Source organism: Rhopilema esculentum, chromosome 7, assembly GCF_057945365.1.
Source record: "Rhopilema esculentum isolate cy_ngs chromosome 7, ASM5794536v1, whole genome shotgun sequence".
NCBI classification, from domain to species: Eukaryota; Metazoa; Cnidaria; class Scyphozoa; order Rhizostomeae; family Rhizostomatidae; genus Rhopilema; species Rhopilema esculentum.
This window is the reverse complement of record NC_142821.1, coordinates 1-143,798: the sequence shown is the minus strand read 5'-3', so window position 1 is coordinate 143,798 and position 143,798 is coordinate 1. Positions and strand designations below refer to the sequence as shown.

Below are 143,798 nucleotides of genomic sequence, written 5' to 3'. Positions count from 1 at the left end.
TTCTCTCTGCCGGTTCCAAATATGAAAATATTTTCAAAAGAATGTCATCATTTAACTGGTTTATGCAATCCTTTTCGAGCCTAAAATGAAAAAGAGATCAACTTAGAGAATTTCTGTAAATAATTGAATATGAGAAAAATAATTGAAATTTAGTTGAGCCGAGACTATATGTTATGTTATTCTTCAGACCTCAAAAACATTACATAATTTAATTCACAATAAAGATCAACGTACATCTCTAATGCCAGGCATATGAGGATTTACAAAGCGAAAACAGTTTGAAGATCTGTAAGTCAACGAACAAACTGAAAGCTTTAACAGAGGCTCTTCAAAGTTTGTCATAAGGGCTCTCGCCTCAAAGCCCCGCCTCCAACATTTTGGCGTGTTGTAATGCGTGTTATAAAGTTATGAATAAGGCATGTTTTGAGGGGCACAAAAAATGATGAATTTGCTATGGGTCTGAACAAATCAAAGGCCCCAAATGTTCTCATTCTGTCACATTAACACACATTTACTGGCAGAAGATTTAAATAAATGCGTAAAAATCCGTCCGTGAAATGTAAGGTACTGACGAATAAGTTTCTGGGTACTGAGATGACATTCTCAATTTTAGAGTAATTTAGTTCCTTGATTTGATGCAAAGACAACGTACATTGAATGATGGATTTAACAGTCAAGCCTGAATGACAATTTTGGGTTTTAAATGCTTTGTAATGCCCAAATGAAATACATAGTGGCACTCTTTCTTAAAAATATCGGCAATAAGAGTAAAAATGAAAACTTCACCAATACAATGTCAAAATATTCCGTCCAATTTGAAATATTGAAGAGGCGGTAAAAGCTTTGAAGCGGTAAAAGATGAGAAGCTCTATGATGTTTACAACACGAAGCAACTTTTTGTTATTCAGAAATTAATAACAATACAATTATACCTTGACTATACTACCCTAATTACTTAACTACACTACGGGGATGATGCCACGAGGAGCAAAAGCAATGGCTACCCCATGACCGATACATAAAAACGCACAACATTAAACAAAGATAGAAATAAATATAACTAAAACTAGGTAAACTAATTACGAATACAGAGTAAACAGACAAAAAGTAGATGCTAATGTATAGGAGTGTGCAGCAATGGAATATTTAAAAGCGTTCTGAAGCATGAATGAATTTGAGCGTTGCCTGAAGTAGCTTCTTATTTGAGTCAATGGTTAGTCGCTCGTCACCATACAAAAAGAAATTGAGTAAAACTTCATTTGAAAGAAACAAAAAACCACGAGGGAGCAATATTGCATTCACACTACTAAGAGGATCAGATCTAAGCTGGTTATACGAATGACAGAGCAGCAGAAAATGTTCCGTGTCCTCTACCCCATCATTTGCGGGACACAAAGGGTTGAATGCATCTCTAATCTTATGCCTAAATTTATGATAATTGAGTTTGCTCAGTCCTACCCGTTACTGAGTAAGAATAGCTAAACCTTTTGAATCATAAATACCGTATACTAGTTTAGGAGTGGGTCGGATAAGTTTCGATAATTTTGTTCTAAAAATATTTAGTGAGGGTGATAACTTAATCTCTGGGTCAAGTGTGTTCCATTCAGAGAGACAGTCGGGATAAAAACTCTCTTGTATCTTGTCGTTCTTGCCCTTATCTGCCCAACTACATCTGCATTACGAAAAGAATACACAACTTGTGGTAATTGTGGAATAGGGTATCTTGTGTAGTCAGGGGTAATATCGTTGATAATCTTGTAAAAAAGAACGAAGCAACTTTCCGAATCCACAACGCTCTATCAGCCCATACTTCTATTCAAAAGATTTTAACAAAATGTTGCTTTAAGCTGAAAATTTGTTATCCATGAAATTATCCATGAGATTTTATGGTAATATGATTTGCTTTAAAGCATTTTTTATGAGGAGATATTCAAAACATTACAAAATATCAAATCATTTCTTACCTATCATCCGTCTGCACATTTGTTTCTTCGGTAACATTTTGAAAAGTCTCTGTTCCAAGGAGATATCTTGCGAGTTCCTTGTTTTGGAAACATAGCAAATTTACCAAGATTTTATTTTTCCAAAAAAGTCAATGAAAGGCTATAATTCATTCAAAATGGAAATAAATAACAATTTTGTATCTAAGCTTTCCATTTCCATATTTGGTTGCAAAGAGTCGTAGCTCGTACAAATAGGGACAATAATTTATGCATGAAATCGTAAACTATTCTTCGTTCTACAAAATTTGACTTACTCATCCAATCCTAAACAAAACAGGGACAGATAATAAAAAAAGCAGCATAAAAACCCAATTAAATTGCCTTGGCAACGGCATATTGTGGATCACATAATGACATACCTCTATGGACAATCCTGGCGATGCACTAACATTTGCCGATCTACCTACAAATATAATATAAAACCTAGTCTTGCAATTTATAAAAAAGAAGAAAGGTATAAGCCAGTCTTTGAGTCGAAAATAGCAGTCTCACTTCTCCCTCCTGTGTGTGGTTAGACCCGATGTTGTTATAACAGTAATATATACAGTACATGCAACAACGGGAATATATCAAAGAAGCGGGGAAATCTGTCTTGATTGGAAAACAGAGTTAAAGATAAAAGTTAGTAAACAAGATCTGAAACTACTGTAGTCGAGTCAGTGGAAAAATTGAAATAGTCAAGTTCCACGAATATGATCAATTTTGTAGCTGAATGAAGTAGAAAAGGCATGTCTCTTAATTTTGCAAATGATGTTTACAATTAACTGTACCGAACTTTGAGACAACTAGAACTTACAATTAACTGAAAACCTAGTAGAATGACGATCTTGCTTACCTAATATACGTTCTGACACAAACTGGTTTCTTTGGCAAAATACTTCAAATCAAATTCTATTTGGAAATTCAAATTTTTGCAAACACGCCTCCTCTTTTTTCAGAACCTTATTCACCTTTTCTTTTCAAGTTATTCTTTGTAAGGGATTGTTTATTGTAAGTGTCGCTCGTAGTGGGAACACGATGACATTGGGTCTTTTCCCGCTATGAGGGGCACAGTTAAATGTAAATATTAGAGTTGTAGTTGTTTTAAGTTGATAAAAAAAAAAAAAAAAAACCTTTTCTTCGCAGGAGCATGTTGTTTAATTCTTTCTTATCATCGTTGTTGCATGCAAGTTCATAAACCATTGAGGGTTTTAAAGGTGGGAGAGCAACCTTTTTTGAATTGAAGGGTTCATGACCTTGGCAGAATACATGACGTTAGGTTTACCAATTTATTAATGCCTTTCTAATACACTAGCAAACCTACAAAACGTGAACAAACATTGCCAATCCAAGATATTTTAATAATATATGGGACACTTTTCATTACCAAAGGTTTTATCAACCAAAAACTAAGCAATTTTCTTCAAAACGGTCAGGGAAGATCTCTGGCTATCTATTATCCAGATGCACGTCTTTAATTTGGCGAAACATAGAAACAAGTCAGACTTAGAACAAACTATTGGAGCCTGATACGAGGAAAATCTTTCTTTGTTTCTTAATGCCCTTTTGAAAGTTGTCCACCTTAACACTTTTGGCGAGCTAAACAGGATCAAAACCCATTTAAAAATAGGTGCTTTCTAGTCCTTAGCTCCAGCAGTCTATCCACTTTGCAGCCAAGCAAACATTTTGCTGCCAGAAGATCTTTTTTCTTTGTACTTTTCTTCCACCATTCTGCCAAGATTCTAAACCAACATTGAAAAATAGGATATCTTTACAAGACTGCCATTTCGCATATTCTTTTTGACTTCCTGCAAACATTTTTTGCCTGGTACCCTTAATGCAAAATTGCTTCTTTAAGATGAAATTTAAGATGATTACCTTTTGTTTTCCTCTCTGGCCAAGAAACTTTAAGCAACCTATGGGAAACATTTCAAGGCTATAGCAATAACAAATAACATATAATCAATTCACAACATAGAAATTCAGCTATGCCATTGATGCCAATGATAGGCAAAGATTGAAACTGACAATATAAACTTCAGGGGAATTACCTTATAGTCTATCAATAATAATAAAAACCAATGCAAAATAAACCAAACCTTCCATCACAATGTAGCTGATATTCTGGTGCACGAATGGCTCTTTCTGCTTCTTCATGATTGGAAAAAACAACAAAGCCAAATCTAAAACAGGCAAATAAAATAAAAACAAAGTAAACTCATATAAACCAAAGTATTGTTGTTTGGTTCATGAAAAAATTGCATTTGCTTTCTATCAACTACAAATGGTAGTGATCTTAGGCACAGCTGAAGTATTCCAGAAGGAATCCAAGAATTTATATGAAAGTCTACTACTTTTCAATACCATGCAGCTGTAGAGACACAAATTAAAGACTTTCTGGAAAAAATTCCCTGTTTTGCTAAGAACTAGAAAAAGTTGGTAAATTATATAATATCAATCAAAATTGTTTTTTTTGACAACAAAATATGAATGTTTGAAAATTTGCTGACAATTTGAAAATCTGCCAAACCTACATCACATTTGTGTTATTTCCTACAATTGATCTGATTAGTTTTGCCAGCTTACTCTTACAATACAAAACTTTTAAGCTTTGGGTCACATTGCTGCAGGCATCTGGTACAGTTTGGGGACAAAACTCAAACTGGATCGAATTGAGTTTGGAGACAATATGTTGATTGTTTGATTTCTACAATTGTTGACAATAAGGAGCATCTTTCTTTCTTCTATTTTGGAGCCAACAACATAGCAACAGAAAACCCACCGCCTAAGTTTTGCAGCTAACTCAATTGCTTTCTGTTTAAAAAGAGCCAATCAATCTGAGTCCAGTATGTTCAAGCATGTATAAGCCAAAAGAGTAGAACATCATCCACTACATTGAATGACTCTCGGAATTCTCTTGATTCCATTGCATTTTGGTGTCATGGCAAAAGGAATGGTTTTTTGGAAAGCATTTCTCTCTCTTTTCCTTTCTTATGTTTAATCATATCATTGTGAATCAGTTTAAATAGAAGTTTTCAGAGACTGAAAATAGTTTTTGAACCTATCAAGGGCAGTGGCGTAGCTTAGCAAAGGGTTTAGTTGGTGCCAAAATCCTTTGTTTGTCAGTAAAATCCTCTATTGTTAGGTGAAACAGTACCTAAATTTCTCTTAATCTATGTTTTCATTGGTTAATTTTACTACTCATGAACCTCCACCCTCCCCCCTTAGTCTGGAAGGTCAAGCTACAACACTGATCAGGGCATCAATAAAACAGTATCAAACAATCATACGGGTAGTCAACATGTCACTTGTGCCACAATTACTGACACAAAACTTAGCAAACAACATTGCTTTACAAGAAGACTAAAAGTGTATTGCATCTGAGAGATCAAAAAACAGGTATGCCTTAAAGGCAGTATGTCCCCTATTGTGCTCAACTTTATTTTAACCAGAGTGAATTTCATGCAATGTTGAGCTTGATCAATAATTAAATGAATTAAACCAATCAGAAACAACTTTGATTCCAGAGCTTTTGAATCAAATTTTTGTGTTGTAGTGAAGCTGTGACTATAAAAATATGGTTCCTTGTTTGGTTTCTGTGACGAATATGTTTGGTTTCATCATTCAATTCCAGTAATTTAAATCTTCTTGCCATTCCAGATAGCTTTTTGCTTGCAGTTTCAAATGTCGTCCACTACCGCAGCTAGGCCAGCCAAAGCAAGTATGGTAATCCGTTATCTTTAAGGTGGGAAGACCTATTGTTAATATTAGCCAATCATTGAGGGGAAAGACTGCCTTTAAATCAAGTATGTATGTTTTAAACAAGTGTTGTTTAGGATAAAAATAGAAAATCCACAGCGGGTTTCAAAACAATAGCTGTTTTCCTTTCCAATTGTCTGATTGTTCCTTCTTTAATCCATTTTCAATTGTATTCTAGACAAACCCTTTATGAAAAATCAATATTCTTAAGAGACTTTCCAGATGATAACTTGGTTATCAGAAACACATACTTTAGAGTTTGTTAGAATAGTTGATGTTGAACTTGTAAAAAATGATGGGCTTTTAATGATTTAAAGGAAATTTTTTCTACTTGAAGAAAGGTCACAAAAATCTGGACAAACCACAAAATCTGTAAAGAAATCATATATATATAAATATAGAAAAATCTTCTAACATAGAAAGTCAGTCCAAAAATCTCTTCAGCCTAAAGTTGGTTAGCCACTTTGGACCACTTCACTAAATCCCCATTTGAATGTGTGTCCCTTGGTGTTTTTGGAATGTAGTTTGAAGTTTGGTATGTTTGCTGTCGGACATATGAAAAGAACTCACAAGGAGCTATCTAGGTCATATGCCCGATTGGACATGTATAGGTGTAGGTGATCGATTTCAAAAGAAGAATGTGAATGAAAAACAAAAAGGAGGAATATCAAGATAATATAGGGTTAGTATAATAAGATATGTTAATTGGTTATACTAAAAACCCAATAGTGAGATGCATGGTGGCAATATATGTTTAATGATAATGTTCATAATTGGGTTCAAATAAGTATATCAATTTGACTTTAAAAAATAACTTTTCAGGTTTTTCATGAAAGATGACTTACTTTAAGATTTTAATTTGCAATGGCAGGGAATTCCAAATTTTGACTCCTTCATATACAATTGACTTTTGTTTGTAATTTGTCAAAGGGAAAGAGAAGACTTGTAGTTGAAAATTTTTCAAAAGAAGACCACAAGTCTATAAAAACTTGCCTAGTTATTATTTGACTTCAAATACATTTCTAAATGGCATAAATCTTTTGCTACAGGGTCTCTGTCTCTTGAAATACACACGTGAGTTCCAAACAGTTAAAATAATGTTCTAAAAAAGCATACATACCCCCTAGACCTTCTGCTCCTCTTATCTTTACAAATACTTGCCCGAAGAACTTTTCCAAACAATTCAAAGTATTCTCTAAGCTCTCTATCCTTCATTCGATAACTGATATTTCCAACAAAAACCTTTGAGTGATTTCTATCGGCTGAACTTGGTTTGCAGAACTGTTCAACCGAGCCCAGTAGAGAAGTGTTTGAAAATGCTGCATCAGACTTTCGAGAGGACTTAGCCAAGTTATTTCTTTCCGGACAAGGACTTCTGTAGTAATACTTCTCATTTTCGGCAACTTTAGCTTTCTCCTTCTTTAATGTAGCTGAATCAGCAAAGTCAATGTTGTGAATAGGAGACGATTTCTCCAGCAATTGCTTGGTTTTGAATTGGGTTGAATCACGAGTCGGTCCATCTTGGCATGGGCCTAAACTTACTAAATCCTCGAGGCCACACGAACGCTCTGCTAAATGCAAATTTTGAAGCTTCTTCACTGTTGATGAAGACATTTGGAACTTTAGCTACATTTTGGAAATCGTTTGTTTTTAGATTTGAACTTCGCAGTACACCAATTTAAACACGCAGGTGGTGTTTGCAATTTGGGCTCCAAAACAAATTCAGTCCTTCGTGCATGAGGGTGATGAGAACGAGGCTCCGAAAGGGTAACACTCCTACTACAACTCTACAACAGATCACGGTAGAAAAGTTTTAGAGAGGATAATTTGCTAATCCTGTGACTTCTTGCTGCTTGCATGCAACCATGAATTTTTTTATTGTCGCTAGAAATGTGATGAATTATTCTGACATCATTCTGACAAAATGCCCCAAAGCCTCGAGGTATAGGGGTCCTCAAAAACTAACTATATTCCATTTAAAGAATCCCTTAAAACAGTAAACAGTTTTAGATTATTGCAAGAAAATGGCTGTAAGAAATATTCTGAATTGTACCTTAAACTAATCTAAAGGGCATGGTCGCCAAAAATTTTATGCTTGCTTCCTTCACAGGGGGCATCTACTTCCAGCTTTGCCCTGGGGCTTTCAAAGCCTCTCAGTGGCCCTGCCAATGTCTCACTAGTAAAAACGGGTGCCGATAAAATCATCGGCATTGTGAAACATTTAAGTGCATTTTTCAAAAGTTTGGTTCTAGGCACCGTGGTTGCAGCCGATAAGGAAACATTTTGATAGTTTTAATGCTTCAAGTTCGTCGAAAATTGTATTCTTTGGAGCAAATTTTGGCAGTAAAAATCTTTTAATTAAAAAAATATTCACTAGCGGATAGCTACTTGATGGTATTGATCGATTTCCTAATTCGATTACCTAAGTTTTAATATTGTATAAAAGAAAGTCTTAGCTTTGGATGGAACAAAAAGAATAGATTTGGTATGTCCAAACGTGTCATTTATTCGCTCGGTTTCAAACAACAAATGGTGTCCGGAATTTTATAATGTGTCAGCAAATTTTACACTTGTTAGTTCTTTGTTCGATTTGTTAAAAAAATTATGTCGTTTTTATGTCAATTTATGACGAAAATACTAAACTTTGAAATAACCCCCCCCCCCTCGAATAAGCCCCCACCCAAAAATTCATTGCTGCAAATAAGCCCCCGGGGGCTTATTTGAAGATTTACGGTATTGCTATTACCTTGTATCATCCAGTTGTGGAATTTCAGGCTTTTATAGGGGGGGGGGGGACAGGCCTACAATTTTCCGACAAGATAACATCTTGGTTCACGTCCAATTTTAAATAGCTGCACATTTTGATAAAAACAGATAATTTTTTGACGGGATCCTTTAGAAATCTTTGCTGACCACGCCATAATTATATAGCAAGAAGAACAACCATTTATGATTTTGATATCAAGATCGATCTAAGACAATTGATGATACAAGAGGTCGACCGATTACAAGTCGTACGTTCATTTTTTGCATTTTATCTTGTTTTCGTCAGATGGAAATACGTTTGAAAATAACGTTTATTCGGAAGAATGCGATGGAAATTTCGGCTAATCTTTACGGAATTGAAATTAAATACACAATTCACAAGCAGTTTTGGTTTTGGTCAGATATTGTTTGATTGATTATTTAGTACTGGCTAATATTTTATCAGCTATGCTATGTTCAAATTTGGCAAAAAAGGGCACAGGTTATCGTAAGACTTGTGTACGCTAGTACCACCCCTTTCGCGCTGTCAAAATTTCAACTATTTTTGCCCTGTGATGGTAGATGGATAGTTACCCAGGCTAGAGTTACGTATCACATCCAGAGCGGAGTGAGTCACATAGGCATCTGGGGCCCTAAGGGAAAACTGAGATGGGGCCCCTATTAACAGACTCCAAGAAAGTCCCATCCAACGCTGTAGTAGAGCATGTCAAACATTAATGCAATGCCATACTTTAAACTGATAATTTTCCAAGATAACTAGAAAATGCTTCAATTGAAGAAAAATAAAAGCTTAAAAAATCAGGAGAACTTTATCACAAAGTCATCAAAAATTATAATAAAGAAGTTGCCATACCAATAAAGAAGGTAACAAAGGTTAAAATTGTTCAATCATGTTCAATAGTGTCTGCCAGAGCTACTCAAGTTATCGCAGTTGTACAATTCATTTGCACTTTCATCTGCAACTGAAGAACGTACCTTTAGCACAATGCAGCGTGTTAAGTCTTGGCTGAGGTCGAGCATGACAGCCAACAGATCTCGGAGGGGGCGGGGGGTAACTAAGCCATTCTGGTTGAAAAAATTTGGTTCCATTATTCTGCAAAGCTATACCAATGATTCCGCAAAGCAAATAACATTCTTAGCACAACAAAATCATCAAAAACATTGTGCATGTTCTTTGCCAAAAAATACATATTATTTAAGTATATTACACATATTTTATACTTCCATTTCTTACTGGACATTCATTTTATTAATGCTAAATTTGCGCAACATATGAAGAGAAAATCTGCCGCTTAAGATCTTTCTTATGATCTTCATCTAAGCTTTTCCAGGATTTCCATGGGTCGAATAACAGAGCCATAGCCTTGAAACTGAAATGTTTTTAATTTCTTTACTATAATACTTAGCACAATTGTGTTGAGACAGATCCATCCTCCTTTATGCACTCGAATGTACCACCAGGTCGACATGGCCCATGCTGCAAAATCAATCTCTTAAGATCAGCATCAAGCACATCTTCACAAAGATGACAATGATCAGTTTGGTAAGACTTTGAAAGATTGAACTTGCACGATTTTATTCGAGTTATAGCATGACTCGCACTTTCGTCGTTCTTTTCAGAAGTTTCAGAAGATTCATCAAAGACGAGGCTGGTGATTTTGTCTTCGGTCTTTCTCCCTGCGGAAGGAGACTTTTCTCCCTGCTCTTTGCTTTTTCAAAAAATTGCTTTGTGTTTGATGTAGCAGCTTCGACTTTCGTTTCATTTCGGCCCTTTTACTCACACTAGATTCATAAACACGCTTGGGGTTGGAAGACATTGTGAAATGAAAGCAAGAACACTGATCGATGCATTTGCTCACAAAGCTTCGACTTTCGTTTCATTTCGGCCCTTTTACTCACACTAGATTCATAAACACGCTTGGGGTTGGAAGACATTGTGAAATGAAAGCAAGAACACTGATCGATGCATTTGCTCACAAACCATGTCCAGTCTTAAATTTTAATGCTGCTGTGAATGCTACTAAGAAACATATGCTTCCATCCAAGAACCCTTTGACGAGAAACTTCTTGGAGGCCCTTAGTTTTGTGCTTTAGGGTGCACACCGTGCGTAACGCCATTGTATGTTATAGCATTTTTCTCTTATATTTCTAACATTTGTCATTGAAAATGTGCCCTTTTTGAGTAGCTGCCCCCACATTCCAGGATTTTGCACAATTATATGAAGAATCATTTGATAAACTTTTTAAAGCATTGTTTCCATGGTTTCAAGTAAGCATTGTCCTCATGGTAAATGTTTAAGACTTCATTGTTCTACTTCTCGAAAGACTTTTGCGCTAATTTTAAACCCCACACTTTAGACTGCGGCGAGACGCCATAGTTGCGTTACCCTTGGTACCAGAGCCATAAAAAGTTCGAGCGAGGAAATAGAAGATAGGAGTGGAGAAGCAGAGGAGCTCAAGACATCCACAGCTTTTAAAAGCAGGGAACTTGGAGTATATAAAAAGGTTGACACAACAAACTGTATTCAAATAGAAACTCCAGATACATTTAGCCACAAGAGCAACAAATACATATTTTAGATTATGAAAGTCTTAATTCCTTCCTGGTGTCGTCTTAACAACGCTGATGATTATTTTTCAACTCAGCCTTCCTTGTAGCCGGTCCCTCTTTGTATAAAAAAGAATGTACAATTCGTTTTATATCTTAAAACCACGATGTATTGAAACAACTCCAAAAAGCAGGTTTTCGTATGTTACACTTGAAAATCCTGCATCCTCGACCATCGATGAAAAGGTGTCCTAAAAGTTAAAGAAGATATGTTGATATTAAAATATCGAATAAAGCATTAAAATAAACAAACAAAGCTCGGGTTGAAATTGAAAAAGAAAGCAAGAAAGCACTCTGGCACAGTCATAACCGTTTTGTGGAGCTGAAGCAAATTCAAAATAGAATTGATTTCATTAAAAAGGAAGGGTACATAAATATACGGTACGTTGTGAAAGATTACCTGATCAGGAAACTGTCTTATGCTCTCTACGAGATATTTGTACGAATTCCAATCTTGGGCTATCACTTGACCCATAACAGGGATGATTTGGAATGAGTAGCCATCGTAAATGCTAAAGACGGAAAAAGACCTTGTTATAAGGGAATGGTGGTTTGAAATGCAGGTAGAAGCGAGGTAATCTTTTTAAAGAAGAGCATGCAATAATTGGGACGTTCGTTGGACTCCAGGAATATTGTAATGAAGTATGCATACAAAAACGATTCAAAGCGAAATTGAATAATCCAATATCTATGAACAATTATCGAACGGAAAACAATTTTTTGATACCTTAATTTTGCTTAGTATGAACCTCTCTCTAGGATAGTGACTGTTCTTCGAACTCGTTTACAAAAATCTTTTAGTATCAAATACGTTTCAAAGATACGATGACTTTTTATCTAATCACCAGAAATATGACCGAGTAAAAAGACGACGGCAAGACTCGCACGCGAAACTAATGTGATTGTTCAAATCAATGCTCAAAGCCCTCCCCTCTGCACTTTTAATTAATCTAACTTTATTTAGCCTTAATTTTACAGGAACCTAAGTGATAGCAGTAGCATTTTTATTGAAAATGACCTCCTGTCTAAATATGGTATATTATTACATCATGATCACATTCTTTTATAGATGTCTAATATTTTTCATTTACTTACGATAGAAAACTTCACTGAAGCCAGTATAAAGAAGGAACAAGAAAGATTAAGAGCCTTTAACAAATGGGAAAAAAAGTTTCCTGAGCCTCTGACTAGACAAAGCGATGGCGCCAATAAAGATTCATCAGTTTTTATGTTTCAAGAGGTCTTTTTATTTCCAAGAGCGTAGTCAAGTGTTCAAAGAGCGTGGCGCTAAAAGTTAATAGGGGAACGTCCAGGGGTCTCCATCTCTTGAACTCCAATCATCTCGATCTCCATATTTTGTGGCAACATTTCCAACTGAAATTCTTTACAGCAACTCTTTTTCCCCAACTTTCAAATAAACGCTACATCGCAGAAAAATATTACTTTCATTAAACCGAAAAACTATTTCCAAAACTGAAAATCTAAAGATTTCAAAAACTTTTGGAGGGGTGTGTAATGGCTGGCAATATACAGCAACGTTGTAAAATAATGGTAAAAATTATGAAGTATGTTACCTTTTGATAAACGGATTTGATACATCTGAAAATTCTAAACACATGAAGCTACCACCAGGACGCAAAACACGATGAGCTTCTTCAAGAACCTAAAACATGAAAAATGAGTGTTAAATTCTACAAAAGAAAACACGAAGATATTACATATTAAGGATTATGGACAAAAAATAAATAAAAAGAAAAATTTGTCTTTACTTACTTTGTCTATATGGGTAACATTCCTTATGCCAAAAGCAATCGTATATAGATCAAATGCGTCATCTTCAAATGGCAGTTTTTCTGCGTCAGCAACAGCAAAACTGAGAGCTAAAAGCAAGATACGCACTCAATAAGAGAGAAAATTGCATAATTAAAGGCATTATATTTTCATATTTTGATCACAAGTAGACTCGTGTTAAATAAAGGCTACGCACGATTTCATCTGCTCATTTGGAAAGTGTTCTTTCTACAACCGTAAATCATAGAAAATAAGCCGTATCTACTTCAGGTTTCTTTGAGTGGTAGAACGAGCGAACGGCGATTGGGTATCTTTCTAAAGATTTGGTCATCCTTCTAAGCATAATAACTAATCATACAACCTAACCGTATATACTACATGTAGATCCAAATTCAACCATGTACGCAAGAGGCCTAATCTCATTTATCTTAGTATAGTCCCAAATGGAACCATGTAAATGATATGCCTAATCTGCTGTTTTTGAGAAACTTCTAAATCTTTTTATTTTTATTTCTGAGCGTATCATTTTTAACTCCGAATTCCAAAATTTGGGAGAAAGAATTACAACATAGAACTAGTGACATTCAAACAGAAATGCCTTCTTTAAAAACAATTCAATTAAATGTAAAGTGTATCGTCGAAAATTTATGGGGTGACAAAATTTCAAGACGGGACAGAATCTTATGAAGACTATAAAATATCATCAAGAGATGGATATATCATCAAGATTAGGATACATCTCTCTTTACAACAAAAATTCTTCACAAGATAGCATATATTCATGTCTTCCCTAAAATAAAAAAGACATATTAAGAAAGTTCTTTGTAGATCTTTTCCCGTGCTTTTTCAATATTATCAACGCTCTAAAGGTTTCTGGGTAAGAAAAAGGACGTCATTTATTCATTAAACACAATAGGGACCAATCTTACTTAGGTAGGTTAAGTCTTTGCTAGCTTGCAGATGCTCGTGTCCCAAAAAACAAGTACACGATTACACGTAAATTTTCGAATTCTGACGATTCCAGTTCGCTGGAAAATGTCTTGGAGCAATTTTTTCTATCTTTACTAGAATTAATATCCACAGGCGGAACGCTAATCTCATCATTCGCGCATCCAACCCTGAAACACTGTAATGTGGAGTTTGATTCTCATTGGCTTCGGTTTGCCATTTAACAGTTAAAACATTAACGTGCTAAAGTGTGAAGAGGATCAAATCGAAATGAAAATAAAAACCATCAAATATACAATCGACTATTATTGATTCTTTAATTAATGCTACTGCCAAGTTTGCCAGTAGCATTAAATAAGCAATAAATAATTGCTAATAGCCCCCCTGCTCCTGTAGCCCCATGCCCCCTCTAGCGCCACCACTGCCGCAACATGCAAACGAGGTTTACACAAAGAAAACCCGAAGATGGCATTGGTGTTGCCAGAGGGCGTGGATGCAATGCAAAAACCGAAGAGTTTATAAATTTGCGTGGAGAAGGGAGCTGTCTTTAAGCATTGATATTCGTAACCTTCTTCTAGACGAAATTCTTGCAAAAGCATAATATCAACTCCCAGCTCATTTCTTCAGGTAAACCAGGGCTTCACCCAACGCATGCGTTTTTTTAAACAATTGCAATAATAGCGAAAGCAGCAGCACTTTCCTTATCGGAGTTCATAATGAAATGAGAGAACGCTCTAAAAAGGTAATTGAATTTATTGAATGGGTGTAAACGGAGACATTTTTCTCCTTTAAATTAACCGTTCGATTTATTTAATTCGTTTTTCTACATAATGAAATTCAACTTGGCTTGAAGTGAATTATAAACTAGTCTTAGGCATAAATTAATTACCTTTTTCAATTCCCAGTAGCTGTGCTCTTCGTCTACCAACTTCTAACATTGATTTGTTTATGTCACAAACAACAATGTCTTTTGACAGTGACGTTAAATCTACGTCTTCCTTTTTCAGTCTTGATAAAACACCATCTAGGTAGCGGAATGCAATATCCCCTGTAAAAATGACCGGGGTTGTAGATCATTTTCATAATTTATATGTTAAATGTTCTTCTTATAATCTTCACAATAAAAAATATTGGGGGATATAACAAAACAGCATGTCCCTTCCAGCATTAGAAACAAAACTCATCCCCAAATAGAACAGCCTCCTTGGTCTTGCAGATCACAAACAACAGGGAAAACATGCGATTCCACTATCGGGCAGCATTTACTAGAAAACTTATAGTGGTTACATGTTTCGGATTATTGGTAAAGCCTGTTCGAGTTTTGTACCACCAAAAGACTGTTTGGTTCACAAAGACAGCCTTTTAGAAACTATATCTACGCTCTAATTCCTTTGAAAAACTCAAATGTATAAACATGACCCTATCATGAGAAATCAACTAGATACTGAATACTGTATTATTCAAAGCTGGAGAAGGGAAATTCAAACATCTTAATGACTTTAAAAAGTTGCGTAAAAGTATAGACTTGAAATGTGAATAAAAGGGCTTACCTGTTCCACCTGCAACATCAAGTAGTCGCTTTCCAGGCAGAGGGTTACATTTTCTAACAAAATAATCTTTCCAAAGTCGGTGCAAACCACCACTCATGACGTCATTCATCAGGTCATAAGACTCTGCTACATTTGCAAACACATCATAAACTGTTAAGAAAAAATGTTTATGGCTATCAATCGTGCCTGTGGTAACATGGCGAAGGCCGAGAGCCAAAACTACGGGCTTAGGTTTAGCTCTATTGTACAACTGAGGTGGTGTTTTGGTTTTACGGTTAAGCGGTTTTGCTCGTATTTCAGCTCGGTTTTTTGGTTTCTTCCTTAAAATCTATCGGTTTTGTAGTTTTCAACAATGCCACGGTGAACGGTTTTTAACGTTATGTAGGTCGGTTTTCCGGTTTGTATTGCAAAAATGTGTGATTTTCGAATCGCAGTCTCGATGGATTTGCTTGTGCCTCGCACAAAAACAAAAATGCGACGAGAAGAGAATACTGATGTTGGCGCAGACGAGAAGAGGAGGGTGATAGGGTATAAGAATTTCCACAAGCCAACTACGATCAAATTGGAAAATCAGCAGACTTTCTCTTAGGTGCAAGATTCCGATATGGAAGAAAGGTCAGATTCAACAACAAGTTGCTGTTTTAGGTAACTATAACTCTATTTTGGTTACATTTAACAAAAATTAAATTGAACCAAATAAATTAGTTTGTGAAGGCGCTAGCCATATGTCAGCCCCATTGTTTTCGGTTTGTACTCAATTCCAGTTTATACTCAACACCATAATCTAATCAGAAGCCAAGAAAGTATCACTGCTCTTGATATATCAAGAGCGGTAAGTACACTGTCAAACTTAGAAGCACCTCTTTGAACTGTCAAAGCAAAAACAATGTGTCACATATAACACTATGTAAATAAACCAATGAAGATTCAGATTTTATATTTAAAATTTCTTCTTACTGAACTGTTAATTGTATGGAGCAGTCAAAGAAATGTCCATATGAATGTCTAAAGGACTGCCACACAACAAATAGCAGAGCTGTAGAAGAATCGAACAATTTATGCAGCACTCAAAAAAAGACACAGAAAAGCAGTCAGTCATATCAGATATTTGTGTTGTGCCCAAAGGCTTCAGTGCATGGGTAAAGCAAGGGAACTATGACAGTTCTAAAGAGGGGTAGACATTGCCAAGAAAGGTTCCAGGTGGAAACTGACAAGAACCTCAGCAGGAATTAAAAGAAAAGCCCCGGAAGCTCCAAGGACTTTGAACAGGAGGTGGCTAATGCGTCAAGAGTGCCTTCTTCTTTTGGAAATTAGGTCAAGATCAAAAGGCTTGTGAGTCTGTTAACGTTAAGTGATAGCTTGGTTATGACAAGGACTGGAACCATAGAAATTTGGATTAGCAGCCAGTGGCATTAAAAACAGGGCCTACTTACATTAATGAACTTAGCAATGTAGATGGGGGAGGATTTACCAACAGCATATACATTATACATCTAACAAGCAATTTGTACATGAATCTAGTGTCAAACAAATGGACAGGTGTTGAAAAAGAAGATAATGAATGAAATAATGTTGATGAACATTATACAATACAAATGGAAAAGCAAAAGGAAAAGGCAGCTACAACCAATGTGATATGTGCTGCTTCTGAAATATTTCAAAGTATTCATAAAATTGGGATTGCTAAGTTCAAGGCAGACAGTATCTGCCCTTGAAGGCAATTGACAGATACTATGCTGGCCTTAACTATCTTTAAATGACACATTTATTGACTAGCCAATAGTTGATTGACAGGTGGCTGCAGCAGCTCTAATGCAAACTGCCTTAAGTCTTCTATGGTGCCTCAAGATAAAAAAGGGTAGCAGGTAGGTTTGCAGCTAATAGGAGTCTTTGATCACTTCAGACCTTCATATTTTCAAGGACATCCAAATTCACTACCAGTCTCCAAAACAATTCTAAATTGAAACTTTGTGAAAAGGAATGAGCTGAGCAGGGCAAAGAAAAACACAAATAATAAAACAGTAGCATCAGCTTCTTACAAACTGAAAATTTCTAAAATAAATTGAAGGTATAAATAATATACCTAAGGGGGAACTTTGGTCAAAAAGTCTTTCACACCATAACAAAATAGAATTGCAGTTATGATAAGCACCCCATGGAACTGCCTGTTTGCAATTACTTTTCAACCATCAACATTGCCAATTAACAGGAGATAAGCATCTCTATTGTGAAGACTGTAGCACAAAAAAAGAAGAATCTCCAAGAAGGGAACTTTGTTGATTTAGCAGCAATACAAATTGACACCCTTATCGGCTGTTTGTAATAACTGCTGCCTTATGTTTTATTTCATTTCATTTTTTATTCTTTATTTGCAGTAACACCATCATTCTAAGCAGATTTCTTTTCAAGGGAATATGAAAACGTACAAATCAATAAAATATATACTTACAATTAATACACGCATAAAATTAAGAAGAGAGAAAGAAAGTAAGCAAAAAACTTTTTACAACATCCTTAAGACCTTATTATTTGCTTGAAAGTGAAAAGGGAGGGTGCTTGTTTCAGTGCAGGTTTCAAATGATTCCAGGTGTGTGCACCTGGATCATAAAAACCTATCAACCATTTTTTGTCTCAATAAATGGAATATATAAACCAGTATTTAACTTTCATAAGTTAATAATTTTTCTTGAAGAATTTTTCATTAAAAAATTTGAGACGTAACTAGGTGGGAATTTTTTCATTGCAACTGTTTCTTCATATATAATTTCATTAATCGTTGGCCACTTAACTTACTCAACAGTGTAGAAGCAGATGGATCATAGCTGCTCTTTGTAACTATCGATGTAGCACAAATTTGTAATTTTTAGACTTTTTTACTGGATTCCCTGCAGCTTTTTTCCCTGAAGCCAGCAACAATCCCAGAAATGAGAACTATCCATTGATAGACTTGGCCTAAAGTTTGACCTAAAGCTTGTCTGGAAATTAAAAATACAAACTGAAAATGATCTTGCAGAATTTTATGATTAATAGTTTTGATCATGCACTGTATCATACAACTTTTTGGCATTGGCATTAAGAAGTAGAGCCTTCCAGGCAGCATTATAATTTACTGGCCAATACAGGACCCAAAATGAGGTAAATGAGGTAATTGCTTCACTTGCTTCATATATGTTCACACACCACTTGCTTCTGCTTCAATGCCTGCTTCTGCTTCAGCTCTTGCTTCACACATGAGAACCAGGCTTAAGGGTAATGGTGGGCAAAAACCTGATGCAAATTATTTGCCCACTTTCTTTCAACTTTCGCCAACTTTCAACCACTTGAGAGACATTGTCCCAATCTCAATATCCAATAATGTTGAATAAGCTGAAAAATATATATCAACAATGCCAAGAAACCAGTATGGATTCCATGGCAGCTCCACTCCAAATAAATGTTCATAGAATTACAAGTGCACTCTTGCAGACCCGAATATGGGTGTTGTATTGGCATGGATTTGGGTGTGGCTCTAAATAAAAAGTTTTTTCAAATATGGCAAAATGACTTTAACTCTATATTTGTTTGCAATTTGGATTGGAAAAATTGTTCGATCCTCTTGAGATCAGGGCTGCCAAAAAGATTCAGACCTGTTTTCACTGTTCTCTTTAAAAATGAAAACATGATGGTACAAAAATTTTTGGCTTTCATAACAGGGTCAAAACTGTGCCGAACGACTGAACAAAATCGTCTGGGTTCAACAGTTAAACTTTGAATTTTGCTCGCAAATGCGAATTTTGGCGTGGAAAGCTAGCCATTATTAAATGATCTCGCGTGTGCATTTGCCATACTCTGCAGGGGACTGAAGGGCAATAAAAAATTCAAATCAAAGTAGTTTGATTCTAAAATATCACAAAGACTTGAAACATGTGCTCGGAATTGTTGGAAAACAGACTTGGATACCAACCTTTTTGCTTCTTTTCAGACTCTGTAACGTCTTCAAACCCAAAATGAGTTAAAGTCTCTCTTCTGCTATAAACAACATTCGGGTCACTGCAATTTAGGGACGATAATATGGAAAAACACCTTCTAAGTGCACTCAGTTTAGAATCGTACCTAAATAATTTTTTTCCATAAAAATTTGTATTAAAAGAACACGTGCAAGAATCTATAGATGAGCGAATCCTTGTCGTTTGAAGTAAAACATCTTTAGCAGCTAGTCTCATTCTTATCGCCATTTCGTCAACCTTCACTTCACGAGAATTGTGGCCTCGTTTTCGAAAAATTGTCAATAAACAAATAGCATAGGGGAAAAATGTACTTGCCATGCGCGCGATGAATCACAGGGGTTACAGCAAATGTCAACACTGCTCCCGCAACATTTCAGGACGAATACACCACATTGTTTTGAATGATTAAAGATTCGTCGATAGATCGACATATTCAAAACAAAGGCAGCACAAAAGTTGCACGATTGTTCTAGCAACAAATGTAACTAGTTCTATTGCCATAACATAGATGAAACTTTAAAAAATAGGCATTAAGTATGTCTCGATTAAAATTTCCATTAAAACTGATGCAAATTTCAATCTGGAAATGCATTTGCATACAAGTACATATTTTCACACACCACAAAAGAATAAAATAAAATACATAATTTAGATTCAACAAGCAGAAAAGGGCGAAAAGACACCAACCTTTAGAAAGTTGAGGACATTTTGCAACCAGAGTTTGAAGAATCCAGGAAAATTTACACGTTTTCCCCATGATAGGAAATGATACATCCAAAAGCTGTTTTGTTAGGCAATGAAAATCACTTGAAAATTGTCAAGCACTAGAGTGGTACAATTCTTGAACAAAAATTGTCAGAGAAGAGGTTCCGAAAAAGACATCTCCCTTGACCGAAGATAAATAAAAATGCGACTTGTGCTAAACACGTGCACTACACAACATGTCTTCAGAAACCATTCCAACAACCAAAGTGAAAATTCGCTTTATAGAGGTGTGCAATGTTTTTCGTAGACAATGTGGTGAAAACACGCTGAAATGGCGAAAATGGGCCTAATTCTAGCTGCGAAGCGATTTTGTTGTGAGAATCCTGTGTGCTGATTAGCTTAGAACATGGTAGCGAACAGAGCTCTCGGCCAATCAAAGATTTGACCGCTATGCTTGCTGGGCATTAACGTTAAACATCTAATTTTGGCTTGTCAGGGGGGCAAGCAGCCTCGTTTTCACACTGTAAAATGAAGTTCTAACATAACAAGAAATGACAAACATTTTACAACGTAATTCATCTACATCTACCAATTACTGTCTCTCTGCTATAAAGAAGATTCGGACAGGGTGATAGGCCGGAGTGAGAGGTCATGAATATGTTCACAAAAGAGAGACGATTGAGAACCGAGTGATTGGAACCCTGGCCAAACCGAACCTTTAGTCTCTTCCAGGTTTCTGGGTACATCACTTTCAGAAATAAGTAAAAGTAAACTACCTTTACCAAAGGAAGTTTTATTAGAAGTGTTGTCTATACCTTTTCAAAATATAACAAACACTTCATCACACCACCCACATCGATTGAAAATGACAGAAAAAACTTGTGGGAAGCAATATAACCGATGCTGGCTAGTTCATGAAGCATTTGCAGAAGTACTTGAACGTCTTTTCTTCGATAGATTTTTGCCAGATATGCCAGATTCAATTAAAAAATACTTCAAAGGGCCTCCATAGGTCACAGGTGTTCCGACAGTCATTCACGAAGATGATGTAAAGGAGTATCTTAGCCGATATCAATCTACAAAATGTTGATGTATAAATGGTGATTTCGGGAGAACGCCCCAGTACTTGACCGAATACATGAAGATGGTGAATCGACAGCACATGCTACATTATTCAGTGAATTGCAATGACTACGATCTGAGAATGATAATCTGGAATGCCTCTTTACCACTCTGCTTTGCTACGAATCGTGTGCACTATTCAAGGTACGGTACATACTACCTAGACAGCACGCATCCTGGAGCAAAAGATGAGATCAAGGGTGTTGGCCTATCAATTCGGCGTATTAAGCTTGGAATTGGACAATCAATCGACCTAGCTGGAGAGCAGAGTTACATGCGATCAGCAAAGACAACAGGTACTATTCAATTTCCGAAATGTTCAGTCACATTTGATAGAAATTATTTGTATGATGCTTTGTTGTCAACTTCTAAATGCCCACTAGTTTGCATGATAGAACTGTACCACATGGTAAGGGGTCTTTTGATGCTCATCTATGCACCACTATTGCAGGGAGATCTTTTATTGTAGCTTTCTTCTCATTTGAATTTGCATTTCATATATAGCTTTTTTACTGGTGATGTTACACTGTTTGCAACGAAAGAAAATACTGTTAGAAAGTGGGTAATGTATCGACCATTCCAAGCAAGATTTACTGAATCGTTGATGGAGATAGCAGAAATCGATAGCACCATGTCAAACACACGAAAATGTCTCCGGCAAAGCAAATTCATTAAGTCCAACAAAATGGTTGAGAAAATAAAAGCAACCTTTAAGGATCATTTCATCAATCCGTTTAGCCAAAACCTTGACAAGGACCAGTTGTACAACTTGGTGTCCGGCTATCCTGTAGAAGAAAAAGTCAGCAGTTGCTTGTTGACTATGGAGGCAAGGGGAAGAGATTGAATGAATGAATTTAAAGAAAGGTTAACCAAAAGTCCTGCAGATAAAGAATTTTTTGGTCCCATCAAGAGAGAGCCTCTGACAACCTCCAAGGACTCATCACTTAAGACTAGGCTAAAGATTAAAGGAAAAGAAAAAGAGCTCACATTTCAGAGAGACATTCTTGGCATTCTAGTTGCTTACTCGAACAAGCATGAAGCAGGTGTAGATCTCGAGACCATCCTGTCATTTCCGCTTGCACCAGTATCGATGCCTCTCAGCACAGCAGATGGTGCCATCAGAAAGACCGTTAAGAGCACACTGTATGAAGCTGTAATGAGCGACTTATCCATCGTTAGTCCAGATGAACTACCACTTGCGGAGATATTGAATACGTACTTCTTGGACCTTGCCGCAGCTATTCGAAGTTTTGTTGGCCCTACATCTACTATAAGACAAATGGCGACCAACATACTTGCTTCAATTCCAGCCCGGCACACATAAATTGTTATTGTCTGTGATAAATAGAAGAATCTAAATACTAATTATTTGATTGAAAAAATTATGGAGGAAATGCTTTTGCTGACATCCAGCCTCATACTAATACAAAGTTTTGCCAACTTATCATTTAATGACAATAAGATCTTTGATGACTTCATGCAAAATTTTTGATGACGTTATAAGGAAAAAACTGATGGTGTCAAATCAAGCTTAAATATACATCAGTTGAAAGCTTGCAACGAGACGAGTCAAAATATGTAATTTGCGTCAAAAAATAACAATCCAGTAAAGAGCTAGCGATAACTTTGTCTGATTACAACTTGATTACAACTGATTACAACTTGGTGTCCAAGTTGACCAATACCTCGTGTGGGACGAGCAAATTAAATCTGTTCAAGCCAAAGTCTCCCGCTCGTTAGGTTTGACATATGACAGAAGTGAGACTGCAACAACTGTATATAAATCTGTTAATAGTCTCGCGCCTGATTATCTCTCGCATTTATTTGTTAGAAATTCTGAACGCAATTGTATCAACCTTAGAAATGCCGAAACTGACTTGCTAGTGCCATTCATCGCATTTCGTGGAGCAAAAATCTGGAATGATCTCAGCCGCGAGGCCAAGCAAGCTCCCTCTTTATCTTCTTTTAAGAACAGGATAAAGGGTTTTTTGTAAATTTAATGTAAATAGTTGTAAATAAATTATTTATGATTGTAATTAGTTTCCTTTTTTTGTTATTAATTTTAGTAGATTTTTTAATTTGTAAAGTTTTTGGCACGGCCCCCTGAAAATCAGTCATGACTGACGGGGCTACCGTGCATAAATAATTTTAAAATGAAAAAAAAATGAAAATGATTTTTTAAACTTAAATGACGTCATCAGTCCCGTGGCATCCAGGCATTTTCAAAAGAGTTACCTGGCAGAATATGAAAGCCTGGACTCCCTACTACGAGAATCTGTCGAGAAAGCAAACATTAGCTTCAATGTCAGATTGTCAGGCTATATGTCCTGTCTAAGTTGAGCGATACCCAAAAACATATTTTCAATTTTTCGGATTATTCGCTCTCCGATACTGAAACATTTGTCTCAGGTAGTGTACTTGAATTTTGTATCCCACCCCAAACAATCAACAGAGAGGAACTCTTTGGTTAATTCGAAATTATACACACTCAACTTGCCAAACGTGAGATTTCTAACCCTTTGGAATTTAAGAAATTACGAGCACGACTAAACGATTTGGCATATGCGTATAGCGGCTCTCCCATCGACCACCCTGATTTTCTTTTGCATAGAGAGCATTTCCAACCACTAAAATCTCTACGGGCTAACAATAACATCTTTATTACAAAACCTGATAAAGGGTCTTGAGTGGTAATTTTTATTTTTTAATTTGTTTTTTTCTTTTTGGTATGTTTTAATTTTTTTTACTTTTTGAGTACTTTTTTTCTTTTTTTGAATTTTTTTAATTTTTTTTCCTTTCTTTTTGAATTCTTTTTTATTTTTTTTTATTTTTTTTATATTTTTTTAAGATTTTTATTTTTTTGTGATAAGCTTCAAATACGTTTGTGTAGATATTATTTATTCGCTGAACATGTTTTTGGATATGGGATTTATAGGATTTATAAGTAAATTTCCTGAAAGCGGGAGGTCAAGTTTGAAATGGGAGCTGAACTCTTTAATAAGAAGACCCTTACCTTAAATCAGGAGAGTCGGAACTTTTGCAACAAGATCCACTAGTTCTGGCTTGTCATTATCGGGTCGAGCAACAAAGAACATGAGATGAGTGCATTGCTTAATTAATCCAATATGAATAAATCAAATTACGAAAAGTAGTGCAGCTATTTTTGATTTCAAGCTTCAAGCAAAGTCAAAAACGAGTTTAATAGTCAAATAGCTATCACAGGCAAATATTCTTAAAGGTGCAATTCTAAAAACAGCGGGATATCACCTTTGAGCAGTTAGTCAAGTGTCATTTGAGGTTGATCGACTGAAGTCTTTTGCTTGTACTGTGTTTGTAAAATAATCCACTATTTTAATGAAAGTGATGTAAAATGTTTTCTTAATTGTACTTGATAAAGTTATGTCGTTGATAAATCTAAAACTGAAGCTGATTCATACAGTCAATCATCTCCCGAACAAAATTTTACAAAGGTATAAAGCAAGTCATGGACTCTTGATTGTGACTTCAAGACTTTCAGCATTTATCTAAGTCACAGAGCGCCGAAGGTAACGAATGATCTTCTCCTTTTTCATGCCATGAAACAAGACCATTCATTGTCGGTGCTGTGGAAGAAAAAATTTTGTAATAGATAGAAAACAAGGGTAATAACCGATAGCATTTCACATTCTCAATATTTCACTGACTGTAACTCCGCTGTTCGGCAATGTTAACTGGGTTTAGGGTTGAAATGCCCCCATTATACGCTGAAGTGCACTTTTGCTAGAACATATAATTCTAGATAAATATAATATACATAAAAATAGAATATACAAATAGAATATACACGACAATATTTGGTTTCTTACAATTTTTTTGTAAATAATAGCGAAATCTGCAAAAGAGTTGTATGGCCTAATAGCAACAAACTCACACAACTTTCGCAATTTTTTAGAGATGCCCAAGCGAATTCTATTATTTACATTTACACTTGTATAACAAAAAAATTTATGAAGAAAATTACAAAGTCAAACTATTTCTTACTGTTCTTGTGCGGAAAAACTTTTTACACACCGCAAAGGCAGCAGTTTTACGATAAATAATCGCGTGTTCATCGCAGAAAGCGGTTTGCAGACGCTTCTCGCTATTTAATTCTTGATTTTTAAAAGATATTAAATTTCCGTTCCAAGGCTTAAAAAACTTCTATCATTGATGTTTTTTTAATTTTGGCGTACATAAAAGGCTCGCAACACCCAAAATGTCTTGCGAAAAATTATCTTTAATGAGAATAGCTGTCGTACTTGTTTAATGACAAAAGATTTTTAAAAAAATTCTTTAAAAATTTCGTGTCTAAAATTTTTTCGAAATTTAGAAGTTTTTCCAATACTTTTCGAACGTACGTGTATATCAAATTACTGTATTTTCAATTCTTTAATATTCTGAGGATAGTGTAAACATGTAAATTTGAAACCAATCTAATCAGTATCCAAAACATATAGCACTTAAAAACATCACGATGAAAATAACAACGAAAATAAATAAAAACATAGAGAACAGTCAACTAGGACTTACTTCCATCTATTGATGTTAATGAAATATAATACAGATTCGTAGAACTAACCATTTTTTATCGCTCCGGCAACAAATGCACCAACAGCACCGAGGTAGCCCTCGTGTCTCAGAAATAAAGCTTCCAGTCTGCTGCCCTGTTGAGTACCAATAAGTTATCATATTTTCATATTCAGGGCAAAGATTGTGCTAGGGCCACATGCATGACACATGCGTCATCAGCACAAGGTACAGAATGTGCCGATCACATAGATAACGTTGAACAGAGATAGCTACAAGAAATTGATAATCAATGTAGTTCAGCGTGTTCTACTTTGATGAATAAAGTCCAAATTATGCTTCTTTCAAATGTGCATTGTTGTGTGTAGTTGCGCTGGGGTGCCGCTTATTGACTAACAAAAGAGCTACAAAATCACTAATTGACTAACAAAGTGACTTATCGCCTTTAATTGTGTTCAATAAACAGCTATATACAAAGAAACTTTTATATACTTTTGTTACGTGTTTTTCAGGATTTTAGAACGTTGTTTGTTTGTCTTGATGTTGTTCAGTTTTTATGTTAGATGCTACTATTAAATTGTGTTCACTGCTATTCGCACGGATCACTGGACTATTTATACACTTTCTCAAAGATACAACAGGAGTTAATTGGCGCAGTCAGTAGGATGCTTTCATCATTTTACAAAATCAACAGATGGTATTCCACTTTTTTTATATAGCTTCAATAATCCGGTAAGCACTGCATTAATTTTTATTCACGTTAGATTTTAAGCGAAGCTATTATCATCATGTCGGAAACTGCAAAATTAATCGAATTAATGCAATTGCAAATTGCAAATCAGCAAAAACAAATGGAAGCTCAAGCGGCAGCTTATCAAAAACAAACGAAGGCTCTTCTTCATACAATGTCTTTTTCAGAGTCAGGAACTGCACGTTTTACTTCTACATTAACTTCAGTACCAGATTTCGAACCATTTGATTCTACAAGTGAATTGTGGCCTGACTACTAAGATAGATTTTTGACATTTTTTGATGCACATAATGTCAATGACGATAGAAAGGCTCAAATTTTCCTAACTAATCAATCTCAGGATGTTTACCGGTTACTGGGAAATTTGGTAAAACAGCAGAATCCACCCAAGCAAATTAATGATCTTACCATGGATGGAAGTGTGAATTTCATGATAACGCAATATGACCCCAAACGATTTGTGGTACACGAACACTTTACGTTTTGGAGCTTGCGGCACGTATTCGCCAAGATGCTGCCACCTGTGGTTTTGCATCCATCAAGGACCCTCAGGATGAAGCACTCAGATCTCGTTTTATTTGTTCTGTAAATAATGAGGCAGTGCTTAAAGCCCTCTTTAAGGTCAAGGACGACAAACTGGATTTTGCTAGGGCTATTGAAATTGCCACAGAAACAGAGGATGCAGCTGAAGTGGCTAAAGACACAGTTCATGGGGCTAGGCCAAAATCTGTACACAGGGTCGCTCTACGGCCCCCTAACAAGTTTGCTTGTTACCGCTGTGGTGTTGATACCCACCAAGCACCACAATGCCGTTTCAAGGACTCAGAATGCCACTTCTGCGGAATTAAAGGACACATCTCGAAGGTTTGCAGAAAGAAAAATTCTGCAACTAGTAAAAGCTCAAAGACGCCGGTAAAACTCATCCATGAAATCAAAGCAGTGAATGAAAAATCCTTGCGAAAGCTGGAAGCACCTATCAAGACCCAAGGGCGAACGTGCACAATGGAACTGGATAGTGCAACGAATGGAAATTTCATATCAAAGCAGACATGGAAGGATTTGGGAAGTCCAAAACTTCAGAAGCCTGATTTACACTATGAATCAGCAAGTAAACATGGTTTACCAATCATTGGTACGTTCGTCGCCAAAACGTCAACACAGGAGTCAGAGTAGACACGTGATATCAACTATACAGTGTCAGAAATCCCAGAACTTAACCTATTGGGACGAACTGCTACTAAGGAGCTGGGCATCTCTGTAGACCAAGCACTCAATGATGTCGAATCATGCCATGCAGCCTTTAGCAATCTAAAGGTCGACACCAAACTACAGGAGAAATGCAAGAAATTGTGCAATTAATTTAAAGATTTATGGAAACCGGAAATAGGATGCCTCAAGGACAATGAACTCGAAGTAAAGTTTAAGCCCAATGCCCAACCTATCTTCAGGAAAGCAAGACCGGTTCCATTCGCCATGGAAGCTGATTTGGAAGAAGAATACCAGAAGGGTGAAACAAAACAAGTATGGGAAGCCACACAATTTTGTCAATTTGGGACTCCAGTGGTTCCTATCAAGAAGGCTGTGCTCCCAGGACAAAAGAAACCCAAGATCAGAGTCTGTGGGGATTATTCTTTCACAGTCAACCATCAACTGGAGGATCATCAGCATCCGCTTCCTCTCCCCGAGGATCTTATGAGAAGATTAGGAGAAGGATATGGATTCACCAAAATTGACTTGGCAGATGCATTTAACCAAATCAAGCTTGCGCCGGAAAGTCAACGAAGAATAGCACTTAGCACTCATAAGGGAGTGTTTTTGCAGAAAAGACTACCATTTGGTATCAAATCTGCCCCCAGATACTTTCAACAGATCATGGATAAGCTCACCATTGATCTTCCTGGTGTGGCTACCTATCTGGACGACATCCTTGTAAGCGGGATTGATGCTGAGGACCACCTGAGCAATCTTCAGCGTTTGCTCCAAAGACTGCAAGACAAAGGTCTCAGTTGTGGGCTGGAAAAATGTCACTTTGCCTAGCCATATGTTGAGTATTTGGGACATCTACTGTCACAACAAGGTATCGCAAAGGTCCTAAGATGGATGCTGTTCTTAAAAAGACACCTCCTACAAACGTATCAAGTCTTAAAGCATTCTTAGGATCTCGGTTACCCACACACCTTGGTAACAGCTAACGCTTCTGCATTCATGTCAGTTGAATTCCAGACTTGGTGCAAAGAGCGAGGCATTGTCCATCTCACCGGAGCTCCATACCATCCTGCTGTTGTGTTGTGCCTTTTAGATTAATATCCAATAAGAAGACCAACATTTTGAGCATCATACTCAAAACACAATCACCAATCATCTAACCAAACAATCCTGCCAAACTACAGGGGCTTAGCATATTAGAATAGTCTGGCTATTAGCGTCCATATCTCAACAAAACAATACAGCACCTGCCACTAATGGAGCCGCTGAACGACTTGTGCAAACTTCAAGCAGGCACTCAAGAAGTCAAGTCTTCCTCCCAGAAAAGCCCTGCAAGAATTCCTCATGCAGTTATGCAGAATTCCCAATTCCAGTGGGTATTCTCCGACTGAACTGCTGAATTCACGTCAAATCCGAACCAGGATTGATACTCTAATACCGTCTCCAGAGCATACAGCCCAGGGAAAACAAGCTAGAGAGGCTACCAAATCCCAGCAGAAAGAGATTATCTCTAAAGTAGTAAGATCTTATAAAGTCGGAGATCCTGTCTACGCCCTCTACTTAGGTCCAAGAAGAGACGCAGAAGGTCGTTGGGTACCAGCTATAATCATCAAGCGCAAAGGCTCCCGCTCCTTCAATGTTCACGTGCAGCCAAAAGGTCCTACTTGGAGACGATCCCGGAGTTCCTCCTTCGCCGTCTACAGAGAGAGCAAATTCACCTCTGACTAGCGCTGCTACGTTCGTGGAACTGCCAGGATCTGCCACCGACAGAAGGCCAGCTACACCAGAGTATGGTCCTCACAACCCACGAAAATCATAACGGGCCCCTAAGCTTAAAGGCGGATTTCCACTTTATGCGCTCTGGTCGCGCGACTGAGTGAATGCACATTGGGGCATGCGCAAATTGAACTTCCTCATTCGCTGAATGTTGATTTGATTTCGCCAAGTCGTGCGACCAGAGCGAATCAAGTAGAAACCGGCCTAAAGAAGATGTTCTCGCCTTCGCCTTGAACTTCAAGGCTAGGTGAGAAGGTGTTGTGTGTAGTTGCGCTGGGGTGCCGCTTATTGACTAACAAAAGAGCTGCGATATCATTAATTGACTAACAAAAGGACTTATCGCCTTTGATTATTGCATTGTGTTCAATAAATAGCTAAAAGAAAAGCAACTTTTGTATACTTTTGTTACGTGTTTTTCAGGTGTTTAAATTAGAACGTTGTTTGTTTGTCTTGATGCTGTTCAGTTTTTATGTTGGCTGCTACTATTAAATTGTGTTCACTGCTTTTTACTTTGAACTCGACCTAAACGCAAAAGGGATCACTGGACTATATATACACTTCCTCAAACACTTCCTCAAAGATGCAACAGTTATTAAAATAACAAATGTGCTTTTGGTTTTCACTGTTCTGGATTAAATTTTTCCGCATAAAACTTGTTCGGATTGATTCGCGTTTACATTGTGCTGCACAAATTTTGTCCATTTTGCCCTTCCGTTTACACTGTGCCTCCCAGATAACTGCAGTCACATGTCCTAAATCATGCACAAAACACCCGAAATGAAGTTTTCTCTGGCAACAAAATAATAACAAAATTCCCGCCAAAGATATTGTCAATGCAAACTAGGCCTAGTTTGTTTTAATAGTTTGTTCTTGAAACAAAATGACACTGAACTAGCAACGAAAGTAGGGAAAGCTGACAAAGATGCCAATTTTGCGTAGACTGGAAAGATACTGCACTTTTAACACGAATATTTATCGATAACAAGGCAGCCAAGATGACGAAAGGTCTTGATTGGGAGACAGTGTAAACTAAATTGGATGAAATAGCCAATCGCTTTCGAGCAAGATACGATGTGGATAAAATTTATCCGGATAAAACACTGTACCACATAGCTATCTGAATTAATTTAATCTATTTTCCTAGGTGAACTAATTTTGTTCGGATAGCTGCTCTCAAATTCATGCGGATAGCGTGGGTCTAGTGTAAGCGCAACGCCTATCTGAACTTATTTTGATGCGGATAAAATTCATCCGGCACAGTGTAAACGGGGTCTTAAAGACAAGAAGTCTGAAAAAGCGCTCATGTTTGAAAAAGCGCACACGATCGAATAAATAAATACACACGTTTAAATAAGCACCCATGTTCGAAAAAGCACCTGGGTGGTTAATCAGCTATCTACTGTAAACCAGCTTAGTCTCACAGTACAGAACATAGAAAGATCAGGAGGCCAGCTACCGTTAGAAAAAATGCTATTTTTTAAGAATCTTGAGCATCAGAAAACCTGGTATTAGGTTTGACACATATATATCATTATTATTATTGATAAATTATAATCTTGAAATTAGAGACTTGGAGAATAAAGATGAAAATTTCTCACCCTGGAAAATATTTTGACTGCCAAACTTATAGTGTGCATTGTCAGTGGATGACCTCTGATGAAGTTCCCGCCAAAGAAAATTCTTTCAAGCCCATAAATCTGAGCAAATAAGGTTGATATCTGAAAGAGATATTGATTGATCAGTTTAGTTCTGGTCTACTTCTAACTATACCAAAGGCGTAGCTTAAAAATTAACTAATTAAGTTTTTAATATGAGAAAGATTTTGCCTTCTCGTTGGCGCATGATGCCTGATTGGCGCATTAAGCCAAACTTGTGCCAAGTTTGCAAAAAGGTAGTATTATCTTTTGTTCCCTAAACACAGTAGAACTTTGCTATTAACAATTCTGCACGGGCCAAGAAAACAGTACGTAATAGCGGTAGTTTGTTCTACGGAGATTTCATTACCAGTCCGGTCCCTGGTGTCCAAGATTCAACAGTCGGAGGCCAAAAGGTCTGAATGGTAATTTTGATAAACTCCAACCTGCTAACAACAAAAACCAAAGTCTTAACGGTTGGAAGTGGTACACAAAGCCAGGGCGTGGCCCTAAAGTTTCTCATGTTGTTGAACGTTTTAACAAGGTTTGATTTTAGGTAGGTGCCACCTGGAAGCGAAGAAATTGTTGTGGTTATTTTCAAGTACCCACATATGCAGGGGTTCAGAATAGTTATGTTGAACGGTGACCTGGTGGGACCTAAGGGATGAAAACGGGAGTGAAACAGTTAGAACTGCCTCTGTGCAGGAGAAAATGGAATGTTTCACATTACATTATTTGCTTCACAACAGTCATCATCATATTATCCCATCAAGTCGACGCCGATCTGCAGGTTTGATGATCATGATCTTCATCCTCCACTTTTCGCGGTCCCTGGTGGCCTCCCGCAGATCTTTCAACGAGAGTTTCGTCACCGTCTTGATGTCATCCATCCAACGTGCAGCTGGTCCGCCTCTCCTCCGTTTCCCTTTGCGCATTCCGAGCAATGATGGCTTTTCTAGACTGTTGTCCAAAGTAAGAGAGTTTTTGTTTTATAATTCTGGCTTCTAATGGACATCTCGGCTGCATCCCCTCAAGAACTGATGTATTTTTTCGCCTCGCAGTCCAGGGTATTCTCAGCATCCGTCTCCAGCAGCACCAAATTTCGAAATTATCCAGCTTTTTCCTGTCTGTTTTCCTCATAGTCCACGACTCGCATCCTCACATGACAACAGGAAAGACCAACGCATTCACATCCCTAATATTGGTATTGGTGGTTTTGTTATTGTACTTCCAAATATTTGTAAGGCACGGCATTGCTGCCCTACCTAGACTCAATCGTCTTGTAATTTCCTTACTACACGTTCCATTATCCACGATTTTTGATCCCAAAATAATAAAATTTCCGTCTTTTTCAAGTTCAGATAAAACCCCGCCTCTGCACTACTCTACTTCACTTGTGTGAGCAAGTTTACCAGTTGGTGGGTGGTGTCATCTGCATATCTAAAATTGTTAATCTTTCTTCCTCCGATTCTGATACCATCTTCTATTCGTTTTGATTCGCTTTCCTCATGATGAATTCACTGTACATGTTGAATAGATAGGGCGAAAGGATGCAGCCTTGCCTCACTCCTTTTTCAATTCCAGAGGTTTATATGTCACCATGCTCCGTTCTTACTTATGTCTCCTTGTTTTCATACAGGTTTCTAATGAGTTGAACTATGTACTCTTGCATTCCCATCTTGCGCATTACGTTCCACATGATACTGTGATCGAATGGCTTACAGTAATCAATGAAGCACATGTACACTCGTTGCTGGTATTCCTTCACAATCTCCATTCCCAACCTCAAGTTTGCTATTTGGTCCCTTGCCCTTCGTCCTTTCCTGAATCCAGCTTGTTCTACAGGCATTTCTCTCTCCATAGGTATTTGCATTCAGTGTTGTATGATCTTAAGCAACACTTTGCTGGCATGAGATATGAGTGTGATTGTTCTGTTGTTTGAGCATATCCTGTTGTTTCCACTCTTTGGTATCAATAGATCTATCGATCGTTTCCATTGTTGTTTTCCGGTTTTCCTTATTAGTTGATATATTATGATTTATACAAATATTCCTTCTTCATCTAGGTTTTTAATGAGTTCGATTGGTGTTAGGGCCCAGACCCTAGTTAATATCTTCTAAAGACCCCACACAGTAACTATTAAAATCGGTAGTGTAATACGTGGCACGGCAGCACGTAGAATGATAACTGAAATGTTGAGTTAATATTTGATTTAGAACAGTACGAAATTACATGTTGTGATTCTCTATACCAAATAAGGACATACACATGGTAAATGTCAATCGACAAGTCACAGTGAATATGATTATGTATGTTGGAAAACGAAATTAGTCAGTGAGTTGGTTAGAGTTGGAGTTGAAAGTAAGTAATGTGATCGGCGGATATGTAAATTGAAATGGTTGTGGATTAAATACTAAACGGTTTACACAAAATGGTGATTTTTCTTTGATTCTGCATCTTATACTTCATCCATCATTAAAGGAGAACTGACACGCTAAAAACAATTGGCTAAAACGGTAGTTTGTGACAAGCAAATTCCGGGATCGAAAAGATTTTTTAAATCACAGTTACCGTTTTCGAAATACAGGAGTTTTAAGTTGAGAAACGACAGTTGTTCCGACAACTTGAGACTCGAGGCGAAAATTGTCACGAGTGGGCGATCATCTCTGACGTCACAAGTGACATGTTCTCAGCACGTTTTGTGTTTCTCTATAGAAACCTTTAAGAAAATGCTGCGGACAAATGTTTATTTTGTGCATCTGAAAGGAGCTAACTTTGCATTTTTGACACATAATTTACTTTTTCAATGGTTCGAGACTCTGAATCGGGGTTTTATTACGCTGATTTCGAAATAAATGGAAAATTTCAGCCGTCTGAGTTTTTGCCACCAACCAGCGCTGCCGCTTGGGCAGACAGTCGTCCCATGGCTCAACAGTGAAAATATTATGAACAAAGAACAGACTGGAAGTACCTACAAACTGATATGGAATTTTTATTAAAAACATTGCTATTGCTACAATCTAAATGGGATCAGGTATCGTAAAATTAGAATTTCATTTCAGATTCAGGCGTCTTTGTCCAGACTGGTTTGCCCTAAACGGAATTGCAAGTTATTCATTATCAATGTAGCATTCTATGATTGTTTTTCCATGTTTCAAACGCGTTAACTGTATCATGATATTAAATAGTAAAGGCGGGTTGAAAGTCGCACTTGTGTGGATTATATGCCATTTTCACCGGGTGTGAAGGGTTTCGGGAATTACCTTTAAGGCTGTTGAAAAATCTGGATTTACGAAATAGTCTCTTAGCTCTTAGTCACAGAACTCGATTTCATAGTCGAAGAAAATGCTGTTTGGCTGTCATGGGGATAGCAACTGGCGCATTATCTTCTTTTGCAAGCAATTTTGACTTGGGTGGGGGATGGTCTTTTTCAAGACTAGATTATTCCCTAGTATCTCAACCTCTGTTAAAATACAATAATCAAGATAAATTAAGAATTTGAATTTGAATTTGAAGAGAATTACAAAAGAATTTGAAGATTTTTTCAAAACGAGGCCTATTGGTAAGTCGTGAGTCGTAAGGGTAAATCGAATTGGTCTATTGGGATAGCCAAATCAAGAACATCCAGACAAAAATTTATGCGCCCAACGATATGTTCCATGTACCACTCACCTGAGCATCTGTTGCTCGGTATGAGGCTCCTGTGGGGCCACTAGGTTGAACAGATTACTAAAATTCCAGAACAGGGCAGCAAGAATAGTAAAAACGGTGTTTTTGATACTTCTACAGCACCTTTGATTCAAGAACTATGATGGTCTGCAATTGGGAATTCACCAAAAAACATTAGCAATGACCTTTAAATTTCTGAACAATGTAGCACCGTAATACCTATGTGGTTGTTTTCCCAATTTGTCAAATTTCCATCTTCGCATTCTACGCAACACTGGGTATGGCTTACAAACACCCCGAATGAGATCATCGATAGGACAAAAATCATTTGCTTAATGAACAGCCAATGTTTGAAATGATTCAGAGAAGAAATTTAATCGAAAGAGTCTGCACGCAGGCTATCTTCAACTGCCCTTTCAAAGCCATCGTCGACTCTTTAGAACGGTACAGAAAACTTCTTTTGGTTATCATGTAAACACACCAAAAACCTATATTCTTTATTTAGCAGTTCCAAATCATTTTATTCCGTTTCATTCGCGGCAAATCTCGGGGGTTATTTTCCCCGCTTGAATCACGCTACACAAAACCGGGTGCTTACATTTAGTGGCTCAGAAATTTCAGAACATAAATTCAATAAAATACCTGGACTATGTCATCGCAAATCATATGGAGGAGGCTCTCCACAAGGTCGGCCTTGTTAAACGCGCTTCCTATAAAACAAGCGCATTTGAAATGAGCAATGAAAAAATCTGGCTGCCCTAGCCATTTCGTTCTCCAAGGGAAACATATAAACATGATGATAGCTGCAAAGCTAGTTGAAGCTATTCATAAGCAAAATATGTCAAAGTATAAATCATGATCAAACTCTATTATTCCTAGAGGGAATGAATTCCATAGTTTCTGTCTGATTGTTTTTACGCATTTGTGCGTGGGATTGGTACAGAAAATTTGTCATTGCATCAAAGTGTATATAAGATTTCGCATCTATAAAGGTATCAGAAATGAAATTGCGGTTCTCAGCACTTTTGAAAGTTAACATGAGAACACAAAGGTTTTTAGACAAATGTAGAAAAGACCATGAACAATCTAGTAATTCAAATTTTGTTATTTTGCTCCTGCTGTAAACGGGTCTGCCCAGGGACGCCTGCACCAGCTTAGGGCAGGAGGGGCAGTGTTGGTGCCGAGGGCAAATCGTGAAATTTTTCTACTAACATAATCGAGTATTCCTAGGTGGGAGGGGGGCAAGGGTGGGGGTAACATAACAAAATATCAACTTGAATATGTGCCACTAATACAGCTGGGGCTCTTACCATCAAAGATTCTAAACATAGAGAAAATGTTGACGAAATTATCCATACATAAAAAAGGGTATTAAATGGCCTTGTCACTATACACAATATTAGGTTTTCTAAAAATCATGGCTGTTATAAATGGGCTGGTTGTAAAATTTTGATTGCCCGCCAAGTTTTTATACCGATTTATCCTCCTTAGGTTTCTGGAGTACTTCTGAGGGAACACGTCTTTTGTTTATCATCTATTATCTTTGTCGCTCTCCCTCTTGTGGCCGACCCTGTCACAGACAAACTATCATTCTCTGCATTTTTGTGCGGGTGTTCCCTCAGACGAGTGTTAACATAACGAGTGTAGTCAAAGTGGTCATCGATTATCGATAAAATTCTATAGTATTTTCTTATGTTTCAGGGAACTTCTTGCCCCCTCTGCCCCTCTTCGAAGAGAACAGGAGGGGCAGCTGCCCCTCCAGCCCCCCTGTGTAGGCGCCCCTGGGTCTGCCGTAGCATGATGCATGGAAACTTGCTCCTTGTTATCAAGAACGTTTTCCTTGTTGCATCATGTAACCAGGGTAATACAGTTATTGAAAATTCAGGAAATTTCGAAAGGTAGTTGTTGTTAGAAAAAGTGGAGGCGAGGTAGGTTTCCAGCCTTAGTAAACAAATTTCGCAGCTGTTTGAAATTTTGATATTCTTTTATTATGAATTATCAGAAGTTATTTAGCGTCACTGGGAATACTTTGCTTTGGGTAATGGGTCAGAATCTAAAACGTGGTCGGAAAATTTCCCATTCCCACACTATGCAGGCTTTAAATTAATATCTTTCCCATGCATTTTCCAATTAGAACTGTTGTTTCTACTCAAAAAGAGCTCTGAGAAAGGAACCAGGTCTTGGTCACATACCTTGTTAGCAGTAAGTTCTGGTATAATGTTCGATGAAAATACAACTATAAATAATTTCGAAATTTTTTTCATGAAGAATCACAAAGAATGTAACGTTCGTGGCAGTTTCAAACTGCGCGGTTGACACATTGCACCTTGTTCAAGAAGTTGGTGGATTGTGAAAAGATATCTTGTAAGAGCAGAATCAATCGAATAAATGAATTCTGAACAGACCTTCTTTGTCCTCGCGAGACATTCTAGCTGCTTTTCCAAAACTGCTAGCAGTAATATGCCCTGGGAGACCAATCATGGAATAATCACCACCATAAATATCTTGGATCTGAAAAAAGACAGTGCGGTAACTGGGAGGAAACTGATTGCTGGGCATTCGGTTTTTGTGTTTGGTAAAACGTGCAACGTTGGTTTTTTCAAGCGTGCATCTATTTTCTATATTAAGACCTCAGGAATGCAAGTGCTATACTTTTCATGCAGTGGTGTCCAGTTTGAAATACAAAAAGGAAAGAATCGAGCCTTAAAATTGAGTCTATTTTTACAAAAGTTCAATAAATGGAAACCAAACAGAATCAGAATCTATAACATAAATTTCAATCTAAATGAAAGCAATTGGCTGGCAATATTTATTTCAACATTTAAAGCGCCCATACTCTTTGACAGCAGCAGTTGTGGTAGAATGCTGGCATCGTGATTGACTTATATTCATATACTTATTTAGATTTGTAAAGGTATTGAAATACTCACCTGCAGATCGACATTATTGTGTTGACCTATCGTCGCAAGGTGCAGCAAGTCATCGAAGCCCTGTAACAATAATCTCTGTGCAATTTTAAACCACATCGAATCCAATTTTACTTCGAAAGTAGATTAATGAAATCTTTCATCAAAACCTCAAGCAGGATACTGTACTTTAGGCGGGAAGCAATTGTTTTAGAATATTTTTATTCATTGGATTTCAAATCCAAGATGGGCCAGAAAAATTTACACCGGAAGTTATATGTTTGATCAACAAAAATTGAAAAAATCTTTAAAAGTCATCCAAGGACTTCAGCTCAACCTTTATTGCATTTTCCCACTTAATTAACTATGCAGATTTCAAATCCAAGATGGAATGAAAAATATTTTGAACAGAAGTCAAAGTTTTTGTTGACGTCATCAACTTAGAGAAAGTTTTTGTTTTCGCGCATGATTTTGTCATCATGCGCGAAATCATCATCAGTATGATTTTGTAACATTTTGCATATAAAGAAACAATCAAGATTTAAACCTAGATTCCTGTACAGAATGTCCTTTATTAGTCAGGTTGATAGCATATGATAATTGTGAGATAAATAATTTGTGCAGTTATGCCAATCAACATTTACACGTTAAGGTGTCGATACCACAGTAATCATTTACCTTTGCGCCAGTCAGAAGGGAACCAAGTCCCAAAAATGTCCCACCACCTGTTCTTGTCCCTCCAAGTGTTTAATATTGGCTTTCACTGTCTACCTTTATACATAGGACAAATAAATGCAATCAATTACTTTTAAATTTTTGAAGAGGGGGGAGAGAAAGGGACGCCAGTGGGTCTGTAGGTACAGAGACATCAATCACCAAAAGTCATGCTACAATTTCTTATTCTTGTCATATTTACAGCGTAAACTACAGAATATGATAATGTTTTGTTTTAGCGGGAAGATAAGATTAAGATATTAATGGAAATGATTGTCAAAAACGTTTCTTGAAAACGGATCCCCTGCTTGTTCCTTGGAACATCTTCATACTCTAATGGTTAGTGATATTTGAATGGTTCCAAAAACAGATGTACCTCTCTTCTGTACATTCAAGAATTGCAAGGTAAGAATTGGCAATAAATTAGAATCTTTACCTTGACAATGCTGACACCGGTTCCAATAGTTACCAATAAATACGGAAATAAGCTGCGGGAGTCGACATTTTGAAAGGTGTATATCGGTTTCTTCAAATCATCGCCTTTTTGAAATGTAAAACACTCGTTTGGAATATTTTTCAACAAAAAGTTGCAACCTCTTATCGAACATGCCATTTCATCTAACTTGTCAACTCTAGAGCAAAGAACAAGGAAATGCAAAAATAAATATTGAACGGTAATCGGTAGATAATGGAAAAAAATTACACGCTTTTTATTTTATACGGGACCTAGCACGAGGCCTTGTTTATAAAATTCCTTATTTTTGGACCTCATTTGGAAATTCAATCAAGAAGAAAATCAGAGTCGTCGTTGCCAATGAATTTTAGGGCCAGAAAGAAAAATTTTGCGGCAAAAATTCTTTGATTTATTTTAATCAAATAGAAGCATTTTATGTAAGTGTAGGGGGAGGGGACAGAAAAACTGGTAACTTTTGTTTTAGCTGGAAAGTTATTATAAATGTTTTTTGTCTTTGTCTCTGTTTCTTGATACCTACTGTGAACGTGCCTGATGCCTCGCAAACCATATAAGGACAAGGGTGCAAAAATTACTACCTGAGAAATTTCTTATTATCTTAATGCTTCAAGTTTGCCGGAAACTGCATTCTTTTGACTAAACTTTATATTAAGATCTTATTCTTAAAATGAATATCCACTGGTGGAAAGCGTTGGAATCGATCGACTTCCTTGTTCTCGTTTTCAAATGTTTTACCTTATGCAACATAACTGCATGAATTTTCAAACCTAGGACAAAATTTTCAAATTTGGTGATAGGCACAAAATTGGCACTGTCCCGGTCTTCAATATCAAATAAGCATATAATTTATGACCAATATTGACCAATCCCTTAACCAAATTTGGCCCTTGAAGATTTGGAGTTTAACTCACAAAATCCGAGCAGCAAGTCACTCTATGGTAGCAATCGGCAAATCCTGAGAAATCATTTTCTTTTTGTGGTAATCTACTACTTCTTTACAAAAGTGAATTGCCCCTTGACGATATGAAAAGAACTTTAGTCAGCGTAATTAATGTTGTTAAAAGGTTCGTTTCACTTCTTCTTTAAACCCACAACTCAAGTTTGAGAATTTCCAACATTACAATAATTTATTCCGAAAATCCGTCTAATTTTGAGAATAGAGGAAATTACACTATGAAACAATCGATACCGTTACCTACGTAATATATATTTTATGCGATTTTCAACACAAAATGAATGAAGTCAGCTTCCTTATTCTTGATTGCTTGCTATTATATCATGAAAATAAATTCAAAATTAAAAGTTCATTAGGGATTTTGTCTTTAGAACTAACGGTTCTTTAATCTTTCTGTCTTCTACATGTATGTCCTTTATAAACTGGTTCTTTACAAAAAAGCATGTATACCATCAACAGAAACAGATATGTACACAGCAAACCAAGTTTTGAACAACAACAATTGCAGTGCCTCTTATATAAAGAAAATAGCTACATGTTTGCATGTATGTATAGATATTGTTGAAGAAGACGTCCAAAACTAGATTCAGAGATAAATGTTCGATGGAGGACTGAGATATAATTAGAATATCCTAAAGCAGCACTTGGGAAGACTATTTTTCTCTGAAATGGTTCCTATCCTCTAATGCAATCTAGAAACAAGAATAACATTTACTTCACTCCAAGCTTTGATGAAAAGAAGTTTGCGTATTTGAAAGCTCCGCCACCTAAGAAAGAAATGCAAATTCAAGAGGAGCAAATAATTTCGTGTGTCGTCGCCATGAGGTCCCAAGGAATTCATTAGCTTGATACAGCAATGGTGAGGTAGCGTTTAAAAGTGATATATAAACTAACCAACAATCACATAACCTTACCTAGACTCCGTTCATATTTCTGCAAAAATTAGATTATAATCAGCTACAATAAATCAGCACTAAACAATGGAAACAAACAGATATAAAATACAAAAACTTAGAAGAGAAAGGAAAGTTTTTCTTTTAACGATTATTTTACCGGTGATTTGCATCGATTCATCTTCAGTTTCACTTCGATGATCAAAAATATTCTCTTGGATAAAATCCACGCAGGTTTCGATTGATTCAAACTTGATAAAGTGCAGCTTTGCGACTTTCTCTTGTTCTTCTTGCGCAGTGGAGACGGGCTAAAAAACGTTGGCATAACAGACACTAATGTTGAGGCAAGATTGGGTATATGCTCTCACATAATAGATTCTATACAATTGAAGACAAAAAGCTTCGTGATTATAAACATGACTTTATGAATGAAATCCTAAAATACAATTATCCTTTACGGATGCTACAGTGGTTGATGAATAAAAGTCATACATAAATGAAGTTGTGATTTTAAGGAAGTCGGGGATAGGCAAACACTTCTCTTCAAACCGATTTTTACTTATGCCTTTTTTTGCTAGTTTTATAGCTTTGGCATGATATCATTTCTAGCAAAGCAAATCCCAGGAATTTGCAAGAAAAATCTGCTAAAAAATAAGCTTTTTTGCTGTAATGGTTTATTCAAAGAAGAAAATAATGAACTCACCAGTTTTCCTACCTCATCTGCAGGACCAATTGATGGCCCACCCCTACAGTAATGCCTTGCACCTATCCTGCTAGCCTCTGATAGATACGCAACTTTTGCTAAGGAACCACCTGTTAAAATTAAATATTCAATTCACAAGCAGTTTTGATTTTTGTCAGATATTTTTTGTTTGATTGTTTAGTATTAACTAATGTTTTATCAGCTATGCTATGTTCAAACTTTGCAAAATGAGCACAGAGAGGTTCTAGAGACCCCTGGGGTAAAAAGAGGATCACCTGCGAGCGAAACGAACAGAAAATTTGGCAATTACGCCCCTTATATCAGCTTAAAATACATAGATTTTAAGAATGAATTCTTGCTAAAGTTTCGATAAGTTAAACGGTTGTCAATTATCCGACGAAAGACCGAATTTTCCGGGCGAGCCCCCATAACTTCCGCCACTGGCGTGTGCGACGTTTTTCGGGGTTAGAGCAACTCCTAAGGGCTCCACGATACAGGTTTGTTCGTATTTCGAAAGACCGATTCAAGTTGCCATGCTACATAAATCTAACCAGATGTTAAGTTTTCAAAACAAGACAGTTATTCAGGTTTACTGTGTAAAGTCTAAAAGTGTAGAACGGCTACTTTAAACTTTACAATCTATTATAGAAAATTTGGATAAGATGTCTTCTAAGAGTTAATTTGATCATTTATTTTACTGGAGCCAATCAGATTATTTTTCTACCGGAACTAGGCCTTTTATGCCTCAATGAGCACATAAATCTATAAAACCCCCCTCAAATAAGCCCCTTCCCTAGAACTACAAATTGTCAATAAGCCCCCCTCAAATAAGCCCCCCTCAAATAAGCCCCCCTCAAATAAGCCCCCCTCAAATAAGCCCCCCCTCAAATAAGCCCTCCCTCGAATAAGCCCTCATCCAAACATTTCAACAATAAATAAGTCCTCAGGGGGCTAATTCGAGGATTAACGGTATACAAGAGGTGAGTGTATTTTCAGCCATTGGCCCGATTCAATTATCACATCAGCACTATATTGATGACCAAGTAAACTATGAAGGCTTCCCAAATAAATACCAGGCTGCATATGTTGAATCAAATTACGGATGTGCCTAAATACATCATGAAAAACATCTAAAAAATCATCAAAAAAATTATCTTAAAACAACATACCAATATCAATGGCAAATTTCTTTGCGTTGTGTAAATTTTCAATTATTTCCGCCGCAGGTAGCTCTATACTTTCGGCATAACAATGGTCTAGGCAGTTTTCCTTGTCGAAGTCAGTTTCGAGTGACTCTTTTCCATTCATTCTGATTATTTGTGGAATCAGACCATTGAAATGGTAGTGCTCTAAATTTTCTGAAAGTAAATGCACAGCTTGCAACTTTTCTGACAAGGGGTTTAAACTAAAATTATGACGTCATTAAGCGCATGCGTAGTTTTTTCCCATTTCAACAAAGATGGCCATACACCAGCCAACATGAAAGTCACTGGACTTTGCTACGCTCCTCATAACAACACTAAACGCAAAACCCTCGAAAAACGTAATATTTCTAAATTTGGTACTCTTATTCCTAATGGTCTTAATAAACAATATTCGTATCTTTCCAAATGCAGCTATTATCATTTTATATCTTATCTCAAATATACGCTATCTACCCCCTCGCATATATCAATCTCGTCTTACGTATTCCTACCACGTTCCATATACACTCCCCTAAAGAAAGTACCCGGACAGTTCGAAGCTCGATTGCGCTTACAGACAAAAACAAATTTAGGCTGGCGATAAAGTCTTTTTAACTTAATGATAATAATTTTTTGAGAAAGCCTTCCAAAATAAACAAAGAAATAAAAATGCTGAGGAATTTCTGCATTTTTTATCCGTTCTCATTTTTTGTTAAAATGCGAAACCTTCACGCTGCAAGCCTTACGCAAATCAACTGATGCCAAATAAGCGCAGAACAGCAAAGTCAGGTGACTTTAATTCAGTTAAAACGGACCAATAAAACATGGTAAATTTTTACAAACTGGTTCTTGAGACACAAATATTTTCGAATAAAGATAAGTACAATGTGTTGGGAAAAATGTTTGCATGGAGAAGCCACCGATCGATTAAAAAACATATAAGACATATGATAACATTTTATGCTTTCTACCCCTCTCCTTTTTCCATCTCGTCTTACGTTCTATGTCGTATTCCTACTACGTTTCATGTAGTTAATATTTCGACTCTACTTACCCTTCTGTTTTCTTTTTAACCATTTTTCCTCCTATTCTTTTACCTGATAAAATGTTTACATTTATGTTTACATAGATAAACATTTATTTAACCTCCCTTGGCCCATTGTTGATCGCAGCCTGTTCTTTACAAACTTGAAATATAAAAAGGTGCACTCAGATTTAGTAATACCAATTGACAAGCTTGCCATTTCCTGTATAAATGTACAGATTTGAGTAGGCAGACTGTAAAATAAATAACCACAAGTTTTACTGTCTTCAGTAAACTTTATCTGCTTATATCTTCCTACATATACTGATAAGTTCATTTGAACTTTCTTGCTTTTCTATGAACTATTTATATTCTTTTGCCGAGCAGATGTAAGATTTTCGATAAGTTGCCGAATGGTCAATGATAGGGGGCATGTGCCCTTCTGCCCTGCCTCCAGCTACGACGCCCCTGATGATTAGCAAAAGACCAATTTAGCGAAAAACTATTCTTAACGAAGTCTCAAGGTAAACTGAGGAAAAAATCAGAGTCATTTATCGTTTGCCCTATTTAATAATACTATATCGATGTTCTGATGAAGGCCTGCAGCACAACAGGTGTGCAAAATATCACAAGCCATGACTTTTTTGCATCACCATCTGCAAAAACCAATACCATTCTGACATAAAAAATAATGGATTGCAGTGACTCTGTGAAATAATGGATCAAGGATGTTCTCTCTTGTTCTGTATGATGCAAGGGGGTAGCCTGTCAAGTTTCTTGAAATTCTTTATACGGAATATACATATCAGCGAATAAGCTTGATTGAATCAACTCCAAGAATCACCTCCAGTTTGTTGTTCCTTAGGTTCTTGCTTTTTGTTTTCTTTGAAGCTTGGTTTCCACTATGAGTTAAAGTGAGATAATTTTGAGTTAAATTGAAAACTAACTCTAATAATAGATATTGTGAAATAGCGTGAGATAACGCGAGCTAACTCAAAATTAACCCCTGTACCGATTCGGTTTCCACTTGAGATAGAATTAAGTATGGAAATACCAGAAATCACATTTATTTGAGTCTCGCAGCTATGACGGGCGTCTTACAGGCGTCTTACAATAACAGCTCGTTTTACTTCTGCCTTTGAGAATATGTAGAAGGAAAAGATTTATTTTGCTAGAAGTGCCGTTCGCGATCTGCAAGGTTTTTGGTACGGAAAATCTACCAAAAAAGATATGCGTTTGGTGTATACAACCACTTTGAATAGGAACTTCGAAATGGGAACATGTTTCTCTTATTTTACGGTTGATTTTTCTTTGAGTAAAGAAAACTGCTTTCAACATCCGAAATGCGTTGCGTAAGAACCTCAGTGCAAATGGTTGCACATTCCCCTCCCACGCATCAGCTTCTTTTGATAAGATGTTGTCTCATGAGCTTGAAATAAAAAATTTTTGTTTCCAAGATAATGTGAGTTAACACGAGTTTATTTTCATGAGATAATTGTTAATGAGCGTTTCCACTATGAGACAATTTTTAAACCATGATAGATAACACAATTATCTCAAATTAACTCACGTTAACTCATAGTGGAAACCAAGCTTAAATCAATTAATGCAAACTTAAAATCTTTGGGGTTGTCTTAACGTATGCATCATTTGTTCAATATTACTTTTTCATGTCATTTACCAAGAACATCGATTTCTTTTTATGAAAATTTCTGTCAATGCTTGGTGTTCATAATTTTGGGTAATTGATATTTAGGTAGAGTGTTCTTAATGCTGTTTTTATTTCGAAGCAAGTGTTTTAGAACTTCTTTTGATAAGCACAAAGTTTTTGATTCTGATTGGAGATATCTTCTTCACGATGATGGAATCCACTTAAATGACAACGGCACAAACGTTTTAGGTAATGATTTAGTGAACTTTATTAATACTATCTGACTGTTCTCTGATCTTCATTTCATTTCATTTCATTCATTATCAATCAATCCCAAATACAATTCATACACAAAACCCTACAACTAAGATACATTACAACACTAAGAACTAAAAACTAACAATTTAAAGAACAAATGAAAAAAAAATTACTTTACATGATTGAATTTAAGATTGACTGATTGAGGAGGAGCTCTCTAAGTAGGTAAACTAATCGAGAGAGAGCCCCCCCCCCCCCATAAAGAAACAAAAAACAAAGAACCAAAAATTATTTTAAAAACAAAGGCAGTACATATTAACCAAGAACCAGATGAACCTCTATGGGATAGATCATATGTGTTTAATTAAAGATTAGTTTTGTGAATATGAATCAAGAAGGTAACTTTTTAATTTTGAGCGAAAAACCACAGTAGAGCTAGCAACACGTATAAATAGTGGAAGAGTGTTCCAAAGTTTTGAACCAAAGTACTGAATTTTTTGAAGACCATACATTTTAGTATTTTTAATAGACTTAAAAAGATCGCCTCTTGTAGCCGGGCGAGTCCCGATTCTATGAACTGATGAATTTGTCTGAAAGTAATCATGAAAGCATGAAGGAGATAGCTTATTAAGAGATTTATAAACAAAGGTTAAGATGTTCAGGTGCAGAATATCCACAATTTTTAAAGTCTCTAGTGACTGAAAAAGTGGCGTGCTAGGAGAAAAAAAGGGCTCAAATTTAATGCTGCGAAGAATTTTTCTTTGAAGTTTAAAGAGTGGGTTAAGGTAGGATTCATAAGTCAATCCCCAGGCTGATATACCATAGTTAAGGAAGGACAAAAAAAGTGAGTTGTAGAGAGAGACAAGAGTAGGCAAGGGGGCATAATGCCGCACTTTGAAGAAAATACCAGCAGTTCTAGAAAGTTTTTTACAAAGCTCAGTTGTGTGGTACTTCCAAGTCAGATGTTCGTCCATGAGAACTCCTAGAAATTTTACATGCTTAGTCCTTTGAAGATACTGTTTACAATTTTGACCTTGGTGAATTCTGACAATTTCTTCCTTGGGAAGTGAAAGAGTACAAAGTTTGTCTTTCCAATGTTTAGTGCAAGCTTATTTGAATCAAGCCAAAGCTTAACTTTCTTTAGTTCTCTGTTGATTTTTTTGGTTAGAAATTGAAGGTTATCAGAGTCACAGTAAATGTTGAAAATAGGACAACATGATGAAAATAGGACATGATGATCTTTTACAACATGATGAAAATAGGACATCAGGTATTAATCCTTCTAAGCAAAAAACGAAAAGTCAACTGACTACACATAAAGATCATATTTCAAATATACCAATAAGGCCTAACACATTAAGATGCTCATCAGATCTAAGTATTACACCTGACTGCTTGGAAAAGTTGCACCATAGAATAAAGTCAAAAACACTTGAGTCCTAGACTTTTGGTGGGGGTTTGATGCAATTTGTTAGGAAAGGGGTCGTTTGCAATAGAGTTCCTGTTTTTGAGAGCCTAACTAACGAGATAATTTGTTCCGATCTGTTGGTTTGCAAAAAGAAGTGGATAATTTTTAGCATTTACCGACCCCCAGAAGCTTCAAACCTGGAACTACTTTTCAGAGAACTGTCTTTTTCATCAAACTCAGCTTTAGACAAATATGCAAAACACCACCGTTTTTTAAACTGGCTTGAGCGATTTTCATTGTCTGTCCTAACTTTAATGAAAACACACATACCACGTCTCAAACCTAAAATCATCAGATACCGATGCTATAACAAATTTGAACCTGAAAAGTTTCTCCAAGATGTAAAGGATACTGACTTTAAAGCCGATTTAAACGATGCTGATTTGGCATACAAGAATCTATCGTCCACCTTTCGAAAAATTGGAGATAAACATGCTCCTTTAAAAACGAAAGTTCTGAGGGAAAATACTGCCCTTTTCATGAATCAGCAATTGCCAAAGGCAATTTATACTAGATCAGGGCTTAAAAAAAGATTTAATAAAAACCCTACCGTAGAAAATAGAATTAATTTCAAGAAGCAAAGAAATAAATGTGTCTCTTTAAGACAAAAGGCGATTAAAAACCATTCTAAGGAAGCAACCAGACATGGAACTATGTCAAATAAAGAATTCTGGGATCTTGTTAAACCCTTTTTATCAAATAAAGGAGGACTTATAAGCAGCGATATTTCTCTTGTGAAAAAAGAAACCGTCATAACAGATGACCAAGAACTGGCAGAAATTTTAAATGATCATTATATAAATATAGTAGAAAATCCAGCGGTAAGAAGCCCATTAGCCTTGCAAAAATACTGGAATTTCTGACGAGCGCCAAATCGTTCGCTTGATTCTTGATAAATATAAAAACCATCCTAGTGTCCTAGCTATTATTCAAAGCCAGGCTACTTTCACTTTTCAAGAGATAGGCAGCCATGAAGTTGCAAAACTATCAAAATGCCTGGATGGCAAGAAATCTCCTGGTGAAGATCAAATTATCCCGAAGCCTGTATCCTTGGCTGCAAATGAACATACAAATACTTTAACTACTTCAATAAACTGTAGCATTCGAAATTTTCGTTTCCCAAACGATGCAAAGAAAGCGGCAGTTTGCCCACTAGATAAAGGGGAATCAAATTGTACATTAGAAAGAAATTTCCGCCCAGTTAGTGTTCTCGATACCTTTTCAAAGATATATGAAAAACTCTTAAAAAATCAATTGGTTAAACATTTAGATTACACGCTTTTAGTCTTCATTGCTGCGTATCGACAAACGTATGCAACCCAACATGTTTTGATACGTTTGATAGAAGACTAGCCTTGACAATGACTATCTTGTTGGTGCAGTCTTAATGGATCTTTCGAAAGCTTTCGTTTGTATCCCACATGATTTGCTTATTGCCAAACTGCATGCGTATGGATTTGATGAAAATGTTCTACTTCTAATTTATTCCTATCTGAAAAGACGAAATCAATGTGTTGGAATAAACAATTCATACAGCTCTTTTCAAGAGGTTATGTCTGGTGTACCCCAGGGCTCTGTGCTAGGACCAGTCCTTCTCAATTTTTACATAAATGACTTATTTCTATTTATAAAACAAGCAACGCTCCATAATTATGCAGACGACAATACACTTTGCTATTTTTCTAGAACATACGCAGGACATGTTTCTAGATCTTGTCAACACCTTGCAAAATGAAATGGGAATCGGCTTATCATGGTTAGCACAAAATGAAATGATTGCAAACCCTGAAAAATTTCATGCTATAATTCTTAGGAAAAACAAGACAAATACTAGTGGAGAACAAATGATCATTAAAGGTAAAAAAATTCAATCTGAGGAGACAGTGGAGCTTTTAGGAGTAACGTTGGATTACAAACTTGATTTCGACTCACATATTTCGAATCTTTGCAAAAAAGCTGCAACACAATTGAATGTTCTTAAAAGATTAAAGACGTTTATTGGTTTCCAGGAGAAAAAGGTTCTTGATCAGAGCTTCGTATATTCCAATTTCAGCTATTGTCCCTTGGTCTGGTATTTTTCATCGTCTAAATCATTACAGAAAATTGAACAGATACAAGAACGTGCCCTAAGATTTCTCTATAATGATATACAAGCTCGTATAACAATCTGCTTGTGAAGGCAGACAAATGCACGATGCTCGTCGCTCGTCAAAGAATTATGTGTATTGAAATGTTCAAAACAATACAAAAGTTGAACCCACCTTTTATGCAGAGTATTTTTAAATTACGTTCGTCAAATTATTCATTAAGAAATCCGAATAACTTAGCCCATGTTAGAGCTAATAAAACAACATTTGGATCCAAAAGTCTTATGTCAATCGGGCCACAGATTTGGAATGGCCTACCCGACGAGTTGAAATCCGTTGAAAATTTGAAGAGTTTTAAGAATCTAATAAAACAATGGGACGGACCGAATTGCAAATGCAGTGCCTGTCAGTTTCTGCCAGAAAATGCAATGGAATCTTTAATTTTGTATCCATAATTCCTTTTTATGTACTAACTGGTAGCTATATTCGGTTGTGATTAGTTAACATTGTATATTTATGTATATATCGTTAGCTATTGTTTCTTATATCGAATTAAAATAAATTTACAACAACAACAACAACAACAACCATAAAACATTACAGTCGCATGATCGAATTTACTCGCCGTTCGAAGATACTTTGAAAACAGGGGAGATTCCTAACAATTGCAGTCATTCAATCATGGCTACAATAGATGAGAAGTTTATTTTTTCTGCTATCGGTGCTATTCGAAAGCAACAACAGAGACCAGACAAGATATCAATAACTGCATACTTAGATCGAAAACACGGCCTAAGCAATTCGGCAGCGACACGCACTATCGATTATATGCTAGATTCGGCTGCAATTTACTGCAAACCGCGTAATGGTAAAGATTCTTACTACATCTTCGACCCAATTAAGGTATGTGATAGTGCTAAAGAGATCACAGACAGTGAAACTGATTTTGCACAGAGCGTTAAGCCAAATGATGCTGATGCTTCGATAAACACTATCCCGTTTTCCTCCCCTGTGATGCAGTCGGTGAAGAAGGACCCTGGTACATCGATTGACAGTGCTTTTGGATTCCTTGACGTCATGGGAAAATTTGCAGATGCATTCAAGGGATTGAATAAGCTACTGTCTAAAGAAAAGGAACGAAGTGAAATCCTCGCAGCAAATTTAAATTCGAAATTAGTGGAAAACTATGATTTAAAACTTAAGATTCAGATTTTAGAGGCCACAGTAAACACCACTCCCGAAAGGAGGGCTACTACTGAGAGGAAAGACAATAGCGAAGAGGCACCTGTACTGGAAGAGCCTAGCTTTCGTCACCAGTGGGAGTCTTACGTGAGTGAAAAAAGTCGGCATTATGAACAATATCTTATCTCAAAGAAATTACTTGAACTAAAGTCAACTAATCCCAAAGGAACATGCAAGAATGCTGGTCGTGTCAATGCAATCGGAAGTGATAAAGACGTGCAAGGATAACTACAATGCTACAGGTACTTCAGATGCCATTGAAACCTTTCCAGGAAATAAAGGAGATCCCAACGGAACGAAAGATTTCAGCAAAAACTGTGAAACCCCCAGTCGTCCTCGAAGATATAAACACATCCTATACACAATCAATAATAGACCAACGAATAAATGCGAACAAAAACCAAAAGAAAAACCGAAATAAGAGCAACAAAAAATTCTTTGGAAATTCCCCTTGTGTCTCGAATGCTCTGGATCCGCCCCTGTGTAAGACACTCGGTTTAACAAAACGCAAAACTTTCGACATCAATTTTCATTCATCTTTTTGGCATAGGCCATCCACTTTTTACACAAACACGCGGTCGCGTGAAAACGAGGCAAATAGATTACGTAATCCCTAAAAGAGTTCCTTATCGGGAGGGGTTTGAAACAACTTAAATTTACCATCTAATAATATAAAATATATCATTGTTCTTACAATCCAACATACACCCCTCCAAGGTAAATGTTGTCCTCAACATTGAATCTGTTTTCTTGAAACTTTGCTTCCGGGTCACTGTTTCTCACTTCAGTTCTTGTAATGGCGCCTTACAACAACTGTCCAATCAACTCTCTTCACTTTTGTATCACTGCAACCCGACAATTTGTCTATTCAATACAATATGTTGTATCAGGTAAACTGCTCGCAGTCAACAATTTTTCTTCTGGTGAGTCACACCTTTTGTTGATGTCGTTTATAACAATTTTATGCAAATTTTAACGATTAAGTGGTCCATTTCCAAACACGATAATGTTTTTTTTGTTATGAATAGCTATTAAAAGTACTTTGTCACAATGTTCCACATGATGTGTCTTTATGTACAATATATCGGTCTAATTGGTAGCATTCTGTGGCCTCCTGGTATGAACATCGGGTGAATGAAGACTGGTGGTGTTACAGGAAACTGTCCTTGGGCGTTTCCGAATGGTTGCTGTGGAAAAACTGAATTAACAAAATAGTTAGCTGAATTTCCTGGGGCTGCGTACATCAACCGAGTTGGAGGTAAGCGGGTTCTTTTGGGTCTTCTGATTTGTTCTGATTCTGGGCTAGCAGGTAGGTACACATCTGCTTCTGGTCTCAGGTTTGTTGCATATTCATTGTCAGCTGGTTCAGGGTTTTGTTCTTGTTCTTGAATTCTTGGTTCTCCCTCTGCAACCTGTGCTTGATTGATAGTATTTTCTGTTCTGGGTGCAGCTGTTTCTTCAATATCATTTGGGTAAAACCCAATTTCTTCTGTATCCTCCTCCTCCCCTTGGAATGATTGGTCTGCTGTTGTGTTATGACTATCTGTTTGTTTATGTTTCCGAGCTGACTTATTTCTTCTTGATGGGATTGGATCATCAGGAGTAAGCACGTCACATGGGAGCAATAGGTTTCTATGAACAGTGCGTTTTCGACCTCCACCCTTTTCTGGTTCTATGGTATAAACCGGGCTTGTTTCATGAAGTCGACTTAAAACTTTATAAACCTTGTCCTCCCAGTAGGAGCGGATCTTGCCAGGTCCACCCTTCTCTGAATTCCGTACAAGTACTCGATCTCCTGGATAGAGAGCAACTCCTCTGGCTTTCTTATCATACTGTTCTTTACTTTGACTTGCACTTTTCGCGGCATGTGTGAAGGCTGTTCTGTACGCCTCTTGCATTGCAGATCTCCATTGTTTGACATAAGATGAATAATCTTTCTGTGAACTATGCCTATTTATGTTGAATGCAAGGTCGATAGGCAAACGTGGTGATCTGCCAAAAAGCAGGAAAAATGGAGAATATCCAGTAGCATCATGTTTACAGCTGTTATATGCATGTACAACTTTCGGGAGATGATCACGCCAATGGGTCTTATATGTTTCTGGTAGTGTTCTTAACATCGATAGCAGTGTCCTATTGAATCGTTCTGCCTTACCGTTTCCTTCTGGGTGATACGGAGTGGTGTGTAAAACAAAAACTGCTTATAATTAACCGCGGGGAAGGAGCGAGCGCGTGGGGGTGAGGAGCTTCAGAGACATGACTTTTACTATTCAAAAAAGCGAGTGTGCGACGAGAGTATATAACCAGTTCGTTATTGTTTTGTTACCTTGAAAGAAATATATAACTTATATTTCGAGTTATTTGTGAGTTTATCGCCTTACAACATTCTAAGTTCGCGATACAGTGGCACCCCAGATGGGAGAAAGTGAGAAGTGAGTGAAATTTCATAATAAGTGAGACTGTGAATTCAAGATGGCCGTCGTGGAAGAGTTTGTCAAGAAAATCGACAAAAAGCTTGGATTTTTATCGTATCTGAACGAAGAAACTGACGAAATTATGCAGAGAAAGGATCAAAAGGAAATCGAGAGACAGTCTAGAGTATACGAAACGAAAGTGGACGAAATTCAGGAGCTGAAAATTCAAATACAAGAATTGAAACTAGAGGAAGGGGAAATCCCCAGTGAAGTAAAGAAATGGAGAATCGGAATCGAGGAAAGACTGAAGGAGTTTCAGCCCATAGCTGCAGGTATGAAAGAAATTATTGAAAGTTTTAAACATGATGCAAAAAAGAAAGAGCAAGAAGTAGATTTAGAGCTAGAAAGACAAAAATTTGAGCAAAGATTACAACTAGAGGCAAAATTAGTTGAATTGAAGGGGAGATCCCTCGTGGGGGAAAAGCCTGTAACCGCAGTGAAGCTTCCAAAGCTAAGTATCACCAAATTTAAAGGAACACATATAGACTGGTTCCGCTTTTGGAATCAGTTCGAGACTGAAGTCGATAAGCAAAACCTAGACCCTGTCACTAAGTTTAATTACTTGAAAGAATTCATAGAGCCAAAAGTACGTATAAACATTGAGAATTTGATCCACAATGGTGAGGGCTACGAGAGGGCTAAACAAATATTGAAGTCTAAATATGGCAGGCCAAGTGAAGTTATAAATGCACATGTACAGTGTATTATTGAGTTACCAGTGATAAGGGGGTCAAACCCACACAAAATCCATGATTTTTTCATCAAGTTGTTGCCAAGTGTACAAGCACTTGAATCATTAGGGAGACTGAAATCAATTTCAGGTTACACAAGGCTCACATTGGATAAGCTAGAAGGGATACGAGCTGACTTGGTGAGATTAGATGACCAGTGGCAAGAATGGGGATTCCCGCAGCTAATTGAAGCCTTGAGTAAATGGACTGAAAGGAACCCCCTTACACAGTCTGAGGGGAGGGACAGAATGTTTACCACAAGGAATTCCAATTATCTACCAAGATCATGTGTATACTGCGAGCATGAAAACCACAAATCTTCAGAGTGCAAAAAGGTTGCAAAAGTGGGCGAGAGAAGAGAAATTTTAAGGCAAAAAAGATTGTGTTTTAATTGTACAGGCAGTGGACACAAAGCATCAGTCTGTACAAGCAAAGGAAGTTGCCGAAATTGTAAGGGAAAGCACCACACTTCAGTTTGCGACAAAGTTGAGAAACAGGGAGATGTTCTTCTGGTTACTGGGGAACAAGGTGTGGTGCACCCAGTTGTTATAGTGAAGGTAGAAGGAGTGCTCTGTCGAGCCCTGTTGGATACAGGGGCTGGCAGCTCTTATGTATCATCACAGTTAATTGAGAAAGTCGCCAAGCAGCCAATCAAGAGAGAACAACGCCAGATAGACATGATGATGTCCACCAAGATAGCAAAGATCGAAATCTATAATCTGAGGGTGGAGAGCAAAGACCAGAGTTTCAGTCTAAACTTAGATGTGAGCAAAGTGAACAGGAAGGAGCTTTTGACAGTGCCTAACCCAAACTATGGAGAAATGACTAAGAAATTTTCACACCTTAAAGGTGTGTATATGGAAGAAAGATCAGACAAAGAAGCGTTACCAATACATCTTATCATAGGAGCTAGTGACTATGCAAAGATAAAAACTCCAACAAAGCCTAGAGTAGGGAAGCCAGGGGAGCCAGTGGCAGAGCTTACAGGGTTCGGATGGACTATAATGTCACCTGGATACGAGATAGAATCAAATAACATGTTTTTCGCAAAGTCAGCACTTGCCGATTTTGATAGATTATGTTCACTAGATGTCCTAGGCATACAGGACAAAGCAGAGAAAGACATAGTTATCCAAGATTTCAAAGATCAGTTGGAAAGGAGCCCAGAAGGTTGGTACAGGACCGGTCTTCTTTGGAAATCAGAGATCCCAGACCTGCCAGACAATGAACAAGGAAGCAAGTCAAGATTGAAAAGGCTCGTGCAAAGGTTAGAAAGACAGCCAGAGCTTTATGATAAGTATGAAGAAATACTACTGCAACAGGAGCAAGAAGGAATTATAGAGAAAGTTACCTGTCAGAGCAAAGAAGGAAGAAAGTTTTATTTGCCACACCGAGCCATAGTAAGAGAGTCAGCAGAGTCGACCAAAGTAAGAATTGTATTCGATGCATCTGCAAGAGCAAACGATCAATCACCATCACTCAACGATTGCCTCGAAACAGGCCCCCCATTGCAAAACCTGATCTGGGACATTTTGGCGCGAAACAGATTGCAACCCATCACACTATGCACAGATATGAAACAAGCTTTCCTACAAATAAGAATTAAAGAGCAGGACAGAGATGTGCTAAGGTTCCATTGGTTGAAAGACAGAGATTTAGAGAAACTTGAAGTCTATCGATTCACTCGAGTAATGTTTGGATGCAGCCAATCGCCATTTTTGCTTTGTGCTACCGTAAAGAAACATCTTGAAGAATGTAGAGCAGAGTTTCCTGAAGAAGTCTCAGAAATTGAAAGAAGCATCTACGTCGATGACCTTCTGCTAGGTGGGTCATCCATCACAGAGGTACAGAAATTGAAAGAGTCAGCCATAGAAATATTCGACAGTGCAAAGTTTACATTGCACAAATTGCACTCAAACAGAAAAGAGTTAGAGACAGATGATGGTGATCAAGAAGAAATAGAAGAGAGTTTTGCCAAACAGCAGCTGGGAACAAAGGCCAAAGAGTCCAAACTATTAGGGCTTACATGGGACAAACAGAAGGATACCATTGCAGTCTCAATAAAGAAAGAGAAAGGAAGAGGATCAACAAAGAGAGAATTATTGCAACATCTGGCTTCAATATATGACCCACTGGGAATTATTTCACCAATTACCCTAGTTGGAAAGATCATTTTCAGAGATGCATGTAAACAAGGTGTCAAATGGGATGAAGGACTACCAAAAGACCTCAATGAAAGATTCGTGCAGTGGAGTAAAAATTTGCCAGAAAGAGTAGCAATACCCAGAAGCATTCCAACGAAAGAGGGGAGAATAACTTCGATTGAGCTACACGTGTTCGGAGATGCGAGTATAGACGGGGTAGCAGCTATAGTTTATGCAGTCATAAGGCAGGAGTCTGAGAAAAGTCAAGGACTTTTGGTAGCAAAGTCTCGCCTTGCAAAGAACAACCTTACAATTCCAAGGCTTGAGTTGGTAGCTGCACACATGGCAGCTAATCTCGTCGACAACGTAGTAAGAGCACTTGAAGGACACCCAATTGAAAATGTCTATGCTTGGCTTGACAGCACTGTTGCCCTTCATTGGGTGAGAGGAGAGAACCGTTATAAACAGTTTGTGAGTAACCGGGTCTCAAAGATTAAGGAGAAAGATTATATAGTTTGGAGACATGTACCATCTGAACTGAACCCAGCTGACATAGCAAGTCGAGGAAGCAATATTAAAAAATTGACAGATGATTGGTTCAGAGGACCAGATTGGATTCAATGTCAAGTAGAGTGGCCAAAAGATATAAAGACAACAGCAGACACTGATACAGAGCTAGAGGCAAAGCTAGTGAAGGAAATACTCAAGGTTGGACGAGAGATAAGAGATGTACTAACTGAAAAGATCCTAGAGAAGTACTCATTTCTTAAAGCAATGAAAGTGACAGCTTGGTTGAAAAGGTTTGCAATTAACTCAAGATTAAAGAAAATAGACAGAAGAGTCGGTCCATTGACAACTGCGGAACTGCAAGATGTAATAGCATTTTGGATTAGAAAAGTTCAAGGAGAGTTTGAAGTAAAGCTAGAGTTCAAAGAAACACAAAATCAACTAGGGTTAGAGAAAGATGAGAGAGAAATCTATGTTTGTAAAGGAAGAATTCAAGGAGAGTACCCAATCTTTCTCCCAACCGATGTTCTATTTAGTGAGAAATTGGTTTCCTATGCGCATTTGAGCACTCATTGTGGAGGGTCAAGTCTTACAATGGCGAAAGTTAGAGAGGACTATTGGATTCCAAGATTGAGAAAGCTAGCAAAAGGAGTCATCAAAAAGTGTAACACCTGCAAAAGATTCAATGCGCGACCAGTTTCCAAGCCAAAACCAGGCTTATTGCCGGAAGACAGAACTGAAGGAACAAGACCTTTTGAAGTAGTCGGTGTTGATTATGCAGGCCCAATTAGTCACAAAACAAGAAAAAGGGGAGAAGGAAAAGCACATATCTTATTGTTTGTTTGCAGTCTAACGAGAGCTGTTTACATGGAAGTTGTTCCTGACACAACAGCAAAGATTTTCCTCCAATGCCTGAAAAGGTTTACAGCAAGACGTGGACGGCCTAAAAAGATTTATTCAGACAACGCTCAGACATTTAAATTTGCAGCAAAGTGGTTAAAACAACTAATGAAAGATGAGGAATTCCATGATTTCTTAAGAGAGCAGTCCATCAAGTGGCAATTCAACTTGAGTAAAGCCCCCTGGTGGGGTGGCCAGTATGAACGAATCATAGGTTTAACCAAGCAAGTAATGTACAGAATTTTAGGAAAAGCAAAGCTGAGTTATGATGAGCTACAAGAAATGATGCTTGATGTTGAGATAACGCTTAACAATCGTCCATTAAGCTATATTGAGGACGATGTGCAAATGCCTCTGTTAACCCCAAACATGATGCTGTTGAGCCATCAGAACGCTCTTCTAGAGTCAGAGGTCTGCAGGGTGCAGGACAGGGATTTGCGCAAGAGAGCAAGATATCTGCAGAAATGTCGCGACAACCTCTGGAAGAGATGGAAGTCAGAATACATGAGATCACTCAGGGAAAGACACAACTTAAAGTGCAAGGACGGAGGAGAAAGTATAAAAGAAGGAAAAGTAGTTTTGATAAAAGGCGACGAACGTAACAGAGGCGAATGGAACATAGGCATTGTTGATAAAGTCATTCAAGGCAAAAATGGAGTTGTTCGAGGCGCAAGGCTAAGAACAGGAAAGACAAAGATAGAACGGGCAGTGCAGTTGTTATATCCTCTAGAGATAGATTGCGATTTACCGGAAAAGGAGACAAAGAAGGCCGAGAATTTGAACCCACAAGCCAAAGAGTTTAGACCACAACGACGAGCTGCACAAATTGCCAAGAGTTCAGTAAAAGAAACATTCGCATATGAAGACAAGGAATTAGAAGATGATTAACATTGACGTTTGGTACCTATTCGGTCCAAACGGGGGGAGTGTGTGTAAAATAAAAACTGCTTATAATTAACCGCGGGGAAGGAGCGAGCGCGTGGGGGTGAGGAGCTTCAGAGACATGACTTTTACTATTCAAAAAAGCGAGTGTGCGACGAGAGTATATAACCAGTTCGTTATTGTTTTGTTACCTTGAAAGAAATATATAACTTATATTTCGAGTTATTTGTGAGTTTATCGCCTTACAACATTCTAAGTTCGCGATAGTGGTTTTTGAATGGGTAATATCAGCTGCTCTTTCTAGGTGGTGGAATAATTCATTTTCAAACTCCCCACCCTGGTCGTGGTGGATTTTTTCTGGGAACCCAAACCGTAAGATGAAGTCATTGTAGAGGTACCGTGCTGCAGTTTTCCCTGACTTGTCCTTTGTAGCATAGGCCTGGGCATATCGGGTGAAATGGTCCACCACTACCAGGATGTATTCATAACCACCACTACTCTTTTCCAAGTGCATGTAATCAACTGAAACAATCTCCAATGGAGCTGATGTGATAATAGGCTGTAGGGGCTCTCTTTGCTTAAACGTTGGTGGTTTTTGCTTCAAACAGCGACAGTTCCTCGTTATGAAATCAGTTATATCACGTTGCATGTGAGGCCAATAGAAGCGTTCTCTAGTCAACTGTACCACCTTTTCGGCACCTATATGCCCCATTTTAACGTGAAGCTCATCATACACTAACGTTCGCAGTGCTCTTGGTAAAACGATCTGTGTGTTCTGTCCTGAAATTCTCGTTAAGATGCCATCGCTATCAAGTTTTAATCTGTTCCATTCATAAGCAAGCAATCTGGTGTTATAGTCAAGCTCCTTCAGTTGACTTGGCGTTGGTCTGTTTCCCGTTTTCATCATGTTTACAATCTTCCGGATACTTGCATCCTTGTCTTGTTCTTTCTGCACACTGACTTTGTCTATCTTCTTTGCAGCGAAACTCTCATCGGGAAGGTGATTATTACTGAAAAGAGCGGCTGATGGATCTGTAAGCACATATACCCAAGCAGTGTCCTCATTAGATCTCTGTTGTACAACATCAATTGTAGCATCGACCATATCAAGTGTACTTTTGTTTGTGCATGTTGACATATACTTCTCCATATCATAGGGAAGTCTAGAGAGAGCGTCAGCATCACCATTGGATTTTCCTGGCCTGTACTGAATTGAGAACTTGAAATCTGCTAATTCTCCAACCCATCTAAGAGCAGTTGCATTCAATTTTGCTGTGGTTAGTACGTATGTGAGTGGGTTGTTATCAGTGAAAACTTGGAATGGTGGAGAATAATACAAGTAGTCCCTAAAATGATCAACAATGGCCCATTTCATGGCGAGAAACTCAAGTTTCCCTGAATGCATGTGGTAATTTTTCTCACTACGAGTTAGAGTCCTGGATCCATATGCAATAACTCTGAGTTTCCCTTCTTGACGTTGATATAGAACGGCCCCAAGTCCTTTCTGACATGCATCAACATGTAAGATATATGGCAAGCTTGGGTCAGGGTAGGCCATAATTGGTGGACTAATCAAGTGTTTGATCAACTCTTGCAGTGCTGTCTGATGTTCTTCTGTCCATTCTACTTTTGATGATGATGACACTTGCCCATTGTGATTCTTTCTGTCTCTTCTCTGATATTGGCTTTTGACTTGGCTTTCATTAGAAGTGAGTAGCTCATATAGTGAACTTGCAATTATTGAGAATCTTGGTATGAAACGACGATAATAGCTAAGCAAACCTAATAGGTGTCTGACTTCACCAACTGTCTTTGGTATTCTATCTTGCAAAGATGTCACTGCTTTGATGTTGTCTGGATCCATTATATAGCCTTTATCGGACACAATGCGCCCCAGAAACTTGACTTGCTTCTTGAAAAATGAACATTTACTTGGTTTCAATTTGATGCCATGTTGATGTAAGCGTTGCAATACTTGGCGGACATGTTCTACGTGTTCCTCAAAAGTTTTGCTATACACAATGATATCATCGAGGTATGGAAGGCAGGTTCTATCTCTTAGATCACTTAAACTTTGTTCCATGAACCTCTGGAAGGCAGCAGGCGCATTAGTAAGTCCGAAGGGAATCCGTTCCCACTCAAAGAGTCCCCACGGTGTCACAAATGCTGTTGCCAGTTGACTTTCTCGTCCAACAAACCCCTGGTGGTAAGCTTTACCTTGATCCAGGGTGCTGAACCAGCGATTTCCACCAAGACTGTCAAGGGCTTCCTGTACTCTCGGCAATGGGTGCATGTCCCTGACAGTTTTCTGGTTCAACGCTCTGTAATCAACGCATAAACGCAGTGTCCCATCTTTCTTGCGAACACAAACACAGGGTGATGAATATGGCGATTTTGATGGCTTGATAAAATTTCTGTTCAGCATGTCTTCAATGTACTGTTTTACTTCTCCATACAGTGGACGTGGTATTGAAGCATAGCTCTTCTGAATCGGCTGTGGGTCTGTCAGTGTGATGTCAAGTTGTAAGCCTGGAGCACATCCAATATCGCTATCACCTGCTGAGAATGATTGAATTTCTTCACGAAGCATTTTCTTTACAATTTCTGTTTCATCATGTGTCAGACCACTAAAGTCAATTTTTGACAAGATACTGTCTGCATCCTCCTGCAGGACTGTCTCCATTACGCAGTTTTTTAATGTTCCTTTGTGCTTGTCCATGGTTTCACTATCAGTTTTAGGACGAATCAATGCAGGCGTAACTGATCTGATCATTTCTAGCTTTCCCATTGGTGTTCTCCCTGGCAGCATAATATCATGATTTGTCTTGTTTACCACTTGCAGCTTCAATATATGTGAAGTTCCTTTCTTCAGTGTCAAAACTGACTCTGTCACACTTAGTCCTGATGGTAACATAGAAGGTAAACTTGGCTCAAAAATCATTGGGGTGTGTCTCTCCAGGTAGCTTGTATTTGCTCTGCAAGAAACATCAATAGTTGTGTTCTTCTGAATAACAAAGTCTTTCTTAGTTGTTTTGACATCACAAACCTCATTTTGAGTTTGAGAGTTATACACTAGGTGAATTAATGCAGATGCTTTGTGGTCCGACATGTTTGTGAAGCTTCTCTGAATACTACTCAAAACTGCCTCCTTTCCAACAGAGTCTTCAATGTTACCACAAATAATCTCCTCGATCACATTATATCCAATAATTGGCCTCTCTATTGTTTCTGCTGTTACAAGAAAAGGTACCTGAATAGCCTGATTTTCCCCCTTGTTGTTAATTAGCTGAAAGCTGAGTTCTGTCCAGCCTTTATATGGAAGAATATCCCCACTTGCTGTTACAAGATTCAAACATGCACCATCTCCTAAAAATTCTGATATGTCCCTGATAGGTCTGTCAGAAAAACAATTGTTAATCAGTTCAGAAGAAATTAATGAAACCTGTGAACCTGTGTCCCAAAGAGCCTCAATTTGAGTCCCGTTTAATGTGCACTGCACATGACACCTGCTACCAACTAACTTTGAAATTCTACCTTGAACCTTTGGAGTAATATGGCAAGGAAAAATATTTGGGTCTTGTCCATCACCAAGCCCCCTATCAGACAATGTTGAGTTCTCAGCCAACTCCTTAATTGCTAGGCACAATATTTTATGTTCATGCCATTGTTTCTTCTGACATTCTACACTACAATATCTAACAGACTGACAGCCACCACACTGTGGAAACTTCTTGTTATTATTTTCTGGAAGACGACAGTTATTACAAAAAAAATGGGGTTCAACTTTCGAGGCTAACGACCACCCCTTCTCGGAAGCCTCCCTCCGTTTCCCGATTTTCTGTTCCTACAGCCACGGAAATAATGGTCAGGGCTACCACAATAACTGCAATGATCACAATCGGTTTTGCCTGTTTTCCTGCAAGATTCACATGTTGGTCTAGACAAGCTGCTTTTTTGTTGTTCTTTTGCATAATTTGTTGTTTTCATTTCTGCAAGTTCAGTTTTTAGAGCTGCCACTTCACACTTGATCTGCTCAACAGCTGCCAAAATTTTGTCATTATTTTCTGAAATTTTGGCTTGTTTCTGGGGATTTTGTTCCACAATTGAAATTTCATTTACTTTGGATGCTTTGTTTTGGAGTCCAAACTTTTTCTTTCTTTCAGACTCAGCCAATACAGCTAATTGCATTTGGTTAATCAGTTCCTCATCATCAACATTTGAATTTTGCAGGTATGGCCTTATGCGCCCACGAATAGCATCACTCAACAGACCTGTCTCTACTGATTGCCGAAAAAGGCCTGTGACCAAAACTGGACTATACTTAAGGTCATTTTCAGACTCTTCCCTGCATGCAAAAATAATTTTCTGCCTGCAGTCCATTGCACGTATCAAAAAGTTAACTGGGTCTTCCTTGGGCTCCTGTGACATTGTAAGCAATTCTTGATATAGATCTGTTGCACTACCCTCTTTATAATGGGATCTCAAAATTTTCCTCAACCTTGCAAGGGATATTTGCCCTGAACCTTCTAAATAGCTTCTTATTCGTAGACCAGGAGAGATAGAATTTATTATTGCATTCACTACTTCCCCCTCAGAATATCCTCTGTCCAACCCAACTTCAACTTGCCTTATTAGGGATACATAAGACAATTTTTCCCTTTGACCCACCTCCCCAATCTGACCTATAATCTTAAATTCCCTTCTAAACATGCTAGTCTGCATGGTCAGATTATCAGGCTGGGTAGTGTGTGTTGTCTTAATTCTTGCGTTATCCCCCTCTGCACCTTCTGCACACCCTGGGACTGTAGATGTTTCTTCTACTTCATCCCCTTCCAAGGGAGGGGGTGACAACTTACCAAATTTCTTTAATTCATTAAGAAGGGCTTCAAATTCTTGTTGGGTTGATTTTTCAAAGTTTTCTTCATAAACTGCAGACAATAATTTAACGAGCTTTAATCGACTCTTACCAACAACATCTTTCTTCGGCACTTTTAATTTGTCTGCAAGTACTTTCAATTTCTCCAATTCCAGCAAATACAATATTCCCTCAGCCTGCAACAATAATTCCTCCATCTCTGCCATCCTTGTACTAAATCTTCCTCACGGGGTGCCAAAATATGTAAGACACTCGGTTTAACAAAACGCAGAACTTTCGACATCAATTTTCATTCATCTTTTTGGCATAGGCCATCCACTTTTTACACAAACACGCGGTCGCGTGAAAACGAGGCAAGTAGATTACGTAATCCCCAAAAGAGTTCCTTATCGGGAGGGGTTTGAAACAACTTAAATTTACCATCTAATAATATAAAATATATCATTGTTCTTACAATCCAACACCTGAACCGTGCCACAGAATAGGAAATAGGCAGAGGGGCAAAGGCGGGTTTCCACTTCGGCGATTCTGGTGGCGCGATTGCGCGACTACTATTCTGGGCATGCGCATTAAACCCAATGACAGTGATTCCCCTTTGCACTGGCGATCGCGCGGACGCTTTTGGGAGTTGAATAGATTTTAACTTTTCTGCGACCAATTAGATGCTTTGTTTTCTTGTCTGGTTTACGTAAAATGCCTCATTCTCCTGTCTTGTTTTCTTTGGCGCTTATCCAAAAAAATCCACGCTCTGCTACGCTGAGAAAAAGACAAATTAACAATTGATCGAGAAGTCATGTCGCTTTTAAACCCATTTCACTAAAGTCAATCTCCTACAGTACAGTCAAATTATCTTGCGTTTGAAAATGTCTAAAAGTTTCATCTCTCTGACAAGCTGATAATAGCTACTCTCCCTTTTCACATCTCTCTGCACATGTTTTCCTTACCCAGAATTTTATGAGTCTGCAGTGCCTTTCTTTTAATCGTCGCCTCATCAAAATGAAAATCAAAAATTATCGTCTTGTAATCGCCATATTATTTACGCGCCTAATTCTTCTGGGGCACTGACAGCGATCGCGCGACCAAATCTCAAGAGCGGAAATCAATCCTGTGATCGCAGTTGAACGATCGCAAGGGCCGCGCGACCTGATTCGCCAAAGTGGAAACCTGCCTTAACTCTCGTCGGTTCCTTTGTTGTTTTTGAAGCCTGAGTCAACAATAGAATTCCTTAATTCCCCTTTAACCTCGACTTCATTAGACGAACTTAGCCATGACAAATTATCATTCATTAATCAGATAAAAACGAATTATGATACATAATTGAATTTGTAGCCTCATGTAAGTTAACGCATGCGCTAGTTTTTTCAGGCTTCACCTGATAGGCAGGAGTTCCTCTTCTTCCTAATTCCTATTCTGTGACCGTGCAGAGCTAAAATAATGCCACTTTTAGCATTTGGATTGTTATCATTTTGCATACGTAGCTATTACGTTTATTGCGTAGATTCTTAGGAAATTCCTCTTGTCTCGAATGCTCTGTCGTCGCAACGCACCACCACACAGCATTACACAGCATTTCATTCTTTTGTTGTGTATTCTTCTGCTTCTAGAATTATCTAGTAGTCTATTCTTAGTAACATTTTCTACTTAGCAATGATTTCTGGTATTCGGAAAGAGATTCAGGCAGCCTTTTCACTAGCCCGGGCTAAAACAAAAACGGGATGAAAGTTATCCGTTTCTGCGTCGCATTCCCACTAACCCACTTGAAAAACGGATACTTTTGAAAACGGGTCTCAGAAAGGGTCAGTTTTAACGCCGAAACCCGGATAACTTCTGACCCACTCGCAACAACAGCAATGTTTAAGAACTGATATGGCGATAAGAATCAAAAAACAAAATCCTCGATGTCGATGTTGCTTCCATTGGCCTACAACGATGGAAATTGAAGGATTATTGATGCAAATACTGATTTCTCTTACAACTTTTCACCCCGAATACATTTTAACCCGGCTTAGTGGGAACGATCAAAATCGGATTAAAAACGGGTCGAAGAAACTTGCCGTTTCCATTAACTCACTTTAAAAACGGATAACTTTGAACCCGGTTTTGTTTTAACCCAGGCTAGTGGAAAGGCTGCCTCAGAGGGTTCAGACATGAAAGGTCGCTAAGTCGCTAACCGTATCGCCCAAAAGACTTGCGAAAGCTCTCGCGGCCAAGTTTGCATTTGCACTCTTCTTTCCCAAGAACAATTTTATAAGAACAATTTTATAAGAACAAGAGCCTCAAAATTGGTCAAAAGTTAAGAACAAATTAAGAACAAACTGAGAATGGGCCACAATCTTCATAGAAAAGCAACTCTCGTCTCATTAAAGGCAGTATGCCCCCAATGTTCTCAGAATTTCTTTTCATTGCCACGATATTCATGCATCTTTGATTCAATGCACATATAAAGAATCAGAATGAAGAACAACAATATAGCGTAGTTTCCCTGAGCATCACGAAGGGGACAGACTGCCTTTGATACTCCAAAACATCCTCTATGCACCTTCTCTACCATTTCATCGACAAGGCACTTCTTCTGCCATAAGAATGAAAGCAACTTTTCCCTTCATGTATCCAGTAATACCAACGAGATTTACTGCGAAACTTAATTGGAGGACGATTCTGTCATTCGCCACCTTATTGGTCAGCAATTGGATTCTGCCAAAATCTCGGCTCGGAGAACATGCCACGATTATCAACAATAATAAGGAGACAAAAAGAATATTCTTCAGATAAAAGGATGTCTTTCATACACAATAGAAGAAAACATCGAATTAGTAGAAATCGTTAGCTGTCTTTTTTAGAAACACGCACAGAAACAGTGGCAAGAAACAGTGCTTTGAAAATCTGAGTGGTGCTTAAGCACCCTTTGCACCCACCCCCTCCCCTCCTGGATCCGCCACAGCGCCGGATTACACATGCAACTTTTCATATGCAGCTTCATGCAACTTGTCGCAAAAAATTTGATAAGACTGAGAAGTTGCACGTGTAAACGGACGTGCGACTTACTGCAACTTTGATTTTGCAACCTACTGCAACTTACTGCAACCTGCGACTATTTAGGATCAGGATCCTATTTTCAGGCGAAGTTGTATTAGATTGCAGCTCACTGGCCAATGAGAATACTACAAAATATCATGTGAATCAAACATCGACTTTGCCATTTTGAAAGTTGCTGCCTTGGAAAGTTGCAGTAAGTTGCACTTGTGAAAACAGGTTCCATGTGTACAGTTTGAAGCATTGATTTATACAGTAAGGTTGACAAAACGAGAAGATATTGAACTATCTCTATTTAAAGAACGTTGCCTTGTAAAAGGTGCGATTTCACAGTTTATTTCATATTTTATATTCAGTTCTCCTAAAAATACAAGTTGTGTCTTGGGTTTTAAAATCTTCCAATCCAGTTTGATCTTATGCATAATCGTTGAAATATTTGGGATCTGAGATTAAGACCAAGTTATCTTCTTGGTCTGCAAATCGAGTAGAAACAATCAAAATTAAAAAGCTCTCTACCTTTAAATTTATTAACACAATAAACAGTTAATACGATACTCAGTTAACAAAATGAACACGATATTATACGAAAATTCTAAATTTATTGCTTCTCAAGAATAATTTCTCATAAAAGTGGTCAGCACGAAATAGAAAATTGTTGATTGGGAGGCTGGCCCAGTTAAGTTACGTCTTTCACAGACGACTGAAATAGAAATTCAATTTCTCACCTCAACCTACAATGCGTGCAGATAGACGAAAGTAAAAGCAACTTGTTTCTCTGTCTTGATGTCTCCTCGTCTTTTATTTCGAATGACTGCTTTAACTATCTACATAACGATTATAAAGTACCTCGAAAGAATGCGATTAACTAAAACAAAGCGAGTAAGTAAGCTGGGTTACAAAGCTAATGTAAATACAATAGAATTATTAGTTGCTGTGTCGTCAATATCTCTGTTTGCAAATATATGGTTAATTAAATGCAAACAAATTGTTGGTTTGAAGTGCACTTTAAGGATAATAAGAAACGTAATTTTAAGATTTCCTCCAAACTCCAAACAATAGTTCTTCCCATCCAATAATTTACCTCTTCGTGGGAACGCGACGCAGAAACGGATAACTTTTAACCCGTTTTTGTTTTAACCCGGGCTAGTGGAAAGCCCAGTACCATTCTCATCGAAACTGAAAGTGTAATTAATGCTAGGCCTTTAACCTACGATGACACAGAAAGGGTGTCATACGCCTTGACACCATCCCATTTAGTTAATGATCGAAACCTTGTACAGGAACCGAATAATAGCTATAGTGAAATCGTTAGTACCTATGTAAGACGATGCGGAGCGAATTCGAGTTTGACTCCCTTTGCGCATTCAAGCAATTTTCCGTTGTTTTGAAAATCTTTCAAAACCAGTGACAATGAATGTTGTTTAGAATCTACAAGGTTCTACAATTTTTTTTTCCAAGGAAGACTTACCTGGTATTTTTCATTAACCATTTTGACGCTGACTCTGTCTGTGGAGTTGATGACTTTGGTGTCGTTACAGGTGGAACGGCCCTAACCAGTTCTCTTCCTGGTTTTTTAACTGGCTTGTCGTAACCTACAATGCCCGCCAAAAGTGTTTGAACAGTCCAATCATCTTTCCTACTAAACGTCTCCCCTCCCCCCATATGTTGGATTGCGACTGGAAAATGACAACAAATGTATGTTGGCGCGCAAATTGTATAACCCATGTTTAGCGACATGTTCATCCTTCTTCACAACATTGTATAAAGGGGGGGGGGGGGAGGGGGTTCCGTCTGCTTGAAAAAAGAAAATGAACTGAAAATATACATTTATTACGAGTACAATCTCGGTGTACTCGTAAGAAATGATATGTTGGCCCGCAACACACTGGGTCCTGCAAGACGGAGGAAGGGCCTCAAACGCGTTGAATAAAACGATATTCTTGCAAATCTTATTATGACAGGTTTGCAAAGGAGTCATAATCAAAAAATATCAGGAAGAATGAAGAAGTTAGGAAAGAGCTGAATTTCGACGAAACATTTTTAGTATTTGATGAGAACATACGTTGATAATCTATCTTATCATCTAGATAGAGCTTTTGTAATTGAATAAATCGACTTTTGTAATTGAATAATTCGACAACTTTTGTAAAATGTAAGCATATGCTTAAGCCAGATTTTTCCATGGTGTAATTTGTCAGCAATCGTCGCAGAACACTGTCTTCAATTATTTGCGAGGTTTGTCATACAATACATACAGTAGGGTTTCCAACAATTTTAAAAATGTTGGTATGGTATTTATAGAGCGGGATGTAATATGACCAATGATGAAAGGTTTTAGATTTACTAATTGATTACGGATATTATGACCTGGTTCAAAAAGGTATGAACCAAGACCAAATTACAGAGGTTTGACGGGGAAAAGCCTGTGCCAAAGTGACCGTATCTCAGCCAATTTTAACAAACTCAACTGGTTCTGCACATTTTGATGTATTGTATAATATTTTTTTGGGTAATATGATAAAACTGAAAAATTCTTAAAATAGATTTTTGACGAAATCACTTCGGTGCCCTGTTGATAGTTTGTGGGTTGATAGTGTCACGAGGGCATCATTAGCTGAAATGATCACAATACCAGCTATGTTTTGATGACATCGAAATTCGCCTTCAAGTCTTCACGTTTGTTGAAAATAAGACTAACTTCCAGGGAAGTCATTCCGCGCAACATTTCTTTGTTTTGCAATAAAAATGACTTGTAGGGCGATTAATAGGAAAGCTGCACGTATTGGTTCTTTGGCAGTTTTTCTTCACTCTTATCAATGCTACCCCTTACTTATAATGCTTTTACCCGGTCTGGGACCGCCTTGTTGGAAATATTAGAAGGGGGGGGGGGTATCACACCCCCACACCGCCACTAACTTGCGCCCCTAACGACTGTACAAAGGCAAGTATAAAGTTGAGCAAAAAGTTCATTAACTACATATAAGGCGAAATGCATACAAAGAGAAATCGAAGGGCCCGATGGGCTTATACATAGAAAAAGTTGGCATATTTTATGGAAAGCAGAAAGCTGCTTAAATAACAAGATTATTCCAAACCAATTCGGTGCTGACCTTTACAATGATGCAAAAAAGAAGAGAGATCCCCCATACTTAATTGTTCTATAAATACTACATTTCGCAGTTCTAATACAACATATACAAGTTTATTTTCAATAAAATATGACTATTTACAGTGTTAAAACGTGCTCTTGTTTAAAGAAGAAACAAATATAGATATACTCAGATATACTCGTGCGATCATGATGGCACGAGCATCGGCCCCTACAAATTTACAGAAATGCGCTTAATCAGCAGTTTATTAAAATAAGTCGATGCTGATAGTAGTTTATTGGTAATCCACTTTACCTTAAAAGTCTGTTTGTGATGTCACAACTTAAAAACTCTTTTAACTGGAGATTCTACCCATGCACCCATGCAAATCTACCCATGCAAATTTGATTATTCTATTTTATTTGTTTTATGCCCTTATGTTTTCTCTGTCATTCTATCCAGTGTTGTAGCTTTTTAGCTTTTCTCAGAAACATGCAAGACGATAGATTCTAGTCATATAGCCGTAGGCAAGGCAACAATACAACTGATATTAAGAATAAAAAGTGCACAAGAGAAAAAAACAGCTAGTGAAGCATATTGTATATTTCCTATATAGTTTCGGACATTGTTGCTTCTGTAGAAGCAAAACCCATTTCTAAGAAAAATTCCCGTTAATTAAGAAAAATTTTGTTGCAATTTCATATCCCGTAAAGAGACAGCTTGTTTTTCCTTATTTCAACAAGAGCGCTATAATTCAATCTGTTTATTCTTTCAAAACTCTTTAAACGTTGCTCTTTGTACATAACTTGAATCGTTGAAATCGTTGGAGTCACTTGAAAAAACCTGTGCATCAACTTACCCTGCCATAAGCTAGAAATTCTTAACTTAAATAGGTAGTTTTGTAATGACTGTTTTCAGCGCAAGGAGATTTTGACGCGATGCTAATACACAAGTTAATAAGAAAACTTTCCACAAAGTCGCTTCATCGACCAACTGGTGGTCTCGGCGGAAAGGAATTACTAGCGAATTGCTTGTTCCGATTTGAAGGGCTTGTTGGTCTTGGAATATGTGAAAGTTTGGCAGTGTCGCGTGAATCGAAGCCTCCTCGTGGTGAAGGCAGCTGGTTACCCTGTAAAGTTGAAGAAACCTTTTATCACTTACGCATCACACGTGATTTATTTCTAGCTATTACTACTGAGCTATATGAATAGACTAAAATGCGAATTTGTTTAGAATGCTCGCTGCAAATGAACATGAACATTTTCCTAGTCTTTACTATCAAAAATCACACTGGGGAGATTCTTTTCCATTTCTTGGCTTTCTCTTCAGTGTCTAGATGAAAACTGAAAATTCATATTTTTATCTTTAATCTACACTCTCAAGAAAATATTTGATGAATTTTCTTTCCAACAATTACTAAATCGCAATTGTGACTTCTAACTGGAAAAGAATTGAAACGCAACAATGAAATTTAACCTAAAATTTGAATAAGCATTAAAAACGTTTATTTCAAATAATAACGGATGAATGAAAAAAACCTTTGATCTGGGGCTTTCAACTGGACTCGACAGCGCATTTGAGCGCTCGACAGGACTTCGTGATGAAACTGGCAGCATTGAATCTAAAATAAGTAAAAATAAATTGAAGAAGCCAGATGATGTTCAGCGTTAGACATTCTTTTTTATACTTCAGATTAACTATTCTCCTGAACAACCAAAAATTATCGGGGTAAAGCCGAAAACCCACTCCGGAAAATGATCCACGGATCGGATCAAATTTTGTGTTGCGCACGCGCTTTCGATGCAAAAATGGTCACATGACTGATCCGCGACGGATCGAAACGGATCGAAATAAAAGTTGAAATCATATCAACTTTTTTGAACCGTTTCGGTACAGTAGTTTTCTTTTGATCAAAATTGAATTATAACTTTTTAAACAACACAGCACTTGCGTCATGGGATTCCAATCTGAACCGATCCGTGGATCGAACGGAACTGATCAAAACAGCACGATCTGATCCGATCCGCGGTTCGTTTTCCAGAGTGAGTTTTCGGCTTAAGACGACTTTTCAAATGTAAATCCGTACAATTGTTCCAAAGAGGCAACCACACAACATTACGACATTCATAACGATGCTCAATGATAGAATAACGGCAAGCAAATTGGCAAGTAAATTGATTTTAAACATGGATGCAACTCTTGCCAAGAAACGGTTTTCAGCTATGAGGGCTTTGAGTTGGGTCTTTTACGTTGTCTTTTCTTTCACTCTAGGCGTGATTTACGTTATTACGCCCGATAGAGCATGTGTTGTTTAAATCCGCAGCCCGATTTGCCAGGCTAGCCCGGCTTGAATCTATTACGGGCAACAAGATTAAATTACAGCCCGATTTGCCAGGCTAGCCCGGTAGGCAGATAACGGGGTCCCGCCTAACCGAACTGGCCCGTTCTCCATGAAATCGAAAGTTTGCTAAACACAAAGCATGCAATTGATACCGGCATCTCACAAAATGTGTTCCTATACGGTAAACCAGGCCAGCCCGCTCCACGTAGCCAGTCCCTCTACACCGTGCAGGGTATCCTCAACAGGGACCTAAATAACCTATTTATGTCCTATTAACTCTTCCCGCACGGAGAATCATCCTTTTTGTCTATCCAAAGAGCTTTAAGTTTGACAAATGTCTGAACAGCTCGAGTGATTTCTTCCATCAAATGAATAATTCTAGCACAAAACCTAAAGAAATATTCAGTCAATTCGTTATTTCGTCTTTCATTTTGGGAACCTGCGTTATTTCGTATTTCAAAATTATAACACCTAAATACTTATATTTTTCTGCCGGAAATCTCGTTTCTTTCATATTTCAAATACCACATATAAGGCCTCAACTGTGCTCAGTGAACCTACTGGACTATATTTCTTCATTTCGCCTGTAAAAGCCGACCTGCTTCTCTATTTTATCTTGACAGCCTATATTTCAACTATTAGTCGACACAAATAGTCAAGTCAAACTAGCAGAAGAGGGAGCAAATGTTGACAAAGCAAGTGGAATTGGCGGGGAAATTTTAGATGATATGACGGGTAAGGAGTCAGAGCAATATGTTTTCAATAAGACAAACCAAGCAACTGTAATTACAACACCTAATGTGGCAAAAATGGCCAATATTGGAATCCAAGTGGATCTCCAACTCCTTTTCCAAAGGTTCATTGCATTTAAGGATTTTGTTGGACAAGATGTACGTTCAATATTTCAATATGAATTATGCTCAGTTCCAGCTTCTTTATTTGAGGCAAGTGGTTTACCAAGGAAAGCTAACAAGCCAGTACTCGCAGAGGCAGTAGCCAAAACTGGCAATTCCAGTGACACGAGCCCAGCGGAACCATTCCAATACGTCCTTGATGGAGGGTCTCTTTTGCAACGTTTTGCATGGAAGCGTGGAGATCGATTCGCTTCGATCTTAGATTCATATCTATGTTACGTCACTAAAAGGTACAGAAAAGCAGTTGTTATCTTCGATGGTTACGAGTCAGGTCCATCTCCGAAAGATACGACACACCGAAGAAGAACAGGGTTATCTGCTGGAGTGAAAGTCATCTTCAAGGAAGATGTGGTCCTTACTATTAAGAAGGAAATGTTTCTAGCTAACAAGGGAAACAAGCAACGTTTTATCTATATATTGGGTAAAAAGTTAGAAATTGAAGGGTGTGAAGTTGTCTACTAAGAGGGTGATGCAGATTTCGCCATTGTAAATAAAGCAATAAGCATTTCAGCAGACATTGAAACTGTTGTTGTAGGTGAAGATACAGACCTGCTCATTCATTTTCTTTATCACGCTAAACAGAATCGAAAACCCATCTATTTTTGTCCACAGCAAAAGAAAAGTGCAAAAAAGTTAGAGTCTTGGATATAAAGTTTTGTCAAAGAGACATGCAAGGTTCGGAGACATGCAAGTTTATTTTATTTCTGCATGCATTTCTGGGGTGTGATACGACATCAAGTTTACAAAGAACACACATTTTCGGGAATGTGCAAATGTTTTCAACGAAGAATCCTTTACCACCAAAATCAGGTTTGTGTCGCAGGAGAAAAAGCATTAGTTGCCATATATAATGGAGAAGAGAATACTTCAATAGATGACCTCCGCTATAATGTTTTTTGCGCAAAGCCTGTTTCTGCAAAATTACAGATCAAACCCGAAGCACCACCACCGAAATCAGCTGCAGCAAAATACCACAGCATGTGAGTATACTGGCAGATGATAAAATGGGAAGGCAATTCAATAGATCCTAACAAATGGGGATGGTAGGTCAAGGATGATGCAATGTTTCCATGTCTCACGGATGTCCCTTGTGGGTCTGAAGAGATGTTGAAGCTGATTTACTGTAAATGTAAGAGAGGGTGTACTAATATGAGATGTTCATGCAAGAAAAATGGTTTAGCCTGCATTACAGCTTGTGGAGAATGCTGCGGAATTAGCTCCGATGCGTTTGGACGATTCACCATCTAGTGATGAGGAATGAATAACCAGATACTTAAAACGCACGTTTGGCAGTAGCAATGTTGATTTTAAGTTAACATTAAAAACTTTTTTAAACTACTTCCTAGTTCTTTGCAAGAAAATAATCATAACGGGAAAATATGAGGTTATGACGTCATATTGACGTAATCAGCAACCATTTTTAATATGATTTTTGAATGGTCAGATTAAGATATAGGCTTTCGACGTGCATATGGCATAATCAAACGAAATTTAATGCTCAAATGCAATCCAAATTCGATATTTATAGCGATTTTATATATGCAATGTGTACCACAAGGGCTCAAAGTATAAGGGAATTCAAAGCAAAAATCATAGGACGATTTTGGGAGGTTCCACAGCTGGGATTTTATGGGACTTTTTTCTTAACAAGGTTTAGCTAATAGACTTTCGATTGCAACTTAAAAAACAGTTTCGATTACAGTTTGACTTGACTAAAAGGTTACAATTATTCCGTAATTGACTGTTGACAATATGATCAAACAGTGGTTTATCCGATTTCTCTATTTGAACTCGGACGAGAAATATTTTACTATTTACGTTCTTCTCTACTCTACTCGGCTCGCGACCAAGATATTTCTTTCAATGGAGAGAGAGAGAAGTGTGCAGTTTGAATGAGCCGAAGGTACTCACCAAAAGCTTCTGGAAACTGTCCTTGACTTCCACCTCTGTTTCCTTGGAACCCTTGTGGTGGAATTATTGGCTGCAGAGGTTTCATTGGCTCCAACGGTCCAAGGTGTATTCTTGAAGGGCCTGGCGATGCAGGATCCTGTTTTCCTTTCGGTGACGATGGCTTGCTTTTTTGGCTCTCTTTTTTATCTTTCCGCTTCGAATGGCTTGTTTTAGCGCGTGTCTCTTCGTTCCTTTTGACACGAGACATTCCCTCTTCAAACGGTGCTGCGGGTTTTACTTTAGAAAAAGGATCTCTGTATTCTAGCTGATTCAGCGGTCTTTCGTCGAATGGTTGCAAGGGAAGCTAGAAATATGATATAGATACAAGGTATAGTATAACAGAAATAGATCGCTAAAAAACAAAAAACGGCTTCTTACTCAAAACCCGGCGAAATATTCATTTACGCAGCGTTTTATTAGCCTATGTGTACTATCTTCCGTTATATTTTCAGGAAATCAGACGAGCACTTGTTGATAAAATATTGTTCTGCTATAAAAAAATTTTTGTGGGATCTTAACGTGGTATTTTCATGGATCAAACAAATTCGTAGGTGGTTGGCAAGAAAAATATGTCTAGGGAAACTGACCTTGCTATCGAGCTTTGAAATTCTTTCTTTTGTGTTTGACTGTGCATCTTCTTCATCACTGTCACTGCGAAGACTGGATACACTCATGTTGACGCTAGCACTGTGGTTAGCAGGCACAGTGTTTGTTTCCATAAGACCAGTCACACTTTCAATTCTTGGACTGAGCCTTGAAGTTTCGAGCAGGTCTTGATCTTGACCATTATCAACTCTAAGAATGTCCACTGTCTCTCCAGCATCGGACACTTGGTTTTCTAAGCCTTGGTCTAGTGAAACATGGTCTTCTGCATCCTCAAATTCCAAATCATTCACTCCGTCAATTTCAAAGCCATTGTCCCCTTCATGAAGACCAACGAGTACAATTTTCTGATCTGCTAACCCTAAACTAACGTCTTCAAATTCATATTCTTCCTCTTCGAAATCATTAAGTTCTGGCATCTCTTCAGGTGATACAACTTCTTTTTTAATTACAGGTACTTCCAGATTCGACCCACCTTTCATTCCTATAATTGATCGCTCAACCTGCTTACCGTCTTTCAAATTTTCTTCATCGGCATTAGCATCTGACATCTTAGTTTCACTTCTACTGTCCAGCGTTGCCCTTTTAGACGGGTCATACGTAAGATTTCTTTTCGCGTCAGCAATGTCCCCTCCAGCCTTGGAATAACTTGTTCCATCGGCATCAAGCACAGCCGAAAGGCTGGTTGGTGAATTGGACCATGATTCGGGCTTCACGGTATATTTTGTGGCATCAGCATTTTCTACCCTCGGTTGATCAGTCGACTCTATTTCTTGCACGCACATTTCGTCGTCTTCTTCAATGTCCCCTTCAACCTCAAATCCCACTATATCTTGACAATCTATTTTCAATGACTTGTTGTCAACCTCAATAGAATTACTGAAAACCAAAAATCATTTCAAATTATTTCTAAAGAAAATCAGTTATTCACGGGTGGTGTGGCAGAATCTAGATAAATCGTTGATTATCTTTCGATAGCTTTACTACAAAATCTTTGTCTGATGGCTAAGATGTTGTTCATACTTGAGTGATATGTGTGTCAATTCTACCTTCGGAAGAAAGAGTTTGCTTTCAGAAGGATATGACAGGACTTCATTCCAGCCACACTCAGAAGCTTTAATTGAATACATCAATTTAATTCAATACAGACAGTCTCCCATTTTTCTATTTATTACGGCGTTTTTTAAATAGTATGAATACATAGCTACAGCATGAAATGTAGAGTGGTCGCGCAAAAACGTTGTTAGTTCAACAAATTTTATCACATGCAACGTTACAAGCAAAATTGAGAAGCAATTCAGTCTTGCAAATAGTATACGAGATTTCCATCTAAATAAAAGGATTCACATGGAATAACAACATCGGAACACCAGCAAACTTTTGTACTTTGTAATCCACATTACCTTCTCTCTCTTAAAACTGCCTCGCTTTCATGGTCTACTACCAGTTCACCTGCTTTTTCAGCCTCGTGCTGAGCCTGCTGGTCATCTATTGCAAATGTTTTCGCCTTCATTTCGTCTCCAATGTCTTGAGATTTATTTTCTTTATGTTGTGGGTCAACTGGTCTTGGCTCAACTAGCTTTGCATGCATATTTGAAAGCTTTTCACGGTACCGCTGATAGGATGTCAAAACCAAGCTACAGTAATTGAGGTTTCTTGAGGTGACAAAGTCAAATGGAGATGCTCCTTGATTATCCTTTCTGTCTGAGACAGCTAAGGTGCAAAAACTCAAACTGAAATTTGACTTAATAACCAGATTGGGAAAACATAATTACCCATTATACCTTATTACAGGAAATTAACGAATCATGAAATTAATGCGTCATGAAATAATACGTCATAATATTAACGCGGTCTGTGAAAAATGTGCATTTTGGAAGCATAAAATTAACGCGGTTTTACAAAAAAATACATTGCGGGTGCATGAAATTAACGCGGATTGGGGAAGTAGCATAAAAAACAACATTTTTTTGAAACTTCCTTTTTTTCGTTATGCGAAAGTGTTAAATTCTGCTACCGCACCACTCCTGGCACCCTCTACGGCTCGAACCACCCCTGCTGACTTCTATCCATTTAAAATTGTCTGACGACCTGCCTGTTTAAAGTGTTGATAAATTTCATTCATTAACTTAGCATGAATAGGCTTCAGGGTTGACAATTTTAGATCGACTTTAATCGTTGTTACATCTTTTTCGGGATCTGATTCAAGCTCCTTCGTTATCGTGTTTGTGAAGTAATCTCTAAAGGAGGCCCTTTCCATTTTCTTACGTAGAAAAGGTTGCTTACCCAGAAGATACAGAACACTGCGACAATTCGTCACAAATTTTGAAGGACTTTCTGGACAATGATCAATCCAGTGAAAGCGAGGAGAGTGAGAGTGATAAAGAAATAGATGGATAAATATATGTTAAATGAAAGAAACCTTTTGTTTTCATCCCTTATTCCACTTGAAAAAAATTGCCTTTTTACAATTTTTGTACAAAATTAAATTAACACTGTCACAAAATTAAATTAACACGTATATGAAATTAACGCGGTTGAGGGGCAAACCGCGTTAATTTCATGATTCGTTAATTTCCTGTAATAAGGTAGTTAAGAATTGAAACCAAGTGGCCTTAAAGAAATCAAGGATTAGCTCAAATTGTCAGAGGCTTACCGTTTTCTCTCATACATATCAAGAAAATCACCTGCTATTCTATAAAAAAATACCACAAACGCTACGTTGAGACGGATCTCAAAATCCTGCTTGAATAGAAAAAAAATGACGATTAACAAAGGGAAGCAAAAACAGGATTATACCCAGTTCACATACCTCCTTTGCTTAAAAGAAAGTCAACTACCTCCCCGTGACCACCCATCGCTGCCAAATGCAACGCTGTTCGACCCCCATCGTCGGTTTCTTCCAAAACATCCTCTGAACATAAATTCAAAATTTCTTCACAGGCAGGCACACACCCTAAAACATTAAATAAATTGTAAATTAATGGGCTGCTTCAATACCGAAGTATCGAAAGTTTTGGTCTTTAAAGAAGAAAAATAGCTGCGCTGCTCTAAACGGGCGTATAGGAGTTGCAGTATCAATTGGATAAGATTCCGTTTTTAAAGGTGTACTGTGATGGTGGGTTTGGTTGCTTTCAGCAAAACCTTATGATTTCAGCAAAGACAAAAATAGGTTCGTAAATAAAAAGTGTTTAATCAAACATAGAAAGTCTGGAAACACAAGGTGGTTAATCAAAAAATTATCGTCTGCAGGGACTTAGAATCCTATGTCCTTTTTTCTGATGATTTACAGTAGGCACTGTGCTGTTTACAGTTTGCGATGAAATACAGAATGCTCCAATGCCAGTTCACTTCAACTAGTTACTTTATATCTTAGAGAAAGTTCCTTCATTCATAAAGGTTTTTTTTATTTCTAATTTCCTTTCCAAACCAACCCACAACTAATAACGTCCGTTTGTTTTCTAGAGCTCAGTTTTCTAGAGCTCATTGATAGAATCTGCCCAAGACGAAAACCATTTGGCCATAGCTTGTTTGGAAATGTAAGCGATGATGAGATTTAGCAGGAGAAATGGAGAAATCTGCTTCCTACCATTCTCAGCTGCATACAGAAATACTGTTTTTCCTTCATCATCGCACAGGTGCGCTGTTTCAGCGTTGAGCAAAACCTAAAAAAGGCACAGCATTTTTACAGCATTATGATTATATGTTCACGATTATTTTTGTCAGTGTTGTGATCCAATCCATGATATAAAAAACTGAATAAACCTCGAAGATAAACATAGAATAACGTTGATCATCTATTTGACCGAATACTAATGGAAGCCCAAGCTCAGGATGCTGTAGCTGTCAACCAACATAACATTATCGAGTTAAAAAGTACTGATTAAAGAAGAAAAACTGCCTTTTAACTACTACTAAAGAGCAGGCCAGTTCGTTCCCACACAGTGCACTTGAAAACATACTAAATGACCAGTGAGACATTCCCAAATAATAAGTGAGTGCAGCCTCAAACAGTTTCATTATCACATAAATAACTCACCTTCATGCAGTTAATGTTAGTGGTTCTGCTAACAGCCCAATGTAAAATTGTCCTTCCAAGGTTATCCACAGACTGAAACCTGGCCTCTGGTGATACATTCGATCTCTCTTGAGCAGCTAATAACAATTGGAGATTCTCAAGCTGATCAAAGTGACACGCCCACATAGCAGCAGTCAGACCTTCGCCATCTTGAACTGATGGATCTGCACCACTTAACACCAGCTTCTAAACACAAAAACCATAAGACAAGTGTTCAATTATTTTAAAGTAAATACAATTTGGGTTATGAGTTGATGCACAAATTCATTGAGATGTTGACATAAATATTTCCTTTTTATCGAAATTGTCTTTTTCATTCAACTTCACATTTTAACAGCATTTCATTTCATTCTTTCATTTCATATATTTAAGCAGGGTAGCCCTTTAGTAAAGCTGATTTTCAAGGGGCCCTCCATTTGAAAACTTACAGGAATAGCTTTTCTATAAAAAATAAATAAACCTAATTACCATTCAATATATATAAATTACAAATTATAATAAAACCCTACTTTAATCTGAATTTAATAATTCAAAATCAGATTAGGTCATCAATGATTTAAGACCAAATGGTTATCACCTAATTACAATTGAGCCAGAAATTTTTGCTCAGGGAAAATGCCTGCTTACACTCAGCTTTGAGGCCATTCCAAGACCTAGCACCTGTAAATGAGAAGCATTTATCTCCATTTTTGGAGTTCTTCTTTGGTAGACTTAGGTCATTTAATGTATTCCTAGGATTTCTAAGACTCCAGTATCAAAAAAATCAATAAGAAAAGGGGTAATAAAGGCCAAATTGTAAGCAAAAGACCTGTAGGTTGTACCAGAGAACTGTAAGAAAAAGGCATGAACATGGCTCAAATGGGAACACAGATCTCAATAAAAATTGAAAATGGTTTGACTGAACAATCTCTTCATTTTTTATGAAAATAGTTTTCCAATTTTATGTGGCAGTTCTCAAATGCAAAATCAGACCCAAGTCTATGAGTCTTCTAGTAAAGAAGAATACCTGTAAGACTAATGGTCAGGTTGGCATGTGCTTACAAAAACACAACATTTGAAGCCATTGGCAGAATACACAATTTAGATTTGTAAATAGTGAATGTATAAAGTTAAATGGCCTACAATATACATAAAATAGGTAACTTTACATCACATGCCTGTAGCATTTCCTGTGAACAGTAGGCTGCTGCAAAATGGAGAGGAGTCCTTCCATCAGCGTCTTGGGTGTCAATATTCACCTAGATTTCAGATAAAAATTCTGAGACACATGGTCCAGGATCATAGACAAGCTGTATATTTAGAACTGGTCAACTTTCCCATGTGCCACATGTGGGGGTGGGTACTTGTAGCCAATAAAATGAGCCAAAATTTGCTAATATCAACAGAATCATTCAACTACAAGCTTCAAAAAGTTAGATTTGGTTTTAAATGCTAGCTTGGGGCTAGCGTACCCAACAAAGTGTGAAACCTTGCCCACAAATAATTATATTTTTAGCTTGTTTGTTTGAAGTATTTATTTAAAATTATGTTAATCTGGCCTTTCATTGCATTTCTAGCCATGGAATATTAAAAAAGGTAGCTGCATAATTTCAATTTTTTCGAAAATGGTTCTAAAGGCCAACAGTATCATCTAAGATTTATAATTTTGCACTGCCACCAGAGTATAGTGTTACAATATGGAGGGGGACATCTGCTACCTCATGGCAACCAAAAGCACAAATCATGACAACCAAAAATGAGTTGACAATAAAATATTCAACAGAGATACTAACATAAAACATAATCATTTCATTAAACGAACATTGTATTTTTGAAGAACTATAGAAGGCTATTCTAAGACCCACCGTAAATTGGAATGCTATAAAACATCATTACCAAACAAATTTCTGGTATTTCTTAATGTTAACAAAGCTAGCATTTACATAGGGGGAGGGAGAAATCTGGCCGAGGGTATTTGTCAAAAAACCAAGTTTCAAATAAAACTTTCAAATAATATTCAAAAATGTGGTAAAAATGTTGAAAATATTTCTGTCTCTAATGATGAAAAACTGCAGTGGCAAGAGAGTTCTTTCAGTGTTTGTAATTATATGCCACCTTTATTTATAATTGCCCTACCCTACATCTAAACTTGTTACTTCAGATTTAAGATATTTTAGGCCCCTTGCCCTAGAATTAGTTAAAAGAACAAAACCCCACTTATCAAAAAACCAATGTAAAAATTCTAATGGCTTCTTGACAATATGTAGTTCCCTTCTTTCCAAATCCTTTCTTCATCTATGGAAATGAGCAATTTATAAAGCCTTTAGAAAAGCAAAAGAATAAATCTGTGCAGGCATAACAACAATGATTCAAAATATTTTTCTACATTATTGATTTGACCAAAAAATAAAAAACAGACATGCGATGCCTAAAAACTTTACCCTGGCTTTCTGTGAGATACATTTAAGAAAATGATGCAAATTAACCCTTACATTGGTCTGTAGCAGTGTGTCTATGAAATCATCATACCCATAATGACATGCGATGTGCAAACATGTAAACCCATCTGTTAAAAAAGGAGTTGAACTTATTGAAAAGCATAACCACTCAACAATCAAAAGTCATTAGGATAAAATGGAAATTATCAATGATGAATCCATTAAGATAGTTAACTAGCTATTAAGGAAGAAAATCAATACCACCAAACCATCAAATAACATCCCAATAATTAAAAAATTCAACAGAAGTACAGGAGTATCAAGGCTATTCTCAACTGACAATTAGTCTGTTTTCTCTACATGTTAGCTAGCTGGTTGGTGGCAATATGCAAGAAAATGGTGCAGTTTATAGCCAATGCTAGATCATTCTATCTACCATTGTTTTTGACACAAAAACTTTTGAACAAACAAACAAAGAAAAAAAGCACTCATAATTCATACCGTTGCTCTGGTGATTTAAGTCAACTCCTCTAGCAATGAGAAATTTCAAGCAGTTTAAATGGTCAGTTGATCCACCATTAGTAGCATACATTGCTGTGGTGCGGCCAATGGCATCTAATTCGTTAGGGCTGTCTTTATCTAAAAACATATTTTGACTCAAATACCAACAACATTTACATTCAACTATAAAGGTGTGTGATGATAAGTTTACAAACAATGAGTTTTTAACAAACTAAAATTATGGTAGTCTATGTTTCACACCCAGCTTGTTTGACTGACAGGAAGTAACACAAAGCTTATCTCTAGTTTTGAAGATTTCCGTTTAATGCCTGTTATAAACTGTTTTTTATATGACATATCAAACTTATTCTTAATTTTTCAGGCATCAAGACAACAAAAGAGACACGGCTATCAAGGGACACAGCAACTAACCTTTCTGAAGAAGTTTTTCCATCTGACCTATGTCACAGTCTTTAATGGCATAAAATATTTCTGGAACAAAATTGGAGTTATCACCATGACCAAAACTTGCAGAAAGTTTTCCAACATCTAGATTAAGCCATCTCCAACTAAACCTGTCAACTGGTGAAATGAAAGGAGACACAGGACTGGTAGTTCCATTGAGTGGTCCACTTAAAGACAAGCTTCCATCCAATGTATATGGTCCATTGAGACACCTTACTCTAACTCTTTTATAAAACTTGTGCATATGTAAAAGGGAAAGGTTCAAAGAATCACGAAGTTCAGCAGCGCTCTCACCACATGGAAGTCTGCTTTGAAATTCTTTGATAAAATTAACAAGCTTCTGGAAGTCTATAAGTAAGGAGACAAAGAGATAGTGCACAGTGATAGGAACCACCTCAAAGTGATCACTATTTTCGTCATAATTCCCATTACATTATTTATGTGATTTAAATCAATTATTTTGTCTCTGTATCTTGATTTAATCAATAGCTAACTGTCAATTCATATTTATGCACCAAGCTCACTTATTCTGAAATTCAATTTTTCAAATTTTTTTGATAATTCAGTTCCTTTGCTATGTTAAAAGACATCATAAAAGTAACAAAGGTATCAACACAAAACATGCATCTTGTAAATTTATTTATGGCAAAGGAACTGAAAATAATCCACAAAAATATCCAGAAAATAGATATCTACTTTTAGCCTTTCATACTTTTGTTTGAAAATGTTGAATAATTCATCTAAAATATATTCATATAATGTATTCATACAATATATTCATAGAAAAAGACAGCTTTAGAATACCTATTGCTATATTATAACACTTGATGACAAGATAAATTAGTGATTGGCTTAGTAAATTTATAAATATTTACCTCTCTTCTTCAAAGCCATTCTTCTTTATACAGGGAGTCATACTATTGTCAAGCAACACCTGAAACTTGTTGTTCTATAACAATAACAATAACCATAATTTGTTTATGATACATTAAAAAGAAATATTAAAAGCCTAAAAAATCTGAATAAATCTAAAGAAATTTAGCTAACTGAGATTATTTTAAGAAATTTAGCTAACTGAGATTATTTTAAGAAATTTAGAATAAAAGCCTAATAAATCTGAAGAAATATAGCTAAAGCAATGTTTTTTTGCTTAAAAAATTTTAATGAAAAAAGTCAAAGTAGAAATTAAGAATGGTAAACATCAAATAACATTAAATAACAACAGATAAATTTGTGACTATGACTTCGTTTTATACTAAAATAATTGTAAAGTACAGACATACATTTCAAATGAACACATAATCAAAAAGTGTTACTAAGTATCATTTTAAAGAATAACAGAGGACAAGGAATGTCATCTGGTCAAGTGAAAAGTTCTAGCTAAGAGTAAATATTGCCATACAAACAAAAACAACAGCTCTCATTGCAATGATGCAGGTCAAAAAGGTTCCAATCGTCCATCAAGACAGGAAAAATTTCAAGAAAGTCCCATCTTCAAGCAAAAAAAGTTTATATAACGGATTCGAATATTATAGCTAAAGTAAAACCATAGATAACGCAACATTATTTGCTAAGCATGTTAGATGAATTTCAACCTTGGGCTGATAAATCTGCAAAGCAAATTTTCAAAACGGCATCTAAGCAACCTATAAAGTTTCTCTGGTTATGTTATCGCAAACAAGATTTATTATTTAGATGGATGGTATTCAGATTGAATAAAAGACAAAAGTAAAATTGAAGACCCAATAATTATGAAAAATCGGAAAGTCTGTCATACGCGGCCAATTAATCGGAGAAATATTAACATACGTTCTTTATTAGAATCCACTAACATACATCTTTACTTTGGCATATCAGAGCCGAGCAAATTAAATTAAAGCTACAAATTGCAAACTTTCAAATCTGGTGCAAAAGATTTGAAGAATTCTTCAAACTTCGGACAACGTGCTTCTATAAATATGAAGAGAGTTCTGAAAATACTGTAGCCTTTCAGAACTTACCGCGAAACTGTTGTCAAAGTAATGCACTCTTGCCACCTAGGTATCAATCAAATTCAATGAGTTGTTTACTTCGCCGTCCTTGGGACGTTCAATTATTAACTAGCCTCGATTCAAAGACGCATATCTCTCACTGATATTCTCGTGCATTGCGGTGTTTCTTTTTGCTACAATTTCAATCAATGATACACTGATATACACTCCCCTCACGAAAGTATCCGGACAGTTCGAAGATCGATTGCGCTTTCAGACAAAAACAAAATTAGGCTGGCGAAAACGACTATTTAACTTAGTGATAATAATTTTTTGAGAAACCCTTACAAAATAAACCAGAACATCAAAATGCTGCAAGACGTCTATCATTTTTTGTTGAAATGAGAAACCTTTGCGCTACAAACCTTATGCATATCAACTGATGTCATAGAAGCGGAGAACAGCAAAGTCAGGTGACTTGGACTTGTTAAGATGGGCCAACTCTTTACAACTGGTTCTCGAGACACAAATACTTTTGAACAAAGAGAATTACAACGTGTTTACTCCCAGTTGGGAAACATTTTTGCATGGAGATGCCACCGATCGATTATAAAACATGGATGGAATTTGGTAACATTTTACCAGATTAAAAACTTTCTTGCAAAGCAGACATTTCATTCAGTGCAGGGCCATAAAACCATATAATTTCTTTACCGCTGCAAGTCTTGCTGAAATCGGTCGGTACGAGGGTACATTTACAATTCTTTATCATTTTCCTTGCAATATTTATCGACAGCTTTTAAAATTTTAATTGTTTATGACCATCTTTTGCAATTTTGTGCAATGATGCAAACCAGTTTTTGATGCATATTTGGTTAAGCCTAGCGCACACTAGCAATTTTTGTCGCCAGCGACGGCGATTTTTGTCGCTGGCGACTAAAATCGCTAGTCTGCGGGGAAAAACATCACAGGATTTTTGTCGCCAGCGACTAAAAACTGAAAATCGCAAGTGTGCGGGGCGCAAAAACAAATTCTAGTTGATCAGCCAATCATAAAGTGTTTTCAAGGAACGTGGAAAGTGTTTTCAAGGCATGTGGAAAGTAGTTGATTTTTGAGAAACGTCCCGTCAGATAAATACCCGTTTTGGTGAGCATCTCCGCAATGTAGAGAAGAAAATACACCTTCAAGAATCAAGAAAAGAGGACCCAGATGCCACAGTCTCAATTCATTTCAACAAAGATGGCCATACACCAGCCAACATGAAAATCACTGGACTTTGCTATGCTCCTCATAACAACACTAAACGCAAAACCCTCGAAAAACGTAATATTTCTAAACTTGGTACTCTTATTCCTAATGGTCTTAATAAACAATATTTGTTTCTTTACTACTCCAGGTATTACCATGGCATCTTTACGAGAACGTTTTTATCAATTTCCTCGAATTTTTTTTTAAGTATTTTTGGCCTTTGGTCTATTTATTCGTCGAAAAAAATAATCTTATCGATATGTAAGCAAATTCTGTGAGGGTTTTTCCTCAAGATGGTAGCGACCGGAACAAAAATATTGACTTCTGAGCAGTGTCTAGAAATAATGTTTTATCACAAAAATAGGAAAAAGCTATCATTAAATTGCTAGTATCATTGGATGCCCAAAGGCTGCCGTTTTCGAGATATGTAAAAAGATTTGAAAAACAAGAAGTCTAAAAAAGTTTTCACGGTGAAGAAGAGCAACAGCTCTCGCGACACCAACGTCTGATCGCTTGTTCAGTTTTTTCTGTTTTCGTAAGATATAAACATTGTAGCAGTACTGCTAACCAACAGCTTAGGACACCCAACTTCATTTTGCTTACTTATCAGAGAAAAAATGACAAATTTTTGACAAGCCTTATTTTTAGCTACAGTAAGTATCAAAATCTATTTCGGTCTGAATATAGACCACGCCATATAGACTTATAACTATTAACTATTTGCTGTAGAGCTCCCAATTGCAGGTGCCCCTAGTTCCTTTTCAGGAGCGTGCAATGAAAAAACATTTCATTCCCAACTCTCATGATCCTCCCTGTCCAATGTTTTTTAAAAAACTAAAGCTCCGATGTTTGTAGACAGTCTTCAGTACTAATTTCTTGCCAATTTCAGACAGTCCAACTAAATGTTGAGACAGCTTTTACTTGCATTCAAACTCCCTTCATTTTTTAACAAATGTTTATTTTTTTTCTTGCAGACTATGTTAAGTATTTAACCCAGATTTTGGTCTACTTTTCTCATTTGCATTTTTCGAAATACATTTTTATATCAATACATATTTAAGGTATAGTATATTTGCTAACATCAAACCACAGAATAGGGCAATTGCAAAAAAATAATTATTTCTTATAACTGCTGTTGTTTCAGAATAAATTTGTGGGAGGAAAATTTTAAAATCAAATAAACTTGAACTTTTCGCGCTTGTTTGTACATTTCTGCGAAGTGACAAAAGGCCCTGTTGGAGCGTATGTACGAATCTTCTTGAGTCTCCCACCTGCGCACAATTCAAGCATTGATGGAACACTTCCTTCATCCCTGAGCATACGCACTGTACTCAAAATACATTCTAGTGCATCTTAAGACGGTCAGTGTCAACCAGAAGGAACATAGAGATACTTCTGCTGAAACTGAATCTACGTCATAAAACCTGTTTGATTATATTTGCTCTGTTACCAGGCAAATTCCTCTCTCTGCAATATTTTATGTCTTCTACATTTGTTATAAGGCGAAGACAAAATGCTAAAGACGAGGTGAAAATCCAAACAGCTGTGTCCACATCAGAGCATTTCATTCCTTACAACATTAATTATTTATCTACTTTGCCTGTTATCACACAAGAAATTTAATACTCGCATATCTATTTACAAAAAATGCAATACACTGTGAAGCTTTGAGTTGGAAGTTTAAAAATACCACTGAAGCCTACGCACTGGCTGATCATACAGATACGCAAAGGCATGAATGATGGTGGTGACAGAAATGAACATAAACACCCTATCCATAAGGATGGGGAGAGGGAGGACGCCTGTCCATGGGGGGAGAGGCACTTTATCTCTGTTATTCCTTATAAAAACATGTTGAAATATCCCAGGCAACGAAAAAAACAAACGCTATATACCAAAGAACATGCAACAGTCAACTAAACATTGGATTAACTAACAAAAGAAACCCACAAACTCTAATTCTATTTAGGCAAACGACAGGTACACAAAGGATTAACCAGGGTTCAATAAAAAAATCTCTGCGATAAACAGGCTTCTAACTAAATGACATAAAAAGCAACAAACGACAAAAATTGGTTATCAAACTTGGTGTAAAAATAAATTTCAAAAGGGATTTGCTTTGAATTGCTAGTTGGATTAGCATACCTAAAGCCAATCTGAATTTTTAGAGCACGAAAATTGCTTTGGGCTAAAAGCTAGTGAATCCCTATCTACTTTTGGTTAGAAACTGGCTTCTCAAGCGACATGTGAACTGGCGTGATTCACTCTGGTCGCAGGACTTTATCAGAAATTCTGTCAGCATTACTTAATGAGATGTTACATTTAGCTGCTAGTTAACAATGATTGGAACTATACAAATTTAATAGATTCGAAATGCAAAAAGGGGTAAAATTATATTAAAAATAAAGGAGGTACTAAAAGGGTGAGAAGGAACGAAGAGAAATTCTATACTGCACTATTTTTCTGCATACTTCAGTGCCAGAAAAAATTATAACAAAACCAGAAATTAGACCCGCTTTACGACCAAATACAGAACCAAACTTGAGCATGTAATAAGAAAAAAGGAAGTGTAAAAGTCACATGGGTATTAGCGAACTCAAGAATTCTCCCCAGTGTTGCCCGAAAAACTAATTAAATTTTGCACAGAAAATTTACGGTTCACTTCTTGTCAAAAATTATTTACAACCAGTGCAACAGTACATCTTTTTAAATATTATAATCTAGTAACATTTCTAAGATTTGCCTTTTCCTTTTCCTTTGCTTCCCTGACTTCGTGGCGGAGTTACAGGGCGTCCAGAGTTAAAGCCGCCATAGGCGAATTTTTTTTTGTCAGCTGGTTTTAAAATCTGAAAGAAAATATTATTCTTTTGGTGAATAAGAAGAATCCTAGGTGCATATCATATTCCCCATTGTATCACAGTAGAAGTTTGTTTGGTCTCAATTGGACTGCTCCCCTTTTACCCAAAAGGCACACTATCAGCCTGCCAATGTGGTACAATTTGCACGATAACAGCTTAGCAGTGCGATCAATAGGATTACTGCATTACAACTGTATCAATGTCTGCCGAATGCCTCTAATTAAATACATCTTTTGAATAAAAAACAGTCTCCCTCTATCATCATTTAGCTTCTTGTGTTAATAATTCATTGACAGTCAAGGGTCCTTGCCAGGTACGATGATATGGGAGAGAGGTATATAATGGTGGAGAATTCTAAAAAGATGGTATAACTATCAATACACTTGGCATTACATTAACGAGCATTTAGATACTACAACGGCAAAGTCTCGTTTCAGTCATAACAGTTGCAAAGTCTTGTTTCAGTTGGTCGGTGAAGTGACGAGTATGAGCCAATACGGCGGCAAAGTCTTGTTTCAGTTGGTCAGTAAAGTGAGAAGTATGAGCCACTACGACGGCAAAGTCTCGTTTCAGTTGGTCAGTAAAGTAAGGAGCATGAGCCACTACGACGGCAACGTCTCGTTTCAGTTGGTCAGTAAAGTGAGGAGTATGAGCCACTACGGATGCAAAGTCTCGTTTCAGTTGGTCAGTAAAGTGAGGAGCATGAGCCACTACGACGGCAAAGTCTCGTTTCAGTTGGTCAGTAAAGTGAGGAGCATGAGGCACTACGACGGCAAAGTCTCGTTTCAGTTGGTCAGTAAAGTGAGGAGTATGAGCCACTACGAAGGCAAAATCTCGTTTCAGTTGGTCAGTAAAGTGAGGAGTATGAGCCACTACGGATGCAAAGTCTCGTTTCAGTTGGTCAGTAAAGTGAGGAGTATGAGCCACTACGGATGCAAAGTCTCGTTTCAGTTGGTCAGTAAAGTGAGGAGTATGAGCCACTACGACCGCAAAGTCTCGTTTCAGTTGGTCAGTGAAGTGAGGAGTATGAGTCACTACGGATGCAAAGTCTCGTTTCAGTTGGTCAGTGAAGTGAGGAGTATGAGCCAATACGGCGGCAAAGTCTTGTTTCAGTTTTTCGGTGAAGTGAAGAGTATGGGCCAATACGGCGGCAAAGCCTTGCTTCAGTTTTTCGGTGAAGTGAAGAGTATGGGCCAATACGGCGGCAAAGCCTTGCTTCAGTTTTTCGGTGAAGTGAAGAGTATGGGCCAATACGGCGGCAAAGCCTTGCTTCAGTTGGTCGGTGATGTGACGAGTATGGGCCACTATGGATGAAAAGTCTTTTTTCATTTGGTTGGTGACAGGAGACCGGAGGAGTATAGACCAAATGGCTTTGTGGCTAATCAACACACGGAATAATATAGAAAAACGCATTTTATACATAAAAGTAGACCAGTTTTGATCATTTTATTACAAACCATCTATACTTGAATACTTCATGTCCTTGGTTTTTGTATGAGTCTTTTGCCGGATTGTCTAGTTCATTCCCCTACAGTCTCAGTGGGATTATAATAAGCATAACAACATTCCCTGCACGATTAAAGTGAAGAGTAATCTTCATAGTAAAAGACTAGGGTCTAGCCAAAGTATGCATATCCTCTTACAAAAAAATGAGACGTCATTGAAGTATATATTTGCATGGCTCTCAGCATTTCAATGAAGGACTTTTTGCTTCCTCTTCAGAACACAAATTAATTTGAATGAAAATACCCCCCCCCCCCCCGGCAAACAGTCAAAGGCAAGAATACCGACCTGGAAAGAGCACATCAGTGTTTCATCTACACTCATCATTGATCCTGCATTGTCAAATTCACCACAGTAGTTTGGAGCGGAGAACAAAGTAACCAACTGACGCTTTGCGAAGAACTCGTAGCCATCTTCGACAACCTTTATCAACCAGAATCAATCAACGAGAATGAGTTAACAAGAATCGAGGAACAAGGATGAATTAACGAGAATGGATCAATGAGAATGAACCAACAAGAATGAATCAACGAGAGTTAATTAACGAGAAGAAATAAACGACCACGAAACGAGGGCCACGTGTTTTATCAGTTAACATTATGCGGGTCATAAATTTATTTATCGAAACGTTAAGAATTGTCTGTTTATTTCTATTCCTTCCCTTTAGTTCAGCATGGATTGCTTTTCAAAAATAGGATGAGGTTATTCAAACTTTTCAGGTTTGGCAAAAAGATTAGAATTGCTGAATATCTGTGCAAAGAAGAAGACAATTTTTCGGGGACTTATACAAATGTGAAACTGGATGGCTTGCCATGGTATTATGACGACAACTGAATATTACCTAAATTCAACTAAAGCTGTAACTTAGTGTTCTTAAAGACCCTGTTTACACGAGACCTGGACCAGATCGGATTTAAAGGTGTCCAGATACTTTTGGATCCGATCCCAGGGATCTGATCCAAAACCATTTGTGTTTAAACGGGATCGGATCCAGATGTGATCTACAGATTAAACGCTTTTGGAAAAGGCATGCGCTTTTTGAAAATGATATACATCAAACGTTTTTCAAACAACTGAGATTAAAACAAGCATGAACTGAATATGGAGGTGGTAGAGCCAGTCATTATTAAACCTGAAAGAGTAATTAAAAAGACAAATTCGTAGTCAAAATAGAAAATAAGAACATTCTTTAAAAAGACAAGATTCACCTAATTGTACTAATTTTCCAACGCAGTAGTAAGTTTCTGACATGTTTCCAATATTCTTGGGTCTTCTGACGGCAAACCCACGGAATAAGTGTCCAAAATACTTTAAATTGCCAATTATTTTGTCTCACTTTAGAATAAAAATGTAGACAGATGCGATCTGGACCAGATCCAACCGTTTCAAAGGTACAGTTATTCGGGATCACCTCTGAAAGCGATCCCAAAAGTGTTCAGATAGCGGACCCAAAAGTATACAAATAGTAAACGCAATGCCTATCCACTCTCGTGTTAACTGGGTCTATATTCGTGTGAAGCTTCTGGTATGTCATTTCAGGCACCTAGTTGTAAAAACTAAACAAAAAAGACTCGATTGTAATATGCCCAGAATTGGGTAGCAGTTGGTTAGATTGTTTAGTATTTTGGTAATCAACTTCCCCTAACATACGGCCAGTATGCATTTTGTATTTTCGCTCGCCACAGATTCTAGTCCAAATTCACTCAGAAAAAAATGGTTCGGCTAGAACTGGCCACAAATTTTCATCTTTTTATAAACACATCAACCTGGTGCAACGGCAGATCAAAATCATCAAATTTAGCCAAAATACAAAGGCTAGTTTTTATAATGGATCGTGCTCGCTGCAGATCTGGCACAAAATGGGTTGTTCATTCTAAGACTGGACGTACGTTGAATCCCTTATCATTGACAAAAGTAGGATTTACATTCAATAGGGCTAACACGAAACACGAAAGAAACTAGAAAGAAAACGGAATACACAATGATATACCTGATGTGCTCGACAAATTAGGTCAAAGTCATGTTTATGTAGAAACTTTGCCACTATGTCCTGACCAAATGTATATGACACACCACGATCATTTTCTCCCCATCCTGTTACTTCCTTGTCAGGATCTGACCACAGCAAGTCACAAAGTAAACCTGTTGAGGAACAGTAGTGGACAAAATAGAAAATGACCTGCTATTAAGAAAGTAGCACGAGGCAGTAAGACCAGGTACCTTCTTGAAGAGGGTGCTAGCATAACCTTTCTAATTGCTAATGTTTAAGTTATTCGCTGAGAAATAAAATGTTGGCTTCTTCGCAAAAATATTTTAAGTAGCTTGAGTTTCTACGTCACTTAACTGTCAACAATAAGGAAAGACAAGTGATGAATTAAGTAAGCTATGAAAAATACCGAGATAACGTAAAGAACTAAGAAATTCCAACTACAAAAAGTCGAAACCAAAAAACCAAGAAAATCTAGCTCCACTTTCGAAGGCTAATTCTAAATGGAGCGAGTTCTGTTGTCTGAAACAAGACTACAGTAGACGCATGTGGTATTGCTAACTGGCTTCACAGCTACAGCCTATGCGCAGCTTTATTCTGTACTCTCCCCAGTCTTTTCTAGCAATATAGCACATGTGATGAGGTGTGGTGTTTGGAGTTGGGTTTTTGAGTCAAGCATTAGTAAGAGCTTAAAATGAAAATGTTCCTGTTTATTACTTGGTAGTTTTTCTTCTGCCTTATACTTCTAAACCCACACGGTTTAAGGTTTTACGCAGAAAAAGAACTTTGACTCTTGTATTTCTATCGTGTTTTGGCATGGTTTTGTACAGCTTCTCCATGCCTTTTACTATCCTATTATCCTGCTTAATGGAAAATTGCACTTTTATCCAAATAATAGTGCTTTTGAGTGGGGTAATGGGGCAAGGGAAGGTGGCAAAATGATTTCTGGGTTTACAACAACAAAGCCTGTTCCACAGAGAAACAGAAAACAAAAGAGGCGATAACACGATGGGTTTAAGAAACTATCTACATTCTAAATTTCATCTTGAATATACCTTGATCTGGAACATCAGTTGGTCTCATTATTCGTCTTATCTGCTCCATTGTCTGAAGATCAGGTGACAATCCTAAAACATGCAAACTTATTTTGAGAAAAAAATTATTTATCGCTTTCGTTGCAAAATTTGACAACAATAAAAAATGAAGCAAACTCTGCCAGAAATGCACAGGGCAACTCAAGCTAGAAAATGAAAAATAGTGAGAATGAGTGGTACCTACAAACTGTATCTACTGAAAGACAAAAGCACTGACGCAGGTACAAAGCCTGAAAAGTGTATGAACAGTGCCTGACAAGAAATGCAGACCCTGTATCCGACAGGAAATGCATACACTGTATTTGACAGGACAAAGTGGAAGACAAAATTGTAGGCAAAAATCCCCATAAGAAAAGCAGATACAGTTAGAGACAAAAACGCAGACAAAGTGCTTTACAAAACATTCTACCGAAAAGGCGCTGATTAAAGATTTCAGGTGTCAATTTAAGATATGATATAAAATGATATCAAACTACATTGAAATACTTCTTAACTGAGATAGAATCATGTTATTTCGAAGTAAAATAAGGGTAAAGAAGTAAAGGCTGCAGTGCACTTGACTCAATCTTCGTGTAACCCTCGGTTTGGGAAAATGCCCATATTTAAGACACGCAGCAGGTATTTGCCCTTTACCAAAAAAACCTCATTACCAGTGGGTAAAGGTAGCTAAATATCATGGTGGCAAAAAGTTCGGAGAGATTTTAACCTTGACGTATTATACGCCTGGTCTAAGATCTTCAAACTAGTTTTGTGGGAACGTTTTGAAATATTGACAAGGAAAATCAATTCATTGGTCTCTCATCTTTCTTATGGTGCACACTTTCAGTCCACAAGTGACCTTCCTGGTTATTCTTATTCTGTGAGAGTATGTTACAAAAACAGACACAAGGCTTGCAATAACGTAGATACAAATGCAAACCCATCGACAGAAAAAAGTAGTCACTGTTCCTCACAGAAAATGCAGACACTAGGACCTGGCAAAACATACAGTTTGCATGACAAAACGTAGACACAAAGCCAGACTAAAAAATACAGACAACCGCTGACAAAAATGCAGATGCAAAGGTTGTAAACAACGCATTGCTTGACAGGATATGCTGACACAGTGACAGGCAAAAGTAGACACTGTGTCTGACAGAAATACATACAAATTGCTAACAAAAAATATACACATGGCCTGACAAAAATGTCCATACTGTCCTGAGAAGCAAAGCAGACACAATGTCTGACATTAAGCCGTTTTCCATAATCCAAAGAATCCAAGAAAAAAACACTGGTGCAATTTGATTTTGAGAAAGCGAAGAACACTTTACTGCTTTCTGGTATAAAGCGAAATCCACTTCGCTGGAAGTTAGTGGCCGATGCTGTTCCTTCGCTGAAGCTGTTTGTTGATCCCAAGGCAACCACTACACGAACGACACGAAAAGCACCCAAGAATCGTACTGCATCTGTTTATTTTCAACCTTCCTCTTCAACTACTTCTGACACCTGTTCCTTTCCTGATTTTAATGAAGAAGAAATTCTGACACCTGTTCCTTCCTGTCTCAAGAACAAATCCGAAATTTAATGCCAGAAGAATTTAAACTGTACCCATCCACACGAATAATCATTGATTGTACTGACATTTTTACAGAAGTCCCTTCATCTATGATAGCTCAGTCACAAACTTGGTCAGAGTATAAGCATCACAACACCTGGAAAGCCCTTGTTGGAATATCTCCTACTGGGGCAATCACATTTGTATCAAAACTGTGGTCAGGCCGTGTATCTGATAAAGAAATTACGATTAAATCTGGTCTCATCTCTCTCCTTGAACCTGGTGACAATGTAATGGCAGATCGCAGTTGATGTCACTCACAACATTCCTCCGTTTAAAAGGAAACTTGCCCAACTAACACCAAAATAAACTGAAGAAACTGCCAACATAGCTGCAGTCCGTATTCATATTGAAAAAGCCATTGGCTGTCCGTATTCATATTGAAAGAGATTGGTTTCCATAAAGCTCTCACGTGTCGACATGGCTCTTAAGTGTGTGCGACGTATCGGCAACACTCATAACCCAGGCCTTCTAAGGAGCCTTTTGACAACAAACCATGCCTAACGAGTGGGCATGGTGATTGATAATGGTTTTCATTGGCTTATGTGGGTCATATGTTCACACGGAGTCGCCGACGTATCAACCTTGTGGGAGTGTTTCCATTAAACTTTCACTCGTGGGTGATGCATCACCGATGTGTCGCCGACGCATAAAAGTTATATGGAAACCAGGCTTAACAAAAAAACCTTGAAAAGGAGAATCCAATGAATCAGCCAATTCTGTGACAATAGAAGAACTGCTTGCTGAAGACTGAAAAGAAAAGAATCAGGAAAAGAATGAAAGGCAAAGAAACAACTGTTTGGTATGGAAGAAGCAATAGAGCTTTTCAACCATTTCTTCATCTGTTCTACGATGTACAATTTTACGAGGATCATGCCAAATATTCTTTACAGCTTTTAACTGAACATCATCTTTGCCAAATCTGATCTTCTTGATAAGAACTTCATCAATAGGTGCAGGAGAAACTGAAGTAAAAGAAGATGGGACATTCCAGGCTGCTAATTTGGAAGTGCAAGAGACAGGTTCAGGACAATTTTTGTAGCCTTTCCTATTGAAATCTTCCAAAGCAAAAAGAACCCCTCCAAAATGATTACAATTGCCAGATACACCAGCATCAGCAGGGCATGTACAGGCAGCACAGGAAACATTGCCAGAATTATCAACAATCACCAGCACTTTGTATAAAGTAGAACTCATTGATGCCTTCATACGCACATCAAAGAAAGTGGAATTTGAATCCTTTGCCTCATCAATTCTCTTAATATGTGGTAAATTTGAGCTTTTTGTACCCCGTACTCTTTAACATTATATGCTTAAATTTTGTGGTGCAAAGGACAAGTTAATCGTACAGCTGAACGAAACTGAACGCTGGAGTACCTCGTAAATCTGAAGTCCAAGGCAAATGGCTGCACTTCAACTTAAAGACATCTTCATGTGTACAGGCTAATTCATCAGTTGTCTGAGGCAGCTGCAGTGAAGAAATTTCAGGCTCAGCTTGCTGTTTCAAGCGAGAGAAAATTGCGTAGGCCCGCATGATAATGTCAGCCTTCGACCCAGACATTCCCTCCTTGCATGCCGCCAAAATCACTTTCAATTCCTTGACAGTGAGATTTCAAAGGTCATCTAGACAATGTACGGCCTTGTCTTCCAGCAACAAATATTTGAACTGATCCATTTCTCAATATATAAAGCAAAGCTACAACAGTACTAAACAACGAGTACGGCTTCTCCACTGTGAGCACAGGCCACAAGAAAATCCTTACAGAGTTAGCTTCGTTTTCGATTTCCTGTCTCGTTTTCAAATATGTTAAATAATGTTAAATAAAAGCAGATGCAGTGCCTAAAAAAGGCACATGATAGCCCAAATTTTGTTTTATGTTAAGAGAAGATAAAAAACAGCCTTCCAGTAAAAATGCATGATTCACCAACTATATAGATTTCAAATATATAAAGTATATATAGTATATTTGTTATCATGCAAGTAATAGAAATTTAGAACTCTATAACAAAGTTCAGATGAACTTACCACCATGGCAACAGAATATCTTCTCATCTAAAATGGCAGCTATTGGTAAACAATTGAAGCAGTCAGTGAATGTTTTCCAGAGCTTTATATTGTATCGTCGTTTACCTGTGTCAGTAAGTAAAAAGATAAAACAAACAACTACAAATTAACAGGAAACTAAAATAAATCAATCATTTTCCTGCATCAGCGAAATTCAGCAATTCATGAATACTTTACAAAAAATAGAGAGGTCTGGAAAATAAAGATAGAGAGGTCTGGGGTTTTTCTACTGTTAAAGGAAATTGGCACGTAATTGCAAACTTTCTGAAATGGTGGAAACGAATATGCTTAATTTGCAAAGATTAAAGGCAATCGACAGCTTTAAAAGTGGCCTAACCCATCTGTCAATCAATATTATTCAACTGTCAAAGATGGCTTGGGGCCCTTTAGAGCTGCCGATTGCATTTTAGCAAACGAATAGCTTTTAAACCCCTATCAACAACAGTCTTGATCCTTTGATGACCTTATGAAAACATGTGAAAAGTGGTAATTAGAACTCAAAGCTGACATTTGGAAACAAGAAGTGGTATCTCCTTGATTCAAAAATGATTAGAAACTTGATCAGAAAAATAGAACTTGATTAGAAAATTTGAAATCATTAAACCTTATAGAGTATCACAGCTCAACAGTGGCAATATCAAACAGTGGCGATTTTTCATAAAATTTCAGGGGGGGGGGGGCATCATTGTGAAATTTGCCGATTATTACATGGCAAATGTTGTGCCTCACCGTAAATGGTGTGACTCAAACTAGTTTTGAACTAGTCCTAAAATGTGATGTGATGACTTTCATGGCCCAGCAGAAACTAAACCTTCTTCTGAATACTCGTCTCCTCAGTTAAACCTTTCTTGAGTTTGATATAAACTTAAAATAATGAGTCAACTAAAAATGAGTTTTCTTTCAAAATTTCGAAGTTGTTCTAATACATGATATTAAATTTTCAATTTTCAAAACTGGTTTGTAACCTGTTTCGAAGCAGTCTTTCTTTGAGAATATCTTTAGTCCACAACTATCAAGTGGGTTACAATACGATATAAATAGCAGAATCAGGAATCAGTATAAGATTCTTAATATCAAAGACAATTCTTAACATCTTCAATTTGCAAATATTTAGACAAATACATGATGAGATATATCTTACTTTAGTCCTCAATTTACAAAAATTTAGACAAGAACATGATGAGATATCCCTTACTTCAGTCCACAATTTGCAAATACTTAGACAAATACATGATGAGACATCTTTACTTCAGTCTTTATTTGAAATATTTCAACCCACTTGTCTGACATTTTTATCAGAGTCAAGTACTTTGTCATAGTTCAATCTCTCAGGGATTATGTTTTCAATTGAAAGAACTCATAGCCCATTGAGTTATTGCTGATCAATCTTGTTTCTTTGATAGTTCTTGTTTGTCTTTAGTCTTGAGAATGACCTCTCAGGACTGGCTGATTTGACAAGTATATTTGATGGGCTCTATACAGATAAGGGAATGCCTTGCACAGTCCAGTTTCATGCATATACTGCAGCACCATCATTGAAGTAGAACATTGCTTCTTGTTGTTTTTGTAAATTTTCTACACAATGCTCTCTAAATGCTAGACAGAGTTAAGGCATCATCTTGTCCCATCAAGTTGACACCGACTTTAGGTGATGGTCAAGATCTCCGTCCTCCACTTGTCCCAGTCTCTGGTATTGGTGGTTATGTTATTGTCCTTCCAAATTTTTGCAAGGCCTGTCATTGCTGCCCTACCTAGACTCAATCGTCTTGTAATTTTCTCATGACACGTTCCATTATCCATGATTTTTTATACTAAAAAAAAGTTGTTGATGATTTCAATGTTTTCATCTCCCAGTTTGAGCTCATCGATCTGTTCTGTTGCCATAACTTTAATCTTTTTCAAGTTCAGATAAAATCCCACCTCTGCACTACTCTTTTTCACTTGTGTGAGCACATTTATCAGTTCTTCTTTTGACTTAGCCATTAAGATTGTGTCACCTGCATATCTAAAATTGTTAATCTTTCTTCCTCCAATTCTGATACCATCTTCATTCGTTTTGATTCGCTTTCCTCATGATGAATTCACTGTATATGTTGAATAGATAGGGCAAAAGGATGCAGCCTTGCCTCACTCCTTTTTCAATTCCAGAGGTTTATATGTCACCATGCTCCGTTCTTACTTATGTCTCCTGGTTTTCATACAGGTTTCTAATGAGTTGAACTATGTACTCTTGCATTCCCATCTTGCGCATTACGTTCCACATGATACTGTGATCGAATGACTTACAGTAATCAATGAAGCACATGTACACTCGTTGCTGGTATTCCTTCACAATCTTCATTCCCAACCTCAAATTTGCTATTTGGTCCCTTGCCCTTCGTCCTTTCCTGAATCCAGCTTGTTCTACAGGCATTTCTCTCTCCATAGGTATTTGCATTCAGTGTTGTATGATCTTAAGCAACACTTTGCTGGCATGAGATATGAGTGTGATTGTTCTGTTGTTTGAGCATATCCTGTTGTTTCCACTCTTTGGTATCAACAGATCTATCAATCGTTTCCATTGTTGTTTTCCGGTTTTCCTTATTAGTTGATATATTATGGTACATACACATATTCCCTCTTCATTTAGGTTTTAAAAGAGTTCCATTGGTATTTCATCATATCCTGGTGGTATTCTGTAGTCCTCCTAATCTCAACAAGGCATCCTGTGTCTAAAATCTGGATTCTTTTCTTGACAAGCTATTTGACCTATCCTCGATATCAACTCTACTCTACTTTCTGTGGAATGGAGTGCTGTTTGAAACTTGGCTTCAAATGATTGAAGTATTTCAGTTAGAATTTATTTAAAAAACCCAAAATGACAGAGTGTCAGATATTGCCGAATGGTAATTTTGCTGACTTTTGGACTCCAGGGGGGGGGGGGGGGGTGCAACTGCCCTTTTTGCCCTCCTCATAACTGCCGTTGGTTTCAAATAAATATGTCACCACATGTATGATACTAATAAAAGGTGTTCGTGTTTTGTTAAAAAGGCCGAAGAAAATTGAAAAAGTTGAACACACCTAGCTGGCATAAGTGAATAGGAAATGGTGACTGATGACCCTTTTTCAATTTACATCAGTTTTACATCCTTTAGTTGAAAACAGATGTTAAAAAGGACCGTATATTTCAGCCCTTATACGCAATAAAAATTGATAGCATTTATACCAAATGAACTGGTACCAAGAATTCTTGTCTGAATTATGAAATATCGGACTGATGTTTGGCAAGGCAAGGTATCGGATTGGCAAGGTATGAACCCTAACCAGGAAAGTGTGAATCAAAAAAATTATTGGGGAGAAAGAGATGAAGTGTTGTCACATATTTGGAGCTAAAATATCTAAAAAAGCAAAAACTTACATTCATCATAAAAGCCATAAATCCTGTTAATACTTGCACATTCATGGTTGCCTCTCAAAAGAAAGAAATTCTCTGGGTATTTGATCTTGTAAGCTAATAACAAACAAATAGTTTCTAGGGACTGTTTTCCTCTGTCAACATAATCTCCAAGGAACAAGTAGTTTGCTTCTGGGGGAAAGCCACCATATTCAAACAACCTTAGCAAATCATAATATTGGCCATGTATATCACCTAAAAAAGAAAGGAACCATTGAAAAATTAGAAAGACTAGATAGAACTGTAATAAAACAAGACTGAACAAATAGAGACAATAAATTTGTCTGTCAACTTTAATTGCTCAGGTCTAACAAGCAGGACTTTTGAAATCCAGGTGGCGGGACTAGGGTAAAACTGGAAAGGAAGATACCAAACACAAATCATCTGTTAAATGCAAGATATTTTCACTGTTCTCTTTTGGGCTAGAGGCCTTGGGTTTAAAGATAATATCTTTTGAGCAAAAGCTACAAAACAATATATTATTTACTATTCACATCTGCATGTACCTTATCCAAGTGAATGTAGTTGAATATATGTTACTGATGAAAACAAGAGTTAAATATTTTTGCCAAAATGGGTTTTCTTAAAAATCTGTATTATTTTCATTACACATAGAGTTGAAGCTAATTGACAGAAGTATTATATAATATTATTTGTCAACAATTCTACCCCTAAAACATATGACAGAAAAAAAACTGTTGATGTAGGCAAGTCAAAATTGTACTGGTTGTCACAATAAATAAAAACTGGAAATGTCAGATATCAGCAATTGCTGTTACACAAATATGTGTTTAGATTGGCATTTTGAGTCTAGAGCAGATGGCAACCTATGGCCGGTCATCAATAATTTACAGGAGAATCTCTTACCAAGCAACAAAGACCTATGGTGACTTAAACTGGGAAGCATGTCCATGATTTGAATCTGTCTTTACTAAATACAGTTATTGGAATTTGAATATTTTGTTGAGCATGTCAAAAAACAGTAAAATATATTTTATAATTCATATTGAAAAGGCAGTTCATTCTTTTGTCTTGAGCAAGCATACCTGCTTACCTTTGAAAATGTGGTTATCCATTCTCAGAAAGTGTTTAATTATTTATCACCAAATAATGACAACCAATGATTTCAATATGACCAAAAAATCAACCAATTCCACCAAAAGGACATTTAAAAGTTAGGATTTTATGTAAAAATGTGCATTTGAATTTAATAGTTTCTAAACATAAACATTCAGTAGTCTTTTAAAAACCTTAAAACTATACACAATCAATGTAAAAGTGAACATTGTAAAACATGTAAACATCAGAAGGGTGGAGAAGAAAACTTGCCCTTAAAGCTTACAAAGTTCAAGAAAACATTTACTCACTATGTTTGAATAGTGATGAAATTGTCATTGTTAGATTATTGGTTTTAGGTGCTACAAGCTGACCAAGGTCAGTAAAAAGCAACCCTGTGGAAACTGCTTTATTTTCAAGTCTTTGCTTTTGCATGATATGTATGTATTTTGTGTTTCCCCTTCATTAGTCAACAGTATTTTCAATTTGGTAAGGCCATATTCCAGAATGCACAGGGCAGCAAACTAAACAAGCAATCTCCTATGAACAAAAATCAGAAAAGAATGGGTTCCTTCTTTGTCTTGGTAATATAAGATTCATAAAGTTGAATCCAAAAAGCTTGTGAAAAACACCACTTGAACGTATTGAACATAATACAGTATTTAAACACTCATTAGCCTTCCACCACAAAGAATGTATCACAATGCATTGAAAAAAAACTAAAACATGAGTTGGGGTACCAGAGACCATGACAGAGCTGCTTTAGCTGCTGCAAGGCCAGTTCTGGATAATATCTACTCTTAGTATAACAAAACTTTGACTGCTCATCATTGCACTACATCCCTTATCCACTTGCAAACTAACAACAGGACAAGTACCACAACATTTCAAAAAGGCTCTAATTTTTTTTATCTAAAAGAAAGGTGGTAGACTTGATAGCGACAATTAATGCCCAACAAGTCTACTAAGCTACATCTGGAAACTATATGTTGGTATCAATGCAAAATGACCCAAAGCATTCACAAATGCTGCTGAAAGAGGACCCAGAAGAGGAACCCACCAGCAAACATTAGCTCTGGAACAAATAATTGAAAAGTCCAAATAATTTAACTTTCTTCTTTGACTTTAAAAAAGTTTTTAACATTGTCAAAAGTGTTTAGTCTATAGAGCCTGCTGGATAAAACCCTACTCAACAAAAACTACATCAAACTAGGGGTTTAAGAGGGTTATGTTCTGTCTGCTTTTCTACTGTGTATCATCATCACAACAATTGTGTTCAAGTTGGCCATAAATGGACATAGGTATCCTTATTGGTCATCACCCTCTTTCCAATCAGAGTTATACAGATATTGCTGTCAACATAACACACCTAACACACTACAAGCATATCTCCTGACTTCATATGCAGCTGAAATTGGCTTAAAAATTAATTTTTTTAAAAAATTAAGTGAATATCAACCGATAAAACAAATATTAATCTTATCAAACAAGTAACTGAATTTATCACCTAAGCCATAAATATCCTCAAAAATGGAAGGACTGATCACCATCCTTTACAAAATTAGTAATAACTTTACAAAATTAGAGGAGCCTTCTTATCAACCTAAATTGCAATAGAATGAAACAAATAAAAGAAACTCAAGGAAAGCCTGCCTATTACAATACATACTGTTAAATGCGTAGAATGCAAATTGTTATGGGGAACTGGGAGAGAAGTGAATAGAAAGGTAGAATGTGATGAAGATGCTGGTGCTGACTGTCTCACAAGAGGTAAGTGATAGCCATAAAATTACAAACACAAAATATGAGAAGATAAGCTTTAAACGAAAGAGCTGACAGTAATAAAAGAAAAGCAAAATAAGAAACAGGAGGAAAAATATACCATATAAGAATATAAAAATGTCCTATGTTTCTACCTGCCTAGTGGTATGACCCATTGGAGAGAAAGTATTCAAGCAACATTGCCAAAAACATTCTCTCCTCCTTTCATTACCTGTTAACCTATCTTCAACCTTAACACTTATTTCATTCAGAAACCCCCATTCAAACCCCTCAAATATTTGTTTATATAAATGTATATGTATGCATACAAATATATGTATGTTGTATATAAATGCACACACATATATATGGCTCTGTTGGTATGGCTTTGTTGATATGGGTCTGACAAAGGCTTGGAAGCCAAAACAGAAGAAACAATTGGTCTGGCTACGGTGACATCTCCAGGGGTGGGGGAAATGATTCACTGGGCTGTTTTCCTTAGTAAAATGTTTGTTGCAGGAAATTGGAGTTTGATTCCAACCAGGTGCAATATTTTTACAATTGGGCAGCACCCTTGTGAAAATAATTTTCTCCTGTCAGCCTGGGCCTACTGAATGAATATAAACACATACATGTATAAAAACATATATGATTATAGATGACAAAAATATGAAATATGTACCTGACACCTACAATAATTTTATAAATGGTTATATGGCTCTGACTAAGGGTTATAAGGTCGAAACTGAAGAAACAACTGCCTTGGTTACAGAGAAATCAAATGTTCCGGTTTGAAAATTGTTCCGTCATTTTATTTGGCTGTTTGGCTCAATGGAATGAGTGTTGGTTTTTGAAGCAACAAACTGGAAGTTGATTCTGTCAAAGAGTGGTTCTATACAATTGGGCAGCACACAAGTGGAAAGAATATACCTCCTGTCACCTTTCGCCTTGTGATTATCATAAATAGTGGCAGACACCTGGGGGGGCTGGTAAGGGGGCAGTAACCCTACCCATGACATCTCTTTATGTCATTCATGGCCTTGGATACCATAGGACATTCCCTCTTCCATTGTTAACAACTTCATTCACCTCAGTCATGCTGACTCAATTGTTTCTTGTTCATTTCAAGCCTTAGATTGCATCATTATTACATTATCATATCACATCCTTACTCAGCAGATTTATTTTGTATGTTAATTTGCATGTAGTTTTAGTTCAGTTCATATCAGAGCTCCACTGTCTACATACTGTCTCTCTCATTGGCTCCGTTTTCTCAAAATGTTAGATGGGACTAATGGGATTGGAAACAACACAGGAGTCGATGGATGGATATAAAAGTGCCTACATTGATTACCATTCCAAACATTTCGCTCAGTGGCATGAGGGTTTGCTTTCAAAGCAGCAAACTGACGTTTAACTTTTCATAATACATAATATATCTACAGTTGAAATGGCTCTGACAAAGGCTTAAAGCTGAAACCAAAGAATCAACTGCCTTAGGAATAAGGAACAAAAGCTTTGGCAACAGTGAAAAATTTTAATATAATAAATATATATATAGAAATCTATTCATTTTCATCTTATTTTAAAACAACTATACATCCAGGGACTTGATAAGAAGCCAGCAACTGGTGACTGCCTGCCACTAACTCACCAAAGCTTCACTGCCTACTTTAACCTTCACTGCCTACTTTCACCATCACTTTAGTAAGACTGCACAAACTTTAGAAAACCTTAATTTCTTAAAAATTTATGCCTCTGGTGTTTAGAACAGGATGGTTTTAAGTTTCTATTCTAAGTTTAACAGATTGTCAGGCAGCTAGCTCTGACTTTACTGCATGTAACACTTTATGACAGGCTTTACAGCTGTAAACAGCAATCTACAATATCTTTAAAATTATATTTACTAGCAGTTTCAATTCGCATTTGCATAAAAAAGAATATATTCAAACCAAAAAAACAGTATGTCTGTGACCTTAATTGTTATGTAGTATTAGACAGAAGAAGGTATTTTAAGCTCATAAAGTTGCAAGAAAATATGGTTGAAATCTCTAAAAACAATAGAGAAACCTCTCATACGAGAGGAGTAAAAAAAATTCCAATTGAAAAAAATTCCACGTTGACCAACAGATGTTACAAATGCTTTGCTGCAAATGCACTAACAATTATTACAGTTTTCTGACATGTCAGACGAAGGTGACGATTCGATGACACTTAGAAAACAAGAACTTCCTTATTCATTAGAAACAATGTAGGAGGGTTAAGCATACTATGTAAATCAATTTCAAGAGCTCTTTTTAAAAGTGAAGCTAAAATAAGTTTTCTCAAAGCAACGCCTGCTAAGTTTGGACAAAAAGTGCAGAAGTGCAAAGACGTAGAGCAACACTCACCACAAATTTTCAGTGGAGCTTCCAATTCCAACAGTATTGGCTGACTGAGAAAAATTTCTCGCGACTTGAGACATAGACCTCTGACTTCAGCCTCTGTTAACTGAACGTTTTTACCAGGTCTTGCGCCACGAACTAAGAAAGGAAAATAACTTTAACTCAAACTCAAGAAAAGTCCGTCTAAACTCAAAACAAGACGTTAGGCCTAGGGAATGACATTACCTTCCAATAGTCTTGAGATGATACTGTCAACGTTTAATTTGTCTGTTTCAGACATTTTATAATGCCCTTGTCACAGGAGACGTACTGTTCAAGATGTAAGCGAATCCTGATTAGAAAGATTCAGAAGGATTCGGCTCACATTCAGCTTCCTCTACCTTTCTCAACTAGGCGCCCTTCCCAATAACTAAAACTCTACAGCCACCGATAAACAAGGCAAGGCACAGGGAGTCGAGGGGCAACCTCAATGTGCTGGCCTGTGTCAAGCAAACTCGAGATCGACAAGTCTCGTGTAAACGCTAGAAATTGATGGGATCGAGCCAATGGCACGGATGGGAAACGAGGCTAATGAATTCTCCAGATTTAGGTGCTTTGGGCACGGTGCTTCGACATTTGGTGACATTTTGTGTGCCCTCTTTCCCTACAAGATGAAAAATACAAAACAGAGCGATCCCAAACTGGATTGGTCCCATTTTCCAAGTGTAAAAGGGTCTTAAAGCGAATGACCATTTGACTAGAGTGTTGATAGCTAACTATACGCTGTGGATGGTGAAATAACAGTCCTTTGCTGTGGATGGTGAAATAGGCATAAAACTTGGTAGAGACACAAAGTTTGATTCGTTAACAAGAATAGGATACAGACCACTTCAAAAAATGCCCCCTAATGCTATTTTTACACTGAGGTACTAGATCCCAAACCTTTTTGATAGTAGGCATGAAACTTATCAGAGATGTACTGTTTGATACATTAAGATAGAAAGAATGCAGACATTTTCGAAAACATCCCCCCTAATGCTATTTTTAGACTGGAATACTTCGTTTCCAGGCTTCTTCAATGGCTACAGGAATAACCTTTCCATAAATTATGATACACAATTCCAATTTCAATAATACGACGCAAAAAATGCACAATTTTATACGCCAAAGCGATAGGTTGCAGAACTCTTCGAAAAAAGCCCAATACTGCTTTTATTAGACTGGGGTACTACCATTGTGACTATATGTCATTGGATTGACAGGCTAAATTGTGATCTTTTTGAAAAAGGTTCCCTCCCACACCCTACATCAGGCGCGGATCCAGCCTGAATTCTGACCTATGCAAAGGTTGTCAGAAAGAGAAGCCACACCATTTTGTGTTGGAAATGCCCAGAATAAAATCAGTATCGCTGATATTGAATAGGGGGTTCTAAAAAGGAATTCTAAGGAAACGGCTCACAAAGAGAAGACTAAATTTACCTGCAATTCGAAGGAAAAAGATTGCGAGTAGCTCTTTCCCGGTTTGATTCGAACCAGGGCCCCCCACATCCCGAAGGCAGTGGTCATACTACTACACTATAGAAAAGACACTGCAAAGTTGACTGACTAAGCTAGAAGTTCCTTAGGAGGGTGAAGCAGTGATTGTCAATTTTCATTTCATTGGTTGCAACAAACAATTGCAGAGGTCCACTGTAAACAATTGCATAGGTCAACTTCTGATTTGTTAAATCAAATCTCACCTATGCTCGCGCCAATGATTACAGAGGTAAAGTAGACTCTGACTTACAGGACGTTTGCATAAGGGGAAACAAGCGGTGATTGGCTCTCGAGGGACAAACAAGTTTCTGGATTCAGAAAATACGGACCAGATAAATGCCTAGAATCGCCTCTCGACTATTCTGTGCACAGGCCAAAAGATAGTCAACAAAATACATGTCCTGTCGTCTGCAGGTTGGTATCAACGGAGGCAGATCTAGGACGGACGTTGCTAACGAATTTGCCAAGGAAACTATTGATGAAACATTTTTTGATAATTTCCATTTTATTTTCTTGTTGTAAAAATCTGACGTATGCACCCTTGATAATCTACATTTAGAGGAGAGAATCGTAACCTCTCCTTACCAAAAACAAACAGATACATGCAACCTCTTACAACTGCGATTCTTTCCATCCATGGAGTTGTAAAACTGTAGTCATGCACATAAAACTTTACGTTATAGAAGAGGTATCTCCGATGACGAAGAGCTATAGTTAAAGTTATAAGAATCATAAAACAACCTTATCATAAAAGTATATAAGATCAACGATATTCCAACTTACGTTGTCTATTCTGACTTGACAATGCTCGATGTGCAAAAGCACAGAGCAATAGATATAATAAAATAGAAGATAGGCTAGAAATGAGACATGGTCGCTGTGAACAACGATATAAAATAGAAGATAGGCTAGAAATGAGACATGTTCGCTGTGAACAATGATATAAAATAGAAGATAGGCTAGAAATGAGACATGTTCGCTGTGAACAATGATATAAAATAGAAGATAGGCTAGAAATGAGACATGTTCGCTGTGAACAATGATAATCTCTGTGAACAAGATCGATGATATAAACAAACAATTCAACAAAGTCATCAGACTGTCGCAGTCATAACTGTTCAAATCTAATAAAACCGAAGGCAGTGATCTGTCCTATTTTACCCTTCATTATAAATATTAACAGTCACACCATCTACATCCGTCAAATTCTTAAAAACGTTGGAATACTTTTTCAAAAGACACCGAATCACAAAACGTATGGTAGCAAAGCCCTACTCTAGCCCTACAAAGGCAAACAAATCTTGGAGAGTGGTTAATTTACTATAAATTTCGAGCATTAAATTGCATTACAAGATATCTCACTGCACCTATTACATCATATCCAACTTACATGTTGTCTTTTCCATGCGCGGCATAACTTTATAAATACATATTACCATAGTTCAAGAATTGTTATGGCTACACTACATCATTAAATCATACAGACAAAAATTTGGAACTCAGTTGTTCTATATACAACGCTACCATACATTGCTACACCTTTGCTATCATCATCCCTGGACGCCGAGGTGAGGGGAAACCCAGATGTAGCGGGCCACACTGATCATAAGCCCTGAAATGCTCCACCTGGAGGATTGGCTGAGGAGCTGGCAAGGACACGAATTTCAAAGCACAACATGCATATTTATTTGTATATATAAATTGAGTTTTATATATAAAAAAGTATAGCATGTCTCGAATGACAGACGCCTCTCTCATTCTGGCAAACTACTCTAGCAACAATTTGGATCCCAGATTTCTACCGGCACAAGTCTTATTGATAATGTCACTGTTAAAAGAAAGGGTTTCTTATCTCAACGTTTCTCATTGTCATTGTTGAACAAGGGTAGTAGGTTGATGAGAAGTTAAAGTATTTTGCTGAAATATGGTAGCTGGCTTCAGGGCATTTCGCTATAAAATAAAATTGTTAAAAAAGTCTGATCCACAAAAACAGACTTACGAAAACCCTACGAAAGTTTCATTTGCCACATTGCAGTACGTGATACATAGCTTGATTTCAGAAGGAACGACGAATGCGTGAAATACTAATAGATGCCAGCATAAATTGAAACAATATTCCTTTCTAAACGAAGAGTATTCTGATGAATTCAAACTTTCTGTTTGCTAATTTGAAAATATATAGAGAAAACGCAGAGCCACATTTTACTGATTCATAACTTCTCTTAGGCAAATAGTGGCATAAGACGCCGCCTTAAGCGAGAACTGAAACTCAACGTTGATTGGATTAAGTCCATGTCCAGCTTGATCTTTAAGATTTGCACCCTCTCTTGGTCTTTCAGTACTACGTTCCATTTTCTGCATATCATCTTTCATACAGCGAAATTTCCATGTCATATTTTCTGGATAAGAGAGCAACTTACGATAAACTCCAGGGACGTTTAACCGCAATTTACGAATTCGAAAGTTGGACCTTGAGAGACCATCTCGCTTTAAAGCATTCTCATATTCAAGAGACAAGTGACTTGGGAAGCCAATCCTAAAACCTGGAAGAGGAAGCACGACTTGTGAAATTTTACATTCATCTGCAGAGTCATTTTTAAAATCTATTATCTTGAAATCTGAGTGGTTGCTTAATTCAACTGAATCTCCATCTACCACATTTAGTCCAAACATCTGTAGTCTCTTTGTTGCCATCCTGTTCCACAACAGACTACAGTAGCTATGCACGTACATGAGCCTTACGTGGTAGGAAAGACTTAGCAATGCCTGTTGGCAGCCTTTGTCTGAAAAACCATGCTGTTTGAGAGCTTTGAGTATAGTTATCTCTCTTGTTCTCCAACTTGGCATTATTTTTAGCGTAGCGATTACATCATTGGTAGCCTGGAAATGCCTTTTAGCCTCGTCAGAATCAGGACATTGGCCAGTCGGACTGAGTATCAAGCTAACTGCTCGAACAAAATCCTGTTTTAACATTGCTAAACCAATAACAGGTGAACTAACAGTACTCTCCTCAAAGCCAAACCGCTGCGTGCCAAAGTAGTTAACAAAGCCATTCATTTTCACATTATTAACAGCTGTATCTATCAAACTTGAGAGGTGCTCTCCTCTTTTAGATGTAATGTTACGAACAATTATCTTGAAAACATTCCCTCGCAGGTCGCCAAGCCGTAGCATTTCTTTGACTCTAACAATATTTGTTACCTCAAGATCTCCTCCCTTTAACTGCCTAGCAATCTTATTTAGATCTGCAAAATCGATATCTCGAACTGTTATGTTCTGGTAAGTTATAGCTTTCTTGTCTTTTGAACCCGCGTAACTAAAGTTAATAGATTTTGTCTTGAAGGCAACAGATAGTCTGGCTAATGCATCAGAAGTTTCGACATTACGTTTACATAAGACGAATCTAAAGACATCTCCTGGAGTATGTGATGGAAAAGAGGTATGTGATGGTCTTTTCTGTCTAAACCTAACATTAATGCTATTATCAGTACCATTATCACCAGAAAATGTTTTTGATTCTAAGAAAGACCCGAAATGAAATCTTATCAAACGATGGATGTTAGTACGCTGGCTTTTGTCGCCATTTATTTGTGCGATGAAGGTGCTTTTGTCTTTCAGAACCATTTGACAATTGACAAATTTGAAAAACCTATCAGCGCATTCTTTACTCATTCCCGCTTCCAAGAACTCTTGGTAAATGAAATCTTTGGAAACAGTGATTACAGTGTCTCCAGTATCATTTTTGATCACCGAGGTTCTCAGGTGTGGAAACAAATATCGTATACATTGGTGCATCTTTGTCCTGTCAATCTTGTCATTTACAACACCAATATTAACAGTCTGTTCCCCTTCATTGTCACTGCTTATGTGGTATAAATGGTCCAAGTCTGATTTGCTGATAAGGCTCTTAACTACCTCCTCAGGGTTTTCATTTATCGTCAACTGAGATTGTTTCAACTCAGATTTAAATTGTTTATGCATTGCCTGTCTTTGCCCAGTGATTTTATGACCACCAATGCACGAATTATCCAGCATACGGTTTATACTCTGGTGAACATTAGGTGTGTCATCAAATTTATATACCTCGGAGGTAACAAATGATTGTTCCATCTGACTCATGCTTCCTATCTTGGAAGAACGTCCTGTGAAAGCCGCATGTTGATCACTGATTGGTGTATCAGCGTAGTCTGAATTTTCAATTTCCCGATTTAAAATTGATTCTTCGCCATCGGCGATGACACCATTCATATCCATTTCTCTTACTTCAAAGTCACTAGAGTGCGTTTTGATGTTTCCAGAGAACGAGTGATGAGTTGAAACGAAACATTCTATTCCATACATCATTGAATCTAGAAAACAAGAAACTTTGTAAGATTGACTGAATTGTCTATTTAAATCTTTATACAGAAATACAGAAATCTTGATTTTGAAATATCTTCGCCTGCTTGCTTTGAAAAAATTACTACTGAGCCCTTTTCTAGCCGTTCTTCTAGCTAAAATATTGAAATTTGATCTACAAATCTTTCAAGTTTTAAAAAACCTTTCTGTCGATGTTGCAGAGATTGAAACATTTAATAAAGGTATTAAGCTGTGGCAATCCAATGGTTATCAAACTGGCAGTGGTGTAGATAGCAAAATTCATAGGAGGGGCAAGGAATTTAAAGTTTCTCAAAAAATATAGCAAGCATGTTTCCTATATTTGAACATAACATAACAACATCAGATCTGAGATAAAACAAGAGATAAGTCTTCATTCATTGAAAGTTAAGTTACATAGCTCCTAAACAATGACATTTTTAAGTATCATACCTTATTGAAACAGATTGTCAATCTGATTCAGATCAACAAAAGAAGTTGTTATATTCAGTTTTAAAATCTTTCCTCTCAAAACTTAATACTTAGATAAAAATAGACAACCTATGTTATTTTTCTGACAATATAGGAAATAGATTTTTGGACAAAATTGCAGTTTAGCTTTACATGGGATTTCTGGCCTCCATCTATCTATGCCACTGCAAACTGGTTAGGTGATTAAATCACAAAGAACTAAAACCAATTGTTGTATTCATTTTGAACGATAATCATTGATGTCACTGCAGTTTGATGACTTTTTATTTTGAAAGCCAACACCCTGAAAACTCTATTTCAAGTAGACTAAATGATAAGGCTCTGTTGCACCTATCATTATGGCTTAGCTCCCTTTTACAGCTAATCTATCTATCTATTCTGTCAAAAGTAACATAAAAAACACTTCTCTTCAGATATTTGCGTTTCTAATCCCCAGTGAAGGAAGATTACAAAAACTCTAGAAAAAGTTCATTAAATTGCAAAATTTCTTTATCCGGGGCAAGATGGTGAATCTGTATCAAACTTTGTATCAATTGCAAGATTTAAAATTTTCAATCAGGCTAAGACAGTTTCAAAGTGTCTAGTACCAGGTTGCCATATAGGTATTTTAAATTTATATCAAATAAAGGGTTACACCGAAGCTGAAAACTGAACAGGTTTAAATGGAAGTTAGGTCGATAAAAAGCTCGTCCTCTTTTTTATACACTGTTTTAAACAATGGTAGAAAAAGCGGTACAAAATTCTTTTCTTGTAAAAGTGGGTGCCCCCTAGCCCCCCAATGGCGCTATGCCTGCATGAAAAATGTACAACTTAAATTGATCTGTGTGGAATCAGGGGCGGAGCTACAAAACAATTTTGGGGGGTACACAGTTGAGATTTGCCGACAATAGGGTGTGGCTTTAGGGCGTAGTTGTGATTAGGGCGTGGCTTAACTCTTAACTTACAGCCCGGCCCCATAATATTGGCAAATCATATAAGACTACACACTTAGAAACAGCAACAAATATAACGCGAAAGACTATACCAAAAGAGCTGCTAACAGTAACGGAAGAACTACACTCTTTGTTATAAGAAAATTTTTTATAAGAACACAAGCCTCGAAATTGATAGGAAATTAAGACGAGGGGCGCATCGAGAGGGGGGTGAAAAGGGGCATAAGGTCCAGGGCGTGTGCTCAAATGGGGCCCGTAATAATGCGAAAAGATCTATTTACAATGCAATAAAAGCTATTTATTATATGTAACCAAGGCTTTTAAGTTTATTGCAGAGAAATGCCCACATGTCCTAGATTCATGTAAACTGTTCTTGAACAATCTTGTAAAAATCCTTAAAAACCTTTACAACCATTGTAACTGAAAAGAGCATTTATCGAATTTTCCAGGAGACTGAAGAGCCCCCACTACCAACTGCCCCTCCTTCATATTGGCATGAAATGCACCCTGTATTTCCTATCATTTGAAATAAAAAGTTTTGAAATCTTTAGAATTGAAGGCTGTTTAAACTAAGTTTTATCACACTTACTTGCCCTTTATCAATTAATTTTGATTTTACCACTGCATACAATTTTTCTTATAACTGTTAATTTCTTACATTAATTGTAATTCTTTATATTTTGAAATTCTCAATAAATTTCATAGAATTCAGGCGCTAATCCAGACCCGTTTGACAGGTTTCAAAAACCGGTCAGATTTCTAGAAATTACAAAGTTTTATGTTTTAGTAAATATCAGTAGTGTAGTGTCAAGGCATGCTAGTAATGCGCCACATGCCCTGTAAAATTTGGTCAAAAATAGTTCAAAATCCATCTTTTTTGAAAAAAACAGCTTCATTTATCATCAATAATAACGCACTTTGTCGCATTCTTGCTCCTGCCATTGGAGTTCATTGTGCCCAACCTAATTTTTACCCAACAGTAATGCTAGTAATCTCTATGAGTACTTCGCATCCCTGTTTCTATAGATCACTTTCTATTGAAATCAGTGGATCCTGGCTAGCAACCTTTGTTTGCAGCGAATCTCATTTCCTGGGAATGTGGAATTCTGACTGCATTCCCTGATTTAAAATAGTTGTTTTTCCCCTTTTTTGATGCAATCTTTTGCTAAAAATAAATTGGATGGTTGTATCAACAAATAATCTATCATGGTGATGGAAGGTTGATGCCATTTTTGGCTGTGAGAGTTGAGGATCGAGCTTTGAAAAGAAAGCAACTGATCTCAGCTTGCTTCAAATGCAGTTGTTCAGTAAAGAAAGTCATGTGGCCAGGTACTGAGAAATAAAGAACCAGATGTATGTTGATGTATCTCAGTGCAATTCATTGAGATTTGGATTAGAACAAGTGCAATGAGTAGACTGTAGAAAAGCAAAATATGAGATTCTTAATGCTATTTTTCATCATTCCTTGGCTGAAGTCATTAAACCAAATGTATATATTTCATCTATTTTATAATATACGCAACAAGATGACTGTGAAAAAATGATCATATTTTCATTAGTATAAACATCATTTAGAATTGTGTTTCAGGTGCTCTTTTTTGAAATGGTAGACATTTTTTGTATAAAAACATGATTTTAACAATCAACTGGCATTAAAACTGCAGCTTTTGGGGTTTACCCCTGGTCTCCAACAGGGGCGTTGCCTGTTGACCACACCCCATACCGCATACCCACTTCAACAGCTCACGCAACGCCACTGATAAATATAAAGAGAAAAATGTTTAAACATCAAAAACATCAAGAAACATCTTGATGCATGAAGCAATCAAGTTATTGTTGGTGCTGTTTGTGTCACAGTGCTCATTTTCAATGTAGTCGATCAGCATCAACAAAGGTATCTTTGAAACTGAAAAGAGTTTTCTAGGTTGTGTAACAGAAGAAAATCTTAACCCAGTCATCCATTTATTTAAAGCTATTTTTAGCTTTCAACCCAGTCAAAAACTGCTCAAGGTTGCAAAATATGAAGCTTCAAGCAGCTTATAAAGGTTCCACTGGATTCTGACTGGGTTGCACTTAGTTGAACTGAAATGTGCAATGGAAACAAATGCACTTTGCATTTAAGTGAAGTTAATAGAGTTCGGTAAAAAGAACGATAAATTTTCAAAAAAATAATAAATAAAGCAACATATACTAAAATCAAAGCAAGGTTGTTGAAAACAAAAAGAAACCTACAAGGGCAAAGAGCCATCCCACCAAATGAACAGAAAACTTATTACAAGGCAACCGATAAACAGACATCTGTAGAATTTTTTTTCTTCTATAACTAAAATTTAAAATTACAATAATTTTACAGGCATATTTGCACAAAGAGAATATAGCATGTTTGGAAAACAATGATCTAGCCAATTCTCAAAAGGGCATGGCTAAAGATCAAAGGGTGGGTTATTATATTTTTGACCATGCTTGTTTACGTGTATGCAATAATCTGATAAAAAAGTTGGTGAAATGAAAAGCTGAATTGAAGAAAGTTGTAAACATTTAAAAATTTGTAAACAGAAAATCCTGAGAGGTAACATGTTAAAAATTTGAAAATCATCTTAAAAAATGCAAATATCTCTGACAGGATAGTGCTAGGCAGCACCTGACCCGCTCTCTCTCCCATTATGCCTCTTAGAGAAGCAATGTAAATTCTAATTCTCAACTACCTCTGTGATATAAATTCTAATACTTTCTATGACCTTTGATGAAAATATCAACAAGCTATGTTCATTTGACCGAATACTTAAGTTTGTCAATAGATATTCCGCATCATTTAGGGAGCTGATAACTTTCGGAAAATTGATTTAATATTTGCTAACAAAATGAGCCCTTGCTAAAACTTAACTGAATTTTAACAATTGGAACTGAGCCCCCAGAGCCCCCTCCGAAGCATCCCTGAAATCACTTTGTTGGCATACAGATTTACCTTCAAAATCTCCTTCCCAAAATCAGCTGATAGATACAAGATGCTCGCAGTGGACATATTTTTATAGCTAAGACAATAGGGTAGGTATTTAGGGAGCAAAGATACCTAGGAATGTAATGGAATTTCCCAGGGGAAAAATGTGAAACCATTCAAATATAATCCGGTCATAATTTTTCTGGATCCGCATCTGAAATTTGATTCCTGGTTTAGCATGATTATATTTTTTTGAGGGGAATGGCTTAGGGTAATTTTGCATGAGCCGTACAATTTGCATGAGGCGTACATCTCCGGCCCACTATGACTGTTTTGATGTGGGCTTTGAAGCATTTTGTTATGGTAGTATTTTGCAAACTTCTAATTCAAAACAATTTAAGATTCGGATTAAAATGGTAAGAATTTTAGTCTATGTAACTTTTCCACTGAAGTGCGAGGAGAAAACATGTGATTTCAATGTTTCTCCATCAGGAACTACTTAAAGTAGAACTTTGACGGTAGAAACCTTCAAAATACAGTGGAGTTTTCAAAACCTTTAATCTTTTAAAAAACATCAACATTAGCAGGTTGAAAACTTGCATCAAGAGTACCTTTGCAACTTGAAAGTATGGTGTCAAACCAAAATCCTTACCTGCATTCTGAGTCTTGCTTGGTTAGTAGATATTATCACAGAATGATCATCTAGAGTAATATCCGAAACGAGACCGTACATCATATGCCTTTGGGAGTCTGGAACTGACTCAGGGCTGCGCGCCAAAACATTTATGTTATACAGTATGATATACTACTGTAGTTGTACAGTTATCAAGTGAAGGCATTGAATAAGTAGTTTTAATTCGATTTTTAAATGGCAGTTGCACAGAAAAAACATTGAAGATTTAAAGGCAAAATGGAGGAAAGAAATATTATAGCGGAGGGCTCAAAAAGGAAAGTCGACAGTGATGACGAACTTTTCAGCTACGGCAATACAGTGGAGTTTTCATTTAAAAAGCAAAAAATGGCACAAGCGACTTGTGGAAATGCAAAGGATTATGCCAGTGATAGTGATTCAAGCGAAGGAAGTTCTTCAGATTGTGACAAAAGTAGTGTTAGCTCTGAAAGTAGCGACGACGACTCAGATCATTGCAGCGAGGCTGAATTAGGCTCATTCGATGTCGATAAAGAGTAAGAGCAAAGTAGATTATTTTGTTTTGAATAATGTAATGATGATGATATAATCTCAGTTTCTTAAGTTTATATTGATTCAAAATAAAGGCAAATATGCGTTCGCATTTACTTTACACTACGCTCAGAGCCTAAGAGTTCAGACAACTTCAATGTCAGCTTGGAGTTCAGCTATTCTCTAGGAGTATGTCAGCTACTCTCTATATATATTTTACTAAAGTCATGTATGTATGTCATGTCATGTATGGCTTGGTTGCTAAGAGCTCAAATGCCTTTCCTCGCAGAGCTGAAAGTGTGCTCAGACTGTAAAATCTGGTGTTTGCAGGGTACAGAATAATGCTTGGTACTTTCTTATCCTAGGCATTAGTAAGAATCTGCCATAAACAACAATGGTTGTTCATCAGGACATATCTCCCACACATTTTCTACCGTGTAATTTGTTGACTTCTGATTACGATAAAAACAACATAATTCGAGATTGCTGTGGAAGCCTTTGTAAATTTTCTGTGAATTTTTGAAATCACTTACTTATACAAGTGACATCATCAGTTTAATCATTACCAGAACAGTCTGCACCAACAAGCGAGCAGTACATCAATATCATCAGATGGATCCATAAATTCCAGCTTCAGATGTCTGAAGTGCCTTAAAAATGAAAAAGAAATTTGTTCTTTTATATAGATAATTCTATGGATGTCAGAGAAATCTGCTGTTATCTTTGTGACCTTTTGAATTCTGTAAATCATTGAGAATGGATGAACCTTAATTGTGCAAACTCAAGTGTCAAAGGACCTTGCACCAATATGGAGCATCACACAAATATATTTGGTTCAAACAACAAAGCTTTAAATTTGCAGTTCAAGGGGTCAAACAATAAACATTTTGTACTTAAATTGAACTAGGGTCACTATGATAAAAATTATGTTGTGAAATTTATTTCTGTAAGCTCAAGGCATAGTTTAAGGGCTTTCATAGAACCGATGTCTTTTTTGATTATCATAGACACAAGAGAGTCATTTCTATAAAAAGGCTTGCACAAAGGGACTCTCTTCACTCAAGATGCTTTTTCACTAAAGCAATTATATTTGGCTTGACAGCAAGGCAGTTTTGTCTTGATGCCATATAAGAAACCATTTTTATTTGCCTCTCTTCTCCTGTTCTCTCCAATATCCCACCTCTCTTATTAATCCTGCCTCTGTGATAATCTGACATCTGGCAATTTTGATGATTTAATCTATAATTGATAATTGAATGTACTTCAAAGGCAATCAACAGATGGCTTAAACCCCTTTAGTATCTGTTGTATGTCTTTAAATATTCTCGAGGTCAAGTATGCTGTTTTACTTCATTCAATTTATATATGCTTTAGTCGTGGCTAACCTTAGCTTAATGGATTTAAAAGAACGGCCTTTTTCAGTTTTGTGTAAAGGTACAGTGTAACATTTGGACAACACAAAAGTAACAATTCTCTTTCCAAACATTATTTTGGTTGTATAGGATTAGAAAAACATTTCTTTTCTGGATACAAGCAAATAAGTGCCATTGCGCAAACTCCACAATCTCCTTTATTTGTTACACAGACACATACTAGGATTGATAGAACAAAGGAGTTCAATTTCTATCTTTGCTTTTGTAAATATTTTAGTAAAGTAGGAAAGTTTTGCCTTTCACTAAATAGTTTGCTTTGCTTTAATGAATTTCAATTATTTTCAAGCACAATAGATCAGCCTCCAAAGTATCCAGCACAATCTCCAACTCCAGTAATTTGTGTTAATAACAAAAGAACAACAAGATCCTTTCAGTAAGTACTTTAGATGGTTGTTATTGACCAATTTATTTTCTTCTCATGATATGAATGATTTTTGAAGAATGCAATAATTCCCCTCTTCTCTACAAACCTACTACATATTTATTCATTTTTAGAAACATTGAATAGTTTCGACAAGTATGTTTACAATATTTGCGCTTGTTTTGAAAGTTTTTAGAAAGCAGAAATTAGAGGAGTCTAGAGCAGGCAAATGCTGCCCTTTAAATAATAGCTATCCATAATAAAAATATAGCAAGTTCTAATGTTAAGTCATGTTTCATGAAAAATCATGAAGATTTGAAGTATTTAAATCTATTGACCTTGACTAATTAAAATCTGTAAGATGCTTAGTTTTTCAAGTAATTAATTCAACTCTGTAAGAAAGACTTGTATTTGAAATTTAGCGCTGAAGAGCCATATTGGATTGGATATGTTTATTTTTGCCAGGTATCAATGATAAAAATGCACAACATTAGGATAATTATCTATAAGCAATCTTTTGTTCTAGGGCATTAACAAATCTTCTTTCACACAATAACAAACCAAATATTGAAACAGCATCACCAACTCTCCCTCTACCAACAAGGAGCAATGAAAAGTTGCCTCAACTAGTTATATTGGATGATAGTCCTGTAAATCGGGAACGGGTGATTAAGGTCAAATGTCATGGAAATGTTAATAAATACAAGATAAGACAGGTATACAGTAGCTTATTGTTAAATATTTTTTAAACAAGTTATACATTGCAATGTTTTTCCAAGATCTGTTTACAATCATTTATAACCAGCGTGAGTCTTAGAATAAATTTCTCCTTTCAAATCTGAATAATATGGGCCTTGAAAAAATTACCTATATTGGTATGTAGAAATTTTTCTATTTAAGCATCTTTCTCATGAAAGAATGGTTAAAATTGGAATCACCTGAAATTGTGATGGGTTTTTTCTACGGAAGCGTCTTTGAAAACGGTTTTTTAGTACAACAGATGTTTTTTATGGCCTTTTCTGGGGTTTCTTGGAAGTGGAAGCCACATCCATGTTTTTAATACCTCTTGATTTTAAAGAATCAGAAAGTTCGGATACTGATAGAAATTTATAAAGAACCAAGAAATCTTAAAATTGTGAATAAAAAAGCACGAGTTTCGTGAAACCCTGAAGCTGGGAAGAGGCTGCTTAATTTAATATGCATGTATTAGTTCATCATAAATCTGTTAAGTTGGGTATAAAATGCTTTGGAAATATTTTGCAACATTTCCCTTTGACTTTCAATTTTGGGTTGTGCATTTGTGTTTTCACTGCCTATATCTTGCAAATGTTATCTTCATCAATAACTTTTTAACAGAACCAAGATTTCAAGTTAATAATCGACATGATCGCAGCAAAAGAAAGGACATCTTCAGAAAAGGTATTACTTTACCTCAAAGAGAGCTTGATTAAAGACGATGACACTCCCAAAAGTATCGAGTACACTGTCGCAGATATAATTGGTAAATGCTTGCAAAAATTTGTATTCTTTGATAAATGCCACATAACTTTTAGAAACATGTTATTGTCGTAGGCAAACTCTACTTCAATTGTATGTAGATCGATTCCTGGTTAAGATAAACTTGGCACTTTTACGGACCAAACTTTTGAACAGCCGAACATCCCGAAATTTCGGACCAAACAATAGCCGAAAGTTTGTGCTGTTCGGCTGTTCAAAAGTTTGGTCCGCAAAAAGTGCCTAATATAAACTACCACACTTTCTTGCTATCAATCCCGGTATTGTTTACAGCACTAAGAGAGCCCTTCCATCCATTCAAAAGGATTGCGTTCCTACCACACAAAAGAGTCCCGTTGTTTATGAATTCACGTGCCAGTGTGATTCTGGCTACGTAGGACACACAGTCCAAAGATTGGGGGATAGGATAAAACAACATGTTCCTTCCAACACAAGAAACAAAACTGCCCTTCAAAGAGAACAGCCTCCTCGATCTTGTAGGTCTAGAGACACCGTTAAAACAATTGATTCTGCCATCGGTCAACATCTTTTAGATAACCGCCCGGTCGCCTTTCCATCTAGCTGTTTTGTACTTCAATTGTTCGAGACAATGCCTTTTTTATCTATTGCATTCATTTTATCCGTTTCGCACTTTACACAAATGTATCGAATTATATCTGTGATGCTCTGAAGAATGAAAAAGTTTGCAGTAAAATGCGGAATTTGTTTTCAATCTAAAAGAAGTACACAGTAAACTCTCCTCTGTTTTGACGACACGTGTCTACAAACACAAAAATGCTCGCAACGAAATAAAGAAGGTTGCCAAAGTTACCAGAGAAACCGGCCTCAAAAGGGCACAAAAACGTCACAAAAAAGAAGGCACCCATTTGTGGAAGCATACAACCCTGCTTTGCCACTTCTGGCGCCTACAAAGTCTAGCAACTAAGCCTTCCCGCAGCCACCTCTACTTAGTTACATTCGACCCAAAAATCGCAGAGACTGTATCACTCCTGAAAAGACTGTATCACCTGCAAGCATATCACCGACTGGGCCACTAAAGGGACGTATACCAATACCAAGGCACATTTTGATATTAGACTACACTGCATCAGCAACGTTTTTAGCTCATACAATGTTGAGCAGAAAGTAGACTTTAACGAATATAGATGTTTCTGCAAACCGGGACACATCATAAACAGATAACTCCTCTACTCCAGCTACGCATTTAACGAGAGAGTGTAACAAGAGCTAAGAAACATTATTTTTTCGCGAATTTGTTGAGTTTGCTAACACTCCATTGACTTTCAGCGTCATTATTAATCACCAATGCCATTCCCATCATTTTTATTATTATCGCTATTTTTTCATTTTCAAAAACATTATGGTTTTCATCGTCATTACTGTAATCATCATCACCATCAATCCCAACACCACAGGCATCATTCTTATAATAACATCATTGCTCTCCAAGCTACACACTACGCTCATTCATATCCCTTTCCCATTGCCCATTACTCCCTCCAGTCATCACTCTCCAGTCTCTGCCATGCATTTTACACGTTTACACCTTCATCACCCACCAATCAAATCACATATAGCCACTGTAAATTGCATATATATGTGCAAACGTCGATTTTTAATTCTTTAGCTCCGAGGAAGCCCTGCACACCGAGACGAAATACCAGTATATTAATTCTATTATGTTTGTTGTTGTTTACACTCAGCACTTTGCACTGTTCTTTGTTGTAATCCTTTCAACGCCGGGAGTAAGGAACACTTCAATATTTATTCACTTCACCGGAAGTATTTGTTTTGAGTCCGTAGGTCAGTTTTTATACCCTGACCTTTCCATTTGCTACATACTAATAGGTTGAGAGTTTTAAATTACAAATAACAGCCTAACTGAAATTTTGACTATAAAAATTTTAAGCGAACAGGCACAGTTGTCAAAATTGTTTGCACTGAAGTTTATTTCTCAATGTATGATGTCTGTTTAAAACTAACAGTATTTGAATCTTAACGAACACGTTACGTGTAATACAGGTATCTGTATACCATACTATACAATGCACACATCTGTTTAATGCGGTGGAAATGATGTCATAAAACCCAAACATATAGGCTTAGCAAAATAAAAAAAAACATGGAATAGCTTTAGCATTTATCAAGATTTTTAGAATTTATCCTTATTTTGAGAATTTGATAAATTCCCAGTCCAATGCAGTTGTAGTCAAGAATCTTAAATGAATATATTGTATGTTATGAATTTGTTCATGAATAAAGTATAAATGCAGGCCATAAATGCAGGCCGTTAATTACTGACTATTTTTTCGAAGATTGTGTCATTGTTGTTGATGATGCATTGGACAGTGGCAGCAAGCACCCTCATAATGTTATCAAAATAAAAGTACAAGGAGATGAAGTGCATTCAAAACAGGAACACACCATTAACAAGGTATCAAGTGTCTTCTAGTATTTGATACAAGTGGTTTAGCTCGTTTACAAGAAAATTTGCAAATATTTGAGTAGGTATTGTTTTAAAAATGAAATGCAAATTTCATCTGTTCCAGTCTGAATAGTTTCTTTGTCATTGTGAGTATTTCTAACTTTGGGTTTCATTTGAGCATTTGAAATTAAATCTACTTTTCATCATTAGATTTACACTTTCTTTATACTTCCTTACAGTTCTCACCTTTGGAAAACACCATAAAAGATTACTGTGCCGCAAGAAAAATTGATGTTAAGACGGTTCAGATATACTTCGATGGGGAACTTGTGAGCTTCAAGAATACCCCAAATGATCTGAATATGGAAGATGATGATATTATTGATTTAAAATGTAATTAATTTTAATAGCACACCTGTATAATGTAAATATGAATTTAACACATTTGAAAGGCTAAAAATAACTAAATCATATCATGTAAGTTCCTCTATGCTACCCGTTCTATGCTACCCGTTGTATGTTGTCTTGATTGCAGAATAACACGAATAACAGAAAATGCATAATGATGCCAGATTTTTAAAAAAAGTATCGCTTGTGATGCTAAATAGTGGTATTTATTTTGGTAACTATTTACATTGGATCCCTTCTGTAACTTGTTCCCTTCTGCCACTGTTGTTAGACAAGTAATGCAGAAAGAGCATCAAAAAACTTGCTCCGGTCTTCACTCTTCATTTCAATAACTGAAAGAAAAATATAGAGTTTTAGAGCTTTTTTATATCGCATAGAGGTTTGGGTTACACTACGCTGCACCAATCCAGTACAGAATGCCCGGATTAGCGGAGTGAGAATCACTCTGTTTCGAAACAAAGAATTTTCTGAAAGTCTTCTGCTTTGAAGCAATTTGAACATTAGCGAACAATGGCAATTTTGAGATTTTTGGCTTGCTGTTGGATGTTTGTTTTTGTCATTTTATGTAGAAGTATTGAGAATGAATTTGAAACAGCATATACCTTTGACCAGATCATCATATAAACTCTAATCTGGTGTATTTTACGCATAAGACTGCAAAAACACACTGTATTGTAGGGTTGTACCCAACCAGCATTTTCAGCTTATATATCAAGAATCCAGCCGGAATAAAGGGCCAGATTTTACCGGACAATCCGGCTATTACCAGATACTAGGAGGATTCTAAAGGACTTGTTCTGGTACTTTGCAACACACAGAACTGCAAATTTAAGAGACCGAAGGAAATGTATCTGATAAATAGAATGCAGAAAAATTCTGAATTGAAAAACACATTAAATATGATGCTTTACAGGAAACTTCAATACAATTCATCGGTAAATTCATTCATCGGTTTAATGTGTGAAATGCGTATTGGATTTTTGTGGTATTCAGCTTTTGAAAAACGTTAGATAGCGACAATGAACCCTCATACCTGTTGGATCAAAGTAATCTTGATTTGTGCGTGCTTTTGTTTTTTCAGCTGCATGATCGAATGCAGCCCCAAAAAAACTTTTGAAAGAAAGACATTGTGTGTTAGGACAGAATAAGCTAGATATATTGAAAGATTTAGATTAAAATACAGTGCGGGTGTAAAAGCAAAATATCTGTGTAGATGTGCTTGGGGCAAACTATCCAACTATTTCTTCTATTCAACACTATCCTCATTATATGTGGAAATTATTGCAAGTGGTTAGGTTGACAAAATCACACATTGTGGTAAGAAAACTTGATAATATGGAAAGAAGCATACTTGCGAGTAAAATCCTCTCCAATTGGGGGAACACCAGTCAAAAGGCAGGTACCTAAAAGCAGAATATGGATTCTTTTACTATTCAGCCATTTTGAACACTGAAAACCAAGCCTTTATTTACCTTCAAACTTGTAAAGAATTTCACTGTACTTTCAATGTACATAAATATTTAATTCATATTGTAATTATTTGAAAAAAGAATAAATTTGCAATGGCTAACGTATTGAATTTTCTACAGAGTTTATTTATTTAGAGACAGATAAATATTAAGATGAAGAAATTTGTCAACTTTTATGTTTCTATGCTTTCATAGCCTTTCTAGTTAATTAACATTTTCTTGACACTAAGACATCGTTCTGCATCCTTAAACATATTTTCTTAATGAAAGTAAGCAAAGTAAAATGTAAAGTTTATTGAGAGAACATTTCCAAATTGCCCAGTTAAGAAAAGACAACTTAACAAAGATAACATCCATTTTCAAGCAAAACTTCTGATTTAGTCCATTCTTTTCCCCTGGTAACTTGACTACTCCAGGAAGAGGAAATTTATGAAACATTAATGAGGGCCCTGTAGATCTGTTTCCTCCTATTTTAAAAACTAATGTAAGTAATCAACCCCCATTAAAAACCATTTAGAAGTAAAACAATGTAGCTTAAGAGGTTTTATTTTGTTCACCATTATCAAAGGGACAAACCACGACTAAAGGCTCAAGCTGGTCAGAGGCAACACACACACTGCTAAAAAAGCACTTTTCCTTTTTCCTCTTGGCATATCTTTATTATTCCTGATTGATTTAGCCACCAGACTCCTTATGTGTTTTATAACCCCTTCCACAAAGGTTGCAAGAATATTCAATCCCCTTTTTAAATTACTTACACTTCATAAAGAGGTATAGAATTTTGGTTTCTAGAGATTCACAGTTGCAATATTTATTAGAATTACTCTTCAGTCTGTCAATCTTTGATATTTTTAAAAACTGATGGTTAAGCAAAATGACGAAATCACTGTGATGAGAAACTATTGACTTACTACTGTGATAAGATTCATTCAGCTAATTTTATGGTATTTTGCTAAAAGGAATTGCTGTTATTAAGGTATCCAACAATACTGTGTCAAAACGGCATCAATGGAAAGTCGAGAACCATTTATGAATTTTAGAAGTTTAACATTAGCAGCCTAGAAAACATTAGAAAGATTTAACTCTTCTCTACTGAAAATTCTCTTTAGTATTTTTTTGAGAATAATAACTGCTGAGTGGTTGTAGGTGTTTGAAGCGTGGAATTTCTCATTTGATGTTCGAATCATCATTAGTGCATACATGCCAATTCGTGGCCAAAATGTTTATTGAAAAGCTGCATAACTGCCGAAGCATTGCTCACCTTCATCGTTCTCACGTGGCACAGCAAGAATGAACGGAAGATTTTTTGTCTTTTTCCTCTTTGTCTAAAAAACATTTGTCAAAAAATGTTGAATTCATAAAATATAATTGATATGAATGAAAGTAACATTATTATTACAACCAACATTATAAGCTTACTTCAGCTGAAAAATTGTGAAAATTTTAAATTCAAGACAAAATGGAATGACAGTAAACAATACAAATCAAATGATCAAATGATTCTAAATTTTCTAGTTGGTCGAAATTATCAGACAAAAATAAACGGTGGACATATACTAAAACGATGTCGTAGTTTTCCCCATCGACCAGTCCATCAACTCGCCAACTCCCATTGTTGCCAACTCACCAGCTTGCCAACTCTCAATGGTTTGGATGTTTGACATAATTACAACTATCTGCACAGTTTCCTTATTATGGCATAATTTATACTAATTATCCTGTGCTGTTGCTGCCTCGCGTGCTCAATGGCTACATTTTTACGAGAAGCTAAAAACGCAAAACGCTCAGTTGCAGATAGTGAACCCTTTTTGAGTAGATTTTCCGATGAGTAGATCACCAGCGCAGTCATCTTTGCTCTTCTTACAGGCAAGGCAACAAAAGAAATTGTGCTAAAACACACGAGGCAACAACAAGAGAGGATTAGTATAAAATATGCAATGTGTGTAGGCTATTTAGGGAGTTGATGAGTTGGGAAAACTACAACACTTTAAACTAAGATTAAATTTACAGAAAAAATGATATGGTACCAAATGGTTTAATTTTTAAATGCATTCTAGTAAAGTGAAAAGGAATCTATAGCCGAATCACAATTGATTTAGGCATTCTGTTCTTTACAAAAATCTTCTTGGCTGTTCTCTTTTTGGAACAGTTCTTTGCCTGATGCTTGCGGGAATATACTGATTAATCCTATAGATTAATCGTTGACTAGTACATCCTACTTTCATCGGCACAAAAATCACGAAAGACAAAACTTTTTTGATAGGCAGGAACGAAATCCTTTTCAATGGATTGGAGCATGACCTTAGTACTATAGACAACACGAGGCATCACTGTGGAAAAAATGATCATGGGCGTTTTATTTTATTTGAGTTTTTAATTTTGTTCAAATATTCCTAATCCATGGCATTTTTTAGTACAAAACATTTCCCCTGCCGAAAACAAGCGACTTTTTGCCTAAAACAGGTCAAAATGACTTCTTTGGTTAGCCATTATCCAAAAGAATTTCCTTGATTTCGTTAAGATCTGGACCCAGTTAAGTCTTGAAATAAATAGGTGCTCTGTGCACTAAGGTTTTTATCAGGCAAATTTTCCTTTCATTTGGATTTAAAGGGTTTCCAACAAATATACTACCCACAAAATGTTGGTTTTCTATAAACACTAGCAAAAAAACTTGATTTTGCACCTAAACGTCTAGCGAACCCCTTGACTCAGGGGCGGACACTTGGTCAATATGGGGGCGCAAGCCTATTATTTTGATAAGATGACGTCACATTTCCCCATTGCTTTTAAACAAAAGACCATTGCCCAATTAAATATTTAGGTGGAGGGGGCTAGGAGGGTTGTCGCCCCGCGGGTGTCCGCTACTGCCTTGATCTACATTTGCATAACTTAATCAGTACTTACCATGGCTGAGTAGGCGTGAAGCGTGAATCGTGCTAGCTTTTGGATGATTGTTGGTCTGGCAAACTGGTGTGCATTTGGAGTGCCCTAATTAAAAAACAATATTCAGTGGATGTAGATGAGACAAATGTGGCAGATTAAGACTTATTTACCTGAACAGAATTCGACCCCTGGTCATGTCATGAGCTTGCTGTCTCGATTCAACTGTTTCTAGTGTCTTTGTTAAGGTGGTATACATGTGTTTCTTTGTGAGTGTCTTGATTTTAGCAAACCATTTTGTTGCAGGTCTTCCCCTTGCTCTTTTGCCTTCAATTTTTCCTTGCATGTTCAATGTGGCAACAACAGTAGAGTATGGGATCGAAAAAGGCGGAAAGCCTTTGCCTGTGGGAATGACACATAAAGAAGAAGAAGAATAATACAACTTCATTTGTTCTTCTAGATATCCAGAATACCTTTAGGAGTCTTCTCCATAATAAAAGTTCAAAGTGCTCAATCTTTTTTATTTGCTTCTTTGCTTACCATGCATGTTTCACTTCCATATGTAGCAACATGTATTACCAGTTTATTTGTCGATCTTATCTTGGTCTTCAGTGTGCTTCGTTGCTTACCATGCATGCTTCACTTCCATATGTAGCAACATGTATTACCAGTTCTTTTGTCGATCTTATCTTGGTCTTCAGTGAGATGTTTTCCTCTATTATCTTTGTTGTCAAATTCACCATAGCTATTCTGCCAAGCGTTAGCCCCCTGCTAATTTCTTTTGTGTGAACAGCGTTTTCTGGTGAATGTACAGCCAAGAAACTAAAATTCGTTTAATACCTCGATGGACTCCCCATCTACTTCGAAGTTGTTAATTTCTGTCATTGTCATTTTTTTCAACTTGGTAGTAGCCCAACTTCTTTGCTTGCCTTCTTAAATTTCTGATAAGTCCAGATCTTCTTTGGCTTCGGCAATCACGATCGTGTCATCTGCATGCCTCAAGTCGTTGATAATTCTCCCATGTACTGTGATTCCGATACTGTTATCATTTAGCCCTGCGTTGCTCATGATAGTCTCATCACATAAGTAAAACATGTAGGCAGACAGAATGCTGTCTTGTCTTGCTCCTTTGCTGATTTCAAATGAACCTGTTTGACACTACATTGTTCCTACATGCGCTTCTGGCTAATGATCAAGATTCCCTAAATCACAATTATTAAGGTTCTATTAAATGTTCTGGATTTCCTAACTTTTTCATCACAAATCACATATTGTTCTAGTCCATACAGTCAAACGATCTGATGTTATCCATAAAACAAATTCTTTCTACATATTTCTTTCTTTACTTCACATGCTTTTTAAATAGCCACTTGATTTTTGCAACTTGGTCTCCAGTTCCTCTTCCTTCAACAAAACCGGAATGCTCAATTTATGTTTCTCTGTTTATTCTCAATCAGACCTGTTCAAAATTTCTCAGAGAGAAAAGTAGGTAAAGAGAAAATAGAGATAAAGAGACATAACAGAGAGAGGAAGAGACAAGCAGTGAACTTGATGTTGGCTATTGGAAATCAAACTTGGGCCTTTAAAGTGAAGATTGTCGGTCAGTTGGGAATGTGAAATGATGGAGATGAATAAACGATTCAGTAGTGCCTGCAGAAATTCAGCGAAGGAAAGTTTCTTCTCGCGTGCTCGCGCAGATTAATGAAGTATGGATAATGAACTATTTTTCAATGTAAATGCAAACAAAAAGCAAAGCAGACAATCGTATACAAACAGTTCGGAATTTGATCGGTCAGATTCATTATCTCTTGTGTTCTTGAAGAAAGTTTCTTACAGAAAAAATTAAAGTAATTTCGCTGAGCTGTCCAGTAGATTGATTATATTTACATTTATAGGTTACTGTTTCTTAGTCTTAATTAAACTCTAAGTCAAAGTCGATTATTTTGAATGGTTTAGAAATAGAATGGTCAGGAAAATTTAAATTCAAATGGTATTTTTCTAAAGGTACATGATACAGGCGTACTCTCTGAGAAAAAATGAAGGATATCTTACCTCCTGCACGTGAGCATACAAAAATGGGCCGGCACATACAGTTTGGTGCATGTCTATGAATGAGCGCACCTGATCAACCATCGCCTCCGTCTGCAAAGAATCAACAAGCTTATCTTATCAGTAGCACTTATCAGCAAACTCATTTATAATTATCAGGTTCTGTGCGCATGTTCTTTGACACCAAGATAGGGGTTGCCTAACTCAAAAGGTTTTCTCTTGTTCGCCTACCAAACAAATTAAGTGTTACAATCAATATACTGACCTGGCGCTTTGCAAGTTCCAGAGCTGACTGAAGTTTATCCACTTGATTTCTAGGGAATTTAAAGTATCATCATTGTAAATATTGAATGTTTGAAATGACGTGACCCATTCATTTTTGAAAATTGAAAAATAGGTCTTTTTGCAAGCAAAAATTTCACTAAATCAACCAATTTCTTTTCGTTTGTGGTCGATGAGTTTCAGGGCCAATTAAACCTACTTTGCTCAAACTGTAGTTTCGTATTGATCTGAGTAAGAATCGGCTTTATCTGCTCTGACAAGAAACAGCAAAAGGCAAATTCACTCACTTTTCTTAGTATAAAAAAAATTCTTTTCTTCAACTAGAAAACCCAGAAAAACTAAAACGAACGCTGCTTTTATCAATAAAGATATGTCAATAAAGAAAGTGAAGCGGTTTACTATTGTTGCAATCAATAGTAATTCCCATATATGAAACTGAGAAAATATCACATCTACATATACAAACGGACATTGCGTTAACTTGTAGAAAAGGACAAGAACGCAAAAAGTACCTAGAAAGAACGTCTAGGGCTTCCAAGAAATTATCCGAATAACTTTTGCTGTCACTCTAAAAGTAAAAGTGATACGATCAATAGATAACAAACTAACAAAAAAGTGAAAACATGGAAAAAAGATTTGCAAGCTTAAGCCCTGCAAATTCAAAAACGTTTTGTAAAATTTGAAAACATAGAGTTGCTTTCCCAACGTAAAAGTTATTTATTTTCACACTGTTTGAAAAATTGTTTTTTGTTCAGTATACCTGTTTGAATGCGTTACATTTATCTACTACAATTAAAGAAAGTTGCTCATATTCGAATTTTTACTGCAAAATTTTTGGAAATGATGTAGCTCAAACCACGACCTTTATGTTTCGAGTTCGACACAAATCATTGCAATCAGGTTTAATCCAAATTTTATAGCTAGATTCACCTTCAGTGAGTGGCAGAATATAGTAAACAATTAACTATGAGTATGGAAAGAGTGAACAGACAATTACTGATTTTCAAATTCTACTCTTTTTGGATTTCTTGTGTCCCACCTTGTCGTGCGTCACGTGGGGGTGACTAACGTGCCGCTCAGAGGTTTAAGGTGGGTTGTTATATGCATCGATCAGAAATATCAGCAACAATCAATACTGATATCTCGTTGAATGCAAATCTAACCTGTTCATGCCGCGTGGTCAAAGAACCTATAAGCAAACTTACAGCACAGGACATGTGGGAATTATAATATCACGCATGCGTATGAGGGAGTTGATGACCGCAAGTACGCATGACGACAATAGGGTACCTAGAAATGCTTTCATCTGCGGACAAATCCTCGCTCTCGCATATGTTTTGAAAGCATGCCAAAGCTAATTTCTTTAGTCCTGCTTAGAACACTATTGACACAAAAAAAAACAGAGCAACGAACAAAGGCAGGTAAATAAGTGCCAAACAAAAATATAGCATAGCAAGAACAAATTAGAAAAACGGCTTACCCCATCTTCTAACGTGGCACTAACAGCGGAAACAATATCAGCTGCACAAAACTTAGGAGCAAATAGGAGAACAAAAGTCATGAACAAATCAATTTATTCTGAAAAATAAAACGTAAATGCAACTAGATATAAAAACAAATGATTCCCTAACATTATTTCTCAAGCTGTCTGCAAGTTAACCCTAGTTGTAAATGTCTGCCATTTTAATTTTTAAAAAAATGAGGTTTTGAGGAATACTGATTGTAATAAAAATGGTGGTGACTTAGCCTAACTTTGGACAGGGACGTGCCATTTTGGAATTATGATTCCAAAAAAATTGGAACCATAATTCCGCACATGTCTGAAAAATGTGACCCACACCCAAAATCGTCGTTTCTAAAAGACTGATCACTCCAAGAACAGGCTGAACACCCCAAGAACACCCCGAGAAAACCCTAGGAACAAGATATTAAGCGGCTGAGCACCTTTTAAAATATAATAAAATCGGCATATCATTCGAAAAATAATTTGGTCAATCAATCAAAATTAATTTTGGGGCGGGAAAGGGCATGATAAGTCTAACGCTGTTGGTGTTGTTACAACAAACTAATGTTTTGCGCGCCAAAAGTGTGAACGGGGGTTGGTAAAATGATGATTCAATGAAATTTAATCAGAGTTAATTTCACGAGGGGCTTTTGCATTGGCTGTTACTCCTGAGTTGATTACTGACTGTTATTCATATTTTCAGTCTCATGTGCCACGCTTTCTCATGGTTCTCTTGCATTTGCATTGCTCGTTTATTGGTATTGCGAAGTAGTCTTGGCCCCCGGGGGATTTGTTTAGTAATGCCAGGGCAAGATTTATGGCTCATGGCTGTTTTCATTCCCTAGGTTATTCTAAGGGGTATTCAAGGTTTTTGGCATAGTGTTGGTTTCACTTTGCTTGGTGAAAGGCGACGAAAAGAGTGTGCTGTTCATTTTCCCGGCCCTCTCCCTCTTTTTTTCTCTTGATGTATTCATTAAAATTTCTCGTACCTTTAGGAATTCCTTTATGCTGTTAGCATTTATTTGGATGCTATTAGGTAAGACTGGTGCATCGGCTGTTAGTGGGGAAAAGAGTCTTTTCTTGTCCATTCCCTCCCCTTTATCAATTAAATTGGGGGTTATTATGGAAAATTCCAAAGTAACCGCTTCCTGTCCAAATCAGTGGTAGGTTTAGCGATTGGCGCCGATGCACCAACGGCCCAACTCGCTCTCGATGATGTGGGAACGTGGCCTCATGACTGATTTTCTGATGTCTAGGGCATGATTTCTGAGGGAGCTTTTTGCCCTTCATTTTGTTGGTATTTTATTCACGAGTTAGAAAGTTAATTGTTGTGTGGCTAAAGATGTTTACACGAAGAAAAGAATGGTAAAGCAGCTAGCTGTAGAGCTATCAACAAAGGTTGCAATTAAAGAATTAGATGAGGTTGCGGACAGTGAATGTTCTGAACCTATCTACAGTTCTCCAGGCACGGATGAATACACCAGCAAAACTAAGAGAGTGAATGATTGATTCATTAGGACTTATGCACGCATGCTCCGTTCATATTCTGTTATATGAATGTGTGTCTAGTATGTTCTGTTTATATTACATACAACAATTATATATAGTAGCTTGATTGATCTTCATTTCTCCGCTCTTCTGCTGTTTGCTCGTTACAAGGCCTTGGAAAGAAAAGACAACTGCATACCTTATTTCGGAAACCATATTGGGCAGTAAACGACGGACAGCTGATATCTTCAACTCTGCAAAAATTGTAATTGTAGCAGCTCTCAAAAGAACATAAGTTAGTTATACATGAACACATTTGGCAAAATATAACAATTGCTAAATACATTCTCTAAGTTCCGACTTAGGGGCTAACCCGGCTAACCTTTGTTGCAGTGTTATGTGTAAAAAACTCAAGGAAAAGAACTTGATAACGGAATATGCTCGACACATCGTTATTCAATAATCTCTTATTTATTCCTGGTACAATTTCTTCACATTCATAGTTATTCTTTATAATACTGAACCGCAATCTAGTATATTCAAGGAAAAAAACTTCAAAATGTCAACAGTTGCCGGATGATCGCATCAAGTGTAAAACTTAAGTAGCAACTTAGAACCGTCATATTCTATACACCAAACGTCTATACATAAACTCCCCACATAACGTACAGGGTTGTCTCTTGCATAAAAATAACGAAGCTGATTTTCAAAGGCTAGAACTAAACTTTAAAGACGAACTCGAAAGCCAAAACAATTTTTGAAAAGAAGTAACATAAAGAAGTAATTGTCATTCACGCGTGGATAACAATTGTTAAATTTTTTTGCCGGACAGTTATTCCTTTATTTGCAAAAAGACCTTTTTTTAAAAAATAGAGAATTTCCATACACACCAAACTGGCCAAAAGAGTTGTGTATGGAATTTGTTGATAAGCTGTTTAGAAAAATGGTTGAAATGTCATAAATTTCAGCATTTTTTATCATATATAAAAAAATAATTTTGGCCATGCAGTACTTTTTGCCCAGATGTTGTTTTGGCAGGCACAGATGCTAAACACAGATGTTGTGTCAGCCAATGCTGTGGCCTTGAATGGGCTGTCAAAACTATCAATAAAATCTCCCACCCTCGGGAGATCTCTGCTTGTATCTTCAAATAGATTTACAAAAAGGATATTTCTTACAAAGAAACTCACCCGAATTTCTTGCAGTTTTCCTCTATTAGATCTTTGACATCACCTCTGAGCTGAACATCCATTGACGAAAAGTTTTGCTTGCACTGAATAATGGGCAGCCTTTATGAGTAAAGAAAGAATCTTTTCAAATTGAAACTTTTGAATGAATGAATGAATGAATGAATGAATAAATGAATGGATGAATGGATGAATGAATGAACGAATGAATGTATGAATGAATGAATGAATAAATGAATAAATGAATGACTGAATGAATGAATGAATGAACGAATGAATGAATGAATGAATGAATGAATGAACGAGCGAATGAAAGAATGATTGAATGTTGATAATTAAAACTCAACAATTTTACGCTCCTACAAATCTTTTAAACAATAACATTAACATGACCTTTACAATAACTAGAGCTAAAAACAACGAAAGTAGAACTTAGGATAATAAGTAGCCCCCATTTATATCTACTATAGTGGCTACTTTAAAAATTTGAGGTCAACGGAAAATGGACGAAAACTTAGACGCATACAACTGTTGTTAAATATGTTTTGACGCATACAACAGAAACAATTTTGACAACAACAACAATAATAATAATAATAGTAATAATGGAAACTTTTCATTTTTAATTGCAATTAAAACTACAATTACAAATCTCACTATTACAAGGTAATTTGTAACTGGCTAGCCTGTGTTTACAAAATAAAAACTGTTACAATCGTAGTAATGAAAAAAGAACAAAAATGTTAAAAGGGGAGTAGCTCTGGATTAGTCCAAGTTTTGTTTCTACAGCAGAATATACAGTATGTGGTGCGAATGGAGATGCTTGTAAGTTTGGAGATGAGGTAGCGTTTCTGTTGATGATCAATGGACAAAAAGTCACACATGTTGATGAATGAGCTGCAGGAGTCGCCAAAAATACCAAGTGAACTGATGGAAAGATTGACAAACGAGACTGACTTAAACTGACGTTTTAAGTCAGATACGAGGATGGCATATTTCTCTGACTTTCTGACAGCATTGCAGTTGAGATTTGTTTCAAAGCCTATGGTTAGCTCTAAAACGTACAGACAGTTTTCCTTAGTTTTGAGAAGTAAGTCAGGGCGTAGTTGATCTCCAGTTATGATAGAAGGGGAAAGAAAGCCTGGTAAATCTGCGTAGAGAGAAGACCCGTTTATTGCTTGAAAGGAAGTGGCTAGAAAGTTTAATGCAGAATTATGACGCCAAGTATAGCGGCCTTGGTCAAGGTACACTTTGCATCCAGCAACAACATGTAGAAGTGTTTTTGGGATGTAGAAGACAGAATTCACAGTCAGATGTTTGACTAGGGTTCCATTTCAGCGGATTTTTAGGAGTTGGAAGAGTGTTGTTATGATACTTGATGGTAAAGTTAAAGATGTTACTCGGCAAATTGCTCTGTGTACTTGACCAAATACCGTTCAGCTTTTCCAGTGAATGTTTCAGTAGGAAGGTAATTGTAACTCCCTGAGATGGTAAGTTTTGAGAAAGACGTTATTTGTTGTCTGATTTGACACCGCTTTAATACCGCTTTAGTATTACGATAGATGTCGTACTGTAGGTTCGTGTCATGACTGGTGTTTTTCCCTAGGGTTTGAATGTCAATGTTAGGAGAAGATTTTAGGGCATTGCGACAGACCGTTTGGCATTGCGTAAATTTGATAGAAGGCAGCTGTAGATTTAGGCCAAACTGATTTTTTGAGAGGATTATTCCACTCAATGTTGCAGAAACAGGAAGATCAAGCCACTGGCGAATGTAATTGGAAACAAGATTGTCTAGGTTTTGGACAACCGAGGTCTTGGTAGATCTGCAACAGTAAAATGCCATGAAACTTTAGACAGAACATAATGATGGTAGAATAGCAGTTTGTTCAAAAATAATAATAATGATGAGCTAGAGAGTATGGACAGAAGAACCAGGAAATTAATGACAACGAATAAAGGACTTCATTCTAGAAGCGATGTAGCAAGAATTTATGTTAGCAGGAAAAGGGTGGTAGGGGGCTGGTATTGAAAATGAGACAAACAACCTGGCTTGTTATGTTAAGCATGCTAGAGGCAATAATATGTCAAAAGTGAGAGACCTTGGGACAATGAATACTGAGGAGGCAGTAGCACCAAATGAACATAAAAATGAGACAAGAAGGCACTTGGAAAAACGATGGAAAGATAAGCCGATGCATGGGCAATTTACTAAGAATACTGACGGAATTGATTGGGAAAAAAGCTGGTCATGGTTAAGGAACGGAGATCTGAAAGGGTGCACTGAAGTATTAGTGTGAAGTGCACAGGAGCAGGCGCTGCGCGCTAATTATACTAAGCACTACATGGATAAAACAAGTGATACGCCTTTATGTATAATGTGCGGTGACAAGGGAGAAACATTTAGTCATCTGGTGAGCGAATGTGCTAAACTGGCACAGACAGAATATAAAAGACGACACGACAATGTGGCAAGGTATATGTTCATTGGTTGATAGCGGAAAAGTGCGGATTTGAAAAAGCCACAAAATGGTATGAGCAGAAACCTGAAGGAGTTTTAGAAAATCACAAGTTTAAGCTACTGTGGGATTTTATGATTCAATGTGATAGGGTTGTTGAAGCAAGAAGGCCAGACATTGTTGTTGTTGACAAGAAAAAAAAGGATGTGAAGATAATTGATATTGCCATTCCTGGTGATAATAGGGTAAAAGGCAAAGAACAAGAAAAAATTGAGAAATATCAACCATTAAAGGAGCATTTGAATGTATATCATATTGTTTTGAAGAGCACATGGAAAAGATCGGAATTGATGTAAAGTTTCAGGTGATACAAAAGACAGCACTACTAGGAACAGCCAGGATTTTGAGACAGACATTGTCTATGTAATTAACTTGAGATGACAGAATGGGACCTTTGTCAGCTTGTTGCTGACTGCTCCCTCCTATATTATCCGGACCAATTAACATCTAGGTGTCTGTGAATCACTAAATTAGTCATAATATTTATAATAATAATAATAATAATAATAATAATAATAATAATAATAATAAAAATAATTAATATTTAAAAGATCCATTACAGGTGGCTTTTCACTGTTAAAGTTACAATACCTAAAATAAATTTGTTTTTTAAAAATATTTACAGAAAAAAGGACTGTCTCTTGAATTAATTACATTGCTCAGCTCTATTAACTAAAAATTTGTTTGACAATGACAAAAACGTGTTATAGTTTGAAGAGTTTTGTTACTGTCTCTGGCAGGGAGTTGAATAGTCTAGCAGCATTATCCTGGAAAGGTTTGCTCTCTTTCTATGGTATTTCCAGCGATCTGTTGACATTTGATCTGAGTTCTCGCTTATTTTCTTTCACTTTCAGTTGCAAATAATTAGGCCACGTTTCCCAGTTCAATGCCGTAAAAACTTGTTTAAGGAGATCGAAATCTCTTCTTTCATTTATAGGAAGCCATCCTAATTTCAAGATATCTTTTGTACTCTTAACATAACGACCAGTAACAAACGATACGGCTGCTAACTGTACTCTCTGTAGATTTTTCTGAAGCATCACAGTTAGCGGCGTATAGACCTGAACGCCGTAGTCAATCTTTGCTAAGACGAGTGATTCTGCGAGCTGCTTCCTTAGACGAAACGGGGCAATATTCTTTAATTTCTTTAGAATGGATAAGGTTCCGTAGTATGAGCTAGTGATCGTCTTAACATGGTTCTCCAATTTTAAGTGTTCGTTTATAGTGACCCCCGTAGGCTATTTCTTTCCCTACTAACGGCAATTCTGCCTTATCGTTAGCAGTTGCAAAGATACGTAGATTAAACATCCTCTTACCCAAGACTAGCTAAAAAGTCATGTAACTTCTTCTGCCCTTTCATTGTCCAAATTCGAAACCTTCAAAGAAAGAATAATATTTAAATCATTTCTTAGTCAAGTTGATTCTGCGTTTTTTGTTAGTTTGCTTTGATTTGTTTACGTTGCTAACATAATTAGAGTTCAGGCAATGCAAACGTATTCATTCTACGCGTAAAGGAAATCATTCAGGCAAAAAGGACTAATGTATGCCAAAGTTTCTGTTTATGGGATTCTGGCTTCATCGCATATTATTGAGCAAAATGAAATGTGAAAGGAAAGGAAATGTCGATCAAGTAAGCTATCGAATAGAGTTATTGAGAGTCTGAGTTAAATTTCCATTTGTGTGAAAATGTTTGGAAAGAAAAATAAGCAAAAGCTTCACCAATCCAAAATAGATTAAATAGGTTAGAAAACGCAAACAGGTTCATAAAAGGTTAAATAACTTTTGTGCAATTAAGGTGCAATTTGTGAAATTACCCTTTTCTCAAAACTTAAATGCACAATTATTCAGAAGGACCCTGAAGCACTATCCCCTAATTAATTCCACTAGTTCTCCTCCTTGGAAAAAATCTTGGAAACTATAACTTGGAAAAAACCTTAGTTTTCTTGTCCAGGACCTTTTTAACAGATAAACCTGCAGACCTGAAATAGGCAATTCATGCGTTTGAAAAAGTGCTGTTTTAGTTGGCTTATATCAGGCTTTGATTTTGGATCTTTAAAGACCAAAAGCTTTGAAAATAACATTCATCCTAAGTTTTCTGCCTGCTAGGGATACAGTACTTGACTTGAGTCTTGATTGATGTCTTGATAAACTTGGCAAAGTGTTGAATCTTGATTGAGTTCTTGGCTTGGCAAAGTTTTTGATGGCATCCTGGAAAAACCAGACCCAGAGACCCTAGGACCCCTGGACCCTTAAGTACTTAAGAAAAAGGACACTTAGACTCCGTTTACACGAGAGCGGATCCGAACTGGATCGGATCCAAAAGAGCGAGGATAGGCCTTGCGTTTACATGGAAACTGGTGAATCCGTATACTTTTGGATCTGCTTTCCGAACACTTTTGGGGTCGCTTTCAGGTGATCCCGTATGGATCCGATCTGGACCGGATCCGGTGTAAACGGATAGATCTGGTCCAGATCGGATCCGTCTATGTAATTTTGTCGAAAGTGAGACAGAATATTTTTCAATTCAAGGTAGTTTGAATATGTAATCCGTGGCTTTTTGGCGCGAGAAAACCGAACATCAAGTTGATAGACTACTGTGTTGAAGAATTATTACGAAACTTTGACCATATGTCGTCGTAAATAAAGCCATTCTATGTACGACTTGCTTGTCAGTTTATTCCAAATTCCGAAGGCTAAAAAACGAAAAGGTCGAAAGAGCCACTAAAGCCTCAGGGCCTAAAGGCCTAAAATCCAAAGCATAGGTATTGCCACTAACAGGGGTGAGGGACACGACGGCGAATTTGCAGTTTCCCCACTCCAATCAGAAATTCTGCCAAAGGCTTGGTGTTCTGTTATCTCTATCCAAGCAATAGATACCTGCATATAGTTACTAATTAACATGTTTTTAGAACCAGATTCTTAATTACCTGATGATAACCCAGGCCGATGAAAGGCCGTCGCTACAGAGAGGGGGAGGGGGAGGGTGGAGGGGTGTAGCACCCCGTAGAAAAATATTTCACTGTAAAAAACGTGTAGAGATGCTTCGAAAACTGTCAGAAATGTCGGCAAATAAAGGTGACTCACCCACTTTGTCGGCAGATGGGTTCGGAAACAGCAAGACTTTAATGATAGAAACGGAAACGGAAAAACGTATCTTTTTGCTTTGTTACCTTCCACAACATTTTACTTTATGCAGATTCAAATAACGGGGGAGAAGGGTCTTTTCGAAGTGTACGTACGAAAGGGGAGGTCACTAAGAAAGTACGACTGCGTACAAGGGGGAAGGGGAGTCACGAATATCGATTTTTTATGCGTACGTACTATGTGAATGACCCCGCCTCCGTTTCAGGGTCATTGCACATGCACATTATCACTTGAAGCCCTGGCAGGAAGTTCAACAGTTGTGTGGTCACAGACAGAACAGCCCTGCGAATACTGTTGTTAATGTGCATGTGCAATGACCCTGCAAAACTGATTGGTTTAAGACGGTATTGTTTTGAAACAAAGGACTGACGGTTTCATCTCCCAAAAAGTAACACTTAATAGAGAGAGGGGCGAAATAGCATATGCGGAAACTACTCAATGAAGCACTTGACACACGAATAGCGAACAATCTATTCAAGTTTTGACTGCAAATGAATGGAACAGGCTTTTTAGTTCTTGATGGTTCTAGTTATAGAAATTTTTCAAATCGAAAAGTTCATTAGGGATTTCGTTTTTAGTAGTATAAGTTTTTTAAATATTTCGGCCTTCTACATGTAGGTTCCTTACAAAGCATAGGTACAGAGCATAGGTACAGAGCATAGGTAAAGAGCATAGGTACAGAGCATAGGTACAGAGCATAGGTACAGAGCATAGGTACAGAACATAGGTAAAGAGCATAGGTACAGAGTATAGGTAAAGACCAGAACAAAACTTTGTTTACTTGCATGCAGTGTATCTTGTGTTGCAAATGCTATCGAAAAGTGACCAGTGTCTGTACAAAGTAATCCCAAGACTGAAATATAGTCAAGGACTACAGTCGAAAATAGGTATCGAATAATGCAACAAGGTCTAAATGTATTGGTTGTGTACTTGGAAAACAAACCATCGAATAGAATTGATATTTATAAATGGTACTTATTTATACATAACAATATATAAATTCATGATAAATGATATCATTGACATAAGCAATTAACTGACGCTGTAAACCAATTATAAGTTAAATATTGTTTATCACAAGAATAGCGAGAGCTTCCAGCATGGAGTGTTGCAAAACTGGAGCAAGATGAAATTCTTCGAAAATCTAAATCAATAAAAAGGATACTCGTCTTCGTAGGAGAGCCTGAGAGAACTTATAGATGAAGAAGAATCTTGCTCATTTACGTTCAATCTTAGGATATGTTCATGAAGGCTGGCAGCGTTGCTGACGTATGTTTCCCTAAAAAATCAATAAACTTATATGAAAGATACCTGGCACAAATCACATGTAAAGTGTAAAAGTTATGACGTAATATAAATCACTTACGAATACTATAGAAGAGCTCAAATACATGAGTTCAACCAAAATGTAGCCAGCAGAAGTTCTGAAGTTTGCTAACAGAACACTATAATTTTGGATTGGTTCTGAAATTCTTTCGATTTGAAAAGGGCGTCATTTTTCTGCAAGGATTCATTATGGGTACTACGAATTCACATCTTTTGGCCCTGTATATTCTTATAAGAGCACCATGGCGTCGTCTCCATGGTGCTCTTATAATATTTTCAAGAATATCAAGAATTCAACAATAAGATCAAGAATATTTTTACAGGTAGGCCTTGCTATTTGGGATGAAGTACCACACGCAACGTACATAGCAAATAAGCATTAAGAAAGAAGACTTTCATACAAGCAGTTGAATTTATGGACGGTCCTTTTGAAACATTTTATGGATAATTGTGAAAGGAGCCCAGGCTTAGGAATCACGAGGTGTGGTCACGTCGAGAGGAAGGACCAGGAAACTGCTCGATGAGAATAAGCTTCTCAGTATTCTAAAAACTCTTTCAAAAATAATATATTTAATAATCAATTTATTTACAGCAGGCTGGTATGATAAAGCTATCTATGTACAATTTATGTACAAGCTAATTTAGGTCTACTTTACAAAAATTTAGAATAAAAAAATTATGAATAAATAATTAATAATTACATGTATAAAACAGTTAGTTATTTAATGAAAGAAATGAAATTGAAGATTGAAAGAAATGAAATTGAAAAAAACTTTTTGAAATTTTACAATGACTTTATAATTAAAAGATGTTTTAATATTTTCATCAAGACGACTTTTTTCTTATTTTCTTTTAAGGAATTCAACCTGAGCTAGGTAGCATCTACATAATTTACAACAACATTCTTCTCCTTTCCATTTTTTTATACAAGTTTTGAACAGGGCAAGATTTGATGATTCTATACCTTCGGATGCTAGGTAGAAACAAATATAAAAAAAAGAAGCTCGAATATCTGTGGCTCGAATAAAGAAAGTGTTGTAAACAAAATAAAGTCGGTGCGAGTGAATTTATTTTTAAAGAAGACCACAAAAAAGCATAAATATAAACTGTTCATCCCATTCGTAAATTTATGAAAAGAATTCAATAATTCTGTTTTTCCATCGGTCTAGGCCGGTTGTCCTAGGGCCCCTCCGCGGATGACGATGCTCTCCTAGCAAAAGGAGCTCGATCCAGTCTTTCTTATAGAGCAGTGAGCAGCCAGGTATATGTAGAAAATTCATATGTAGAAAATTCAAATCATAAAATTTTCTTTACAAAGTAGAACTTTTTTTGAGGTGCAAACAGTTTTTTGCAAGATTTGAAATGCCAATAAATGGTCTCCCTTTTAGCTCAAACATAGGTTTATTTGAATTGTTGCATTTTGATCAAGACCCTTGACCTTAGAACTCTTAGACGCCAGTTTATAATTATTGTTACTCAAATAACTCTCGCAAATAATTTTAACATTTCATGCGTTACTCGTTGCTGTCTGCAAACCGTGTCCACGGCAACTGTATGCAAATGGTATGTCTTTTGGTATGGCTATAAATTTTCTTGAGTGGACCACAACAATACAATCATCGATTAATCAAGGCACGTATGATTTTGCTGAAACCCTGTTTGGGAACTAGGTTGGTGAAGTGCCATCAACCTTACCTAGTAGTTAGATTTTTCGGCTACAATCTTAATAAATTCATTCAAACCTTTAACATTCAAATCAAACCTTTGATGGTTTCATTAAAACCTCAACACTGCTAGAAATCTTCTATGCTTTAGCAGGACAAAATATTGAAGCAAAAAACTATGCTTTTGCAGGGGGAGGCAAATGCCTTAAAAATGGCATTGAAAGTTCTATCAATAGAATAACTATAATTTTTGACTAAATATAAAGTAAAAAGTAAACTGTTAGAATTATAAGAGCTTATGAGGAACAAATATTCGAAAACTAGACTTTTGGCTTTACTTTTTTTAGGACCCAACATAGAAATACCTCTACTTTTTAATAGTCGCACTTAGTTGATAGTGAATAGTTTTTATAAATCTTGTCTCAGGAGCACCCCAAGGTGCAAATAATCTTGAGACAGTCAAGCCAAAGATCACGAAAAATATTCTCTTAAGGAAGGCCCAAAACAGGAAACTAAGGGGTTTGTAATGCAATTATAAAACGTGATTCCAAGGTCCCACGTGACCTCCAGCTTGAATGCATAATTATGATCGACCCTCGTTAACACCTTGCTCCGATGTAAGAATATTTGAGAATTACGTACCTCAGGACCTTTTCATGCACATACTGCTCCGTAAGGCCAATGGTGGCCCACCTAAGAAAGCAAAGAATTCAACTAATCGAAAAAAATTGAATTTCTTAATCTAATTTAATAATTTGTTTTTTTATCTTTCTTAACACATAAGAACAGAATTCAACGTGACATCATTGCTAATGGGGTGCCTTTTATTATGTGGATCATGCTTAATTAGTGAATATGAACGTTGCCTGTGCTTTTGCCTACCCTCTTTGCCTATGCTCTTTGCCTGTGCTCTTTGCCTGTGCTCTTTGCCTATGCTCTTTGCCTATGCTCTTTGCCTTTGCTCATTGCCTTATGCTCTTTGCCTATGCTCTTTGCCAATGCTCTTTGCCTATGCTCTTTGCCTATGCTCTTTGCCAATGCTTTTTGCCAATGCTCTTTGCCTATGCTCTTTGCCTATGCTCTTTGCCTATGCTCTTTGCCTGTGCTCTTTGCCTATGCTCTTTACCAATGCTCTTTGCCTATGCTCTTTGCCTATGCTCTTTGCCTATGCTCTTTTCCAATGCTCTTTGCCTATGCTCTTTGCCTATGCTCTTTGCCTGTGCTCATTGCCTATGCTCATTGCCTATGCTCTTTGCCTATGCTCATTGCCTATGCTCATTGCCTATGCTCTTTGCCTATGCTCTTTGCCTATGCTCATTGCCTATGCTCTTTGCCTATGCTCTTTGCCTGTGCTCTTTGCCTATGCTCATTGCCTATGCTCATTGCCTGTGCTCTTTGCCTATGCTCTTTGCCTATGCTCATTGCCTATGCTCATTGCCTATGCTCTTTGCCTATGCTCTTTGCCTATGCTCTTTGCCTATGCTCTTCGCCTATGCTCTTTGCCTGTGCTCTTTGCCT

The 143,798-nt window shown here is 37.0% G+C and overlaps 9 protein-coding genes across 16 annotated transcripts in view; 1 reads left to right on the top strand and 8 right to left on the bottom strand.

Moving 5' to 3' along the window:
• The window catches only part of LOC135683280 (uncharacterized), a 20,241-nt gene extending 12,744 nt beyond the window's left edge, over positions 1–7,497 (bottom strand). Inside the window, exons 1-6 of the mRNA XM_065198489.2 lie at positions 6,862–7,497; positions 4,082–4,165; positions 3,861–3,898; positions 2,363–2,406; positions 1,965–2,041; positions 1–80 (exon numbers count right to left, since the gene is read on the bottom strand). The exon at positions 1–80 is cut by the window's left edge and continues 15 nt beyond it. Coding sequence (XP_065054561.2) covers positions 1–80; positions 1,965–2,041; positions 2,363–2,406; positions 3,861–3,898; positions 4,082–4,165; positions 6,862–7,355 — 817 coding nt within the window. The 5' untranslated portion in view covers positions 7,356–7,497. The remainder of the gene's footprint in view (positions 81–1,964; positions 2,042–2,362; positions 2,407–3,860; positions 3,899–4,081; positions 4,166–6,861) is intronic.
• A 3,516-nt stretch (positions 7,498–11,013) lies between these two features.
• LOC135683281 (uncharacterized) lies at positions 11,014–19,648 on the bottom strand. The gene is made up of 7 exons (XM_065198490.2): positions 19,348–19,648; positions 15,405–15,554; positions 14,744–14,902; positions 12,889–12,995; positions 12,690–12,778; positions 11,516–11,627; positions 11,014–11,306 (listed from the first exon to the last, which is right to left on the bottom strand). Exons 1-7 carry the CDS (start codon positions 19,616–19,618, stop codon positions 11,205–11,207), a joined length of 990 nt encoding a protein of 329 aa, XP_065054562.2. The 5' UTR covers positions 19,619–19,648; the 3' UTR covers positions 11,014–11,204.
• Positions 19,649–21,381: 1,733 nt separating this feature from the next.
• On the bottom strand, positions 21,382–35,383 carry LOC135683852 (uncharacterized). Its single transcript, XM_089109196.1, has 3 exons — positions 31,094–35,383; positions 25,815–25,899; positions 21,382–24,819 (listed from the first exon to the last, which is right to left on the bottom strand). The coding sequence occupies exons 1-3, from the start codon at positions 31,130–31,132 to the stop codon at positions 24,731–24,733; spliced, it is 213 nt and encodes a 70-aa protein (XP_088965322.1). The 5' UTR covers positions 31,133–35,383; the 3' UTR covers positions 21,382–24,730.
• Positions 31,143–68,807, bottom strand: LOC148959900 (4'-phosphopantetheine phosphatase-like). 3 transcript variants are annotated; one of them, XM_089109194.1, is made up of 12 exons: positions 62,961–63,326; positions 44,494–44,551; positions 42,611–42,799; positions 41,442–41,551; positions 40,899–41,046; positions 40,561–40,612; positions 38,855–39,050; positions 38,383–38,475; positions 37,729–37,788; positions 37,204–37,309; positions 35,441–35,508; positions 31,143–31,213 (listed from the first exon to the last, which is right to left on the bottom strand). In XM_089109194.1, the coding sequence occupies exons 1-8, from the start codon at positions 62,967–62,969 to the stop codon at positions 38,452–38,454; spliced, it is 786 nt and encodes a 261-aa protein (XP_088965320.1). In that variant the 5' UTR covers positions 62,970–63,326; the 3' UTR covers positions 31,143–31,213; positions 35,441–35,508; positions 37,204–37,309; positions 37,729–37,788; positions 38,383–38,451. The 3 variants fall into 3 exon arrangements, with proteins under 3 accessions (XP_088965320.1, XP_088965321.1, XP_065055300.2); XM_089109195.1 differs by lacking the exon at positions 62,961–63,326 and adding an exon at positions 66,628–68,807 and having other exon boundaries at positions 42,611–44,551; XM_065199228.2 differs by lacking the exons at positions 44,494–44,551; positions 62,961–63,326 and adding an exon at positions 66,628–68,807.
• A 772-nt stretch (positions 68,808–69,579) lies between these two features.
• On the bottom strand, positions 69,580–84,425 carry LOC135683849 (uncharacterized). 4 transcript variants are annotated; one of them, XM_065199221.2, is made up of 15 exons: positions 84,261–84,425; positions 83,663–83,752; positions 83,136–83,209; positions 82,228–82,608; positions 81,796–81,933; positions 81,349–81,422; positions 80,035–80,115; positions 78,839–79,063; positions 78,389–78,464; positions 77,612–77,755; positions 76,203–76,512; positions 74,784–75,678; positions 74,158–74,500; positions 70,530–70,612; positions 69,580–70,120 (listed from the first exon to the last, which is right to left on the bottom strand). In XM_065199221.2, exons 3-15 carry the CDS (start codon positions 83,152–83,154, stop codon positions 69,974–69,976), a joined length of 2,916 nt encoding a protein of 971 aa, XP_065055293.2. In that variant the 5' UTR covers positions 83,155–83,209; positions 83,663–83,752; positions 84,261–84,425; the 3' UTR covers positions 69,580–69,973. The 4 variants fall into 4 exon arrangements, with proteins under 4 accessions (XP_065055293.2, XP_065055292.2, XP_065055291.2 ...); XM_065199220.2 differs by having other exon boundaries at positions 83,663–84,425; XM_065199219.2 differs by having other exon boundaries at positions 83,136–83,752.
• A 2,601-nt stretch (positions 84,426–87,026) lies between these two features.
• On the bottom strand, positions 87,027–105,652 carry LOC135683853 (serine/threonine-protein phosphatase PP1-gamma catalytic subunit B). Its single transcript, XM_065199230.2, has 8 exons — positions 105,442–105,652; positions 105,223–105,354; positions 99,980–100,210; positions 96,544–96,648; positions 92,882–92,953; positions 91,830–91,981; positions 90,128–90,262; positions 87,027–88,324 (listed from the first exon to the last, which is right to left on the bottom strand). The coding sequence occupies exons 1-8, from the start codon at positions 105,494–105,496 to the stop codon at positions 88,211–88,213; spliced, it is 996 nt and encodes a 331-aa protein (XP_065055302.1). The 5' UTR covers positions 105,497–105,652; the 3' UTR covers positions 87,027–88,210.
• Positions 105,653–107,757: 2,105 nt separating this feature from the next.
• LOC135683851 (pseudouridylate synthase PUS7L) lies at positions 107,758–116,195 on the bottom strand. Of its 3 annotated transcripts, none has more exons than XM_065199225.2 (2): positions 116,102–116,195; positions 107,758–111,080 (listed from the first exon to the last, which is right to left on the bottom strand). In XM_065199225.2, exon 2 carries the CDS (start codon positions 111,073–111,075, stop codon positions 108,934–108,936), a length of 2,142 nt encoding a protein of 713 aa, XP_065055297.2. In that variant the 5' UTR covers positions 111,076–111,080; positions 116,102–116,195; the 3' UTR covers positions 107,758–108,933. The 3 variants fall into 3 exon arrangements, with proteins under 3 accessions (XP_065055297.2, XP_065055298.2, XP_065055294.2); XM_065199226.2 differs by having other exon boundaries at positions 116,061–116,139; XM_065199222.2 differs by lacking the exon at positions 116,102–116,195 and adding an exon at positions 114,744–116,046.
• A 32-nt stretch (positions 116,196–116,227) lies between these two features.
• Positions 116,228–122,997, top strand: LOC135683848 (NFATC2-interacting protein). Its single transcript, XM_065199217.2, has 6 exons — positions 116,228–116,634; positions 118,349–118,435; positions 118,950–119,139; positions 119,780–119,924; positions 122,254–122,372; positions 122,603–122,997. Exons 1-6 carry the CDS (start codon positions 116,360–116,362, stop codon positions 122,762–122,764), a joined length of 978 nt encoding a protein of 325 aa, XP_065055289.2. The 5' UTR covers positions 116,228–116,359; the 3' UTR covers positions 122,765–122,997.
• On the bottom strand, positions 122,924–142,973 carry LOC135683847 (cell division control protein 45 homolog; the record flags this gene model as incomplete). The annotated part of the gene is given in 15 exon segments (XM_089109192.1): positions 122,924–123,103; positions 123,805–123,881; positions 124,123–124,174; positions 125,502–125,565; positions 127,145–127,228; positions 129,173–129,262; positions 129,435–129,483; positions 129,964–130,019; positions 130,932–130,982; positions 132,643–132,697; positions 133,634–133,732; positions 137,463–137,522; positions 140,072–140,143; positions 140,456–140,569; positions 142,923–142,973. Coding segments are annotated over 15 exon segments (1,039 nt in total), but the record flags the coding sequence as incomplete, so codon positions are not given.
• Between the last annotated feature and the right edge of the window lie 825 nt (positions 142,974–143,798).

Bases quoted from the DNA above. Each gene is read 5' to 3' on its own strand.
- LOC135683853 (XM_065199230.2), bottom strand. From the start codon at position 105,496: ATGTCTGAAACAGACAAATTAAACGTTGACAGTATCATCTCAAGACTA. The intron at 105,355-105,441 runs GTAATGTCATTC...TTCCTTTCTTAG, and splicing joins CATCTCAAGACTATTGGAAG to TTCGTGGCGCAAGACCTGGT. The intron at 90,263-91,829 runs GTATATCATTGT...TGGTTGATAAAG, and splicing joins TAATTTGTCGAGCACATCAG to GTTGTCGAAGATGGCTACGA.
- LOC135683849 (XM_065199220.2), bottom strand. The intron at 79,064-80,034 runs GCATGTGATGTA...TTTTGTGTTTAG, and splicing joins GTTCACAGGAAATGCTACAG to AAGCTGGTGTTAAGTGGTGC. The intron at 70,121-70,529 runs GTTTTTTTCATT...TCAACTTTACAG, and splicing joins TTGAAAGCCCCAGATCAAAG to GGTAACCAGCTGCCTTCACC.
- LOC135683281 (XM_065198490.2), bottom strand. From the start codon at position 19,618: ATGGCGATAAGAATGAGACTAGCTGCTAAAGATGTTTTACTTCAAACG. The intron at 15,555-19,347 runs GTTGGTATCCAA...TTTTCTTAACAG, and splicing joins GTCTGAAAAGAAGCAAAAAG to TTTATGATGTGTTTGCAAAT. The intron at 14,903-15,404 runs GTAAGCCCTTTT...TCATTTTTACAG, and splicing joins TGATGTTGCAGGTGGAACAG to GGGATATTGCATTCCGCTAC.
- LOC148959900 (XM_089109194.1), bottom strand. The intron at 42,800-44,493 runs GTGATTCTTGGA...ATTTACTTTCAG, and splicing joins TAAGGAACAACAAACTGGAG to AAAATTTAGAGCACTACCAT. The intron at 38,476-38,854 runs GTAAAGATTCTA...CTATGTATAAAG, and splicing joins CCGGTGTCAGCATTGTCAAG to GTAGACAGTGAAAGCCAATA.
- LOC135683852 (XM_089109196.1), bottom strand. From the start codon at position 31,132: ATGCACACTATAAGTTTGGCAGTCAAAATATTTTCCAGG. The intron at 25,900-31,093 runs GTGAGAAATTTT...GGTACTCAACAG, and splicing joins CAGTCAAAATATTTTCCAGG to GGCAGCAGACTGGAAGCTTT. The intron at 24,820-25,814 runs GTTAGTTCTACG...TTTCTTCCACAG, and splicing joins TGCCGGAGCGATAAAAAATG to CACCGACAATGAATGGTCTT.
- LOC135683848 (XM_065199217.2), top strand. From the start codon at position 116,360: ATGGAGGAAAGAAATATTATAGCGGAGGGCTCAAAAAGGAAAGTCGAC. The intron at 118,436-118,949 runs GTAAGTACTTTA...CTTTTGTTCTAG, and splicing joins AGAACAACAAGATCCTTTCA to GGCATTAACAAATCTTCTTT. The intron at 122,373-122,602 runs GTATCAAGTGTC...ACTTCCTTACAG, and splicing joins AGGAACACACCATTAACAAG to TTCTCACCTTTGGAAAACAC.